General features: G+C 50.9%; 6 protein-coding genes across 11 annotated transcripts; 5 read left to right on the top strand and 1 right to left on the bottom strand.

The window, feature by feature from the left end:
- The first annotated feature begins 31,873 nt into the window (after positions 1–31,873).
- Positions 31,874–53,086, top strand: ARHGEF18 (Rho/Rac guanine nucleotide exchange factor 18). The gene is made up of 19 exons (XM_087816271.1): positions 31,874–32,255; positions 33,043–33,152; positions 33,308–33,448; positions 34,473–34,723; positions 36,195–36,320; positions 37,953–38,070; positions 38,927–39,175; positions 40,728–40,804; positions 42,239–42,417; positions 43,779–43,870; positions 46,104–46,286; positions 47,522–47,659; positions 48,015–48,139; positions 48,781–48,837; positions 48,927–48,974; positions 49,076–49,573; positions 49,925–50,183; positions 50,805–50,930; positions 51,007–53,086. Exons 1-19 carry the CDS (start codon positions 31,885–31,887, stop codon positions 51,138–51,140), a joined length of 3,282 nt encoding a protein of 1,093 aa, XP_087672397.1. The 5' UTR covers positions 31,874–31,884; the 3' UTR covers positions 51,141–53,086.
- A 1,189-nt stretch (positions 53,087–54,275) lies between these two features.
- Positions 54,276–62,027, bottom strand: PEX11G (peroxisomal biogenesis factor 11 gamma). 3 transcript variants are annotated; one of them, XM_087816268.1, is made up of 5 exons: positions 61,964–62,023; positions 60,507–60,695; positions 58,800–58,978; positions 56,242–56,304; positions 54,276–55,627 (listed from the first exon to the last, which is right to left on the bottom strand). In XM_087816268.1, the coding sequence occupies exons 1-5, from the start codon at positions 62,021–62,023 to the stop codon at positions 55,393–55,395; spliced, it is 726 nt and encodes a 241-aa protein (XP_087672394.1). In that variant the 3' UTR covers positions 54,276–55,392. The 3 variants fall into 3 exon arrangements, with proteins under 3 accessions (XP_087672394.1, XP_087672396.1, XP_087672395.1); XM_087816270.1 differs by lacking the exon at positions 61,964–62,023 and adding an exon at positions 61,718–61,929; XM_087816269.1 differs by lacking the exon at positions 60,507–60,695 and having other exon boundaries at positions 61,964–62,027.
- Positions 62,028–68,544: 6,517 nt separating this feature from the next.
- SAXO5 (stabilizer of axonemal microtubules 5) lies at positions 68,545–72,756 on the top strand. Its single transcript, XM_087815915.1, has 8 exons — positions 68,545–69,118; positions 70,099–70,205; positions 70,289–70,389; positions 70,671–70,783; positions 70,865–70,974; positions 71,311–71,512; positions 71,956–72,041; positions 72,529–72,756. Exons 1-8 carry the CDS (start codon positions 68,545–68,547, stop codon positions 72,754–72,756), a joined length of 1,521 nt encoding a protein of 506 aa, XP_087672041.1.
- Positions 72,757–81,520: 8,764 nt separating this feature from the next.
- On the top strand, positions 81,521–85,123 carry ZNF358 (zinc finger protein 358). 3 transcript variants are annotated; one of them, XM_087815914.1, is made up of 2 exons: positions 81,521–81,533; positions 83,374–85,123. In XM_087815914.1, the coding sequence occupies exon 2, from the start codon at positions 83,412–83,414 to the stop codon at positions 85,038–85,040; it is 1,629 nt and encodes a 542-aa protein (XP_087672040.1). In that variant the 5' UTR covers positions 81,521–81,533; positions 83,374–83,411; the 3' UTR covers positions 85,041–85,123. The 3 variants fall into 3 exon arrangements, with proteins under 3 accessions (XP_087672040.1, XP_016072915.2, XP_087672039.1); XM_016217429.2 differs by lacking the exon at positions 81,521–81,533 and adding an exon at positions 82,754–83,140; XM_087815913.1 differs by lacking the exon at positions 81,521–81,533 and adding an exon at positions 82,754–83,206.
- A 3,693-nt stretch (positions 85,124–88,816) lies between these two features.
- MCOLN1 (mucolipin TRP cation channel 1) lies at positions 88,817–95,139 on the top strand (the record flags this gene model as incomplete). The annotated part of the gene is made up of 13 exons (XM_016217446.2): positions 88,817–89,038; positions 89,739–89,906; positions 89,990–90,155; positions 90,548–90,656; positions 90,906–91,002; positions 91,224–91,323; positions 91,548–91,654; positions 91,751–91,900; positions 92,034–92,135; positions 92,491–92,613; positions 93,040–93,255; positions 94,693–94,838; positions 94,914–95,139. Coding segments are annotated over 13 exons (1,743 nt in total), but the record flags the coding sequence as incomplete, so codon positions are not given.
- Positions 95,140–95,294: 155 nt separating this feature from the next.
- PNPLA6 (patatin like domain 6, lysophospholipase) lies at positions 95,295–116,280 on the top strand. 2 transcript variants are annotated; one of them, XM_016217440.2, is made up of 33 exons: positions 95,295–95,373; positions 96,130–96,654; positions 96,819–96,901; positions 97,057–97,154; positions 99,148–99,288; positions 99,375–99,534; positions 99,856–99,936; positions 100,143–100,271; positions 100,642–100,722; positions 100,811–100,973; positions 101,193–101,276; positions 101,552–101,661; positions 101,757–101,924; positions 102,012–102,089; positions 106,161–106,366; positions 106,580–106,711; positions 106,798–106,921; positions 107,296–107,409; positions 107,619–107,694; positions 109,253–109,393; positions 109,585–109,648; positions 109,920–110,088; positions 110,295–110,477; positions 110,633–110,751; positions 110,944–111,100; positions 111,364–111,480; positions 111,568–111,637; positions 112,075–112,191; positions 114,129–114,430; positions 115,267–115,383; positions 115,573–115,669; positions 115,778–115,887; positions 116,006–116,280. In XM_016217440.2, the coding sequence occupies exons 2-33, from the start codon at positions 96,423–96,425 to the stop codon at positions 116,078–116,080; spliced, it is 4,098 nt and encodes a 1,365-aa protein (XP_016072926.1). In that variant the 5' UTR covers positions 95,295–95,373; positions 96,130–96,422; the 3' UTR covers positions 116,081–116,280. The 2 variants fall into 2 exon arrangements, with proteins under 2 accessions (XP_016072926.1, XP_016072927.1); XM_016217441.2 differs by lacking the exons at positions 95,295–95,373; positions 101,193–101,276 and having other exon boundaries at positions 96,511–96,654; positions 109,250–109,393.
- The last annotated feature ends 22,380 nt before the right edge of the window (positions 116,281–138,660 follow it).

Here is a 138,660-nt window from a genome sequence, read left to right as displayed (position 1 = left end):
TGAGAGGTGCAGGGTTTCTTTGGGGGATGTTAAAAATGTTCTAAAATTGATCGTGATGCATGTACAACTCTGAATGTACTAAAAGCCATTGATTGTGTACTTTAAAAGGGTGAGTTATGTAGTATGTGGATTCCATCTCACTGTTAGATAAGAGGGGACACAAGAACTAGAGCTCCGTGGAAGTGGCTACGGGCATGAGGCAGAATTGTAAGAAATGGTTTAAGACAGGGAAACTAGGGGCCGAGAGGCAAAGATCAGACAGCTCTGAAGAAAAAGGGACAGCTTGCCAACATCATGATTTGCAGCTGGATTGCTGATATGAATAGATTCTTATTTTCCTAAAGTCAAGTATAGACTCAGGTCCATGTAGCAGATGGTTACAAAGTCCTCTGTGCCATCCATTGTAACAGGGATTGAGACAGAGATGTGGGGTCAGAAATTTCATCATGGACATAGCCCAGGCGTGGGCAGGAAAGCCCTCTTTCTCCTGAGGAGTGATGGGTAGGCCCTGCCTCTGCAGCTATTGACGCAGTGGGAACAGCGTATGTGAAGGCTGAGTTGGGAATCAGCATGCTGTTGACTGGGTAGAGCTGACACAGGCATTTTATAGGCTGGAGTGTTACCATGGAGGACTATGGCTATTCCCATCAGTGGGCTTGGAAGGGACGGAGGCTGGAGACAGGGAGGACTATTGGGTTATGACTTGGATCTAAACAGTGTAGAAAGAGGTCAACTTTCCAATCTGTTTAGAGATCGGTGTGTTGGGGCTTAGTTGACATTGTGGGAAAGAGTTTAACATAGGTGACTGGGTAGTTGTGGGTCCTAAAGTTATCAGCTAGTTGGACTCTTGCACTGCACGGGCCCCCTGGAGCTAGTAGATGACCAGTTCAGACTCCTCTCAAATTTATCTTGCATTGGGGAAGAGGAAAACTCTGTTCCCTGCCCTCGGATCTGGGGTCTCTTTTCCACTCCCCCACCCCATCCCAAGGTCTTCCAGGGTTCAAGAACTGTGAAGAGTAGCCCTTCATAGGCCTTCAGGGACCCTAGGGTGGAATGGAGTAGGGGCAGGACAGAAGGCTATGAACAAGGCTTAGAAAGCAGTCACTACCTTCTAGAGGTCGATGGTAGATGGAGGAAGGAGAAAGGCAAAGAACCTGCCATCTAAGTAATGCAAAATCCACCAGAAATGAAAATGAAGTCAGTCTCACAGTAGAGCAATGATCTGGTTAATGCATGTAGAGTCCTGGTTTCACAGACTCAAGGGACATCTGCGTCTGTCCTCTGATCTGTAATTTATAGTTGGCCTCTCCCACCACATTGATCTGGTGAAACGTAACCAGTGTGGTTGGCAGAGTAACAGCTCCCCAGAGACACCTACATCCTAACCACTAACTTAGACTATGTGACCTTACAAGGCAGAAGGGACCTCAAGGTTCCAATTAAATTAAGAATCTGGAGATGGGGAGATTTTCGTGGATTATCCAGGTGGACCGAGTGTCATCATAAGGGGTCTTTATGAGAGGGAGGCAGGAGGATCCAGGTCTGAGAGGGAGATATGAGGATGGAAGCAGAGTCAGAGAGAGAAGTTAGAAGATGCTACGCTGTTGGCTTTGAAGGTGGAGGAAGGGGTCGTGGCTGCTAACACACACACACACACACACACACACACCCGTGAGCACTTGGACACAAAGGTAGCAGAGAGCTGAGGTTATTGCAGATGCTGCTTACACTCGCTAATCCTGTTTCCTGTCTATAAAATTAGAAGCATAACAACGGATTGTTATTGCTTGTGGCACAGTCAGTGGCATTCGGGTGTGTTCGTTCCTTCATTCACCAGATTACTACCAGGCGCCTGCTGTGTACCAGGTGCAAAGGTTGCAGCAGTGAACACAACTTAGTTCTTTTTTTCTATTTTAAAAATACAACTTTATTCATGAAGTACAAAATAAATGTATAAGTAAATTAAAATAATTTTTAAAAAATGAAGTGCAACCACAGTGGTCTGCTCCAGAAGTCTGAGGAACAATCATATGTCACATCTTGTAAATTACCCCCTTTAAGTTTGTCATTAGCCCCACCTGGCCTATTATCAAGAAGCTAAAACTTTCCTTTTGGTGTTTCTCCCTTTTCTAGAATGTCCCAGAAGCTCCAAAGGAGAAGGCCCTCCAGCTTCCGCTCTTGCTGGGGAGAGCCCTGCTGTCCGTAGGGTCGGCCGTTCTGCTGTTTTTAAAAATGGGGATATTATAATTCACATACCACAATATTTACTCTTTCAAAGTGTACAGTTCAGTAGTTTTTTTAAAAATATACTCACAGAGTTGGGCAACCATCACCATTGTCTCATTCTAGAACATTCTTATCACTCCAGAAGGAAGTCCTATACCCATTAGCAGTCACTTCCCACTTCCCTGTCCCCAAGCCTCTGGCAATCACAAATCCACTTCCTATCTCTATAGATCTGCCTTTTCTCGACAAACTCCTATAAATGGAATTCTACAGTATGTGGCTTTTTGCATGTGTTTTCTTTTAGTAACGTTTTCAAGGTTCATCCATGTGGTAGCCTGAATCTAGCTATTTTTTTAAAATCTATAACAACACGACCATTAAAAAAATAGTGACCTGGGACATGTCAGAGGTGGGCACAGTCTGCCCCAGGGGCAGTGTCCTGTTTCATCAGTTGACCTGACCCAGTGTCCTCTAATGGATGTTGATTTGTTTCCTATTCTGACTCCTTACTTGAGGGACATCTCGGCCACTGTCTCTGCCTCTGGGTCCTACCCTATGTTGTCCCATAAACAGTGAATTAGACAATTGATGTATAGTCAAAATAAGCAGAAACACAGTTAAGATGAAATAGAAAGGGCTTCTAAATGGGAAAACTAATCGAACACTGAGCGTCTTTGTCCTTGGAGATTTTAAAAACTAGGGTTGCTTTCCATTAGTCAGAATGTTCGCCTTATAGATGTTCTGGGACTCTATGTAGCACAGTCCCTTAGATGGGTATGTGTTCATTATGACTGTGATCATGCTGAAAACTAATACTTTACCCAGTGACCCCATAAGTGCCCGCACACATAAGGGCATCCAAAGTTTTACCAAAGAATACTCGTTTTCATTACTCATGATAGACACTGGTATTTTCTCTTCAGTTTTATTTTGTGAGAAACTGCTTTCCCAACTCACTAATAGGTCACAGTCTACAATGTCAAAATGTGACCTCGGGATCCCAGCACACCATACAGTTGGAAAATGTTTAGAAAAAAATAAGCACTGGTATTACAACTAAATAGCTTTGACTATCAAGGAACTGTATTTGTTTCCTAGGGCTGCTGTAACAAATTACTACAAACTGGGTAGCTTAAAATCACAGAAATTTAGCCTGGCTGGCATGGCTCAGTGGTTGAGCATCGACCCATGGACCAGGAGATCACAATTTGATTCCCGATCAGGGCACATGCACGGGTTGTGGGCTCCATACCTGGTAGGGGCCGGGGTGTGTAGGAGGCAGCCGATCAGTGACTCAGTTATTTTCAGATATTTTAAAGTTAAAATAAGTGTTGAACTTGGGCTCACTCTTGGGAACCCAGTAAGTGAAGAGAGGAAAGGGGAGATCTTAAGAAGAACTGGCTGCTTGTTTGAAAAGCTTCTAAATCTGATGTGTCTCTAGGCGACGTCATTGTGGTGCAAACATCACGGGGGCACTTACACAAACCTGAATGGTGCAACCTACTGCTCCTAGGCTACAACGTGTGCTGTACGGAACCGTACTGAACACTGTAGACAGTTGTAACACCATCGTAAGTCTTTGTGTATTTAAGCAGATCTAAGCATAGAAAAGGTTAAGTAAAAATACAGTGTAAAAGATTAAAAATGGTTCTCCTGTATAGGGCACTTACCACAAATGGGGCTCGCAGGACTGGAAGTTATTCTGAGTGAATCGGTGAGTGAGGGTGAGTGAGTGAGGAGGCCTAGGACAGTACTGCACACTACTGTAGACTTTATAGACACTGTACATTTAGGCTACACTACATTTATAAAACGACCTGAGGTTAAATCAGGCACAAGAGAAAATGATGCCATCAAGAGACGTGGTATCCCGGCCGGGCGTGGCTTAGAAGTCAAGCATCGACCTAGGATCCAGGCCTAGGATCCAGGCGATTGGGGTTTGATTCCCCGTCAGGGCACATGCCAAGGTTGCGGGCTCCATCCCCAGTCGGGGGCATACAGGAGGCAGCCGATCAATGACTCTCTCATCACTGATGTTTCTATCTCCCCCTCCCTCTCACTTCCTCTCTCTGAAATCAATAACGATATTTTTTTTTTTAAAAAAAGAGAGAGATACATGGTAAACATGAGATGTAGAAGGCTGCTGCCAGTGTAACAACTTTTTTTAATTTATAAGTAAAAAGAGTACACTCTAAAATAACAATAAAAAGTATAGTAAATACATAAACCACAAACATAGTCATTTGTTATTATCAAGTGTTATGTCCTGTACATAATTGCATGTGCTATGCTTTTATGCAACAGGCAGCTCAGAAGCTTTGTTTGGCTATTTGCCTATCCTCTATATTATAGAATATACTTTTTCCCCATGCATTAAAATACCACTTTCACCAAATACAAAAGTTTTATAGATTTAAGAGGGCAAAAAATGTTCCATTTGCCTAGCCCTGTACCTAGCTTACATAAGGACATGACATTGTTTTCTTCCTGACCTTGAGTCATGAGTTGTAAAATATATTCAAGCTCACACCTTCGCAGTTCTAAAAGGAATACTAATGAAGATCTTTGCAAGGTTCTGGAACTTTCCTAATATGGGAGCTGGTTGCTGATCTCCTTTCATAATTATAGCCAGCATCCTTAGGATTTGGAGATCTTGAGATACTCAGAAACCAACCTCGTGCCTGTTTGCTACCAGCATAGAGTAGTTGAGGCATTGAGAGTTCAGTAATGACTTTACACAGTCACTTCACTTGATTCCATTCCCTTCTGCATGTCAGGGATTAAAAATGGGAGCTGCCCATGAGCCCAGCAGGCTGCATTTTGATTGTTGGGAATAGTTCCCCCTTCCAGAACAAACCAATTAGATACAGTTCACAGGCATCCACAGACTTTTTCTGTAAAGAGCCAGTAGTAAATATTTGAGACTGCAGACCACAGTCCTTGTCACAGCTACTGTATTGGAAAAAGCAGCCCCAGACCACACGGAAACAAGTGGGTGTGGCTACATTCCCATAAAACTATTTACAAAACAGATGCCAGCCCCCATAGTAGACCCATAATTATTACCATCCTGTTTCTAGGGCCATGCCTCTGATCTTGTAAACTTGGTGAGAAATACAGGCGAAGGGGACAGGTGTGGGTTCGTACTTTGAACTCCCTGTGGAGGGTCTTTTCTACACCTCCCAGACCCTGACACCATTTCAGTTGTCTTTCTACAGAAATGCAGTGCCCTTGAATAATTTCCCAGGCTATTGAAAGCAAACAGGTTTTTTCTGGCATTGTCCTTGCATGTTTTTCTTTCCTGCCTTCCGCCTTTAACAGAATTCTTTGTATCTGCTGAAAGAGAAACCCACTGGCCTCTGTCAAGTGTTTGATTTCCTCTGCCCTCCTTACAGTCACCTCTGCTAACATTTGCTCTTTATTTCTCCCATCAGAGGTTTTTTTTTAAAAAGTATTAAGGCTAGTTGGGGTTTGGAGGAAAATTTCAGATGTATAGTAGCCATGGCTATATTCTGTTCAAAGTCATTTCTTTTCATTAAAATGTTTTTCAGCCACGTCATTTTGATTTCTATATAGTCAGTGGAATTAACATAATTATTTTTTAAATGCCTAAGAGGAAAGTCAACTACCCTTCCTAGCAGGGCCCCAGCGGGTGGGGCAAGGAATGTTTTGCTGGGGCCCAGCAATTCAGCATCTGGCCTTGTACTGAGTCACGAGAAATACTCACAAGGCAAATGCTTTTTCTGGGTCTGAACTACCTGTGTGTGATGTTAAAGGTGCTTCCTTCCTGAGCCAGGGGCCAGCAGGTGACCTCTAGGACAAGCCTGAACAGTGCAGGGGCATCTCCTCCTAGTCCTTGGTCCTTCAGACATGTTCATAAGGAAACAGAGCACTGAGCTCCTCTTATTTATCACTCACCTTCCGGTCTTGAGGTCACATGTCTGTCCTCCTGTCTAGATTTGCCCCATTTCAGCCTCTTGTTGGAAAGCTATTTCCACTGTGGTTGATGTCATCCTGTAGGAGTGATTCTTCCTCGGTCAACCTCGGTAAAAAGCTCCAGGGACACCTCCCCCCAGCCCCTTGTGTGGTTGTCAGATTTATTCATCAGAATGACTCAAAACACCAAGTGGAGTGGGTTTTGTTCCCATATTTTCCATTAACCATCCTTCTGAATTGCTAAGGCAGTTTTGGGGAATGGATGCGAAGAGGCAGAGACAGGGACCTTCCAGCCCTGTGGAGTTCCCTGTGTGTTGGAACCAGTCTCTTGATGAAGCCACTCAGTCCTGTCAGTCAGGACAGTTGTCATTAAAAAGAAGTTCTTAAGGCGAGTATCATGTTTGTGGGAAAAAGTCTCAATCCACCGTGGTTGAGGAATTAAGTCTCCTGCAGCACTATTTGCACCTTTTTTTAAAAAAACCATTTTAACCATTTTTAAGTGTCCAGTCCAGTGGCATTAAGAACATTCACATTGCTGTGCATCCATCCCCACCATCCATCTCTGGAACTTTCTTTCCTTCCCCACCCGAAACTCTAACTCCCCCACCCCCAGATCCTGGCGCCCACCTACTTTCTGTCTGAATTTGAGTCCTCTAGGGACCTCATGTGAGTGGAATCCCACAACATCTGCTCCTTTCGACTGGCTTGTTTCACTGAGTTTAATATCCTCAGGGTCCATCCATGTGGTAGCAGGTGTCAGAATGTCCTTTCTCTTTAAGGCTGAGCCCTCTCCCAACATACAGAAACACCACATTGTGTTTATTTATTCATTCAGCAGACACTTGAATTGTTTCCACCTTGGGGCCTTTGTGAATAATGCTTGTGTGCGCAAGGGTGTGCCAGTGTCTGAGTCCCTGCTTTCAGTTCTTTGGGTCTGTACTAAAGAGTGGGATTCCTGGGTCATATAGTGGTTCTCTGTTTGACTTTTGGAGGAATTGCCTAACTTTTCCACAGCAACCGCACCATTTTACATTTCTACCGGCAATATACGGAGATTCCAGTTTCTCTGTCCTCATCAGCGCTTCTTATTTTCCATTTAAAAAAATTGTATTACCCTGCCCTGGCCGGGTGCTTAGTTGGTTGGAGTGTCATCCAGATACACCAAAGTAGCCGATTTGATTCCTGGTCAGGGCACATATAAAAATCAAACAACGAATGCAAAAGTGGAACAACAAATCAGTGTTTCTCTCTTTCTCTCCCTTCCTCCCTCCCTCCCTTTCCCTCGCTCCCTTCACTTCTCTCTCTCAAATCAAGAAATAAAAATTAAAACAAAAAAATTGGCCCAGCCAGCGTGGCTCAGCAGTTGAGCATTGACCTAGGATCCAGGAGATTGCAGTTCGATTCCCAGTCACATGCCCGGGTTGTGGGCTTGATCCCCGGTAGGGGTCGTGCAGGAGGCAGCTGATCAATGACTTTCTCTTCATTGATGTTTCAACTCTCTCTCTCTCCGTCTCCCTTCCTCTCTCTGAAATCAATAAAGATACAAATTTAAAACAAAAAATTGTATCATCCTAGTGGGTGTGAACCCTAATATCTATAATGTTTAGCACCTTTTTGCATGCTTTTGGCCATTTGTATGTCTTCTTTGGAGAAATGTCTGTTCAAGCCCTTTGCTCATTTTTGAATTGGACTATTTTTTATCAGATTGTAAAAGTTCTGTGTACTAGTTGCATCTGACATGATAAGGTCTTGCAAGAACTTAAAAGCAAGTCGCAGATACCTGCAACCTTTGACATCTAGAGGCATCCCACCAGAAAGCTGGCATCTGGTAAATGTGGCCCCAGGCCTAGGAAGGAAGCAGAATTGGCACAGTGTAGTCTTCCAACTAGAGACCAGCCCATTCGCTGTCATCCTCCTGTCACCCTGAAGAATGGAGTTATTAAAGAGGCAACTGCATTCTTGGGCTTTAAAACCAGCTTGAATCACTAGGAAGAAGTCATGTCACATCACCCTCATTTCCTCTTCTGGAAGATGGTAAAATATTCAGTCCAGTAGACAGGGAAACAGGTGCAACATGAGGAAGTGGGAAGCACCTAGTTGGGTCCCCACAATGTTCTTGGGGTAGGAAGAGAAGCCCACAGAGATATTAAGGTAATTCTGAGCTAAGCATCCTTTCGCCAGGCTCAAAACTAGTTGGATAAAAGTTCCCAAAGGGTGTTAATTAGTGCACTGGTGTCAGTTTAGAGGTAGACCACCCAGGTTTCCATCCTCTGCTCTGTCCTGACTGGCTATTTACCATGCAATTCAGAAAGACAAAGATGTAGGAAGTGTACTTATCAAAGGTGGAGATGACAACTGGAGGGGTGGCCTTCATCTCAGTGTCATAGAATCAGGACCCAAAAATCTCAGGGACTGAAAGTATTGGCTGCAGCCAGCAAGGTGGACTTGAGTGTGATGGGCGTTTCCATTCGCATGCCTGGGTCTGACTCAGCATTTCCCGGCCTTGGCCTGTGGACATGTGGGACAGGTAATTCCCGGTGGTGGAGGCCATCCTGTGGTTGTAGGACATCGAGCAGCATACTTGATGGTGACCCACTCGATACTAGCAGCATTCCCGCCCCATAGAAACTATCAAAAATGTTTCCAGATTTTGTCAAATGTCCCCCAGGGTGCAGAATCACGCCCAATTAAGAACCGCAAGTCTAAGAAAGCAGCTATGTAAGTGTAAGATGATAAAATAGGAGCAAATGACAGCTTATGAGAAAACAAGAGATTTCAGTTGATGATTGTAATAACAATAATAATAGTTTGGGCCAGTGGTTGCAATGCAGCAGTCCTCCCCCACTCCACCCCCCACCCCCACAAAAATAAAATAAAAAAGAATGCAATTAGGCTGTCCTGGTACCAAGACCACGTGCAACAAGCAGGGACCCTAAGGACGGTTAATTCCATGTCTTAGCCCATTCAGGCCCAGGCAGCTCGGTAAGACAGCCTCTCTACCCCCGGACTCATCCGCTCCTTGGCTTCAGGTACCTCCCATGCCCAAGTCTCCGTCGCTCGTCCAAACCCCTCTCCTGAGCACCACACTCCCATGTTCAGCTGCCACCTGCCATCGCCAGGTCCTCGTGGCAGCTTAGGTCACTCAAATCTGAAATGGGACTCGCCACCTTTCCCATCTCCCGGTCTGACTGTGCCCTTCCCAGGTCACCCGTGTCAGGTCCTCTGTCTCACCTGCAGTCCCTTCCAGTCTACTCCCCACGCTGCAGCCACTGTTTCCAGAGGCAAATCTGATCTAATACCTGTGCATAAACCTCCCTGTAATTTCAGGGATAAACTATAAACTCCAAGGGCCTCTAAGGCCCATGACGGGACCTTCACACACACGGGTTCCCTCCACCCTTACCATTGGTACACTTCATTTCTCCTCTGACATACCCCAGACCAGGTACCTCCCCGACATTCCCTCCCTCCCTCCCTCCCTTCAGCAAATGTTTATCGAGCACCCACCATGCACCAGGCGCTATGCCTACAAAAAACAGCACAGAGATTTCCACCCACATTCGGTTTCCTCTCTTAAGTAAACATAAGTAGTCGATTCCTTGTTTACGAATTCACGCACTGCCTAAAATTGCTCTGTAACCCCAAATCAAAACTGCCAGCGCTTTCTGGTCACTCATCAGTGCACACAGGGAGGCAGAGTATTGGAGCTGCTCACTGAGCCCATTCTCAGCTGAGCTGGAGCACTTGCTTCAGATCCAGCTGTAAGCAAGGGCCCTTTTGGTGGTGCATTTAGTGTCCCGCTTTTTACAGTTTTGTGCTTTTTGTTGGCAATTTCATTGCTGTAAATGGCCTCGAGCATTTGCTGAAGCTCTGTCTAGCATTCCTGAGCACAGGGGGGCTGAAGGGCCACCTTGCAAAGAAAACACTTGTGTTAGACAAGCTTCGTTCTGTGTCAGTTATCCTGCTGGTGGCCGTCAGTTCAGTGTTAATGAATCTACAGTGTATATTAAATGAGGTATCTTTTAACCAAACACGCGTAACGCAAGTGATGTATTGATGGGTTGATAAAAACATGACAGGAGGCTTGTGGACCCTGACCCTGGATTTCCCCGAGGAGCAGTGGCTAGGTATTCACAGCCCAGTGTTCTCAGTAACTTTATAGATGTAGCTACTGCAAATACTGAGCATTAACTCTTTGTAGTATACAAGGTGGGGGTGAGCGCTAGGAGGAAAATAAAACCAGAGGTAATGAGGATGGGGGAGCCTGCCTGCTCCAGGGTCCTCACAGAGGAGGTGGGGGACAGGCTGAAGGACAGTGACTGCGGGAGCCGCAGAGGGGTGGTAGCGTGTTTGATGGACATGGGTGAGGCCGAGGTGGCTGGAGCCAGGAGTGGGGAGAGATGAGGGCAGGGAGTTGACATAGGACCTTGGAGGCCAGAGGCCAGCTGGCTGACTGTAAAGGCCTCTTGGTAAATAAATTAGGCCCTGTGGGCCACTTCCATCTGTCACTTAGTCTTTTTCTTCTTCTTTTTTTACAACCTTTTAAAAATGTAAAACCTATTTTTGGCTCACAGAGGTGCTGGATTTGGCCCTGGGGCCACATTTTGTCATCCCCTCTTGGAGGCCACAGTAAAGCAGGGGCTTCTGAGGGAGCTGGGAGCCCTGCAGGGGCCTTGACCAGGGGAGGGATCCACTGGCTTGGTTTCAATGGCATCATTCTGGCAGCTACTTGGGAGTGAGCAGTAGTACACATAGGCAACACTAATGTTTACATCCTGCCAGACACTATTCTAGAATGTTCTCCGTCCATTACAGCCACCTTCTGAAGAGGGTGCTTCTGTTATCCCCATTCTACAGATGGGAAAATGGAGGCAAGGAGCAATTAGGTCACCAGCTCAGGGTCTCACAGGATGGGATTTGAGCCTGAGGGGTCTGGCTCCAGCTCCTGTATTCATTCCTAACACTGCCCTGAACTGCCTTGAACTACTGGCCAGTAAAGTAACGACTGAGACGGATTTAGAAATATGGAGAAGAGGGAGGGACCGTTCGATCTTTGTGGATTCAAGGGAGAAAGCAGGAGGAGAGGAAGTAGAGAGTGTGTGTGGGGGGGGTGATCTTCTTTTGAGTTTCCACAAATACAGATGGTCCCCAATTTACCATAATTTGACTTCAGATTTTTCGACTTTACAATGATGTGAAAGCTGTACGCATCCTTCGAGGTTTGAATTTGGATCTTGTCCCAGGCTAGTGATACGTGGTCTGGTAGTCGTCTGTGGTGCTGGGCAGCAGCGAGAGGATTTTGCCCAGAGGCTGATGTAAGTGTTCTGAGGATGTTCACAGTGGGCTGGGCTGAGCCGTGATGTTCGGTAATGGAATTTTCAGCTTACAATGGACTTATCAGGGCATAACCCCATGGTAAGTTGAGGAGCATCTATACTTGTTGGAGGGCAGTCTTTTCTGCACTGGTAAATGGAGAGATTGCACCTTCTGGCACACCTTCCCCTTCACTTCTGCATTGCAGGCGTGTCTTCTCTTCCACTCATATTTGTCCCCTGCACCCCCGGCACACCTGCAGTCCCTTCACCCAGCCTGGGGAGCCCTGTCTGCTTGAAGGGGACTGCTTGTCCCCAGCCTGTCTCAGGAGCATGCCCTCTGTAGCCTGCCTTTAATTGGAGCCTGCTTTTGGCATTTCCCTGGTCCTCCTATCCCATCCACCCCCTCCAAAGCCTTTTTCCCTTGAGACTCACCATTCTGTGGCGCCACCGCAGCTTGAAGCCCATTCCTTGCACAGTGCCTGCCTGAGACCAGTTCTTCCACACGCCCTGGACCTGCCAGCTCAAGGACAATTCATGTAAGGTGTCAGTGAGCCATACAGGAGGTCTGGGGCAGGGCCTATTTCCCTAGTCACAGACTTTTCAACCCTGAACCTGCTCAAGTGCCCTTCACCGTGTCAGTGTTGTTGTTTTCTGTTTTGTTTTATTTTAATTTTATAAGTTTCAATTTGCAGCATTAAAATTCAATATCTGCATACACAACAAAGCGATCACCCATTGAAGTCTACTTACCATCCATTACCATGCTGTTGGGCCCCTTCACCCCTTCTGCCCTGGTAACCACCAGTCTGTTCTCTTTATCTATACTTTTGTTTTTGTTTCATTTGTTTGGATGGTCTTTTGTTTGTTTTATAGATTCCACATATAAGTGAAATCATATGGTATTTGTCTTTCTCTGTCTGACTTGTTTCATTTAGCATTGCACCCTCAAGGTCCATCCATGTTGCAAAATGGTGAGATTTCCTTTTCTTTATGGCTCAGTAACGTTCCATTGTATACATACCACCTTTTTACCCATTCATTCATCAATGGACACTTAGATTGTTTTATTTTGGCTATTGTAAATAATGCTGCGGTGAACATGGGGTGCATGTATCTTTTCAAATTACTGTTTCATATTCTTTGGATAAATGCCCAGAAACGGAATAGCTGGATCATATGGTAATTCTGTTAATTTTTTGAGGAACCTCCATGCTGTTTTCCATAGTGGCTGTACTCTTTGAACTACATATACCCCATGGTAGGTGGCTGCCTTCAGGAGGATTGAGCCCAGCCCAGGCCTTGACTGCAGCCTGCGAGCACTCAGAGATCACCAACTAATCAAAGAAGTCCAGCAATTTAATTTATTTAATTATTTCGTTTTATTTTTTCCATCACCATTTATCCCCTCTATGCCCCCTTACCCCTCCACCCCCGCAATCACCACATTGTTGTCTATGTCCATGAGTTCTTTCTCTTTTTTTCTTTTTGGCCAGCAATTATTTTTAAAAGTTATATGCCTTAAGTACTTTATTTCACTTAAAAGTAAATAAATGCATTTTTATTTGCGAATCCTTTGGTGTAACAGCCTTTCCTTTGGGAATGGAAATCCCTGTCATCTTTCTTGCTTTAACCAGGCTTATAGACAGTGTCCTCTGATACCCATCTAATGAGAGTTTAAAGAAACTAGAAGCCATCCAAATGCCGAATCCTTCTAGGTTTCTATTCCTTCCCCCCCCCTTATTTCACCTTCTCCTAATTGGATGGTGTTTTGTTTTGTTTGTTTTTAAGCAACTTGCTTATACACTTTTCCAGAACATATGACTTCATTTCATAAAAACACTAACTCTTGCCTGGCTGGCATGGCTCAGTGGTTGAGTGTCGACCCATGAACCAGGTCATTGTTTGATTTGCAGTTAGGGCACATGCCCGGGTTGCGGGCTCATCCCCAGTAGGGGGTGTGCAGGAGGCAGGAGATCGATGATTCTCTCTCATCATTGATGTTTCTATCTCCCTCTCCCTTCCTCTCTCTGAAATCAATTTAGAAAAACATATTTAAAAATTTTTAAAAACAAAACACTATTTTGTTGGTCATGAGTTTAGGTCACATTGTATCATTAGAAAACATAATTATTACAGCAAGTACTACTGACATACACAGCCTGGAAACAAATAAAAATGACTCTAGTTAAGCAGAAGTTTACAGGCAGACAGTTACAGAGTATCCCTTTGGCCATCATTTGCCTCAGTCCTGAGTTGTGTGCACATGGATGTAGAGGCTTCGGTTATCAGAATGGACCTGTTAAATGGAAGTTGCTTTAGAATGTGTTGCTTACAAGTGTGCCTGTTGACCCATGATAAGCAGTAGAGAGCTCATATCCAAACCCTGCTAAATACCATTCTTCAGACTCTGTCTTCAACTACAGGCATCCCTTGGAGGCATTGCAGGCTCAGTTCCAGACCACCACAATAAAGGGAGTATTACAATAAAGCAAGTCATACAGAGCTTGTGGTTTCCCAGTGCGTGTAAGGTTATGTTTACATGTACAAGAGTCTATTAAGTGTGCAATAACATTATGTTTAAAAAGTAATGTACACATCTTTTTTTTTAAATGTTTAATATGTGTGTTTATTGATTTTAGAGAGAGATGAAGGGAGACAGAGAGAGAGAAACATCGATGAGAGAGAAACATTAATCAACTGCCTCCTGCATGCCCCCTTACTGGGCGATCAAGCCAGCAACCTGGGCATGTGTCCTGCCTGGGAATCTAACCGTGACCTCTTGGTTCATGTGTTGACGCTCAACCATTTTAATTTAAGAATACTTTATTGCTGAAAAAGGCTCACCATCATCTGAGCCTTCGGCGAGTTGCCACCTTTTGCTGGTGGAGGTCTTGCCCTGATGCTGATGGACACACAGTGTCTGCGAAGCACAGCAGACGGACGAGCTGGCCCATCTTCTCAGCTTACTTTCTATGTGTGTTCCAGCTATTTCCACACACAGGTTGCTTCCAGGTATCCCCAGGTTGACCGTTCTCCTCACTCCAGAGGTAGTTTCAGCTGCCTTCAGGGTTTCTGTAACCAGAGTGTCCTGGGGACGGTTCAGACCAGCCATGTCTACAGTGAGAATTCTGGGGTTCTTCCTGCCTCTGTCCCCCCTCTCTTGCTTCATCTAGTCTCACCTCATTGAAAGTAGAGCCCAGAGGCCCAAACCAGATGTGCCAGTGATCCTGGTCTCCTCCATCCACCCGTCTTTAACCCTGCTGATCCTGCCCTGCCGATCCTGCCTCTGGACTCCCATTCTGTCTTCCCCCGCCCCGCCTGCATTCAGCACATAGTCACCTGGCACTCAGATTGCTGAACTGGTTCCCTGCCTCTGTCATCTGTCTGTCCCTGTCTAATTGCTCACCTGTCCCACCACCCGTATTCTCGTGAAACAGTCTAATTGCACATCTCCTTCACCTAAACTCTACCCCGTGGCTCCTGGCCGGGAAGTTAAAGTGCCTTAGGGTGGCACACTCTTAGCCCAGCCTGCGTATCTTCTCCCTGCCCCCCCATGCTCTCCGCCCACCCTTTCCTCTGTGCTGTAACCATCTTCGTCTCATATGCCTCATCCCTTCATGTCGCCTCTGCCTTTGCTCATTGCCTCTCCCGGAATGGCCTTCCCCTTTCTTCCTCCTAGGGCTCTCCCACTCATCCTGCCAGACCCAGTGCAGATGATGCCATGCGTGACCCCCTGCCCCCCCCCGCCCCACCCCCAGGCGGAATGACTTGCCTTTTTCCTCGGGACACTCCCAGCTCCCCCTGCTGGAAATTCCATATTTATTTGTTACCACAACACCTTGATCACCTGGGCTCCTCTGGGCTGGAGATCATCGCACTCAGATACCATTATCCCCACAAAGAGGTGTGTTTTAAGTTTTTAAACAGACTTGTAAACTTTTTATTATCATTATTATTATCATTTGGGGGGAAACATCGCTCTTTCATAAGCTGGGCAGCCGGGACAGCGCAGGCAGGGTCAGCTGGAAGGAGCTAAGCCCCGTCCTCCATTCCTCGGTGTTTCAGGGTTTCGCGTATTCTGTTAAACCTAGGTCCGTGGTGGTGTCTGCATTCAGGAAACCGGCAGTCTGTTTTTACGAGCTTCGGTGTGAGGGAGCTGACAGTCTTCTGCCTGCTCTATTCCTAGACTCTTTAGATTTATTTCTTCTTGGAATCCTCCCAAGAGCCCTATGAGGTAGATTCCACCTCTTGTTTTGCACAAATGACTGAACAGTCTCGGGGGCTAAGTGATTGGCCCAGATCGCGGAGGTGGCCACAGCAGGTGACAGATCAAGATGCACACTCATCCCGCCTGACTCCGTCTTGGGAGAGAACGATTTGTAAGAAAATGTGCCAAATTCTGCAACCCCACACTTGGGGGAAAAACCGAGGTAGTGGATCTTACACAACTGATGCAGTTTGACTTTAGATGACACGAAAAATGGCTGCCGTCTGCTTCAGGCTTTTTCTCACACTTTTATTTTGAAATTTTAGATTTACAAAACAATTTTTAAAAAGATGGTACAAAGTGTTCCCATAAACCCAGCACCTAGCTTCCGACTACTGTTAACTTTTTTTAATTATATAAGTCATATGACCATTGCAGGAAATTGGGAAAATAAAAAAATAAGAGAAAACACCCATAATCCCGGGCAGCTATGGTTAGTTGTCTTTTTATTGTATCACCTTCCAGGGTTTTCTTTCTTTGTACATATTTTCCTGCAAGGTGTTGTGCTAGTTTGTGCAGTGCCTTGGAAAACAGTTTGGCGATGCAAACCTAAAATCCTGAAGCATTTCCAACCTTGGCCTCCGTAGTTCAGTCTCTGTGAGCCTCGTGTGTGTAATGGGAAGCAGGTGATTAGAGCGATGCTTACAGACACCACAGCACCACGACACGGGAGGCGTGTGTGCCGTCACTGTCATTGTAAACACACCCGTGCGCATACGGTGGGCACGGACACACTCGTAAGTGGTGATAAGAATACTGTTAATTTTCATTTTAGTTTAATTTTTTCCTTTTTCAAGAAAAAGTTCACTCTAGTACTATTAATAAGAGGGATCAAATTCAGGTAACAGTGACACAGGTGACATGTTTTCATGTGTCCTTGTGAGTCTCATGAGGCCCGTTCCCCTTCAGCCAGGAGCCTTGGCAGGCGGGCAGGCGGGGCGTCCCCGTGCGTCGGGACCGCAGCAGCAGCTGCCTGGACTCATGCCTAAGAGTGTTCCCCTGCCTTGTGGGTTCCCCTAAGATGACTCGCCTGTAGCAGTTTGCATTAGTTCTTATGTATATATATATATATATATATATATATATATATTTTTAAGGTTTTTTTATTGATTTCTAGAGAGAGGAGGGGGGAGAGAGAGAGAGAGAGAGAGAGAGAGAGAGAAACATCGATGTGAGAGGGAACATCTGTCTGCTGCCTCCTGCACGCCCCCTGCTGGGGATCAAACTCGCAACCCAGGTACAGCCCCGACTGGGAACTGAGCCCACAGCCTTTCCACACATGGGATGACTCGCCAACCAACTGAGCCACACCAGCCGGGGCTGAACTGTTTTTAAAAAATCATAGGCCCACCCAGCAGCACTGAAAGGTCTGAAGAGCCTTCTGACTCAGAGAGTTCTGGGGCTGGAGGAGCCTGAGGGAGACCTGGGGATTAGAGACGAGTCCACAGTGTCCCCGCCTTTACTTTTCCTTTGTATTTATAGGACACTCCATCCAACAACAGCAGAATTCATATTTTTCAAGTGTTCATTAAAATAAACAACATTGTGGACAATAAAACATACTCTTACAAATTTAAAAGTATTAAAAAAAAAAACCTGCCAGGAAAACCCAAACATTGGGGCTGAAGGCAGGGGTGCGTGCCCAGTTCCCAAGGTTGAGGACGTGTGTGGGCACGTACAGAGGGGCGGAGGGCTGTCCTTGTGAGATTGCTGCCCTCGTAAGGGCTGTCCTTGCGAGGGCAGCAAGCATCCCCCAGAGACCCAAGGAGAAGAGGAGCCTGAGAGAGATCAGCTTGCAGGGTACCCAGGACAGGGATGGGGAGCTAGATCAGCACATAGCATGACGTCCTGGGGGACAGAAGAATTCATTAAGACATGAGCCATGAAGGTTGATAGTCACTCACTTCTTCACTGTCTCCTACCCCTACACAGCCTGTTGTATGGAGATTTTTTTTTTTTTACCAAAGAAAATATTCCTTAAGGCATCAGGTTGTCTTTAAAGTAAATTAGCCACAGCCCAGCACTTGAGCGTAGACCTGGGATCCAGGCGATCCGGGTTCGATTCCCAGTCAGGGCACATGCCCAGTTGTGGGCTTGATCGATGACTCTCTCATCATTGATGTTTCTATCTCTCTCTCCCTCTCCTTTCCTCTCTCTGAAATCAATAAAGATATATTTTTAAAAAGTAAATAAATAAAATAAAGTGAACTAGCCAGGAATGGGCTTGCACTGGGCCCCTGTACGGTCACCTTTGGGTGCCCTCCCTAGTCCCTCTCCTCCATGTGCCCCCTGCCCTCCCCGGGCAAGTTTGAGTACCCATGAGCAGGCTGACGGAGCACATAGATCAAAGGCAGTGCTACCACCCACAGATGAGTGGCACCAGACCCTTGCCCTCGAGAAGGTCAAGGTCCAATAAGGCAGTACAATTAAAGTCATTGGGTGACAGGGTGAAGAAGCATGCAGGAAGGCCTAGGCCATAGGGTGGGGGAGTAGGGGAGAGGGGCCCAGAGGGATTCTGGCCTCACCCCAAAGCCAGCAGCCAAAGGGGTGACTGGGCCGAGGCTCCCAGGGACCCTGAGGCTCCTGGGGCTATGTGTCAGTGTGGTTGGGGTGCAGGGTGCAAATAGTGGTGAGATGAGGCCTGGGAGGGGCCTGTATCCCAAAGAGTGGCACGACCAGGAAGTCAGGACTTCATACCAAAGCCAGACACTAATCAGGTGTGTGGTGAGACACTCAGGCACAGGTAAGGAGGGATGGGAGTGGCAAGTCTGAACTGGCCACCCAAGGACGTCACAGCCTCGGCTAAATGACCTGGGCTTGTGCTGCTGGCATGAGGAAAGGGCCCTACACAGATGGGAAGTGGCCCCAGGAGAGCATGGGGTGGGGCCACCATGAAAATGGGAAGAGAGAACGATGATGCAGAGTAGGGAATACCTCTCCTGGGAGGTGGGTGTCGAGTCCAAGTCCAAGTGTCAAACACAAGTCAAGGGCCATGTGCTCCCAGTGCACCGCGGTGCTCAGTAGAAATCTGTTGAATGGATGCTCAAGAGTCTGAGAACCCAGACCCCAGCGCGCTCACTCACAGCTGGAGTGCAGCCCTTGGCCAGGCAGATGGAGACCAGCCTGTCCTGGGAAGCTCCCAGCCCATGGGAAGCGCGGGCAGTCTGCTGTGACGCTGGAAGGTTGGGCTGTGGAAGCACAGGGCAGGGAGGCCCAGCCACTAATAAGAACTTGTGCCAAGAAGTTATTCAATGCCAGTGAAGGACTTCATGCAGATGCCCATCACAGTATTATTATTATTTATAACTTCATGAAATGTTGGGAGCCCCCAGGAACCTGACACTGGAGGGATGTCGCTGTTTAAAAATATTTTAATCCTCACCCAAGGATACTCCTGTTGATTTTTAGAGGAAGAGAGAGAACCATCGATACAAGAAACACTGATCGGGTGCCTCCCATATGTGCCCCGACTGGAGATCAGCCTGCACCCTAGGTGTGGGCCCGGCCCGGGAACCGACTCCACAGCCGCTCGGTAACGGGACGACTCTCCAGCCGACTGAGCCCGGTCAGGGAGGAATGCGGCTGTTTAATACATGGCTCTCCAGCCATTGCAAAAGATTTCCATAAGAAAGAAACTGTAAAAGATTTCTGAAATATATTTTACACCATCTTAAGCAGAAAGGCAGGGTGCAAAATTGTATATTCATTGGGAGCTTACCTATGTGTCAGGTCAAACTGTGTGAAATGGTCATTTTGTAGGTCAGAAATGATTATCAGTGACAGTCAACAGAATTGAAATTAAGAGCAATAAGAATGGAAAGGAATGCACTAAAATAGGAGCGGTGGTTCTTTCTGGTTGTGAAATACCAGCGGTTGCTATTGAATAATTACTTAAAACTAGAAATTCTTCACCTGCATGAACTTCCCCCGTGAGAGAGACTGGTTCTCCAGGACCCTTCCCACTGGGCTTCCTTCCTCCAAGCAACATCTGCGTTCTCTACCCTTCCTCTGAAGTCATGGCTGAGGGTCCTCAGTTACTCTACCAGCCCTCTGGGCATGCTCCCCGTGGCCCGAGTTTGGCCCCAACGGTTCCTTGATCCACCTGTATCTGACCTCCATGGCACTTGTCACAACACAGCTTTCTGGGTGCCACTCCTTGCCAGTTAACCATCTACTCATTGAACTTGTACCAGGCCCAAGATAAAGTCCCTGGCAGGTTTGACCGGCCAGCAGCTTGGCTGTCCTCCATCCTGTAATTGCCCTGATATTGATGGGACCTAAGGTGACTGACTGAGTCCTGTGTGCACCGTACTGTTGATTTACTGAGTCTGCCGGCAGGCACCCAACAACCCCCTTGGTTTTTCCACCTGTGCTGCTGCTGCAGGTGGGAGCCCCCACTCCACCCCACCCCCATCTTGGCGGGCTCTCCTGAGGCTTCCTTCACTGTAACCTGTCGGGATCATTTTGTGTTGCCTCATCTCCCTGTCTTCATTTCCAGACATGGTTTAGGGCAGCTCCTCTGCTTCGTGTCCTCTGAATCTAGCGAGAGCCTCTCTGTTCTCATCGCAGGTGCCGCTGAGGACGGAGTCCTCTGGCATTCCTTTAGAGACCGCCTTTCTCCCTGAGGTTGGTTAATGTGTGCGATTCCACTTATATGCGGGACTAAGAGGCAAATTCAGAGACAGAAAGTAGATGGGGTGTGCTTACCAGGTCCCAGGGGAAGAGGAGGGTGGAGAGAGAGTCTTTAATGACGGCAGGTTTTGTTGGCGGTGGTGAAAAAGCCTTGGTTAGAGATAGATGGTGGTGATGGTTACACAATATAGTGAATGTATTTAATTCAACCAGATTGTACACTTACGAATGGTCCAGATGATAAGTATTATGCATATTTTACCACAATGAAAAAAAAGAAAAAGAAAAAGGGAGGCCCGATAATACTCAGTCCCCTTGGTTCCAGGAGAGGCACCCAGCTTGGCAAAGAGCAGACCCATTATAAGAGTCCGTGTGGGTCCAGGGGTTCCTCAGCCAAAGGTGTCCTGTGCCATCAGAAGGGGACACCTGAGACCTGAGACCCGAGGCCCTGGCCTGGCCACTGGTCAGAGGTGCTATTCCAAATTACTCCCACATGTTGCTTGGTTTTACACCTGCTGAACTGGGCCCAGGGCCAACTGGTAGCTCTCTCAGCCAGGGGTCATTCCTTAATATCCACGAGTTTGCCCATTTCTGTTTCCCATGGTAGCCCCCTGGGGAGGCTACTGCACAAAGTCCCCTGGTTCCCACTGAGGAGAAAGCCTTGTTTTCAGCCAGCTCTTGAGAGCAGTCACACATCCTCCTGGATTGCTCAGTTTATCTTCCCATGTTTTCTCATGGCTTTTTTTTTAATTGATTTGAGAAAGAGAACATCAATGTGTTGTTGCACTTATTTATGCATTCATTGATTGCTTCTTGTATGTGCCCTGACTGGAGATCGAACCTGCAACCTTGGTGTAGTGGGATGATGCTTTAACCAACTGAGCTACCCAGCCAGAGCTTCTCATGGCGTTTTATACTCATCACAGTCTTAGTTGTCTTCCCAAATTAAAGAACTTTGCTGTGCGGTCCCCAGACATTTCTCTTTTTCTCCGTAACCCTCCCTGAATGTTTGAAGCCTTTGTTCTTACAAAGAGTAGTTCCCAGACCCTTCTCCTTAGCCATCAGAACATCTGTCTGAAGTCTTGGTTGTGCATTCATCACTTCTCCAGCAATCATTCCTAAGAGGCCATGCCCTTTGGCCTTCCCACTAAGAGGTGAAGGGAAGGCAGGAAATAGAAGGCTGCTTGCTCTTTCTGCTGAACTGTCTAGTGAGTGATAAGAGAAGTTCTAGATTTAAATGAGTTCTCAGGAGCCCAGCCAGCATGGCTCAGGGTCGAGCATCGACCTAGGATCCAGGAGATCATGGTTTGATTCTCGGTCAGGGCACGTGCCCTGATTGTGGGCTCGATCCCCAGTAGGAGACGTGCAGGAGACAGCCGTATGGATGTTTCTCTCCCTCTCCCTTCCTCTCTCTGAAATCAAAGATATATTTTTAAAAAATAAAGAGTTCTCAGGAAACATGGTTTTATTCATTGTTGAGTGCTATAGGCTGAGTCTTACCCTCCCCCATTTCCCCACATTGAAGCCCTAACCCCCAATGTGATTATTTTGGAGGTGTGGCCTTTGGGAGGTGGCTAGGGTTAGATGAGGTCATGAGGGTGGGGCCCCGTGATGGGACTAGTGCCATTATAAGAAGGGACAACAGAGTCCTCGTTGCCCACCATGAGAGAACATAACCAGAAGGCTGCTGTCTGCAAGCCAGGAAGAGAGTCCTCACCAGGAATCAAATCAGCCTTGATCTCAGACTTCTCAGCCTCCAGAACTGTAAGAAATAAATTTCTTCTGTTTAAGCCACACATTCTGTGGTATTTTGTTATGGCAGCCAGAACTAACTAAGACAGTGGTCATGAGTGTTCTATTTTTTTGTTGGTGGTGCTTGTTTATTTCAAGCTTTTCCTTTCAGAATCACTATAGATTCACAGTTAATTTCAAAGGTGGGTACAGAGGGGCCCAATGCACCTCCACCCAGTTTTCCCCAATGCTTACTTTTTAGGTAACTACATAGGATTATCAAAACCCGCAAATTGTCATAGGGACAATGTGTGAATCTAGTTCTGTGTGCAGAACTAGGATCACATGTGCAGGTTCCCATCACCACCACCACCAAGATCAGGACTATTCCATTACCACAAAGGTCACCTTTGAACTTCTGCTTTATGGTCATACCCACTCCCCACCATCGCTAATCCCTGGCAGTCATTTATCTGTTCTCTGTCTCTATAATTTAATTTTGTCATTTCAAGAATGATCTGTAGCCCTGGCCAGTATGGCTCAGTTGGTTGAGTGTTGTCCCGTGCACCGTGAGATTACAGGTTCGATTCCCAGTCAGAGCACATGCCCAGGTTGTAGGCTCAATCCCCAGTAGGGGGCACGCAGGAGGCAGCCGATTGATGTTTTTCCTCTCTCTCTCTCCCTCTCTCTAAAATCAATAAAAACATATATATGTATTTTAAATGTTCTGTAAATGGAATCATACAGTGACCTTTTGAGGCTGGCTTTTTTTGCTCAGAATAGTGCCCATGAAATTCCTCCAGGTAGTTGTGTGTTATCAATAGTTCCTTTCATTGCTGAGTAGTATTCCATGGTGTGGTTGACCACAGTTCACCTAACCATTTGCCCAATGAATGACATCTAGGTTGTTTCCAGTTTTGAGCTATTACGAATAAAGCTGCTACGTAAGTTTTGCTTTTCTGAGATAAATACCCAGGGGTGCAGTTGTTTAGTGTTCTTTACAAACCACCCAAATATTTTCTGCCCAAATATTTGCACCATTTTATATTCCCACCAGCACCATGCGAGTATCCCCTGTCTCTCCACATCCTCACCAGCATTTAGAGTCATCGCTATTTTTTTCATCATTCCGTCGGTGGTAACTCAAAGTGGTTTGAATTTGCATTTCTCTAATGGCTAATGATGTGGAACACCTCTGATACTTTTTTTACAATATGTTTTTGTATTGATTTCAGAGAGAGGAAGGGAGAGGGAGAGAGAGAAACATCAGTGACGAGAGAGAATCATCCATCGGCTGCCTCCTGCACACCCCCTACTGGGGACCGAGCCCGAAACCTTCACATGTGCTCTGACCGGGAATCGAACTGTGACCTCCTGGATCATGGGTCGAGCTCAACACCAGCCTGGCACCTCTTATACTTTCTGATCATTTATCTGCTCCAGTGAAATGTATCTTCATCTCTTTTGCTCCTTTTCTAAATGGGTTGTTTGTATTTTTACTCTTGAGTTTCGAGAGGTCTGTCAGGTAAGTGATTTGCAGATATTTCCTCCCTCCCTCTAGCTTGTCATTTTATCGTCTTCACAGGGTTTTCCACGAGCAAAAGTTTTTTATTTATAGATTTTTTTAAAATGTGGATTGGAGCCCAGCCGGGCTTGGCTCAGCGGTTGAGCGTCAACCTAGGATCCAGGCAATCAGGGTTCGATTCCCAGTCAGGGCAAATACCCGGGTTGTGGGCTCGATCAATGACTCATCATTGATGTTTCTATCTCTCTCTCTCCCTCTCCTTTCCTCTCTCTGAAATCAATAAAGATATATTTTTTAAAAAAAATAATAAAATAAAATAAAATGTGGATTGGACCCCTGGCCGTTTTGGCTCAGTGGTTAGAGCGTCAGCCTGCAGGCTGAAGGGTCCCAGGTTCAATTCTGGCCAAGGGCATCAACCTCAGTTGCAGGCTTGATCCCCGGCCTTGGTTGGGTCGAAAGCAAGAGGCAGCCAGTTGATGTCTCTCTCACATCGATGTCTCTCTCTCCCATTCTCTGTGAAAAGCAATGAAAAAAATATCTTTGGGTGAGGAATAAAGTAAATAAATAAAATAAATGTGGGTTAGGCTTTGGTGTCATATCAGTGAGCTCTGCACTCTCCAGGCCCTAGTTCCTGAAGATTTTCTCCTGTTCCCTACAGAAAGCTTTGTAGTTCTACATTTTCCATATAAATCTGGGGTTCATTTTTGTGAAAAGCATGAAGTTTAGGTTGAAGGTAACTTTTATGCCTACAGACGTGGGCGTTTGTTGTTCTTTCTATTTTAACTTCCAGAATTATCCACAGAGTAATACAGAATATGGTTTCGTGGTATTGCACAGTTGACCCTTGAACAATACGGCTTTGAACTGCACAGGTACACTTACATGCAGATTTCTTTTAATAAATATATTGGAAAATATTTCTGAGATTTCCTTTCTACCGTGAAGGAGTTGTGTCGATCACACTAGACCACCATAAAGCAATCATATTCCTGCTGCGTTGTCACACCTGAATTTTTGCATGTGTAAATAAATATGAACCCCTTCTTCACATTATCTTTTCCTTTTCGAGGCCTGGAGTTAGTAATACATAGAACACCTATAGTGTTTTTGTATCATGTAAGACTATTGACGTGGTACTGACAGACGATTCACCTTATAAACAGACAGCATAAACTCACAGTATCGATACATACAGTACAGTGCTGTAAATGTGTTTTTCCTTATGATTTAACAATAGTTTCTTTTCTCTAGGTCACTTTGTTGTAATAATACATAGAACATACAAAATATGTTACTCAACCATTCATGTTATTAGTAAGGCTTATTATCAACAGTAAGCTATTAGTAGTTTAAGTTTTGGGGGAGTCAGAAGATATATGCAGATTTTTGACTGCCAGGATTGGCGCCCCTAACCCCCATGTCGCTCACTGAATGGCATTACCCACATCTCCTGTATAATGGTTATGCAAAATATATATTTACTATTAATATTATCCTTTGGCTATTTGTGGGAGATTTTTCAACGCAAATCTCAGAATCATCATTACTAAACATTCTTTCTCAACTTATAAAACTATTTATACCAGCAGCAGTTAACTGTGGATGGTGGCATTATGGATTATTTCTACTTTTATACCTTTTTGTGGTTTTTAAGTTTTCTATACACATAGTCAAGAAGATACCACATTTTTTTAAATGTTGTTTGCTGGGTTTGACATAATTTGGGAATGGGGACTCATGTACTTAAAAGGTAAGATCAGTTTAGAAAGAATAGTCTTTCTGGCTCACGTTATCTTCTAAGCCACAAGATACCTTTTTTTCCCTTTGTGCCCTAAAACGGGGTTAAGGCGATTTTTTCCTCCCATAGTTGTATTTTTTATACCATCTTGCTTGTGTAACATCCAAATGAAGCAGGGCAGTGAAATCAGTGAGTCATCTTGGCATCGATTTAGTCTATTCTCAGGCGTCAGAAAAGCCAGGCTGTGAACTGAAAGCTCCATCTTGTATCAGATTTTCCTAATTGTCTCTCTAACACTTGCCCAGAGCTCGTGCTTGCTAGAACTCTCTGGAGACAGGCGGCACTCAGCCTGAAAGGAAAGTCTTTGCCGAGATAAAGAATAGGGGCAGGGAGCGGTACACAGGACCTCACTAAATATGAGAAAAAGAGCAGTTGTTTCGAAGCCAAGCCTTTGGAACTGCTGTGTGGCTAGGGATGGCTGTTCCCACCTAAAGATGCTGTTTGGTCCATTTGTGTGGCTTTTTGCAGGAAACTGCAGGAACCACTGTGCCAGGGTCCAGCTGCCTTCAAAAGATGTTTCCAGTTGCTTTCCCATCAAACAACAGGAGGAATCTGCCATTTAGAACATAAAATTCTCGCTTGAAAGTCAATTCTTCTAGAAGCCAGTGTGTTTTGAGATGATAAAGGACAATTTAAAACCAATTAAGATGATCACTTGATATGTCATTAAGCTTTCTTGAAAAATGACTTTCGCCCTAGCCAGTTGCTCAATGGTTAGAGCGCCGGCATGCGGACTGAAGGGTCCTGGGTTAGATTCTGGCCAAGAGCACCTCAGTTCCAGGCTCAATCCCCGGCCCCAACTGGGGCGCCTGTGGGAGGCAACCAGTTGATGTGTCTCTCTCATATCGATCTTCCTCTCTCTCTCTCTCTTCTTTCCACTCTGAAAAGCAATGGAAAAAATATCTTCCGAGGATTAAAAAAACAAAACAAACAACAAAATGACTTTCAAAAGATTCATAACTATTAAATCTCATTCATAGAATTTCCTTGTGGGTCCTTAGGACTCCCACAAAAGCTGATGTGGCCATGCTTGTGTACCCAAGGGGAAAGTTTATGACTTAAAGGACTTAAGATAGACTGAAGGGAATCCTGTTATATGTGGCCTTTTGTGGCTGACCTTTTTTACTCAGCATACACTAGAAAATAGCCCCTATTAACCTGAACATGGTGTGGAGTCTATTGTCCAAGCAGATTAAGGTAGGATGCTGGTATCTGTCACACAGCTTGATTTGCTCACAGACTGCTCCTTGGTTCAAGAGACCGAGATAAAACAGGCTTTTACCAGGCTGCCATCTGTGTGTGTTGCTGAGAATGGGGGGTGGGGGGGGGGGGTGTATTTTCCTCCAGGCAAAGAACTTTTTCCGTTTTCACTGTTCACTTCTTATTTTTGTCCCTGCCACTCCTCTGGGTCCCCTTGTAGGAACAGCTCTGTGTGCCAGTCGATGGCAGCTCTCAGCGGTGGGCAGACAGTGCTAATTAGGCTCTGAAGGGGCCTTATGGCGGTGTAGACGGTGGGAGGCATGCCCTGCTGAGTCCACTCTGGGGCTGGACCCAGCACCACACCGCTGCCCATCTGTCCCCCCGTGGCTGTCTGCGTTAGGAAAACGGGATCTCAGGATAAATGTGTGTTTCTGTCTCACAGCCAAGATCACGGCCACTGACTCACACTGTGTTGAGCTACAAAGCAAACAGCTTGTTCTCCTGCAGATGGCTGGTCCTCACCAGAATTTGTTTAATAGCTTTATCAAGATGTAATTCACATACTATCCAATTCAGCCACTTAAGTGTACAATTCAGTGGCTTTTAGTATATTCAGAGTCAATGCAGTTAATTTTAGAACCCTAAAAAAGAAACCCCACACCCACTAGCTGTCACCCTCCAGTCTTCCCCCAGACCTAGGCACCTATTAATCTGCTGTCTGGCTCTGTGGATTTGCCTCTTCTGCACATTCCCTGTAGAGGGAATCCTGTAATAGGTGGCCTTCTGTGGCTTACCTCTTTCACTCAGCGTATTTTCCAGGTTCACCCTCATCGTAGCCTGTATCAGGGCCACGCAGGGAACCACCAGGGTCTATCAAGAAGCAGAGGGATGGAGGGGGGAGCCGCAGAGTCTTGATTGTGGTTTCCATGGGGATGAAAGGGTGAGGCAGGGTTAATGGAATTAGGATTGGCCCCTGTGAATAATTTCAGAGGGCTCTGGGGCCCAGGGACCCAGGGTGATTAATGATTAAGGCAGATGGATAGTGACCCTAAGTGCGAGAGCTCCGCAAAGGAGGTGGTTGGGGGTGTTGCTCTGGATTGGTTGGTGTGCGTGTGAAAGGAGCTCTTGAGGTGAGTCCTTCCTATCTCTAGGAACTCGCTACCCCTGGGAGCAGGGGCAGTCCTTCCTGGTAAGCTGCGCCTCAGGTCAGACCATCAAAAGTACAGAATAAAAAGTCATGATCCATACAGCTGACCTGTGTAATTCGTGTCTTGATCAAGCAGTTATTTCCAAGGCTGTGTGTGCAACAGAGATTCGATTGGTGGCTGTGTGTCTCTTATTTTGAAAGCCTTAAGCAGCTTGAGGGGTGTGGTGGTTAGACTGCTGCAGGGGAAGAGGAATAGTTTATCTCAGTAGGTCACTTTGCTACCAAATGGACATCATTAAACTTCCTGTAAGAAGTTCCCCCCAAATAAAAGGCCATCTCAGATACTTTTTGGAAGTGTATGTATAATGAATTAGAAAGAAAATCAAAGAATATCAGTGCTCTGTGGTGTGTGTTCAGCAAATACAGGTGTTCTAAAATACAGTAGCTTCTCATTTAACAGTTAATATAGTGGGTCCTCATTATTCACAGATTCTGTATTTATGAATTCACTTATGTGCTAAAATTGATACTTAGGGGGTTTCAAGGTCCTTTGCAGACTTGCAGAACAGCCAAAAAATTGAGTCGCCCAGTGTACACATTCCCAGCAAAGACGGGACATGGCAACACTTTGCCTCCCTCTTGCAAAGTGCCCTTTTTGCAGTGTACTTAATGCAGTTTTTTTCTCATTTTTGTAGTCTTGTTGCTGATCTCGCTGTTTAAAATGTCCCCAGGAGCAGTGCTGTCTAGTGTTCCTGAAGCAAGGAGGCTGCAGTGTGCCTTACGTAGAAATTTATGTGACAGACACACCACCCTCAGACACGATTACAGTGCTGTTGGGCATGAGTTCAGTGTTAATGGATTGACAGTGTGTATGAAGTAAGGTATCATTTAACAGAAACACAGAAACACAATGTGATGTATTGACTGGCTGCTAAAACAGTGTGGCTAGAAACTGACAGGACCCTAACCCTGTGTTTGTCCTACAAGCAGTGGTTCAGCATTCCCTAATTCAGTGCCCGCTGTGACTTTTTAGAACATCGCTACTGTGAATAATGAGAATCATCTGTAACTTTTTTTTAAATGTTTTAATTGATTTTAGAGCAAGGGGGGAAGGAAGAGGGAGAGATAGACACATCCGTGAGAGCGAGACATCCATCAGGTGCCTCCTGCATTCCCCCTACTGGGGAGCAAGCCCACAACCTGGGCATGTGCCTGACCAGGAATCGAAGCGGTGACCTCTTGGTGCATGGGACAGTGCTCAACCAACTGAGCCACACTGGCCGGGCTCAACTGTAACTTTTTATTTTGAAATGGTTTGAGAGTCACAGAAGTTACCAAATAGAAGAGTCCCTGTGTACCCACCACAGAGTGTCTCCCAATGATAATCTAATGTAACCATAATCCATTGTCAAAACCAGAGCACTTATATTGGTACAATATTATTAACTTGAAGATAGACCCTATTTAGATTTTGCCGGTTGTTACGTGTACTCTTGTAGGGGAAAGGAGAGTATATAGTTTTATGAAATTTTATCCCATGTATAGATTTAAGTAACCAACACTACAGTCAAAATACAGAAGCATTCCACCACCCCAAAGAAACAATCATTTCTTTTTTCTTTTTTTTTCCAATATATCTTTATTGATTTCAGAGAGAGGAAGGGAGAGGGAGAGAGAGAGATAGAAACATCAATGATGAGAGAGTCATTGATCGGCTGCAGCCCGCAACCCGGGCATGTGCCCTGACCGGGAATCGAACCCCGATCGCCTGGATCCTAGGTTGATGCTTAACCACTGAGCCACGCCCGGCCGGGCCATTTCTTTTTTTTAATAGTGATAAAATATAGTGGTATTAGTACATTGTCATACAACTAATAGTGGTATTAGTACATTGTCATACAACCATCCCCACCGTTCATCTCCAGAACTTTCTCACCTTTCAAACTGAAGCTCTGTCCCCATTAAACACCAACTTTGCGTACCCCTCCCCCCCGGCTCCCACTGTCTGCTTTCTGTCTCTATGGATCTGACTCCCCTAGGATAGCGATTTTCAACCTTTTTCATCTCCTGGCATACAAAATCTAATTAGTAAAATCCTGGCACACCAAAAAATATATATTTTGCTGATCTGACCAAAAAAACACGTATAATTTTGATTCATGCACACCAGATGGGTGTTACTGTATTGGCTGTTGTCATTTATTTACTCAGTGCCCCTGACTAAATAGGTGTTGCATGTTTTAAAAATTCTTGTGGCACACCATTTGAAAATTGCTGCTCTAGGAACCTCATATGAGTAGAATCCTACAATATCTGTCCTTTTGCGACTGGCTTATTTCATTGAGTGTAATGTCCTCAAGGTTCATCAGTGTTGTAGTGTGTATTAGATTGTCTTTCCTTTTTATGACTAAGTAAAATTTCATGAAAAAATGATTCCTTTACCTGTTTGTGGGATGCACTGTCTCCTCCATTAGGGAAACAGATGATCAACCTTTAGAACAACCTTTGATAACCTTTGGAACCAGTGATTCTTAGAGAGTCTTTTCCTTCTGTGGATATTTGATTAAAGTGGAATCCATCCCTCTTGGGGCAAGACCTTCAGGCTTCTGAAAGAAGTCACAGGAACAATGTGTCAGTCATACTGGAATGCTAGGCAAAGGATGCGTTTCAGGTTCTGTCTCATATTTGCACAATAAGGTCATAGTTGCCTGCTGGAGTTTAGTGTGGTCGAGAAGTGGCAGGAAATGCCTGGTCTGGACCATGAAGGCCTCGATTTTATGATTTCACCTTTGTACTGGGAGTTTGTATGAGTGACAGCTTCATCACTCTGGATACTACAGTGGTGATTGCTAGCCACTATGATCATGTCATGATGTTGGGGGGTCCCTGCCCCGGTGGCATCCTCACCACGCTGAGCTGCGTTAAAGAAGGGGTAGCCGGGACAGTGCACTTTCTGCGTATAGTCCGGCGCAGCACCACTTAGTGCTGGTCTCAGTGTATGGGCTTTCTCATCACTCCTCCAGAGGTGTCCCCTTGGACACATGCCCACTGGCAGCCTCCCTAAACTTCCACCAAAATTAAACCTCACTCAGCTTGATGAATCTCTCTCCCCAGTAAAGCTTCTCAAAGAAGTACAGTTTCTTCTAAGGCCAGCCCTGTGCCCACCCCAAGGGTGACAGTCTCCCTGCTTCTGAGACCAGAGTTCCAGCTGCTTTCTTCGTGTAACATAGAGAAACCTTGATGGATGGGTGCTTTGGGGACCCAGGAGCCAGGTCGGGAGGGCCACCGAACAGATTTCTTTTATGCCGCTTTTGGCCTTGGAACAAAGCTTTCAGACGTGGCTTTCACCCTGAGAATAAATTAACCAAGCAGCCTGGCTCAACTAGGCTTAAGTGAAATGGTTGACCTGTTGAGTAGGAAGGGAAACCAGCCTAATTAGTGATGGCTTGGTTTTCAAAGAGTTGCATCTTTCCATCAGTGTGAAAGGTAATCACAGGCTCTGTTCTTCCTAGTAGCTTAGCTCTTAAATTGATGAGCAGATGAGAGTGGATCCTTGGATCCCGTTGTTTGTTAGGTTGGTTTACAGTCACCATATGAAATAGGATCAGAGCCTGCCTTCCACTTGGTGGTTAGACGCTACCAGAGTTCTTACAAACTGTGGTGCATGCACTAATACCACACCCTGTGGCCTCTGAGCCCGTGTGTGTGTGTGTGTGTGTCTGTGTGTGTCTGTGTGTGTGTGTGTCTGTGTGTGTGTGTGTCTGTGTGTGTGTGTGTGTGTGTGTGTGTGTAGTCAGCACTAACCACATCAAGCACAGAGCTCCCTGTTTCATGATCTTAGCTTTACCGTGAACAGAACTGCTCTCGCTTTTGACTCCCCGCTAAGACGGAAGGGGTGTCAGGATGCTTCATTGCTGTTATTTTACCAAGGGAAAAAATGCAGTGCGATTTGCCCCCTAAACAGTCACAGTAGGGACCAATTTCCTGCCCTCCAGAGCTGCTGCTTCAGCCAATACGGTAAGAGCAGCCGCCGCTTCACATTTCTAGAAGGATCCCACGGAGGCATAAAACAGCGCACGCCTGAGCCTGGGAGCCCCAGCCGAGAACATGGGGAACGCGCATTCCAAAGGCAGAGACCCTGCGCTGCGCGGCCCCGAGCTGTCCTTCTATGGCTCCTTCCCCAGGAGATGGGGCGAGAATGTCTTTCTAAATAACGAGCTGCTGACCTCCAGAATCCTGTCCATGCTGCGGCCACAGCCAGAGCAGGGCTTCAGGACGGGCCACCTCCACTACCCTGCCCACTTTCTCAGCACCAACTCTGTCTTTGCCTCTGTCACAGCGTCCGTGAAGGAGCACCCGAGGGCCACCCTCTTGTCTGATGGCAGCCCGGCCCTGTCCAGGAATGTCGGCATGACAGTCTCGCAAAAAGGGGGTCCACAGCCAGCACCCAGCCCAGTGGGATCAGGGACAAGACTCGGGTAAGCTGGGTGGTCTCTGCTGTCAGATGCAAATGAAAGGAGGGAGCCTAGGGGGTGGCATTCTACAGGGACCCTGCCGGCAGCCTCTCTGAAAGGAGACCCTCCGTTGTGAATCTGCTTGTGGGCCCCCAACCAGGCGGTGAATTTCCCATTAACACTTGTTTCAGAGTCATTCCTTTTCCTTTTTTCAGAACTGTTTTTTTTTTTTTGCTTCATGCTCTTGAAGGATCCTTGTCCAGGGTCCCTTTCTTTACTCAAGACGAGGCTAAAAGTCCCATTGAGGTTGCATTCGTTATTTATGCCCTAACCCAGTGTTTCAAGGACTGCAAGGTGGTTCACTCAGTATTGCTGTCAGTAGTGTTCAGGGAGGAAACCTAGGCTAAGAAAACGTCATTGTGGGAGCCCTTGTTTGAATGGCAGGGAAAGGAGCTGATTGTCTCTTTCCCCTGAAAGTTCCTCCCTCCACCCTCCACTGAGTGAGGCCTTGTCCACCTCACTCTTGTTTGAAGGAATTTGGGGGCTCAGCGGCCAGTAAAGGAGGCACACAGTTAACCCACACTTTGACTCTGAGCATTAAAATTCGTTATGATAGAAGAAGTCCTGATGTTGCATTGACAGTCTTCTAATTTTCAAAAGTGACTTGTGACAAAGTTAAGGCTTATATTGAAATCCACAGAGTTCTCAAATAGCATTTAAGCAGATTAACAGTCTAATTTGCCTTCTTAGAATGGGGTGTGTATGTTTAATTCAATATTTTAAAATAATTGTTTTTATGATTTTTATTTAGACCAGTCACAGGAGAGATGGATGAAGCTGATGCTGTAGTTTTTAAACTTAAGCAGGCTGATGACTCCCTTTCACTTACACCCTCCAGTGCTGAGTCCATTTTGGTAGAAGGTACAGTCATCCCGATTCCTCACTGGTGATGCAGGGTCTCCCTCCGCCCTGGGACGTGTGGGGACCCCCATCAGTTTGTTCACGGGATGAAGAGGGGGCACCCTGAGCCAGCCAGGCTGAGGGCCCTGAGCAGTGGCCCCTTGCTCTTCCCCCAGACCCCTGCACTGCCTCACTGCGGAGCGAGATCGAAGCGGATGCCCACGGCTTCGAGGCCGAGTCCTGGAGTCTGTCTGTGGACCCGGCGTACGCAAAGGAACAAAAGAAGGAGGTGGTGAAGAGACAGGATGTGCTTTACGGTAAGAAACCCTAGGCCCCATGCTAGCACTTTCTTCTTTTCTTTCTTTTTTTCAAATTTCTCCACCTGGGGTCTGGGCTTCACTGCTGACAGCCTTGCTTTTTGGGCCAGGGAAGAGGTAGCCAGGAACATCCCCAAGACAAGGATGGCCGAATGCACAGGCCTGACCCATCCTTACCTTGTTGGTGACCCTGAGAGAGAAGAAAGGCCTGAGCATGGCTATGACTGAAGTGTTTGGGAAGCATGTCCCTTTCTCCCTATGTGACCGTAGCACCAGCTTCATGGTAGGTGCCCCTTCCCATTGGCTGTCAGAGAACCTGGCCATGGGCAGCCACTGTCCTGAGATGGGATGTTGCAGGTTACAATGAAAATTTCAGCTCCTAGACACACAGCCCATCCCCAGGCCAAGGGCTGCACTGGGTGTTACAGATATATCTCTCCAGGCCCCTCTCAGCAGGGTGACAAAGGCCCAAGGCAACGTACTGGAAGGGAGAGAGAAACATCGAGGTAATTGAGAAGCATCAGTTGGTTGTCTCTCTATGTGCCGCAGCCAGAGACCAAACCTGCACCCTAGATATGTGCCCTGGCCAGGAATTGAACCTGAGACCTTTCGGTGTATAGGATGGCGCTCCAGCCAACTAAGCCACCCAGTCGGGGCGCATACCTAGGTTGTGGGTTCGATCCCCTGTAGGGGCGCACACAGGAGGCAACTGATCGTTTCTCTCTCACATTGATGTTTCTTCCTCTTTCTCTCTCTTTCTCTCTCTCAAAAAGAAAATCCTGGTTCCTTTCTTGATGTCACTCCACCCCTCACTGCTCCCTTAAGCTGGGACCCCTGCAGCACTGGGGTGGGAAAGCCTGGCCCCTGGACAGTAAGGCCTCAAGGACGAGGACTTTGGTAGAGACCGAGAAGTCGGCCTTTGCATGGTGGGCGGCAGCACACACAGTGCCCCCGTGGGACACAAGGAACAAAGCCAGGGCGTGGTCCCTGCTATGGGTAAGTCCTGTTGTCCGTGTCCCCACAGAGCTGATACAGACGGAGGTACACCACGTGCGGACGCTCAAGATCATGCTGAAGGTCTACTCCAGGGCCCTGCAGGAGGAGCTGCAGTTCAGCAGCAAGGCCGTTGGCCACCTCTTCCCGTGCGCAGATGACCTGCTTGAGATGCACAGCCACTTTCTCTCTCGACTGAAGGAACGCCGCCAGGAGTCCCTAGAAGAGGGCAGCAACCGGAATTACATCATCCAGGAAATCGGGGACCTCCTGGTACAGCAGGTGCACAAGGCCCTGCCCTGGCTCAGTTCCTCCCAGTAACAAAAACAGCTCTCTGCAGTATTATAATTCATAAGAAATATATATATTTGGTCTTCATCCACACTCCTGGCTCAGCTCCCAAAACCCTTGGAATTTCCTAAGTGAAGAAAGTATAAAGGTGTCTTTGGTTATGTGAGTGAGGTGACTTTTAGAAAGAACCTAAGGACGGGATCTGATTGCTAGGGAACCTAACCATGTGATTAGAGGGTTGGAACTTTCATCCCACCCTCCAACCTTAGGTGAGAATACCGGCTGGAAGTTGAATCAATTGATAGTAGTCAGTGAGTTAATCAATACTACCTGTGTAGTGAAGCCTCCATAACCCAATACAGCTTGGAGAGCTTGTAGGTTGTGAACACATGGAGATTTGGGGAGGTTGGTGCCTGGGCGGGTCATGGAAGCTCTGTGCCCTTTCCCCATACCTGGCCCTACGCATCTGGTCCATCTGGCTGTTCCTGAGTTATATCCTTTATGACAGATCAGTGATCTAGTAAGTAACATGTCTTTCTCTGAGTCCTGTGAGCCACTCTAGCAAATTCATCTAACCCAAGAAGGGGATGGTGGGAAGCTCTGATTTATAGCGAATCAGTCAGGAACTGGTGTTTTGGGAAGGAAGACATTTTTGTGGAACTGAACCCTTAACCTGTGGAATCTGATGCTGTCTCCAGGTAGATAGTGTCAGACCCTGCTATTTTCTGAGAATCACTGATGTGGGGGGGACCACGCCCACAATGGAATTGGGTCCAGGAACCCTTTTCCCCCATTGGTTGAGAGCCTGCAGCTCTAGAAGACAGTGGTGCTGGACCCTTCCAGCTGTGCATGCAGCTAATGGTCTAACACCACAGACGCCTAAATAGCAATACACTTGTTCAGTCACTGTCCAGTGTTGCATTTTGGGATTTTCTTTGGTTGGTTGACTAGTCTTTTTTTTTTGTCTTGGTGGCTGTGTTTTTGGCTGTTAGAACTGTGTCGATGAACCAAAGCCATTCATGGGAGGGAGGCTGATCCTGAATTGACTTCTGGGTCCACCTCTGAGTCTTGGCCAAGATTGACAGAGGATCTCATAACCCCTCATCTGACTTCAGAGTGCTCCAAGATTTCTCAGTCAGCTCTTTAAAATTAATTAAAAGAATACCCCTTTTGCTTTTAAATTTTTCTAACATTCTTTGGCTTAAATTTATTTTCCCTCAGATTTCAGGAAGTTGTTACAGCTGCTGCAATGACTTAAAGCCCATGAGCAGAAAGTTTTCTCATTTTACCTGTCCTGCACCTCTTCATGAGACACCCATAAGAAGCATCTCTGTGTCTGAGTGTGTGTTAGAGAAGAAAGTGAAATTGCAAGTGAATCAGTAGAGTCAGATGAACTGGAAGAAAACTTTCCCAGGTGGTTTTCATGTTTCATTTCAGTAACATCTCCACTGTCTGTCTTCAGTTTTCAGGCGAAAATGGAGAAAGAATGAAAGAAAAATATGGTGTCTTTTGTAGTGGACACAGTGAAGCGGTCAGTCATTACAAATTGCTGCTGCAGCAAAATAAGAAATTTCACAACTTGATCAAGGTAAAAACAATTATTTTTTTTAATTAAAAACATATCCTCTTTGCTGTAGGTTTCTTCTCCACAGAGCTGTTTGGAGATCTTGAGATTGAGGTACTTGTTATAAGTCAATGATTTTCAAAGTTTTTTTCATTCTTAAAGACAAATTCATTCAGAACATGTCAGTGGAATCTTCTGGAGAATCCCAAGGTGCCAAGTAGAATTAGAGCTTTGTTCCTTGAAACACCAGGGTGGCCCCTGAGATGCCCCAATGTAGAACCTGCTGACCATCATCCTTAAAATATTGAGATGACACAAGTGTGGTTCAAGGGGCCACCCTTTCCTGGGAACCACCCCCTCCAGAGTCACCTGTTGTGCCTTCAAACACTCCTGCTGATGCAAGGCGTGTCTTACTCTGAACCTTTGCTTCTTCCCCTCTCTGGTCCCCGTTTGTTCCCTCATAGCCTATGAAATGACCCACACCCGTCTTTTGCCTAACAGTGTGTGGACCCTCAAAGCTCAGAACTAAAAACACTCCGCCCAGCCTGAGTCAGCTGGGCTGGGCAAGGCCCACCTCCCATGTTCTAGAAAGTGCACCTGGTTGAGACCCCTGAGCTCCATCAGCGTGGCTCTGCAGCAGCCCCTGCCACCTGATTGCAGAAGGGCTCCACCGCCCACCACCTGCAGCCTGAGGGCTTCATTGTGAAGTGACACCCTGTAACTAACGGTCTGGAGTTAAGGACAAGGCTTTTTTTTTTCCTGTCATCATCGTAGAGGATAGACGTGAGAGGGAGCGGGGCACTTCAGGGCCTGAATTCATCGTGATGAGCAGTGGGACAGGCCACCCGACATCATGAGTGAGAAACATGTGGGAAGTGGGAGGGTTCTGATGAGAGAAAAGGAAACAGAGCAGAGCAAGATGCAGACGAGAGCCGTGAGAGCAGAAAGGCAGAGTGCATGGAACGCTCTGGAGAGCTGCTCTCGGCCCCACCAGGAAACAGCTTCAGAAGACCACTTCTTGAGTGCTTAGCCAGAGGTGTGCATCAGACGCCAGCAGGGAGCGGGTTTAGAAGACACAGGCCCAGCCTAGTTCTGGAAGGTTCTAACAGCCGTCAGTCAGCGTTGGGATCTTCACACACATGGGTGTCTGATACAGCTCTTCAGGTGGTTCCCATGACTGCCCCCTGGCTGGTTCTGGTTTCTTCTTAGCTGCTCTCAGGGCCCTCTTTACAACAAGCAAGGCTGTCTTTGCCTTTGTTGCCTTTATGTATATTGCAGGGGATCCCTGCTTTTAAATATCTGTGAAATGGCAAAGAAAAGGTCTCCATCAGCCAAAAGGGAAAGGTGCCCCCAGCCTCCGTATCTGACCACGTTAAATCCACTGATTTGGGCCCTGGCTGGTGTGGCTCAGATGGTCGAGCATCGTCCCATGCACTGAGAGGTTGCCAGTTCAGTTCCCGGTCAGAGCACATGCCCAGGCTGCTGGCTCTATCCCCACTAGGGGGCGTGCAGGAGGCAACCCATCAATATTTCTCTCCCTCTCCCTTCTTCTCTCTAAAATCAGTAAAAACATGTCTTTTAATTTTTTTTTTTAATGTACTGATTTGGCAGGAGATAAAATGTCAGTATGTCATGGTTTTGTTTTCCATTTCATAGAAAATCAGCAACTTTTCCATCGTGAGACGCCTTGGCGTGCAGGAGTGCATCCTTCTGGTCACCCAGCGCATAACCAAGTACCCCGTGCTGGTGGAACGCATCATTCAGAACACAGAAGGTATAGTCTCCGCCTCACTGCCTTGCCCATTTGTGCTTGGGGGTGGTCTCTGTCTCCCTGCCCCCTTTTGGCAGTGGACTGGATAAGTACCCCTCTCTGATTTGTCCCTGGTTCTCTGGATTCAGCTGAGCTTCGCAATCATGAGCTGAGCTGCCACCATGCGAATCCACTGTGTTGGGTGCTGGGGTTTCCAACAAAGAAAGATGGATACTGAGTCTCATTTGCCTACCGTTTCCTCCGGCCCTGGCACAGGCACCTGGAGAGTAGATGAATGATGTAGAGAGTGCCCTTGTTAAGGTCACTCCTGAGTGGCCCAGACAGGCAGAGTCCATGACCAGGACCAGAAGAGGGACATGCCTATAACATGGAGGGCAGAGGAGAAAGGGCACACAGCCCAGCTGGGAATTATCAGACACCAGGGCAGTGCTGACCACACCTCCCTCATCTCCAGGGGATTTGAGCCACAGGAGAATGAGGTTTCCCTGCCATGAAAGCCATGTCCCTAGCTCTTTGTCACAGCAGGAGGTGGGAGGAGTCTTACGGAGAGTTGGAGGGCACAGGGGAATCTGTTTACCAAGGAGTGGCTGACGGAGGTGTGCAGGGCTGTCTTTATCACCTGACTGGCACCTCAGCTTCTGCATTCAACAGAAACTCTGTCTTAGTAAAAACCAAACGCTGGGCTATTGCATTTATTTTGAAGAAACGTTTATGTCTTGGGAAATTCAAGGTGGGGGGTGATTCTTGAGGGCCCTCCAAGTAGTGGTCGCAGGGAGTGCACCTCATGGACCCCGTAGCGTGTCCACCTGTCATGTCCATGAGCGCAGAGAAAGGAAGGCACTAACTCTGTGTGTGGCAGCTGGCTCCAAGGACTACGAGGACCTGACCCAGGCCCTGAACTTCATCAAAGACATTATCTCACAAGTGGACACCAAGGTCAGTGAGTGCGAGAAAGGGCAGCGCCTCAGAGAGATCGCGGGCAAGATGGACCTGAAGTCCTCCAGCAAGCTCAAGAACGGGCTGCCCTTCCGCAAGGAGGACATGCTGCAGCGGCAGCTGCACCTGGAGGGCCCGGTGTGCTGGAGGAGCACGTCGGGGCGCCTGAAAGGTAAAGCCCCCCAGCCGCTGGTCGGAGGGGCAGCACCACTTCGGAGGGTGGCGCTGTCTGGGATCTGGGGTACCATCTAGGAGTAGTGGCTCCCATCTTAGAGCAGTGGCACCTTCTTGGTTTGGCACCACCTTCTTGAATTGGTGCTGCCACCTTGGAGTGGGGGTGCCCTCTGGATCAGTGAGCACCATTTTGGGTTGGTGGGTGCCAGCTGGCGCAGAACCACTGCAGCCTGGCTGCTTCGTGGCCGAAGGGAGGTTGCATGTAGAGTCAGGATGAGCGCAGGCAGCCAGGAGTGTAGTGAGAATGAGATGGTCACACCATGCCCCCTTCCTCCAATGTCTGAGATGGTGTGATGCACACAGAGGCATGGGACTCACTGGCTTCTGAATAGAAACCCAGAGCTTTGTGAGGCCCCAGGGTTCCTTCCAAATGAGCCGTACTGGGTGCACCTGCAGTGGGCCCAACCACCAAAGAGCCTGGTATGGGTAGGAATCACCATCCAGACTGCTGATCTCAGTGTTCCCAAACATCCCAGTCACTGCTCAGGGTGTGCTCTGTGCCTAGCTTTGAAAATCTGTGGTACAGTTCGAGACCAGAGAGCACTCAGGACTCCTGCTCGAGTTTCCTGTCCATTTCATGAGCCTCTGGAAGCATCCTGACCTGTCCACTGGCATCAGCATCTATAAAGGTCCTAAAGGGAGTGGCAAAATCTTCAGGTGGTCAGACGACAGAATGTGTTTGTTCCTAGTTTGTCCAATAGGTACAGTTTAGTGCCTCCTGTGTGCCAGGCCCCGAGGTGGGTGGTAGAAGGCCCCCTGCCCTCATGCAGCTCCAGTCAGTGGGCAGAGAGAGAGAGAGAGAGACCAGTAAACAGAAAACTAGTGAAAAGTGCAATAAATCCTTTCGAGGAAGCCAGGAGGCTGCAGTGAAGAGAATTACCCCAGGAGAGGGTGGATTGCGACGGGGTCTGGTTCTGCCAAAGAAGGCCGTATTTACCATGACGTGAGTGCTCATGTCGGAAATATGCTCAGGATTTGCACCAAGTGCAAAAGCTCTGCTGTGCGGGTGGCTGTGAGATGTATGTACAGGGGCAAGACGCCTATTCTGCTACCACCTGGAAGGAAGCTCAGGAGCACGAAGGGAGAAGAGTGCGATGGTAGGAGGCACGTTGTGAGCATCCCGCAGCTCAGGTCCCAGGCAGCCTGAGGCAGGTAGAACAGGGTGGGGAGGTGAGTTCGAATTTGAGAAATCATGGTGAGAGAACCTCAAAGACCAGACCCAGCAGGCCCCATGACAACAGGGGACATCAGGACACAGGGCCTGCAGTGCCACAAGAGAAGTACTGAAACCCAGAGAGGTGGTGGGAAGGCAAGAGGTAGAAAGGAAGCCCTCAGGCTCCTGCAGAAGAATCATGGCTCTGGGCTGAGAGAGACCTGGGCTCCTTCCCATGGTACTGAAGGCCTCCTGAAGTTCTGTGTCTCCCTGGCTGCCCAGCAGGATCCACGTGGCCATGTCACCCCAAACATTTTTTCCGGTCCTCTCTCCTTAGATGTCCTTGCCGTCTTATTGACCGATGTGCTGTTGCTGCTGCAAGAAAAGGATCAGAAGTACGTCTTTGCCTCTGTGGTATGTGTCCCTCTCTTCACACAGAGAGCTGCTTTAAAGCTGACTGCAGAAGGCGCTGGGCGAAGGGGTGGACGGGAACAGCACAGAGCAAGTGACTAGCAAAGCCCATCCGTAAGTCACCCGTCGTCCTGGGTCCTCCCCAGGGCCAGAAGGTTCCAGCAAGGCAGGAGTAGAATTTTCCAAGAACAGAGGTCCTGTCTAGTTGGTCTGACTAGGCTTCGAGGGCTCATGCTGACATCTCTATAGTTCCACCTCTCTGCATTTCTGTGGTTCTTTCTGTCACAAACACTCAGACTCTCACAGGCCCCAGCATCCTTGCCAGGAAGGCCCCTCTGTTCTTGCAGGGACTTACTGGCTCGTCACTGAGAATGGGCTCAGGCAGCCACCACCCCTTATGTTATGACCATGTTGATCCCACAGCACTCTGGCCCTGGAAGACCTGTGGGATCACCCTGTGGTAAGCTCTGTGTAGCCAGTGGACTTGGAGTGAGGCTGGGATGCCAGCCATCCTTCCCGGCCCATGTCTACCAGGACTTGGCTTCCTCCCCTGCTCGCCTAGGTGACGCCCAGGTCCTTCCATGTTTAACCGCACAGACCTCACTGCAGGGGGAAGGTGTCAGTCTTTCCCCCATGACAGGAGCTCAAAGAACTGGTTTGCCTCCAGGTTCACCTGGCAAGGAAGACAGCCTCTAAGACTGAACTGTGAAATCATGTACCTTTCCCAGAGATTTTTAAAGAGCCTCTCAAGAGGTTTCCCGTCACAAGTGGGGTCAGGCTGCTTTGTCAAACTGTGACCCGCCTTAACTCAGCACACCTGTGTGTGTGGCCGGTGCCCGCACTTGAGCGGGATGCGATGCCGCCATCTGCTTGGCGTCTGCTCCCTGTGTCCCCCCATGGTCATCCCTTACGTGTCTGCCTGTTCTTATAGGGACACCAGTCAGATTGGATTAGGGCCCAGCTGATGACCTCATTTTAACTTAATCACCCATGTAAGGCCCCTGTCTCCAAATACAGTCACTTTCTGAGTGCTGGGGGGGTGGCTTCAACACAGAGATTTGAGGGGACACCATTCAGCCCATAGCAACCAGTTAAAAATGTATATTTAACTGGTCCATTGGAGCATTATGTCTTGTGGGACACAGGCTGGGAATGCTGGTTGGCTCTGGGTGTTTGGACACACGGTCAGGGGAAAAGTTTATTTATTATTACAGTATATCCTATCTACTCTTGTTTCTTTTGAGTTTTGTACTGTGTACATGTGTTACTGATTATAAAACACATTAAACAGACACATTAAAGGATACGAGGGTGTCATTGCAATAGTGTCCTTTTCCCCAGATGGTAAAATATTTCTGCTTTGAATTGTTTGAAAATAAGTGGGCGCCCTGCAGTAGGGTAAAGGGTGACCATCCCCACCGTGTCCCATCCATCTAGGACTCAAAGCGCCCCGTCATCTCACTACAAAAGCTCATTGTGAGGGAAGTAGCCAACGAGGAAAAGGCCATGTTTCTGATCAGCGCCTCCCTGCAAGGGCCTGAGATGTACCAGATTCACACCAGTTCCAAAGAAGAGAGAAACACCTGGATGGCCCATATCCGAATGGCCGTTGAGAGGTGAGTGGGCCTGTGTTCCCTCTGCTGGCTATTTTGCTCTTGGCTTAGATCAGGGCTGGGGAACCTTTTTTCTGCCAAGGGCCCTTTGGATATTTATAACATCATTCCCGGCCATACAAAATTATCAACTTAAAAATTAGCTATGAAAAAACCTCCTAGATTTATTGAAGTCCTGCCTGCTGTTGCCTTGGCAGGGCCAGACCAAGTGATTTCCAGCCAGATTCCCCCCACCCCTGGCTTAGATAGTCTGCGAATGGCTTTGACCTTGAACTGCCCAAGAGAGCACCAGAAATCAGGCAGACAGGAGATTCCTTTGCTTCTCCTCTCCCATGTTCTACCTTGGTGCTTCTTTCATCCCTTTATTTAAAGGGGACAGATGGCACCATTCCGACCCCTTACAACAATGCCTCAACCTGTCAGGCTAAAAAGGCCCCAATGTCTCTGGCCAGGGGACATGGGGCCAAGCAGCTCTAACTTCTGTATTGGTAGGACACTCCACCTGACATGCAGGGTGTCCCCACCCTGTCGCTGCTGCCAGCACCCGCCTCCCCACGCACCACTCCCATCTGGGGCCAGACCTGTTGGAGCAGGTCATGGCATTCTGTCCTTCCTCCTAGGCCTGGGCACCCCTCAGGACCCCAGGCCTGTGGCTCTATGTCATGCCTGGCTCCTGGTTCACCCAACAGACAGGAAAAGGTGGCCCAGCCCCATACCTACACAGCCTGGCGCGCTCCCTCTTTGTGCCTGGAAACTTCCCAGAGCCTTAGCCTGCTTAGAGCTCCCTTCATCTTCAACTTCAACTCTACTAGGTTTGCAGACTCCCGTACTGAACAGGTCCCTAGGAAACAAGTTGTCCCCAGTCTCTTCCTCCAAATGGTAGCAAGCATTTAAAACTTATGGCTAGCCCTGGCTCAGTAGCTCAGTTGGTTAGAGCATCGTCCCAATAAGCCAAGGTTGTGGGTTTGAACTCCAATCAGGGCACATACAAGAATCAACCAATGAATGTATAAATTAGTGAAGCAACAAATCAATGTTTCCCTCCCCCCCTCTCTCTCCCCCTCTCTCCCTCCTCCCTTCCTTTCTCTCTAAATCAATACATAAAATTTTAAAAGCTGTCTCATGGCTTTCAAGGTATTTTAAATGAATGAATGAATAAAACCTGTGGCTGATACCTCCCAACACTGAACTAGGTAAATGCTACTGGCTGTCTTTCTCTTCCCTGCCCTTTTCCCCTGCACCATTAACAAGCTAAATCTATCACCAAATGAGACCCTTTCGCAGCCGGTGCTGCGGATAAAGCTCTGGCGCCATGTCCAAGGCAGGCGGCTTGCGAGGCTCACCCCTGGCTCCTCTCCTTGCAGCTGCCCGGATGAGGAGGAAGGGCCCCTCATCGAGCCCGAGGAGGAGCGGAAGGTGGTGGAGGCCCGCGCCTTGAGGCTGAGGGACTTCCAAGGTAAGGGGGGGGAGTCTCGACCCCCATGCCCATAGATGTGCCCCCTAAATGATGGTGACATAGCGCTGTGGAGCACTCCTTAGGCAGGCCCAGGCCCACCAGTGGCATTTCTGTTCTGTCCCGTTGGGATTGGCCACGGAGCGAGCCACTGCGCAGGTGCCCGGGAGTCCCTGTGGGCTGCCCCGTGGCCTCCAGCTCCGCAGGGCATTGTAGCCACTCTTTGTCCTGAGGTGCAGCCGTGGTCTTCTGGTGGGTGGGAAAGGGAGACAGTGGCATGCAGGGTCCCTGAGCCCCTTCCAAACACGACTGCTTTGCCACACACAGCACCTCCTCCCAAAGCCCTCATTCAGGGAAGAGCTCACTGTGAGTGTCCCAGGTCACATACGGAAGAACCACACAGGGGCCCTGTGATGATAGAACAGGACCCCACAGCCACCTCCACAGCCAGGCAGACCCAGCCCAGCCCTGGGCCAGGACCTTGGCTTTCTCCTCTGTTTTAATTTTTTAACTACTTTATTGAGATACAATTCTCACACCATGTAATTCACCCATTTGAAGTATCCCATGCAATGGTTTTTATCACGATATCACAGCCATCACCACAATTAATTTTAGACCATGTTTGTCACCTCAAAAGAAAGCCTTTCCCTGGTAGCAGTCACTCCCTGTTCCTTCCTCATTTGTCTATGAATTTGACTATTCTAGGGACCTTGTATAAATGGGGTTATAAAACATTTGTCCTTTTGCATCTTGCTTATTTCACTTAGTGTATTTTCAGGGTCCATTACATTGCAGCAGGTGTCAGAATTTCCTTCCTTTTTACAACTGAGTAATAGTCCATTGTGTGAATGCGGCGCATTGTGCTTATTTATTCTCTTCCCAGTTTCAGTAGATTCCTGTGAGATTTCAGCCAGGTCATTGCCAAGAACAGTTCCTAGTACTCTGGTCTCCCTCTCACTAAGTTCATTATTTTAAAGTAGGTAACATTTAAGCAATAAGTACATAAAACTGGGTAATATATATTTTATTTTTCTTTATGGGGAGGTGCACATTGAAAGATATTAATTAAAATGTCCAAAAGAAAGGGGAGGAAATCCCATTGGACCCTGCAAGTATAATCCTAACATAGTATTCATGTCATCTCATTCTAACGCATCATTTCCTCAGACGGAAATTAAGTCTGTGTCCTGCATGGGCACCGTAGAGTCACACAATAATGGCTCGTCGTCACTCATTCCCAAGATTCTTAGTGAATCAGGAATACAAAGATTTTTTAAATGAAGGTATTCTTTCCCATCTTGGGTCAAAAGCTGAACTCACCCTTAACTTTGAAACATCAGGTACATTCCCATCAAAACCAGGAGCCAGCCCTGGCCGGGTGGCTCGGATGGTTGGAGCAATTTTCTGTGCACCAGAAGGTCGTGGGTTTGAGTCCCAGTCAGGGCACATACCTAGGCTGCGGGTTTGATCCCCGGTCAGGGCGCGTATGGAAGGCAGCCAGTCGATGTTTCTCTCTCATATCGATGTCTCTCTCTCTCTCTCAAATCAATAAAAACATATCCTCTGGCGAAGATTTAAAAAACAAACCAAAAAAGGAGCCAGGCGGGGCCATCCAGTTTCCGTTAGCTCTGCATTACCACCTTCACCTTGGAAGGCCCAGCCAGGGTACTGGGGGGAGACAGAAGGAAGATGTGATTGGGAGGGAGGCAACAGCATTCTGTTTTTGCATGTAACGTGAGTATTTGCCTACAGAATAGAATAGGATCAACTGGAAAATGATTGGAGCCGATAGTCTTTTGTCTGAATATACTGATACAGATGTACTAACAGTCACCAGTGAGGAAGTCTTAATAAAATAAGCCTCAGTCACGGCAGCCGTAAAAGTATAAAACAGGAAGACTTGTAAGAAGGAGTTTGTCCTAAATGCCTGGAGGAGGACTTTCAAGATTAGAAAACTCAATCCGACCAGGCTCTCTGTTTGTCCCAGACTGGGGGATTGCACCTGCTAATGGTCTCGCCACATCCCGCTGTGTTTGATATTTGTAACTGAGGGAAGTGATCAGAGACAGGGCCGGGCCCTCACTGCCTCACAAAGGTTGGATGGAGGGAGCAGTTTACCTCGGGGCCAGCAGGGGTCCCCAGAGGCCAGCCCCACTCTGTGAGGTCCCCCCAGTGCCAACTCGTGGGGGAAAGTCCCAGAGAGCCTGAGTGCCACCTCCGTCTGGCTTTGCAGAGCGACTGAGTATGAAAGACCAGCAGATTGCACAGAGCCTCAGGGAGAAGCAGCTGATCTACCAGGAGATGGCCAAAATGACCGGGCTGGAAGACCTGCCTCCTTCCCCCCTCCTCTTCCGCGGAGGGGACCTCTCAGAGAACCTGCAGGGAGAGTGGATCCTCAAGTCAGCCATGACTGAGAGTAAGTAGTCTTACCCCAGGGTCCTCACGGGGCAGCGCCTCTCTCTTGAGCACCATTCTGCCCTGGTAGCCTCCTTGGGGGACCCCAGGCTGGGCACATGGCCTAGTGTGGCTGACTTGCCACCCTCTCTGGGGCACACTTCTATCTGACTGGGCAGCTGTGCTCCCAGAGGAGCGTTAACCTCCACCAGCGCCTATCAGAGCCAGAGGGTCGTTAGATACTACCCAGTGCACGCCCCTGGTTGCAGACTTGGACCACCTTCTCACACATTTGACAAGCTCCTCAGTGCCTGCCACATGCAAGGCACTGCCCTGGGCCCCAGGGATCTAAAGTCAACTGAGACGAGTTCCCAACATTTAAGAGGTTACTCTTTCTGAGTGGTGGGTCACTGATGATATATCCAGAAAAATGTACACGTCCACATTGGGTGGGTCATTTCCAAGGGCTCCCTCCTAGGAGCTAGCCTAGGGTCTAGTGGGAAAATGCACCAGCAGCCATGGAAGGGCGCTGGCTGGTAGGTGGCCTGCCCCTCTGTGCACCCTGCTTCATGGAGCAGTCAGGGTCCATACCAGAGCCCCTGGCAGTTTCCATGCAGCTACTGAGCCCCCTGCTGACCAGGACATGTCAGGCCAGGTGGCCAGTGCTCATTGACTCCGGAAGGACAGCCTGCACATCTCTTTCAACAACAAACAAGATAGACACAGCCCCCCACCTTCACTGTGAAGATAACAGCAGAGAGGGTCCCACATGGACTCTTGCTTCCCCAGCTTTAGCAATGTTCTTACTCCCATTTCTCCAATGGCCATTGTTCTTGGCCCCCTGAGGCCCCTCATGTCCTGTGCCTCGGCCTGGAATATTCTCCCAACCTCCTCACCTGGCCAAAGCCTGTTTGCCCTAGAGCACCTCGTGTGACCAGCCCTGTCCTCAAGTCTGCCCTCCCGTGGCCCCCAATTCTGAATGACTGTCATCACACAGGAGGTGGCCACACTGAGTTCCTGACTGGACCCAGCACACCCTCAGGCCCAGGGTCCAAGATGCCCCATCCAGTGCTGCCCCACAGGCTGGTCTCCGTTAGACACGGATTGGCCTGTCCTGGTTGGAGTACCTGTGCAGGGGGTGGCAGAACCAGTGGGGCCGAAGTCCCTCACAGTCCCCTGCCCTGGTCCTCCACCACACCCTGACGTTCACAGTGTGGCTCCACAGAGTGACTGGGTCCCTCCTGCCTCCTTCCACAGTTGAGGACATCCAGAGCCTGATCTGCAGGGGGCTGGGCGGCACTGGTGGCCGGGGAGCCGATGAGGATGCGGCTGTGGGCCTGCACCCGAGGGCAGAGGCTTTTGGAGACTACGACAGTGCCAGCGACCCCGGCAAGAGTGAGTGGTGCTTCCTCCCCAGGGCTGGGCTTCTGGGGCCTCGGGAAGGTCAGCAGCAGCAGGAGGTTTGGTTTCTTCAGATGTCCGCTTTGCACACATCCTTGGCAAAGCCAGGCGTTTGCTGTTTGGCGTCTGTGCTGCTATGCCTGTCCACGTCTGTAAACGCTCTGGCCAGGATTCTGGGACCTTCTGAGTGTTGTTGGTCATGTTTTGACAGCACCCAAACCTGTTCCTGCTGATCTCAGCTCCGGCCTGAGGCAGCCACCCAGCCACAATTTCCTACCTGGGCTGGGGTGGGTTTCTAGACCCCTGCGGAACCCCAAGCATCCTCACATGCCTGGCTTGGGGTTTTTAGATGACAGTTTTAGGAAGAAGGTGTGTAGCGATGACCTAAGCCCCCGAGACTGGCAAGACCCCGTGAGCAGTCCGGACGTGCAACTCGGTGACACCCCAGGGGCCTCCAAGGAAGAACCGTGGGCGGTATGTTGCTTTCTTGGGACAGTCCTGAGCCAGTACAGAGTTGGCCCAGGTTCTTTGAATTATTGGCAGGTGTAAACAGACTATGTGTTAGCCTTTCCGCCTTATAGTGGACAGTGACGTATGCCATTCTCTTCATGGTGAATAGTGATGTCTCAGCTCAGGCTCACGTGCAGGGAGTGCACCTCCATATTTCTTCCTGCAGGCCCCACAGCAGTGGGAGGCTGGGGAGGGGGCAAGCTCAGGGCAGTACCATGGCCTCTCCCCCAGGTGAGAAACCATGTGGGGACCATGAGCTTTTAGTGTCCTCACAACCACAGATGCCAAAGTCGTGCTGGCTGCTCCCTCCCCTTCAACTCAGAAGGCCCACCCTTGCCAGGCATCGGGGCGAGAGCAGGGCCGGTCGGTGTGCTCAGAGTCCGAGGCCAGCTGCCATTGGTCAGTGCAGTGGCCAGGCCCACTTCCCTCCAAGCCTTTCGCATGGTGGGCCCATGGCAGCTGCCCTCCCACCTCCTGAAGCCACCCTGCACCCTCATTTTCCAGACAACTAGGCAGCACCTGCCCCGTCTAAGGCAGCATCTCATCGGTAGTGAGTCTGGCTCGATTCCCTAGCAGCTCAGTGCTCTGACATTGTGTTTCCACAGGTGGAGGCACCGGCCACTGAGTCTGGCCCCCGTCTGCCCACTATCCCAGCATTGGAGGTAGGCTCAGGGCTTGTCCATCTCCCCGGGGACTGGCATACACACCAGTAGGGCTTCAGGCAGAGAGCCAGCACCCCTTCTCTCCACAGCTTGTCCAGCGAATCCAGACACTGTCCCAGCTGCTCTTCAGCCTCCAGGTACAGGGCTGGGTGGGCAATGGCAGGCTGCACTGCCCTTTTCCTGTTTGAGGTTGGGATCCAGGAGAGGACGCAGCCCCTCATGGGTCCACTTGCCCCAGGTGGTCATCGCCCAGCAGGACAGCTATGTGGAGATGCAGAGGGCCTCCATCCAGGAGCGCGAGCAGCAGTTCCAGCTGCAGTCCTCACGCGGGAACCTGCTGCTGCAGCAGGAGCGGCAGCGCAACGCCGAGAAGCAGCGAGAGGAGCTGGCGGGTTTGCAGAAGCTGCAGAGTCAGCTGCGGCTAGAGCAGCAGCACTGGGAGCGCCAGCGGGAGCACCAGTTGCAGGAGTTGGACCTGGCCTGGGCCCGCCTGCAGCAGCGCGAGAGCGAGGCAGCGCGGCTGCAGGAGCAGCTGACCCAGGAGCGCGCCGAGCTGGAGCAGCAGCGCCAGGCCTACCAGCACGACCTGGAACGGCTTCGCGAGGCCCAGCGCACTGTGCAGCGCGAGCACGAGCGGCTGGAGCAGCTGCGGAGGCTCAAGAAGCAGAACACGGCGCCTGGGGCACTGCCACCCGAGCTGCCCACAGAGATGAGCAAGGGAGAGTGCAGCCTGCAGGTGTGGGTGAAAGTGTGTGTGCACAAACGTGCTGGTAGAAGAGGGAATGTGTGAGTGTAATCAGGCAAGTGCACGTGTTGGGGCTGCAGGCACAGTGTGTATGTTTTTTGGGGGACAGGCAGTGCATGGCAGCTCCATTGGGTCCAGCGCAGGGCTCTACTCCCAGATCAGACCCTCCCAACTAAGATCTGCAAGGCTCTGGCCCAGGATCAGGGTGGGTGGGCAAGGCCCTGCCCTAGGCAAAGCCCTGTGGAGTGGGTGTTGCTGAGAGCACCTCGCTGTCCGTGCCAGGAAGGGCTTCCAGGAGGAGCAGTCATTGGGATGTGCCTTCTGTCCCTCCTTCAGGTCCAGCCCCCAAGCCACCCCCTCAGCTTCAACGGCGAAGGCCTGGAAGGGCCTGAGCGCCCTGAGGTAGCTCGCCGGGACAGCGCCCCGCCTGAGAGCCGGCCGGCCAAGAGCGATGTGCCTATCCAGCTGCTCAGCACCACCAACCAGATCCAGAGGCAGGCGGCCGTGCAGCAGCAGATCCCCACCAAGCTGGCTGCCTTCACCAAGGGCGGCAAGGACAAGGGCAGCAAGAACAGGGGCTCCCAGCGCAGTGAGAGTTCGGGTGAGTTCTGTGCTTGGGGGCAGGGTGGGGCCAAGCTCAGTCTTCTGGAATGGGTGATCTGGGAGGTAGGTGACCTCCAGTGCCTACCCAGCCGCTCAACCTGGACTGGGAAGTGGTCACCAGAGGCAAGAAGTCAGAGCGCCCTAATCACTTGGGGACATTGGGGACTGATGCTAACGCTCCCCACCAAGCCCACACTGGGTGCTGATCTAGGTGCCGGGCTCTACCCAGTGTCCTCCTTCCACAGAGGGGACACTAGGCCCTTGCCTCAGAGCACCCCACAGTGAGTGTTTCTCTGATAAAGCTCTGGGTCTCCCTTGGGTGCTGTGAGTATACAGATGTTGGTCAGGGAAGCCCTTCCTGGGGCCTTCCTAAGGAGCAGGACCTGTGTCCCAGGACAACTGGGTCCAGAGATTGGCTTATTCCAGAGGCTTTCAGGGGTCAGTTGGGGACTGTTCTCCCTGCTTTTGTATCACTACATTTGGGGCTTACTGAGTGGGGTCCGTCCCCTGGAACAGGTGCTGTGGGAGGTGAGTCGGGGAGGCCCTGGCAGAGGTGGGGGCTGCTGTGTGCCTGAAGCGAGGCTGAGCACTTCAGGCTGTGCCCTCTTCCCTCTGTCAGCCTCCTTCGACCTGAAGCAGCAGCTCTTTTTCAGCAAACTCACGGGCAAGGACGAGTGTGCCTCTCGGGGCCACCGCTCACTGAGTCCTGTCCGGCTCAGCAGCCACGGCTCCACACCACCCCCAGGTGAGTTCAGCACCCAGGCAGCAGGGCCCCCCCAGTGCCTGGTGGCTGCTCACTCCACCACCCACCTGTCTTCCAGATCTCTCCTGCCAGGCTCCAAGCCCAGGCCCGGCTGACACGTCCCCCGAGTACTTCCCCTCCCTGCCCACGCCACAGCCCCTCACGCCACTCAGCAAGGAGGAAGTCAGCAAGGAAGACGTCATCTTCTTCTAGGGGAGCACGGCTTGAGCTGCAGAGCCCTCCCTGTCCTGCCTGCCTGCTGTGCTCTCTGGGAAATCGCCAGCTGCCCCTCTTCCTTGCCCCGCACACCACCATGGATGACTACCTGGCCGGGGTCAGGGTCAGAGTTGGGGCCCACCTGTCGTCTCCAGGGTTTTTCTTGTAGGATTAACAGTGGTGCCTTTTTTTCTACAAAAAGGAACATTTTTAATTGGTTGAACCAGAGCTAACCCAAGGAGCTGTTTTAAATCGTAGCACCCCATTTTGGTAGGGAGAGATCGATTCCAAGCAATTTGTCCAAGGTAGTGACAAACTGCTGGTTCTACATGGAATCTGATGACAGACCAGACCTCAGTGTGAGGAGGAGGTGCCGGCGCCACAGCCATTAGGACAACGCTGGAGCTGGACTGTATCTTTAGGGCACCAGGAGGGACAGGGAGTGTCGGCTGTGTCTTGGCAGAATCAAAGCCGTCTACATGGGTTCCTGGTGAACCTCAAGGCAAGGGCATGGGCAAGACAAGGGCGGTACAGCCCACCCAGGGCAGGGCCCACAGGGCAGAGTGGCTGGAAAGGATGGCCAGTGGCACTCAAGGCGAGTTCTTTAGAGTCAGAAGCTCATCTTGAAAGGATCTGACTGTAACTCATGTAATTTGGTGGGTTTTTTTTAAAACCTGCTTTAAACTCGGTGCTTTCCCAAGGCACCTCACCAAGTCAGCTTGGTTCTCCAGGGGCTCAGCCTGTGAGGAAGCCAAATGAAGAAGTTCGGCCAGGGACAGCACACCCCAAAGTCCCAGCCCCAGGCGGAGAGTTCTCAGTCCCCATGAGATGGGCTCGTTTTCCCAGGGCCTCCAGGAAGAAACCCCCTGGGCCGGTATCTGGTGCTGATGGGCTGGTGCTGGTATAACACGGAGCAGAGCAGTGGGGCTGCCGTGGGGTGAAATGCTAGAAGGATCACACATGACCTGGAAACCTCCATTGGATAGGTGGCCACCTCATAGGCTCCTCACATCCAGTGAGCTGCTGTAGCTGATTGTCAGCTTACCCCTGGAAGAGGGCAAGGGCCACCAGTACACCTGCATGGCTGTAGATGTTGGGGATGGTGTCACATGTCCAGGGATTGTGATTGGGTCAGATCCACATTCCACCTGTGGCCAAACACAACTTGGGTGCTGGTGTAGGAAAGGGGACACTACACACTTTTTCTGCATCCCAGGCTCCCTCCACTGGGCCCAGGGCCCAGCACCTCCCAAAACGGTGGCAGGAGGACTGGGTCCTGGGTTGCCCAGGAGTTGGGGCACCCAGGGTCAAGGTGACACAGCCAGTCAGTGACCAGGAACTGAAAGCAGCAGTTCAGACCACTCCTGAGCACAGCCCCCCTGGCGCCTACCCTCAGCTTTGCCTACGGGACCGGCAGCATCAGCAAGGACCAAAGAGAAAGTGTCCTCCTCTGTCCGCAACACACGTCAGAGCTCATCTGTGCTGTATCTGTAATCAGTGTTTGTGTTTTTGTACTGAGACGAATCAGAGCACTTTAGGAAATTCTACTTTACTTCCTGTCCTTTTGTGAAGAGAACATTCCTGGGCCTCAGACACCAGGTCCTCAGACAGTAAGTCCAGAGGATTCCCCTTGGCCATGTGATGTGAATGGACACTTCCTGCCTCTTGGCTGAGTGGCCTCTAGTCACTGCAGTGAGACGGGTCTTGGGCACATCCCCTCTGGCCAGTACTCTGTGGTCCCTCCTGGGTGGGGCCCGATTTTGTTTGTAAAGTTGGCGGCCAAGCACATTATTCCTGTGGGATCTGTGCACATCTTCAGTGATTCTGACATGACCTTAGTCACCCAGTGATTACTATGATTTCAGCTTTCCCTCCTACGGGATGTTCCAGAACTACCTTAGAACTTAAGACCTGATTCTAGCAATAAAAGTGTCTTAAGATGAGCTGACAGAAGTGGCTGTTCTTCAGGCTGTGTTTTGGATCATGCTGTATTGGTTGGGGGCTCCCCAAGGCTCACCTCAGCAGGCAGGGCCCCTCAGACCATCTGTTGCAATAGGACTGTAGGGAGGCCTGGACACCAGTTCCAGGGCCCTGCAGGAGTCTGAGAACCAGAGTGTGATGTCCCACCCCTCCCAGTGGGCCCAGGACACCATAGGAGCCCCCTTGGCTACTGTCACCATTCCTGCCCTGCAGCTGGGGTGGGGAATGCAGGGAGGCAGGGACACCTGGGCAAGTGACGTGGCCTCAGAGTGAGCTGTGACCAGCTGCCTGTACCCCACACCTGTGGTGCGTGAAAGGATCTGTCAGACCACATCGAGGAGCCTGGGCGCTTGAGCCTGCTCTGGTTCCCTCTGAGGAATCCCCAGGTGATGGATCATGTTGGACATTCAAAGCTAGAGGCAGATGCCCCAGAAGAATGAGCCCCTCAGTCAAGGTCAGCTCTGGGGGAATGCCACCAAGCCCTCCCATCCTGGCTGAGTCCCCTCCTGTCTAGGCCTGTCCCTGTTGCCCTGGGGTGTCAGCCCCCTGCTCCCTAAGCCAAGTTCGCTATAGACATGCTCCTAGGACCAGCCATGCCCCCCCCCCCCCATACTCCCCACACACACAGCAAGGAACTGCTTTGCTTTGCCCCGGCCCGAAGAGGCTAAGCTGCTGGCCCAAGAAGGACAGTGGGCAGGCAGTGTGGTCACACTGTAGGCAGGGTCATCTCAACTGCCCAGCAGTGTGCCTGAGCCTGGACAGCTGGGGCTCCAACACTGACACCTGGCTAGCCCTGACTGCTTGGGAGGTGCAGCCAGAGCCCTGGGACCTGGCTCTGCGCGGGTCCACGGGATGCTAGCCTCGTGGGGTACGTGTGACCTGATGTGTCACACCCAGGTGTTCACATGGCTTCCCCATGGACATGCTGCACTTACAGGTATACACTCAAGGGCTGCTTTGACCCCACCCTAGTCTCACTGGTTCCCTGCCAGCATGCCCCCCCTTTGCAATAGGGAAGGGGAGACTGAGCCAGGGGCAGGGTGGGGTTTCTTCTGCATCCGTTACCCCAAGCAGCCCTCCATCCCAGCTGTTCCCAGCCACTTATCTTCCCTGTAAGAGGAGAATCTGGTTGAAATCACTTGAGGCTTCGGGGACTGTAAATACAGGTCTTGTTGAATCTTCCAGGCACTTGGGGGACATAGGTAGCACCTGATTCCCTTTCCCACTGGGACTAGGGTGCAGGGTCCAAGTTCAGACACATCAAGATCGACAGGCTGGCCAGCATCTACCAATGCCACACACACGGCCTCTGAAAACAAACACCCATCCTGCCACCATCTCCATGAGGGGAGACAGCCATGACATCTTCAGACTCCAGCCTGCAGTGCTCGGCCCCAGCCAGGAACCTACAAAATGCTCAGACTTGCCCTGAATGGATAGCGGCCCCGGTCCAAGCTATAGCTGAGTGCCAGCTACTTTGGCTACGACAAGCACCTTGCAGTGACCAGAAGAACAGGATGCAGTGTGGGTGTGGCTTGGCAGGAGGCAGGTTGGGTGGCAGGTGCCAGGACTGGGAGAGGGAACTGCCCTCCTTGGCAGCCAGCATAGCCTGCTGCCCCCGAGGACCACAGGCCAAAGATGTTCCAGAAGGCGACTTGGGAGGTGTGGTTTCCCGCTGCAGCTCGGTTCCATAAGAAACCACCAGGCACAGGGGCTGCCACATCCAGAGGCAGCACCTCATGCCCTCCCTAAAGTAAGGCACAGGGGCGCCCCCACCAGGGGGAGAGGGCGTGGAAGTGAGTGGACCTGCAGATGGGAGGGGCAAGGAGCTGATGAATTTAGGCAAAAGGACTCGCCGGGGCACCAGCACCGCAGATTCTCACTTCAGCTTTCCTAAGGCCCATTTGGTGCTTACCAGCCTGGCCGCCTGCTTGTCTTTATCTGAATATAGGATGCCAGAAATGAGGCTGAGGCCTTTTCCTCTGCATGGGAGTCCCTGAGTCCTCTGCTTTGGCCCTGAGAGTCACCTCCTCCAAGAGGTGGGGCCTGGGTGGAAAGGCCCAGACCCCCAGCACCTGGGGGACCTCATTCCTGCCCTACATCCACTTCGGTCTTGTGCCTCAGGTCACTGCTTGTGTTCTCTGGGTTGCAGTTCCCCACACCTGGCTTTGATTTGCTCGGTCAGAGACCCCTGCCTGGGTGATTTCTGCTCTGTGGGAAGGGGCTCTTCAGCAGGGTTCCGGCTGTGTCCACGCACCCTGGGGCCATGTCAGGAGGTGGCCGTGTCAGCCCAGCTACTGGCCCGGGCTGCCTGGTACACACTGAGGAGGGAGGAGATGGTGCCCAGGAGACCCACCAGCCACGGCGGGAAGCGGCCTGCCCACAGGAAACCGGGGGGCAGCCAGTGTACAGCGTTGGCCAGGTCAGCCAGGTTGCTCAGGAGAGTCAGGAGTTCTGACTGGATCTGGGTCTCCATGGCCCTCCACTTGCTCCGAGACAGCTGGCTGTGGGACCAAAGAGGAGTCGTTCAGGGGAGGCACAGGTGTGCCCATGCTCACCCGAGGGAAGGGAAAGGAGTGATCACAGACCCCATTTGTGAGCAAGGAGGAGTCCCTGTCACCCCCCAGAGGGAGCCCACAACTTAAACAGAGCACAGACCTGTGAAAAGTCTCAAATCCACATCTCAGTCCTTCTGATCCCCTGGAATCAGTCAGGGGGGTGGAGTGGGGACTAGCCATTGGGTAGGTTCTAGGCCTGTGCCAGGCACAGTACTTTCCCAGGATAAAACAGTGACACTGACCATGGTCCTCAGGAAACTGACCCCATCTCCTATCAAGCCCTCACTGGGGGCAGGGCTGTGAAGGCTTAGCCCTGGAGTCCTAGCGCTCTGCTCCCTGCCTATGGGCCTCAGGCAAGACTCATTTTCTGTGTGTGGGAGTCCTGCCATCCACCTGGAGGCGGTTGTGAGGCTCAGTGACCCAGCCACCACACCCCAACACGGGCCTTGTGCAGGGACAGGGCTAATAACTGCTGGCAACTCAGAGCACCCCCAGGGGGCTGGGGAACCCCCCCCCCAGGGCCTGTGGGAGGAAAAATCAGACTCTCCTGGACAAAATACCTGGTGAAGGCTGCTGCAGGGCTCCTGAGCCGCTGTCTCAGCTTCAGGACCATCCATAGGGACCTGCAACACCAGAGAGAATGGGAGGCCACCACCTGAGGGGCAAGAGAAGCAGGGTAGGGGTGCAGGGGTTCGATCCCCAATGCTGGCCCTAGGGGAGGCTCTGCCACCTGCCTCCTGCCACTTCGGCCACAGATTAACCATAATGGCTGCCGAGCTCTGCAGTAAGTGGCTCCAACCATCCTGTGTGAGGTGAGTCTGACAACTTCCTGGGCTCCGAGGGCTGGCATCTGCAGGCTGAGGAAGCAGCCAGCAGCAGGTTGGCAGCCTCTAGTGCTCCCTCAGGACTCTCGGGCCCTAAGGGTACCCATGCAAACTGGCCCCCTGGCCCCTGTACCCTGCACCCTGGACTGGGGGGTGGGAGGGTGAGTATGCTGAGTCCCGCTGTTGGAGGGCTGACCCCAGCCAGACTTCATGACTGGGAGGTCCAGGTCCTGTTACATCTCCCCCAGCCACTGTGTGCCTACCCAAGTGACATGTCCCCAGAGACACAGGGCAGCATCTTCAGTGAGGTAAGTGGGCCTGCATCACAGCCACCTGGGGGACTAAAGCAAAACACCAAGTCCTGGGTCCTGGGTCCCCAGACCAGTGGAATCAGAACCTCCAGGCACCTCGCCCCAGCATCTGCATTCCAACAACCTTCTGGGTGACTCTCCGGCATCCTGAGGGTCTTAATGATACCTGGTGATGACAAGTGCACACATTCCCCAACCCCATACTCTTGCTAACACCAAATACAGAAAAAATGTGGAAAAACAACATGCTCTAAAAATGAATGGAACCAGGCAGAGCACAGGGGGTTTTCAGGGCTGTGAAACTACTCTGTGTGACACTGTAATGCTGGATATAAGTCATGTTATATATTTAACCAAACTCATGGAATGTGCAGCAGAGTGACCTCTAATGTAGACCATGGACTTGGGATGATAATGACAGGTCACTGTAGGTTCATCGATTGTAACCAGTGTCCCACTCTCATGCCATGTTGACAGTGGGAAGATGCCGTGCGTGTGTGGGGCCAGGGGAAACGAGAACACTCTACTTTCAGCTCAATTTTGCTGTGAACCTAAAACTGCTTTAAAATGTAAAGTCTGTTTTTAAAAATAAATGGAATCAAGGCTGCCCCTAAAACAGGAATGGTAGATCTCTTGGCACCAGAGGTCACATGGCCCCCTGGGAGCTGCAGCCTCAGGAGTATCCAGAGCCTGGCCCAGACTCCTGTCAGAGTCCCCAGCCACACGGGAAGGTCAACAGACATGGTGACCATGAACATGAGGAGAGCGCACATCAAGAAAAAGCCCTGTCCTGAAACAAGGAGATCAAAGCAAGTAAAAATGTGTCTGCAGAGTGTAAGGTCAAAGGGTAGGAGAGTCATCAGAGTATAAACAGTGGGGATCTCTGGACTGTGGGTGATTTGAATCTTCCACTTTGGGTTTGTTCATTTTCCAGACTGTCTATGATGAGTGTGTAATTAGGGCATCTATAATGGGGAAAACAAGAGCTATTGAATGTCAGTGGCTAGCCCAGGGACAAGTGACAGCAGAAGTGGACACTGCCTACCTCCTCCCAACCTGCCTCCCCTTCAGGGATCCAAGAGACCTTTGCTGCATGAAATTCTGCCATGGGAGGCCCTTCACCCGAACCCTGTGCTTTCTGGGGCAAGAGACTCTGAAAAAACCCACTCAACAAATTTGCAGAAAAGAAAATGTTTGGGAAGAAACCATTATTTTAAAGTTCTAGAAACCTTACGATTTTTGGAAGCACAGAGCCAGCCAGGAAATTCCTGGCTGTTTTATCTGAGGATGCTTGCTGATGACAATGCAAGCAGGACTCAGGGACCCAGATTAAGGCAGCCACACTGGCCACTTTTGTCCAGGCCACAAAGTTATTTCTTCTTCCTGAACCCTGTGGGCACAATCACAGCCCCCAAGGATGCCCATGACCTAATCCCCAGGATCCATGAGTGTGTTCCCTTATGTGACAAAAAGGACTTTGCAGAGGGGACTGAGGTAAGAGTCTTGAGATGGGAAATTATCCGTGTGGACCCAATGTCATCACAAGGGACCTCATAAGAGAGGCAAGAGGGTCAGAGTCAGAGGAGACTCTACAACAGAAGCAGAGGCTGGAGTAAAGTAATGTGCTTCAAAGGTAGAGAGGAAGGGGCCCTGAGCTAAGGAATGCAGGAAGGAATTCTAGAAGCTGGAAAAGGCAGGGGACACATTTTCCCCTGAGCCTCCAGGACCTCAGCCCTGCCAACACCTTGATTCCAGCCCAGTGACACCCATTTTGGACTTCTGACCTCCAGAGCTGTAAGGTAATCAATTTGTGTTGTTTAACACCAAGTCTGCGGCGATGTGACGGGATGCACACAGTGAGGTGGCAACAAGAGGAGGAAAAGCAGGAACGACAAAGACCCGCACAGCTCTGGCCTGTCTGCCGACCAGACCAGATATCTCACTGCTGCCCTCCAGCCAGCTGGGAGCAGCGACAATGCTTACTTGGCAATCCCCAGGAGCAGGGAGAGGCTCCAGAAGGCCGTGCTCAGCGTCCACCACCGGGCAGAGTCCACATGGAGGATCTTGGTATCAGCAGCCCAGGCAATGTGCTCGCAGGGGTAGTATAGCTGGTCGGCCAGGTTGCCCAGGACAGACACACAGCGGACCACGATGTCCTCCTCCTGCAGGACCAGGAGGGAGATGGGTTTGGGGTTGGACTTACCCACTGCCCATCTTAGGAGCCCAGGCCATGCCAAAAACAAAACAAAACAAAACTTAAATTTTGGTAAGTTCCCAGATGACTCATATGTACCACAACTTGGGATGCCCTGCCTCAGAGCCTTCCTGTCCTGCCCAGGAGTCTCTAGGCCAGGCTCTCTGGTGCAGGACCCTGAGAGGGAAGCAGGGCAGGCAGCCCTGCAGAGAAGCCTGATGAGGCAGAGCTGGGTGGGGTGGTAACACCAGGCTGCATTAATTGGGTCACCTCTCCCAAACCAGAGAGGGGTAGTCACCATCCTGGCAAACAGGCAAACTAAGGTGCTTAGGGTAAGCTGTCACCTGCCCCATCTCATATAGGGACAGGCCTCAGGCCAAGGAACTGCAGAACTCTGTCCCGCACTGTGCCCCTGCCCTCCAACCCTGAGTTCTGAACCACACCACCTGCACCCACCCAGGAAGGGCCAGCTGAGATTGCAGGAACCTGGTCCCTAGGGCTGCATTCCTGGGCCCCACCCCCTCGAGGCCATGCCCTTCAAGGCCTTCAATCAGGCAAGGCCCCAGACCTGTGTGGGGAGGAGATACTCAAGGGGCAGGGGAGACCAACACACATATACACAGGACCAACAAAAGGGGCTTTTGTTCTGGTCAAGGGATATAGGAGGCGCAGAGGCCCCCACCCCTGGCATGGGACTGAGGGGAGTCTTCACAGAGATGTTTGGGAGAGGGGGTGCCCCAGGGATGCACAAGAAGTATGTCCTAACCAAATAAGAGGATAGGAGATGGGTGTCAAAACTGGAGGAAGGTCCAGGGAAATATCTGATATTTGGGATGATCAGGGCATGGGCGCTGGGGTGAAATGGGAGCATCTGGGCATCCAGTGGCTCAGAGAGGGGACCCCTGGGAGGGCAGAGGGAATAGACAAGGCAACTTCTCAGCCCATTCCCTGAGGAAATATCCCTGGTAAGGAGCACAGATCTACTGGCACTTATGTGGAGTAATGTAGTACTACTAAACCAGCTAAATATGATAAATAACCTACATGTCCATCACCAGGGGATTGGTTAAATAAATCACTGCCAAGCTAAATAACACAGTACTACATGCACGGCCATACAAAAGGGAGGAACTCTTTGGACTGATATGGAATATCCTCCAAGTCGTACTGCTAAGTGAAAAAAGCAAATGGCCAAAGAGTGTCAGTGGCACACAACTGTTTACATAAAACATGTGCATTTGCCTGTGAGAATACAGGAGATCTCAGGAAGGAAACAAGAAGCTGCTGACAACAGTGGCTGCCTCTGAGGAAGAAAACGGGGGCTGGGATGATCAAGAAAAAGTCTTTGGGAATGTGTGAACGTATTAGCTATTTTTTAAATTTATGTTAAAATGAGAACATTTTATCTCAAAAAAGAAAGTACAGGTACAGGGCTGTAGTTTAATGACCTTGTTACCTACTTGAAAAAAATAAACTACAGCCCTGTACCCCATTACCTCTGTCCCCAGGCCATACTGCTTAGTGTACATAAACATGGCCAAGTCATCGAAGAGTCGAAGGATAGTCCTACAGTGGCTGAGTTGGGAGGACAGTGCCAGCAGGCGTGTCCCCACTTCTGACCTGGCGGGACGTTGTTCCACCAGGACCCCGCCAACCAGTTGGCAGCAGTACCCAAGGGTACGGATCTGTGGGAAAGCAGAAACTGTCAGCGGGCCCCGCTCCTGGACTGAGCTGGATCACTTGGCTGTGGGCCCCGTGGGATGAGCAGGCGGAAGAGTTTAAATCAACAAGATTTTAATAAAAGCTGAAAGTTTAAAAAGAAAAGTGTAGGACAAATGTAAAAACATAACATCATTGTCCAGAAGGCACTGTGGGGACTCTAACAAAGTGCTGGCTCATGTCACCGAGGGGCACAGCCCCTGGAGACCGATGTGATGGGGACAAGAAAAGGAAACCCCATTTCCCACCTCCTGGGTCCTCCTTTTCCCAGGTGGCAAAAGGACTAGGCAGAAATGTGTATTTGCATCTACCGGGCTGGACCGACACCCATGGCTGGGCTGGGAAGCGGGGACATGATCCAGCCTCAGCACAGTGGACAAAGGATAATTTGCTTAAATTATTTTAGCGAGGAAGAACCCCCTCAGTGGGTGATTTAGGGCATCGTGAACTGGGTCAGCTTCACCACCCTTCTATCCTATTGTTTTACATACTATTTTTATTTATAATTCCTGTTCAGCCCCATTGAAACAGCAAAACACTGCTATTTAAACATTCAACTGGGGGGGGGGTGTTAAAACCTGAATACCTGGATTGGAACCTAACTGCCCGGGCACCAGAGCATACAGCCTCAATGCCAGTGTCAGAGACTGGTTAGGACAGGCCGAGTCTCCCTTCAGGCCCTTGGCTGGAATAACCTAAGTGCCTGACCAGAGGGGATCGGTCGGGAGGTAAACAGCCAGCCAGAGGGGAAGCCCTGCCAAACCCTGAATCCCTGTGAGACTTTCCAGGACGACCCCGGGACCACCTGCGGTGGCCTTCTCACATCCTGAATCTCCAAACACGGGGACTGCGCTGGCAGGTGCACGTCCAGCCAGGCTGCGCCGGCGGGAACCTAAATGTCCAGCTGCGGGGGCTCTGGTCCAGCCTCAGGCCGAGGCCCGCAGCGTCCCAAGTCCTCATGTGAGACTGACTGGGACGACCCCGTTACCTGCTTCTGCGGTCCGGTCGGATCCCAGAAGCCCAAACATTAGGGGCTGGCTGGTGCCCCGGTAAACGCCCGGCCGCGCCGGGCAGGCCGCGGCCGCCTCGGCGCCTGGAGCCCGGCGCGGACGGGCCCGCGCGATGGGAGGACCTAGGCGACCCCGCCCCTCTCCGCCTCAGTTTCCCCGTCCCTGAGGTCTGGCTCAATTCCGGGGCCTCCCGGGCACTCCGGCCGCGCCCGGCCCAGCCTCACCAGGCGGTCGCGGCCTCGGTAGGACTCGAGCGCCTTCGCCAGGCCCTCCAGCGCCGCCATGGCAACCTCGCCCTGACGTCACCGCGCCGGCCGCGGGGCGGGGCCTCGCGGGGACGCGCGGCGCAGGCGCGGCAAGGGTCCTTTGTCCCAGAAAAGGCCCTTTGTTATTATTCTTTCTTTTTTATTTATGTTTTTTAATCCTCACCCGAGATTTTTTTTTCCCCTCATTGCTTTTTAGAGAGAGTGGAAGGGAGGGAGAGGGAGGGAGAGAGGGAGGGGGAGGGAGGGAGGGACATTGATTGGCTGCCTCCCGGGCCCGCCGACGGGCGGGGATGAACCTGCACCCCAGGTACATGCCCTTGACCGGATCGAATCCGCGACCCTTCGGAGCCCCAGCCCACGCCGGCACCATGACCCACACCGGCCAGGGCGCTGGGCGGCGCCTTCGCCTCCTGCAGCCGCGCGCCGAGCGTGCAGGGGGGCGTCCCGCGCGCGCTCCCGGGCCGGGCGCGGGACTGGGGGGGGCGCGGGACTGGGGGGGGGCGGCCCAAGCGCCCGCCGCCGCCCGCCTCTGCCCGCACGTGACGGCCCCACGGCGGCTTCGCTTCTCAGTGAACCGACCCTCAAATGCAGCCCGCCCCCAGCTCACACGAAAAAGTTACCCGAGCAGAATCACCAACCAACCCGGGAGCTCGGGTTCAAGGAGAGAGGTTCCTCTGTTATTTTTTGTCGCGCCCTTTCTGCACTTCCCGCGAGTGTCCAGCGAGCGCGCGCGGCTGCTGTCACAGACGAGGCATTTTCGGGACGTCGAGGAAGCGCGCAGCCTCGTTCTGGAGCAGCAGACAAGGCTCGGGAACGCGAGCCCCTCCGGGGGCGACTGGCGGCGGGAGAGACCAAGTTTTCGCTTTGGCACCGCTTAGTAGCTTTCGAGTGTGTGCAATATGCGGGTGTTGTCTCGTCAACAAGGCAAATAAGTTTTTTTCAAAAAATTAACATGACCTGTTTACTTTTTTGTTTTAATTGTGATAAAAGACTCTATTTTAAAATGTACAATTCAGGGGCATTTAGTACATTCATGCGTGGTACAAACATCGCTTCTTTCTCATTTCAAAACATTTCATCACCCTGAAAGGAGACACTGTCACTCAGTCACTTATTCCCCCCTCCCCCAGCCCCTGGATTTGCCTGTCCCGGGCAGTTCATATAAATGGAATCATACAACATGTGGCCATTTGTGTCCGGCTTCCTTCATTGAGCATAATGTGTTCGAGGTTCATCCACAGTGGAGCCTGTATCAGGACTTCATGCCTTTCGTGGCTGAATATTCCATCATGTGGATGGACCACATTTCATTTACCTGCTCATTAGCTGAAGGACCCTGAGGTTGTTTCCACTTTTTGGCTGCTGTGAATCACGCTGTTGTGAACATGGGTGTGCATGTACTTGTTCAAGTCCCTGCTTTCAGTACCTTTGGGTGGAATTGCTAGATCATATGGTAACCCCGTTTGACTTTTTGAGGAAAAGTAAAAGGATTGCTTTCCACAGTGGCTGTACCATTTTACATTCCCACTAATGATGCACAGAATTCTCCACATTCTTGCCAAAACATTTATTTTGGGTTTTTTTAAGTTATTATTATAGTCATCCTACAGGATGTGAAGCATTATCTCCCCGTAATCTTCTTCTGCCTTTTCCTAATGACTGATTGCCTTTTGCAAAATATTTCCTCTTGATTTCAACTCCTATTACTCTCTCTGCTTCGCTCGCTCCTTCCCGACCACTTGCCCCGTTGCCATTCCTTGAAGTTGCAGCACATCCTGCCTGAGGGCCTTTGCATTTCTGTTCGCTCTGCCTGGAAGGCTCTCCCTCCAGATACCCACTGGGCTCCCTCCCTCCCCTCCCCCTCCTGTCTGTTCAGAATCATCTTCTCCCGGGACCTCCCCTCACACTGTGGCACTTCCCACCCACATTTCCTGCTGTCTCATTTTTCCTCCTTACAGTAACACTATGAAGTGCGACTATATTTTGTTGCTTTATCTAGTTGTCTAGTTAATTGTCCCTCTTCAACAGAATGTGAACTACACCAGGGCAGGGATTTTTCTGTCTTGGTCGCAGCTATATCCCCATAGCCTGGCACAAAACTAGTTCTTAGTAAGTGTCATTGCCTACAGGGCTCAGCTGCCTTTCCAAACTCTGTTCATGCTGTGTCCATACGGTCCTGGGGGACCTTGTCCATTCCCATGACTTGCCTAGCCACCTCTTCACTGGCCTCTCCCCCATCTCTTGCCAATCCTGACCTGTCTCCTGCTCCCACCTGCCACCTGGACGTTTCCCCTGTGCATCTCCCAAGTCCCCTCACATGCAGCAAGTCCCAGACTGACCACAGCACCCTCCCCAACATCTTGATCTCCCTTGTCCCCATTCCAGGGATGCCCCACAGCCACCCAGCCACAGAAGACCTGGACATCATGCTTACTCTTTCCCTCCTCGCACACTCCGCCCATGTCCCAACAGTCACCAAAATATCCCTTGAATCCACCCAACTCTTCCCAGCCCACAGCCCCCTCCATAAGGAACCCCCATTCTCTCACCTGGATCCCAAGCCCCTGCTGCCCCCAGGCCTGCTTTCCCCACATCCCGAGAGATTCTTTAATCCCCACAGCCAACCGCAGCCCTCCTTGGTTAAGACTAGGATGCAGGGGTTTGTGTGCCCCCCCACCCCAACCGGGGACCCTGTTCCTTCCCAGAAAAACATCTAAGCCGAGCTCTAGGTCTGCAGAGGGAACAGGACCTCAAGCTGCAGAGCCTGTATGAGCAACTGTAACAGCCCCAACCACCTTGTAGCAGCCCACGGTGTGCCAGGCCCTGCTCTAGGCACCAAGGGTACAGCAGTGAACCTCACAGACACCGCCCAGCCCTCCCAGCACCCTCCACCATGGGGTTAGGGCTGAGCTTGACCTTTGAGAAAGACAGGAGCTGGCCTGGTGTTCCCAGCTGACCCTGATGTTGCTAAGAGCTGGCCTGGCAGTCACAGCTGGTGTTCTCCAGCTCCTGTCGGACACAAATAATTTCTCAGAATGCTGTCATCGGACAAGGCCACTCAGTGACCATGGTGGAACAACAAAAAACAAGCCCACTCATGACCATGCCTGAGCACAGGCAAAAAGAGAGCATTGTCCAACACCAGCAGCGACCAGAGAGACAGACATTTGTTTCTCACGGCTAATCTGAGGCACTGCTGCTCCTTTACTGTCACAGCTTTATTCGTGTTTCATTCCCCGGACTGCTGGATAAAAATTAAGATCCTCAGTTATAGTTACTTCGCCCCCTTGCTTCCTGCAGCACCCAGGATCCAACTCATGGGTCCTACTTTTCCCAGCAGGCAGCGGGACTAGGCTGAACTGTATATTTGTATCAGCCTGGCTGAGCCAAAGCCCTTTCGGTGGGGCTCAGTGCTGGGGAGCAGGCGATGGGACCTTAACTCGATGGACAAACCAACAATTTACTTAAATTTAGTGAAAAGGGACCCACTTGGTAAGTCAGTCCTGGAGACCTAATGCTCAGTACAGGGGTTACAGGCAGCAAAACTGTATCATAAACAAATTTGTTCAGAGACTAGATCTTGTTCCCAAACTAGAAGAAATTATAATTACATGACACCATAGAGGTGTTAGCTGCAGTGGCAATCATAATGCACTATAAATGTATCAGATCACTAGGTTGTAAACCTTATACTTCCATAATGTTGTATGTCAATTATATCTCAATTTAAAAAAAAAAAAGAACCCATTCAGTAGGTGATTGGGGGGTATCATGAACTGAAACAGGTTGAATAGATTTATATCTTCATTTCATGTTTGTCTTCTTTCCTTATTTAAAAAAAAAAAGAAAAAGATCTTTGTTGATTTCAGAGAGAGAAAGAGAGAGAGAGAGAGAGAGAGAGGGAAACATCAATGATGAGAGTCATTGATCGGCTGCCTCCTGCATGCCCCGACTGGGGATCGAGCCTGCAACCCCGGCATGTGCCCTGACTCGGAATCGAACCCCGATCTCCTGGATCCCAGGTCAGTGCTCAACCTCTGAGCCACACGGGGCCAGGCTGTGTACATTATTTTTATTTGTCAAATCATCTCAAAAAAGAAAGTCACATTTCCAAACAGTAAAAGCCTCCAGTGCGGAGCAAAGCCCCACTTCCTTAAACCTCCCCAAATCTGGTGAGTCCCTTTACACCCTCCTGGGGTGCCCACAATTCCCCATGGAGTGTGCTCTTCCTGGCTGCAATGAGTAATAAGCCTGTATGTGTTCATCCACGGGTGTGTTCCTCATGGTCTTGGGGCTGGAGGGGGTGGGAACTGGCATTTTTAAGGGCACCTTGGAGGTCTTGAGCCCTCGGCTGACAGTAAGCAGCGCAGTGACTCAGAGAGGTTTCCCATCTTGCGTGGGGAGACTTAGGAAGCAGGTGAGGAGGAAGACTTGGGAAAATGGTAATGAGACACCAGCAGCCTATTGTATCAAATCCTCACTGCTGCTTTCCATAGTCTCCATTCCCAGCCCCATTTTCCAGATGACAAAACTGAGACTTCAAGAAGTCAAGTCAGGTGGCAGGCTCCCTGAGGTCCCAGGAGGCAGGGTCCTCTGGCCTTTCTCCCAACTTTTCTCCCAGCTGCCCCCAGAGTTGCTGGGGGACCATTGTGACAATGCTGTCTGGGGAAGCTCTTTGAGTCACAATGGGAAGGGCTGGGCCACCCTTGAATGCAGCCTTGGAAGGAGCATGTGAGGGTCTTCTGGGAGACTGAGGACGGAAGGAGTCTTCTGAGGGTCAGCCCCGTGCCAAGTGCATTTTCTAAGATTCCTCAGCTCCCAGGCCACCCCTCGAGGTAGGTACCCTATCTTCTTCATTCCCCTGAGGAAGCTGAAGCTCACAGGAGCCCAGTTACTTGTTCCAAGGTGACCGGACCAGTCATTTCAATTGTCAGGTTCTTCCATAAACCATTTGACACCTTCTTAACTCTCAACTATTTTAGGTAGCAAAATGATAAAAAAACAACAAATTTAGACACTAAAAAACTGACTTCGTTAAAACCCTGATGGCATGTTTTCTAAAGAGGTCAACATGAGCAAGCAGTGGTGGGTTGAGGTGAGCTGGGAGGGCTTCCTGCAAGAGGTGAGCCTGAGCTAGGGATGCTGCTAGCACCCTAGGGCTTGGTCTCCAAGGAGCGGGGAGGATGGTAGGCGAGACACATCTGCTCTGAGGAAGGCAAGAAAGTCCCAGTCAACTAAACGGAGGCTGAGAGTCTGGAGCTGAAGGTCAAAGAAGTGAGTGCAAAGTATATAACCCTCTGACAGTCAGAGGACAGGAAGGGATCCAGGGGAATTAGTCAGGGCCCAGGACAACTGCGGAGGGCTGGAGCACCAGTGAGGAGGGGTGTGGCAGAGAGACAGAAGTGGGTTCCCCGACAGGGAGGGGAGAGCCAGGGCCTTGATGACTGGCTGAGGGTGAGGAGAGAGGGCTCCTGTGTCAGACAAACTGTAGAATGCAGAGGTTAATTCTGTGGCAATCCCTACTGCTCACTCTGTGCCAGCCTCAGGGCCTTTACACCTGCTGTTCCATCTGTCAGGAATGCTATTCTCCAGATACCCAAGTGCCCCTCTCCCACCTTTACCAGGTCTTTGCTTAACTGTCATCTCAGTGATGCCTTCCTTTTTAAAACTGCAGCCCTCCTACCCTGAACCCCCATCCTTCTACCCTGTGTGACTTCTGTTCCCACCGCACTGGTCACCTATTTACATTGCAATTTATGTTATTATATTATTATATGTTATATATTAATTTATTTACAATTATAATTATATGATATATAATTTTAATGTATTATATTATAGTTTATATATTATATTATTATATTATATTAATTATATTAATATATTATATTATATTATATTATATTATATTATATTATATTATATTATATTATATTATATTATATTATATTATATTATTATATTATATTATAGTATATTTATTATTATATTAGTCTGTCACCTCTCTGCCCCATTATCAACTCCATAAGGGCAGGGCGCCTGACCTGTTTTGTTTTTAATATGTTTTTATTGATTTTTTAAAAAAATATATCTTTATTGATTTCAGAGAGAGGAAGGGAGAGAGAGATAGAAACGTCGATGAGAGAGAAACATCATTGATCGGCTGCCTCCTGCACGCCCCCTACTGGGGATCAAGCCCGCAACCCGGGCATGTGCCCTGACCGGGAATCTGACCGGTTCCGGGGTCCACGCTCGACCACTGAGCCACACTGGCTGGGCTCTCGGTCTGTTTTGTTAACTGATGTGCCGCTCTCCGAGGGCCTACGTCCCGGCCCGGCCTGAAGTAACCGTCAAATAAATGGCTCTTTACATCTTACCTTCCCAGGGGCCGCGCAGGGGCTGCGCCTGTTTCTCACCATGTCCCCGAGCCCGAGCCCAGCGCCTGGCACCAGGGAGTAAAGGACTGCATGGTCCCGGCCCCGTAAAAGAAAAGGCTGCTCAGCCCCGTGTCCCCACTCCCAGGTGGCGCCGCGGCCGCGATGGCCAGGGGCGCCCCGCTGCCGCGCCCCACGGCCGGGCCGGACTTACTCAAGGCCTCGCACTTCGCTCTGGGGCCGGACCCGCGGCTGCACGCGGGCGCCAAGCACTCCACCACGCACCGGGACTTCCCCGCGTACCCCCCGGCGGCCCCCGCGCAGCCGTGCCCGCCGCCGCCGCGAGGGACCCTCTTCCAGCAGGACGCGCGCTGGGCCCGCGAGGAGCGCGTGTCGGAGACGCACGGTGCGTTCGTGGAGCTGCCGGTGCCGCCCAGGGAGCGGGAGCGGGAGCGGGGCCGGGAGCGCGCGCGCGCCCTCGCCGGGCAGGCCAGCCACGTGCACGTGCGCGCGGACGCGCGCCCGCGCGCCCTCCTCTCCACCGCGAGCGCGGACTTCGGTTGGCCCGAGCTACCGGGGCGCGGCAGCGAGCAGAACCCCGGCGCGCGCCTCATCTTCCACCGCGACTCGGTGCCGCCCGGCGACAGAGCCAAGCTGCGCATTCCGCCCACCACGCACCAGGCGCTCTTCCCGCTGCGCGACGCGTGCCCGCAGCTCCGCGCGTCCCGCCTCCGCCGCGGTGAGTGCGTCCCGACGCCCTGCGCTCTTCACTCAACCCAGAGGCTCTCAAAGAGGGCGGCGACTCTGCACCCTCCCGGAGGGGACAGTCCCTGGATGGGCACAGCTCCTGGCTCCTTTCAGGGGCTGTGCAGTGGGCAGAAGGCAGGAATGCTGGCTTGGGGCTTAGACAGAGCTGCTAAGTGACGCACTGCCACCCAGCCCTGCCGCCTTGGCACTTGAGTAACTCGGAGCAGTTGACCTCTCACAGCCTCAAAAACCCAATGCGGTAACGGGGCCCCACAGGAGCTGCTGGAGCAAAGAGCCCCGGGTGCGTGATGCGCCTGGCATGGCGTGAGTGCTCGACACAGAGCAGCTGTCATTTGTGATTTTCCAGTTCTTTGACTCCAGGGGAACTGCTGGTGGATATCACTAGCCAGAGTCCCTTCAACCTGGGTCCAGGGATTGTCAGACTTGGATCTGACTCAGTTCTGGTTCTGAATTTCTGTGATTTCTTTTGCTTTTTAAAATAAAATAAAATAAAATAAATTTTTGTTGCTTTTTAGAGAGAAAGGAAGGGCGAGAGAGAAAGAAACATCGATATGAGAGTAAAACATCCATCAGCTGCCCCCCGCACACCCCCTACCTGGGATTGAGCCGGAAACCCCAGCATGTGCCCTGACCAGGAATCGAACCTGAAACCTTTCAGTGCTATGCCCAACCGAGCCACACTGGCCAGGGCTGAATATCTGCTTTCTAACCTCTCTGAGCCTCTGAGAGGCTGTAAAGTGGAGGAGGCGGATAATACCAGCCATCCCAAATGAGGCGCAAAGCACTTAACCTAGATATGTGGCTCAATACTTGGTAGTTATTCTTGTTATTTTTATTATTTTTGGTGTTTGCCAGACAGCCTACCTCCCCTTCCCAGACGGGGTCGAATTGCAGTGGGTCTGAGGCTACAGGGCCCTAATCCCATTCTCTCTCTGATCTTGCCATCCTCAGAGGGCCCCTCCCCCCTCAAGTGGGACTGCAGGAAATGGGATGTCGGGACCTCCTACCAGACACAGTTCCAGGCCCTGATGGGCCCACCTGCCCTGATGTGTAAGAGGGTAAATTAAGCCTGCTGCTGCCGCCAGGGAGGGCAGTGATGGGGCTGGGTGGCCTTGCCCTTCCCACCCTTGTCCACTCACAGGACTCCTCCAGTGTGGCACTGGGAGACTTCAAGATTGGCTATGGGCCCATGTGTTCGGAGCAGAAACAAGCCTACAGGCCCAAGGATCTGCCCCCAGACAGGTACAGAGGGGCCATGATCTTCCATCACCAAGACAGGGCAAAGGGCTCTCAGCGACGTGTAGTGTGCCACCAAAAGCTGTAGGGCCAGTAATGTGCCTTTGAGGTCTCTATTACCTGCAGACAAGGCCCACTATTGTGCCACATCTCCCACCATTAGCACTACATGCTTGGCCACTAGGAACCCTGCTCCCATCCCTTTTCCTGGAAGTTGTGAAGGCCCAGATCAGATGGATTTCTCCATCCCCACCCCAACCCCCACCCCCACCCCCACCCCCATGCAGGTATGACAAGGCCCAGGCCTCGGCCGAAATCCACTCTGTGAATATTGGTCCTGGAGATGGACTCTTCCATGGCAGGACCACCAAGGCTGAGCACTTCTATGCCCGGGAACCAAGTGAGAGCCTATGGGCTTCCCTGCCCCTGACTCCTACAGCAGCCTCCTAGAGCTGCTCAGCACCTACTCTGCCACTGGCAGAGCCTGTTGTTCTTCACAGTGACAAGACTCCGGAGTCACACATCCTGGAAGGAAATTGGTGCCCAGGCCCAGGCAGCCTCACCACCTCCATGCACTTCTTCTATGGCCAGGTCAGTGGGAAGTGGGGGAAGAGGCAGGGTTCATCAGGGAAAGGGGCTTCCCAGGTAGAGCGAATAGTATGTGCAAAGGCCCTGAGGTAGGAGTAAGTATGATTGGTGGGCGGTGATCTCCTGAATCTATTTGCGTGATCTAGAGTAAGCCCCTTAAGCACCCCCAGCCTCAGTGACCCTGTCTGTAAAATGAGAGAATACCAGCTCTGAACACCATCAAGTGGGGTCCAGAGAGGGTGTGAGCTGTTAAGATCATACAGCGTCCAACTCTTCCCTCCAACTGGGCCTTGGGACATCCTGGACACGGGAGCTTCTTAGTGCCGTGTGGTCCTATAGCCGCCGCCAGTGACCAACCCAAACGGCCGCCACGTGCCTCATGAGAAATTGCAGAGTCATGTGACCCTAGGGGAGTCGAAGTTGCTCGGGCAGTTCTTCCAGACCACCATGGGCACGGACTATTACCCCACCGGCAGCCCGCAGCCCCAGAAAGCGCTCAACCTGCACCTGCTGCAGAGCAACCTGCCGGAGGGCACCGGCGGTGAGCGCGACGCGCCCGCGCCCCAGAAGGCCCGCCCCCCACAGCTCTGACCCCCCTCACCTCCCGACCCTGGCCCCGCCTCCAGCAGGGCTAGATCCCACCCCCTCGACCAGGATCCCAACTCTGCCCCTAGACACCCCGCCCCCTCGTGGTCCTGTTCCCCGCACTCCCCACCTCCGCCGCTGCGCCGACCCTGTGTGACCACAGCCCGCGCCTTTCCTCGGCCAAGGTCACACCGGGCTCGGTTCCCTGACTCCCCCCAGGCCCCAGGCCGCCTCAGCCCCCCCTGGCTCCTCCCTCCTTCCCGCCTCCTAATGTAACTTCCCCCCTGGCGGGGCTCCGCCCAGAACCCACCCCCACAGGAGATTGCCTGTGTCCCTGCCGGCTGGGGCTCTGCCCCTCCCTCAGCCCCTCAGTTCAGCCACCCACACCCCAATCTCCAGAACCAGATTTTCTAACCATGAACCAGAAGATGCTGAAACCCCACGGAACAGCTCCTGCCTCCATGACTGAGGAGATGCTGCAGCGGGTGAGAGAGGGAGAGGGTCACCTCCCTAACCAGATACCCCCAAATCAGTGTTAGAGTTACCTCAGGATGCTTAGACCCTTACCTCGGACTCACAATTAGTGTCAGGTCCTCTCAGGGTCACTCTAGAGTCACCCCAATCTCAGGGTTATCTTTATATCATCCCAGCCTCAAGATCATCCCAAGCTCATCCCCAGGGTCATGTCAGGGTCAGCTCAGGGACATCTCCGTATTACCAGCCAGGGTTATACCATAAGCTGCGGGTTGGCTCAGGGTTGCCTGGAGTCAGCCCTTGGGGTCGTTCCAGCCACGCCCCCAGTTTCTCATTCAGCTCCTGGGTCAGCCTAAACTGGGGCCCTGTTTGCCCACCTCCCCAGAGCCCATCACCAAGCTCTGATCCCCTCGGGGTGGTGTGGGGACCATCGGGTGGCCCAGGTGGGTCAGCCACCCTCCAGGCTGCCCTGCCAGGCTACCCACCCGGACTCCACAGTGCAAGGATAGCCACTTGGAGCCCCCGCTGGGTAGACAGCGCTTCTTCTCAACCCAATACGAGGACGAGTTTGCCTTCAAGTACCAGGGCCCACCAGTGCTTAGATTGGGCAACTTCCATGAAAGCTACGTTCCACTGGGCTCCCCTCACCAGCGGGGCTGTAGGGGTGAGAGGGTAGACCCTCAGGCCCCCCAGGTCCCTACCTACCCATGCCCTGGCCAGCAATAAACACCACCTTGGCAACGTCCCACCACTCTCCATCCATCAGCCAGGAAAGAGGGTGCTTGGATGAGAGGGGACTCTACAGGACACAATGACTCCATCAGAAGGCTCTGGAGATTGCCTCACTCTCGCCTGCTTGTGCAAAGGCTTGGTGGACAGGCTCAGGATAAGATGTTCAGGTGCCATGACAATTTGTGGGTGACATGGAGGGGATGGAGCTAGTACTGAAAAGAGTCAGTGCGGCGAGACGTTGAGAATGCAGGCTTCTGTGGCTGACGGACAAAGTCCAAATCCTGACTTCTCCATGCCCTGGATAGTAGCCTTGGGCAAGTAGTTTAACCCCTCTAGCCTCAGTTTGTTCATCTGTAAAATGGAGATAAATAGTAGCTTTCGCATTGAATGTTATAAATGAGAAATGTGTGGCTGGGGGTCAAGGAGGGGGAGAGGTTACCTTCTGAAGATGAAGGTGAGTAGGGGAGAGGCAGATGAAGGTGTGAGAAGGACATTTCAATAATGAAAAGACTGGGTACGGCTCAGAGGGGTTATAAAGGGGTTGACATGGTGAGAATGGGCCTGCAATTCCCTCCATTGTGGGCACAGGATGGGAGATGGTTGGTGCACTGACTGGTCGGGTGACTGGCCCCCAGGTCAGAACTCACAAAATCCATCAGGATATGAGGTTCAAGGGGCTAGGTGTCCAGCTAGCAACAACATGAAAAGGGTGCAAAAAAGGAGCCTGGGGTGGGGCCTGAAGCCTATGGGTGACCCATTCAGCAAGTATTAAAGAAACAATACCTTGGACAGCCCCCTGCCTTGAAGGTCTGGGGTCTATGGAAACACCAAGAAGCCAGTTGGACACCCTTTTTATTTTTAAAATATGTCTATTGATTTTGGAGGGAGGGAGAGAGAGATCAAAACATCAATGATGAGAGAGTCACCTATCGGCTGCCTCCTGCACGCCCCCTACTGGGGGGCCGAGCCCGAAACCCGGGCATGTGCCCTGACCGGGGGATCGAACCACCATCTCCTAGATCCTAGGTCGATGCTCAACCGCTGAGCCACACCTGGCCGGGCTGGACACCTATTTTTGATTTAAAAAAAAACTCTCAGTAAAGTGGGAATAAAGGGAACATACCTCAACATAATAAAGGCCATATATGACAAACCTACAGCCAACATCATTCTCAATGGGAAAAAACTAAAACCATTTCCCCTAAGAACAGGAATAAGACAGGGGTGTCCACTTTCACCACTCTTATTCAGCATAGCACTGGAAGTCCTCGCCACAGCCATCAGACAGGAAAACATAAAAGGCATCCAAATTGGAATGGAGGAAGTAAAACTCATTATTTGCAGATGACATGATATTGTACGTAGAAAACCCTAAAGACCACCAAAAAACTACTAGATTTAATAAATGAATTCAGCAATGTAGCAGGATACAATATTAACACCCAGAAATTGATGGCATTTTTGTACACCAATAATGAACACTCAGAAACAGAAACTAAAAAAAAAATCCTATTTACCACTGGAACAAAAAATTTAAAATACTTAGGAATAAACTTAACCAAGGAGGTAAAAGACCTGTACTCGGAAAACAACAGGACATTGCAAAAAGAGATAGAGGAAGATATAAACAAGTGGAAGAATATACTGTGTTCATGGGTTGGAAGAATCAACATCATTAAAATGTCCATTCTACCCAAAGCAATCTATAGATTCAACGCAATCCCTATTAAAATACCAACAGCATATTTCACAGATCTAGAACAAATACTCCAAAAATGTATATGGAACCAAAAAATACCCCAAATAGCTGCAGCAATCTTGAGAAAGAAGATGGAGGGATCACAATACCAGATATCAAGCTACACTATGAAGCCACTGTAATCAAAACAGTCCGGTACTAGGATAAGAACAGGCATTAGATCAATGGAACAGATCAGAGAACCCAGAAATCGACCCAAGACATTATGCTCAATATTTAACAAAGGAGCCCTGGCTGGTTTGGCTCAGTGGTTAGAGTGCCAGCCCTTGGGTGGAAGGGTTGCAGGTTCGATTCCCTGTCAAGGACACGTACCTTCAGTTGTAGGCTCAATCCCTGGCCCCAGTTGGGACGTGTGTGGGAGGTAACCAATCAACATGTGTGTCTCTCTGTCCCCCACTCTCCCTTCCCCTGCCCTCTGTCTAAAAAAAAAAAAAAAAAATCAATGCAAATATCCTCAGGTGAGAATTAAAAATATATATTTGACAAAGGAGGCAAGAACATACAATGGAGTAAAGACAGTCTCTTCACATGGAGCGGATTGATGAATCTCAGTGGAAGGCGGGTGGGGGTGGGGAGAGATTAATCAGAGGACTTATATGCTTATATGCACAACCCATGGACACAGACAATAGTGAGGTGAAGGCCTGGGGGGGGAGGTGGATGCCGGTGGAGGGGGTCAATGGGGGAAAAGGGGATATCTGTAATACTTTCAACAATAAAGATTTTTTTTAAAGGCAGTCTCTTCAATAAATACTGTTGGGATAATTGGACAGGTACCTGCACAAAAATGAAACCAGACCACCAACTTACACCATACACAAGAATAAACTCAAAATGGATAAAAGACTTAAATGTAAGTCGTGAAACCATAAAAATCCTAGAAGAAGACAGCAAAATATCAGACATCTCGTAGCAGAATTTTCACTGATACAATGCCTAGGGCAAGAAAAACAAAGGAGGAAAAAAACATGGGACTACATCAAAATACAAAAGCTGCTGCACAGCAAAAGAAATCAAGTTGAAAAGGGAACCCGCTGTATGGGAGAACATATTTGCCAATGATACAGCTAATAAGGGGTTCATTTCTAAAATACAGAAAGTACTCATACAACTCAACAAAAGGAAGACAATCCAATTAAAAACTGGGCAGAGGCCTGGCTGGTGTGGCTCAGTGGATGAGTGTCGACCCATGCACCAGGAGGTCGCCAGTTCAATTTCTGGCAGGCGGTGTGCAGGAGGCAGCCGATCGATGTTGACGTTTCTCCCTCACCAAGGTTTCTATCTATCTCTCCCTTTCTCTCTAAAAGTCAATAAAAACATTTTTTAAATGGGCAAAGGACCTAAATAGACACTTCTCCAAAAAGGACATACGGATGGCCAAGAGACACATGAGAAAATGCTTGACGTCTCTAATCATCAGAGATGCAAATTAAAACCACAATGAGGTGTCACCTCATACCTGTCAGAATCAAGAAATCAACAAACAAGCGCTGGGGAGGGTGTGGAGGAAAAGGCACCCTAGTGCCCTGCTGGTGGGAATGCAGATGGGGGCAGCCACTATGGAAAACTGTGGGGTTTCCTCAAAAAATTAAAAATGGAGCTGCCTTTTGACCCAGTGACTCCCACTTGTAGGAATACATCCTAAGAATCCTGAAACTAATCAGAAAGAACTGATGAACCCCTATGTTCATAGCAGCATTATTTCTAATAGCTGAGATCTGGAAACAGCCCAAGTGCCCATCAGGAGATGAGTGGATAAAAAGCTGTGGGACATTTACTCCATGGAATACTACGCAGCTGTAAAGAAGAAGGATCTCTTACCCTTTGGCACAGCATGGAAGAACCCGGAGAGTATTATGCTAAGTGAAATAAGCCAGTCAGAGAAAGACAAATATCACACGATCTCACTTATATGTGGAATCTAATGAACAAAATAAACTGACAAAATAGATCCAGAGACATGGAAGCATGGAACAGACTGAGGGGTCTCAGAGGGAAAGGTATGGGGGGTGGGGAGAGATTAACCAAAGAACTTTTATGCGTATATGTATAGCCCACGGACACAGACAATAGTGTGTTGAAGGCTTGGGGAGGGGTTGGGGTGTAGGGGCTCAATGGGGGAAAGGGGGACATCTGTAATACTCTCAACAATAAAGATAATTTTTTTAAAAAGGAAGCTGGTTGGCTCACTCTGGGTTAAGATGGGTCTTGGTGGCCATACCCAGGACCTGCCTCTGTAGGCTGTTGAGAATCAGTTTCAAAGAATGAATACAACTCCCTGACCGTGTAGTCAGATCCTTTTATTTAAAATATCTTTATTGATTTCAGAGAGAGGAAGGGAGAGGGAGAGAAATAGAAACATCAATGATGAGAGTCATTGATCGGCCGCCTCCTGCACGCCCCCTACTGGGGATCGGGCCCGCAGCCCGGGCATGTGCCCTGACCGGGAATCGAACCCTGATCTCCTGGCTCCTAGGTCGGTGCTCAACCGCTGAGCCCCGCCTGACTGGGCTGTAGTCAGATCTTCAAAAAAACAAAGCCCCCCTGTCCTGGCCGGATAGCTCGGCTGGTTGGAGTGTCTGCCCATACAACAAAAGGTTGCAGGTTTGATTCCTGGTCGGGGCATATACCGAGGTTGCGGGTTCAACCTCTAGTTGGGGCACATATGGGAGGCAACTGATTGATGTTTCTCTTTCTCTCTCTCCCCCACCTTTTCCTCTCTCTAAAATCAATAAACATATCCTCGGGTAAAGAATTGAAAAAAAGACCAAGGCCACCAATCCCATGGGCCACTGAAAGCCAACCCCAAATCTGGCCAGGAACCCTTTCCCCATAGGCAGCAATTCTGTGAGGCTACGTTGTCATTTCCACAGAAATGACAAGCTCAGCTTCCAGTCCTACAAAGACCAGATGGCCCCTTTGGCTGACTCCTGGTCTCCACGTTGACCATGAGAGGTCTGAGAGCTGCAGAACACCTCTTCTGCGTGCTCCCACTAAAGGTATACCTGGCACTCTTCTGAGTTACTTCATGATAAACCAGGGTTTCTCAATCTTGGCACTATTGACATTTTGGATGAGATCATTCTTTGTTGTCAGATGACATGTTGTGCTTTGTAGGATGTTTAGCATCATTTCTGACCTTTAACCATTGCATGCCATTAGCACACTCCCTCTCCCCTACCAGTTGTGACAACTAAAAAGGTCTCCAGACATTGCCAAATGTCCCCTGGGGGAGAACTGCCCTGGTTGAGAACCACTGCAATCAATTCATCCTACAAGAATTCCCAGGACAAAGCCGGGTTCTCCTGATGAAGCTGGTCTGCTTGTTGAGCAGAGTACTCAATCAAAAAGGCTTTTCCTTTTTGCCTTGCCTGCCAGGAAGCTCAGAAAGCTTGCTTCGGTGTTCAGTTCCATGTAGCTCCAGTTGCAGGATTTTTTGTGGTCCTGCTTGGTTCCAGGAATGGTTTGAAGCAACCCAGACACCAGGTGAGAAACACTGCGTAAAAGTCACAAGGAGGCAGATTTCAGCAAAACTTGAAGTATTTTCTAATAATGAAACTGACCAGCCCCAGGATGGGTTGCCAAGAAAGAAGAGAAACCTTACTGGAAATATTTAGTCAGTGCAGAGAGACACATCATGATGATTCTGGATGTACTTTATGTCGATCCGTCCTATATCCCACTCACCTTCTAAAAAAGGCATTTCCTGTGAACTAGAAAAACCAAAAAGGCTTATGAAATAAGACGAGTAGGACTGAATATAAAGGAAAACAACTTTGTCAATGGTAAGCATCACCAAACAGCAGAATTCAGACCTGCTACTTACTTGTATTTCTGTCCCCAACAAGTGACTTCATGCTGACCCTCACTTTCCTCATTGGTAAAAGGGGGATGGCAATAGATCTTCCTTCACAGGGTGGCTACAAGGGTTAAATAAAATACTCATGAACCATGCTTAGAACAGGGTCCAGCACTCGGCTGCAACTCGATGAATGGTGCCTAAATTTTGTTAATGTCTTAAGTCATTTTTGTTGCAAGTGACAAAAATCCAGCTCTAGCTCAAGTACAAATGGATTTTATTGACTTAGAATCAAGAAAGTGTGGAATTACGTCTAACATCAGGCATGCTGGTTCCACATCAGGACTCTCCCTCGCAATCTAATAATCCCAAGTCCCTCCAAGTGGTGGCAAAAAACAAACAAACAAACAAACAAAAAACCCACAAAAGATACTGGTACCCAAATCCTTAGAATTAAAGTCCCAAAGGAAAGAGGGTCATCTCCCCCTCCCAACTCACACTGAAATTTAAGGAACACTCTGATGGGCCCATTGGAGTCACATGGACAGCGGTAAACTTCACTGTACCTGAAGGATGGGCTGCTGTGACTGGATGGTCACCCGGAGTGATTTGGTTCCCCAGCCCACTTGAGGATCTTTGATGGACTCTGCCTCTAGCAACAGAACTGCAGGGGCCCATCCCTTTAAGATCTGTCTTACTCCAGGCTGCAATCTGGAAGGTGGAAAGACAGCTAACAGGTTCTTCCCCGTAAGGGTAATTGTTTCCTTTACAGACAGGGAGTGTTCAGTGTTTGAGAACCTGCCCCTGACCCCAGTTCTCTGATAATCCCAATTTTATCTCCTACCTCATTACCAATTTCCTCTTTTAGTTTGGGGCAGAGAATTCAGCTTCATCAATCTCACAAAACTGAGCAGATGCTAATCTCTGTTTATATTACAACATCCTGATATTTTTCTCGAAAGCCCCATAAGCCACACACTCTCAGGAGACACGTGGTTAGAGCCTCAAGATAAAATAGGCAACAACTTAATCAGCTATTCTTCTTTTACGCAGCAGAGATTTCCAGTTTCCCGAGGAGGACTATTTTGCAGGGATGCCATGTACACCTGGGCAGGCTGCGCACTGCACAAATCTTGGAAGCCCTGGTCACTTTTCAGTGAACATATGTGCATGTGGTGGCGCTGGCCCTCTACCTCACCTTTGCTCAGCCAATTCCACATCTTAACTTATTTCCTTTAATATTCTCCCCTTTCCAGGTACTCATTTCTAAGTTAGTCAAAACTGTCATAGAGGCAAGGGACAGAAACTCCGTAAAAGTAGCTCAAATACTCAGGAAATTTGTTGGCTCATAATAAAGAATGAAGACTTCTGGCTTCAGGTATGGTTATAACCAAGAGCTCAACGAAGATAGCCAGAGCTGTCTCTCATTCACTTTTGCATCATGGTGGAGACTTTTCAGTCTGCAGACTTTTCTTCCAGATGATCAGGGAGGATGACTGCAGGCAGAATGAGGCTCTGTGTGAAGCTCATGATCCCAGGAGACTGAAACCCTCCGAAGTGATGTCCTCATCGCAGACCTAATTATTGTGGCCAGGCAATGGGGTTCTTTGATAAGTGCAGATCACATGGTATGGGGTGGTTGTGTTAGATACGGGGCCATGTGGGGTAGTGGAGGGAGGTCCACAAAGGGAAGGCAAGGTGCTGGTAGAGATACGACGCAGACAGAAACAACAGCTGTCCTTACAAGTGTTATTTGCAATAGGGTCATCCAGGAGGTGGCAGGATGAAGAACCCAAAACATAATCTAATTGCAGTCTGGGGCCTCTCAGATCTGCTGCAGGCTTTTCCACAGAGGTGAAAAGCAGGTCTCAGGCCACAAGTTAAGCACAGATCTAGAAGGTTCAGGAAGGGAGACAACTCCTAGAGGCCTGATTTGCTCAAGGCTATATTCAAGGGTAAGTGGTATGAAAATTCACCAGGCAAAGACCATCAGAAACACACCTGTAGGCAAAAAAGCTTTCTTAGCTGGCTCCAGCAAGGAAGACCACATCCTAGGAACCGCGGAGCGCCTCTGTAAGAGAGGGTTGGGGGCAGGAGGGCGTCTTAGAGGATGGAGGCACGTGCTGGGCGGTTTCAAGGAGAGTTATAGAGGATAGAAGCAGAGCTGTCATTGGTGAGAAGCAGCGGTCATTTCAGTTAGTCAGGAGGGGGCGTGTGTTCGTTTTTGTGGTTGCAGAGCGTCTCTCTGGCTTGGTGCAGACATGGTCACAGATAGGCCTTGTATGACTTGTTTATGTTCAGTGAAGAACATCACAGCCCAGCTGCTAGCTGTCAGCTGTTTTTCATTCCCTCTTCGCAGGGATCTTTGTCTCCAGGTAAAGTCTGCCCAGAGTCCTTCCCAGTTTCTGCCCAGGCTTCTCCCAGAGATCATCACTCCAGGGAGTCTGGGGCGCAGGGTGACAGCAGTGAGTGACCCTCAAGTGGGCAGGAAGAGGGAAACATTCAGGGACAGAATCCCCAGCTCTTCCTTGGGGAGCCTTAAAGGGAAATGCTTAATCCATTAAGCAAAGATAAAGAAGTGTGTAAATTGCAGGACTTCTCAGAGCCTTGCCTAGGCTTATGTGCATGGCCAGAGTGGGAGAGACAAAATGGTGTTTTTGGAACAAAGACAGAGTCAGAGACATGAGCAGGAGGTAGAAACAGAGCGAGAGCGAGCGCGCGCGACAGAGGCAGAGAAAGTAACAGGTACAGAGGCAAAAGGATGGAAATAGAGACACAGAGATAGAGATACAGAGAAAGGAATAGAGACAGAGCCGGGCAGAGATCGACAGGGACAGAGAGAAGTAGGCAGGGCAGAGAGAGGGACAGAGAGCGAGACGGGCGCAGGAGAGGGCCGCCCGAGGGCTGGGCGGGCAGGGCGCGGGCAGGGCGCGGGCAGGGCGCGGGGCAGGGCGCGGGGCGGGGAGGCCGGGTCGGGACAAAGGCTGGCGGGGGGCGGGGGCAGCGATGGCGAAGGCCGCGGCGGGTGCGGAGAACTACAAGTCCCAGCAGCTCCCGCTGCGGCCCTCGGCCGGCCCCTCTCGATCCCCGGGAGCGCCTGGCGGGGCCGCTGGGCCGAGGGGGCCGCCGGCGGGGCTAGCGGGCGGGGCGCTAGCTGCGGGCCCCTGGGGCGCCGGCGGGAGCGGCGGGCCGGGCAGGGGCGAGGGGCGCCGGGTGAGTGTCCCCGCGAGCGGGTCGGCGGACGAGGGCCTGGGGGGGGGGCCGGGGCCCCCGGCGCGGGGCGCGGCCCAGGGCGACCTCCGTGCGCCCCTCGCCGCGCACGCCTCCCGCCAGGGCCCGGGGAGCAGGGTCGAGGCACGAGGCGAGGGCTGAAGGCCTGCGGGCCTAGCGCGCTCTGCCCGCCGCCGCGGCCGCGGGGAGGGCCCCGCTCGAGCTGGGCGCCTTAGATAGGGGAGACTGGGGGGCACCCTTCAGCCGTGGGTCGGGGTTCAGGACGCCCCCTCCTGTAGAGACGATCCAGACCCCCTGCCCCAGGGACCTGGGAGAGGCCCCAAGCAGCGTTCTCCCCGCCCTGAGCCTGGGAGTTCAGGAGGCCCTTTCTCAAGAGGGGAATCCAGGGATTCCCTCTCTCCCCCGGGGCCCCAGTTATTGTTCCTCCCACTCTCCAGTCTGGGAGTCCAGAGTTCTGGAAGCCACTTCCCCAGGAGGTGATCCAGGAACCCAGGAGGGGACCTGGGCATTGTTTCCCCCACTCTCCAACCTGGGGTTCTGGGTAGAGGAGGTGATCTAGGAACTTAGCCCCTCCATTTGCTTAGCCACCCCCATCAATGGGTTGTGGCCCAGGATGTCTCCCTCCCCAGAAGAGGTTCCCCGTATCCCCCAGGAACAGATCTATTTGTTTCCACCCAATGCCCAGCCATGGGGTGGGTAGCTTAAGGGGTCACCTCCCATCAGGTATTCCTGAGCACCCCCTGCTCCCCAGAATGGGTCCCAGCTATTGTTTCTCCACCCCCTCCCCTACCTCCAGCCTGGAACTCAGGATCTTTCCTCCAAGAGGGGACAAAAGTGTCTTGACACATATCCCCATACCTCAGCCATAGGGTCAGTCACTCAGGAATCTCCCCTTCCTAGGATTTGGCTCAGGGCTCCCCCCCCCCCCCCCCCAGTCACCCAAGAGGGGCCCCAGGTATTATTTCTACCCAGCCCCAGCTAGGGGTTAGAATTCGGGATCTTCTGTTCAATTGGGCAGCAGGTATACTGACTACAGTCCTGACCATGGGATCCATGGGTCTCCCTCCCCCACCCCACAGGCTCCACATATTATTCCCCACCTCCCACTCTAGCTTTAGGACCTGGCATTTGGGAACATGGGTGTTTAGACATTACTCCCACCCCGGAACTGTGAGGCCTGGCATTCGGGTGGTCTCTTCCCCAGGAAGCAAGCCAGGGGTACCCCTGTGCTCCCTCAAGAGCACTACCAGATGTGGTTTGTGTCCCCCCCCCCCCATTCCCCAGATACAGGCTTCTTCAAGTTCAGGATGCTTTCTCTCTAGGACTTGAGCCAGAGGTCCCCCTCCCTACCAGAAACTCCCAAATATGCCACCTCTGGCTATGGGACAGGAGTGCAGGCCATGTACTTAGAAGCAAGCACAGAAACTCGGACACCCACCCTCTTCCCCACTGGGGGTAGGAACCTAGGACTCTCTCTCCACAGGACCCAAGCTTCCCACAAGAGGAGGAGTCCAGGATGGAGAAAGGGGCAGAGCCATGGAGTTGGGTACTGGAGACCTCTAGTGCCAGATCCCATGACCTCCGTCCAGGTGTGGGGCTAAGAAGGGAGGGGCCCCCCATGTCCCACCAGGGTCTCTCTTCTTGCCCTGGCTAGGGTGAGTCACAAGTCTCCCTGTGGTCTAAAACAAGAGAAGGATCCATGTGTATGTTCAGAAGTGGGTTTTGGGGCACAGCTTGGCCACCTATCCCATCCCTGCCCAGGCTCCAAGAGACCCCTTGCTCCCCAGAACCTACTTCTGCCCACCCTGTCCTCGCCCTGCAGATCCTGCCCTAGAAGCAGCTGGCACTTCCACACCCGGGATGCGGCGCTCTGTCCTGGTCAGGAACCCAGGCCACAAAGGCCCGAGACCTGCTTATGAAGAGCTTGACTCAGACTCAGAAGACCTGGACCCCAACCCCGAAGACCCAGAGCCTGACCTGGAAGACCTCAACACTGTCTCTGAAGATGTGGACCCCAGCTTGGAAGATCTAGAGCCTGTCTCTGACAATCTGGACCCTGATGCAGACGCTCCAAGTTCCATCTTGGGGACCCGCGCCATGGATCCCCAAGATCTCAACCCCATGTCTTCAAGTTTTGATCTCGATCCAGACGTCATTGGCCCTGTCCCTCTGGTCCTTGACCCTAACAGCGACACCCTCAGTCCCCCAGAAGCTCCAGACCTGGACCCCCTCTCATCCGGCCTCACTGCCGCCCGGGAAGGCCTGGCCGCCAGCCAGGAGGTGCTCCCCGCACCTGCCAGCCCTCCCCGGCCCTTCTCCTGCCCCGATTGCGGGCGAGCCTTCCGCCGCAGTTCGGGGCTAAGCCAGCACCGCCGCACCCACAGTGGCGAGAAGCCCTACCGCTGCCCCGACTGCGGCAAGTCCTTCAGCCACGGCGCCACGTTGGCGCAGCACCGGGGCATCCACACGGGCGCGCGGCCCTACCAGTGCGCGGCGTGCGGCAAGGCCTTCGGCTGGCGCTCCACGCTGCTGAAGCACCGCAGCAGCCACAGCGGCGAGAAGCCGCACCACTGCCCCGTGTGCGGCAAGGCCTTCGGGCACGGCTCGCTGCTGGCGCAGCACCTGCGCACCCACGGCGGCCCGCGGCCGCACAAGTGCCCCGTGTGCGCCAAGGGCTTCGGGCAGGGCTCGGCGCTGCTGAAGCACCTCCGCACGCACACGGGCGAGCGGCCCTACCCCTGCCCGCAGTGCGGCAAGGCCTTCGGGCAGAGCTCGGCGCTGCTGCAGCACCAGCGCACGCACACGGCCGAGCGCCCCTACCGGTGCCCGCACTGCGGCAAGGCGTTTGGTCAGAGCTCCAACCTGCAGCATCACTTGCGCATCCACACCGGCGAGCGGCCTTACGCCTGCCCGCACTGCTCCAAGGCCTTCGGGCAGAGCTCGGCGCTGCTGCAGCACCTGCACGTGCATTCCGGGGAGCGCCCCTACCGCTGCCAGCTCTGCGGCAAGGCCTTCGGCCAGGCGTCCAGCCTCACCAAGCACAAGCGCGTGCACGAGGGCGCGGCGGCGGCGGCGGCGGCGGCGGCGGCTACAGCAGCGGCTGGCCTGGGCCTTAGCCCTGCTTCGGTGTTGCGGCCCGGGCAGGTCTCCCTCCTGGGTCCTGATGCTGGCTCTGTGCTTGGCTCTGGCCTGGGCTCCCTCCCCAATCCCAGCCCCAAAACTGGCCCTGGCTCTGGATCTACCCATGCTCCTGATCCCGTCAAGTCTTCTGACGCTAAGCCTGGTCGCGATGCCAATCCTGACCTTGTGGCCAGCCCCGACCATGGATCTGGTCACAGCTCAGACCCAGATCCTGTGCCCAGCCCCAACCCCAACCCTGAGTCCTGCCCTGACCCCAGCTCTCCCACCCATGACAGCTCAGCCCTCCCTACCTGTGAGAGTCCCAAGTGGGTGCAGGAGCGAGGGGCACTGCTGGGGCCTGATGGCTGAAGGGGATGCCAGCGCCCACGGAGGCCTGGGGAAGTTGTGTGTTGTGCAGTTAGTAAAATCCTCTCACTGCCTTCTGGCTCTGCTTCATGGTTCTCCTGTTTCTTTTTTCCCTAATGCACAGCTCCTCGGGAAATGGGAAGGTGTGGCCTGAGCCGGCCATACGCCAGGAATCCCAATGTTCTGGCTCCCCCAACATCCTCCAGGCTTCTCAGCTTCCCCCATTCCAGCAGTCACTGCTCTGCTCCCCAGATCTGGTCACCTTAGTTAGGAGCAGACTTAGCCCTGCAGGTGGTCCGAGCATCACCCCTTCCCTTTGGTTTATCTGAATGGTGGGATTTATGGCATGTTGAAATTAGCGGGCTGATAATGGAGGCTAATATGAAGCCATGCGGGCAATCCTGCCTTGTCTGTTCCTCTTACTCTTGTCCTTCAAAGTCCACGTTATAGGTACACCACTGGACAAAGGAGGTAGCTCATTTATGCATTCAACAAACATCTGTTGAGAGCTCACAGACACCACATTTGGAAACATTTAAAAAGTACAGGGTATGGTACATTCTAAAAGTATATAAGACTTCTGATTCAGGTCAGGGACAACTTTCCCAAGGAAGCACTGTAATCCCAGTAACTACTAACTTTATCATTAGCACTGTTTGCCCAGCCTCTTGCTGTGCTTTTGCATTTTCTCATTTAATTCTTTCAACAACTCCATGAAGCAGGCAACTATGACTGAGCATCCCCATTTTACAAATGATGAAACTGAGGCATATGGAGTTTAAGGGACTCTTTGGAAGACAGGGAAATGGCAGTTGGCAGCACCTAGATTTGAATCTGAATTGTCTGTCCCCCAGAGCCCTTGTTCTTAACCATTATCCTCCAGGGCAAGAGTGTGCAAAGGCCATGGGGCCTTTGAAAGATGAACTAGGAGAGGAGGTGGGGGAGGACCGGAGGGCTCTGGTAGATTGCTGTAGGGAGTGTGTCATCTCAGAGAAATAGGGAGTCACTGGCAGGTTTTGGGGGGGGGGACTGATATGAATTATTCTTTGAAAATGCTTCTGCCTGCTGGATGGAGAGTGTCATGCATGGAAGGGGTCAGGAGTGGGAGTCTAAGATCAGAGAGGAGGTTGCTGCAGCGGTCCAGGCCAGGAATAGTGGGGGACTCTGGGCTGAGAGCCATAAAAGTGGGAATAAGTGGACCTATTTGGGAGATAATTAGGAAATGAAATAGGATTTGCTGATAGGTCCTAGAGGGGCCGCAGAGGAGGGGACTGAGAGTAATCCGGGAATTTCTGGGAGGATGGAGGGGAACAACCCTTAGAAGGATGTAGAATCATCACCGGACCTAGCGAACGTGGAAGTCAAGATGTTGGCACTGGACGCGGGCATGACAAGGAGCCAGTCCCACGTTGGTACTCAGAGCCAGGCGATCCCCCAACACTGTGCTCGCCCGTCGGCGCTAGGGCCTCGCGACCGCCCCTGGCGGCCAAGTCCCCCGGCCGGCGCGGGCGCCGCTCGGGCAGGTGTGGTCTTCGCGCCGGGGAAGGGGTCGGATCCGGTCACGTGCCTCCAAGGGCGCCCCGGGCACGTGACCCGGACGCCAGTCAGCTGATGCGCGAGGTTTTGAAGCTGCGCCGCGAGGGAGCGGGACGGCGGTGACAGTGGCGGGCGCTGGTTCCCCGGCTGCTCCGCCGCGCCCGCCGGCGTCGGGCGCTCCCCGCCCGGGTATGGCCGCCCCCGGGGGCCGGCGCGGCTCAGGTGAGGTCGCGGGCGGCGGGCGGCGGGCGGCGGGCTGGCAGCAGCCCGGACGCGCGGCGGCCGATAGCCCGTTTCCCTTTCCCCAACTCCGGGGCTGACTCCCAGCTTTCCCGTGTGGGCAGAAGGCTCCTAGAGCCTGGGAGGCGGGGGGGCACCAGCTTCTCCGACTCGGGGCGGCGAGGCTCCCAGCCTGAGCCTAGGTCGCGATTGCTCAACTTTGCTGAAGCACAGCGGGCACCAGTTTCTCCAACCCGCACGAGACTCCAGGATTTCCTTCCCCAAACCAGGAGGTTAATGCTTCTCTAAACGCAGGCTGAGGATTGGGGGGCATTGCCTCCTTGAGCCTAGCCGCCTAACTCAATTTCAGATCTCCAAACCCGTGGAAGCTCAGCTTTCCTGGATTCAGGCGTTGGGTGCCCAGCTTCCAGTGTCTTCAGTCTGCCCCTCTCATGGGGGAGCCTGGAGAAAGACCCTTTCTGTTGGTCTTCCCTATATGAGCTACTGAAGACACCAAAACGTGTCTCACCTGGTAGGGTCTGGGGTAGGTTAGCTATGATCACAGCTGCAGAGGCAGGCCTAGCCGCCGGCTTCCAACCAGCTCTCTTGTAAACAATTGCAAAAGCATCCAAGGTCCAAAGGGACCAGTCAGGAGCTGGCCCTCCCTGCAGAACAGGTTCTGACAGTGCCCACAATCATCTTGGTGGTGGTGGTGGCGGGGGGCTGGAAGCCAGGCCCTGGAAAGAAGCTGGGTTCTCCTGGTGGAGGGGCGGGCGGTGTTAGGGACAGTTCTGGGCTGCAGTGACCGGCTATGACCCCTGCAGCTGCCAAAACATTGGACCTTCCTCTTAGGTTGTTCCTGATTGAAGGGAATAGGCGGTGCTTAAAATAGCCTTGGTTTCCTGAAGCTTTACTGAGACTTGGGCTGAGCTGCTTTGTCTCACTCTATTCTGGAAGCGTTTTCAGGGTTTTAGCCTCAGAGGGAGACTTTTTTTTTTCTTTCCAGTTTTCAGATGAGGAGACTGAGACTTAGAAAGGTGCCTGGGGTCCCCCAACCAGGAAGTGACAGGTCTGGGATTTGGTCGTAGGGCTATGTGATTTCCAGGAGCTGGTAGCTTTAATGAAGATGCCGTATTAGCCCATAACCTGACAAATGGGCAGCGCTGTAATCACAGTGACTCTTCAGCAAAAGCATTCCCTTATTACTGTAATTGTTGATCTTCGCTTCTCCAGGGCTTGTGAGAGTGTCAGCTGGACAGACCAGGTCATGATGAGTTCGGGAAGGGTTTGTCCAGAAAATACTGGAATGTAGCTGAGTTCCATGTTCATGCCTGAGGGCTGGTGTTGGGATGGGCCCAGGAGCCTTGAGTGACCTGTGAGAAGCCAGTGGAAGTAATTCATTCTCTCCCCACAAATCAACAGGAACAATGATGGAATGTCTTGACATTTTAAAAATATATATATCTTTATTGATTTCAGAGGGAGGAAGGGAGAGGGAGAGAGAGATAGAAATGTCAATGATGAGAGTTGTCATTGATCAGCTGCCTCCTGCACACCCCCGACTGGGGATCGAGCCTGCATCCCAGGCATGTGCCCTGACCAGGAGTCTAACCACCATCTCCTGGATCCTAGGTCCATGCTCAACCCCTGAGCCACTCCCAGCTGGGCGGAGTGTCCTGACATTCTTACCACCTACCAACCCCTGCAATAAATACTTTGTAAGCATCAAATCCTCAACTTCCTGTGAGAGATGCTATTACCCCATTTTGCAGATGAGAAACTGAGGCCCAGAGAGTCTGGGTGCCCTGTCTGTGCCAGTGAGCATCGGGGTCAGGAATCAACTCAGGCCCTTTTGAGTACCAAACCTGAATTTGCAAACTCTGAGCAGCACTGCTGCATATATCCATAAAATATGGTAGATTTTTTAATTTTCTTCGATCTCCCAGAATTCTTTCTTGGCTGGAATGTGGGATCTGCCTTCCCTTTTGGGAGGTGGGCCTCCCTGGGCCTGATCCCTACTGCTCTCTCCCATTCCCACAGAGACCGAGCACCTCCTGAGCCCCAGCCTTGGGTATGGGACCCAGGCGGGGGCTTCGCCGGCCCCTCCAACCCCTGTGGAAGAGGAAGACCTCCGCCGCCGGCTCAAGTACTTCTTCATGAGTCCCTGTGACAAATTTCGGGCCAAGGGTCGCAAGCCCTTTAAGCTGATGCTGCAAGTGGTTAAGATCTTGGTAGTCACTGTGCAGGTGAGACCTGCGGGAGCCCCAGCAGAATGCTGCCTGTGGCCACTGTTTTCCTTGAAGGAGAGTCTGGGAGTTGGAACCTCCATCCTGACCCTGCAGCAGCATGACAGTAACAATGGCAGTAATAAATCAGAAAATCCTCAGCTCTATGTGAGCAGCTCCTTTTAACCTCACACATGCCTCCATTTTATAGATGAGGCAGCTGAGGCTCAGCAAGGTTTAGGGACTTGTCCAAAGTCACATAGCAATCAAGCATTGGGATTTGCTGGCACTTGAACCCAGGCAGTCTGATGCCATGTTGATTCTCAAAGAGAACTGACCCAGTGGCTGAACAGATGGTTGCCCCCCTTCCATGCCAGGCCCTGTGCTGGGGTCTAGTGATTCCAAGATGAATCAGACACTGCCCCTGCCCTACGGTGCTGTGACTTTGGGCATGTTCCTGCTTCTAATTTCCCCTTGGTAAAGGAACCTAGCACTGTGGTACTTACCCTATAGGTTTGGGTTTAGCATGGAAGTTGGCATCAGGTAAACATTTCATGAACATTAGTTGCTACCCTGAGGTATATGAGTGCCCACTATGTGCTATGTATTGGTGGGCCTGGAAAATGGGGACATGTGCCTCCATGGTGTGGGTCCTTTTCCTCCACTCAAGCATCGAGGGAGGCCCCATCCAGCAGTGTCGACCCCCTGTCCCTCCCACCAGCTCATCCTGTTCGGGCTCAGCAACCAGCTGGCAGTGACATTCCGAGAGGAGAACACCATCGCCTTCCGCCACCTCTTCCTTCTGGGCTACTCTGATGGGGCAGATGACACCTTCGCAGCCTACACACAGGAGCAGCTCTACCAGGCTATCTTCTACGCTGTGGACCAGGTAGGGGCAGCCAGGGGCAGGTGGGCAGGTTGGCAGGCGCTGGGGGGTGGGGGCTGATGGACTCTCTCCTTCTCTGCCCACAGTATCTGATGCTCCCTGATGTGTCGCTGGGCCGCTACGCATATGTACAGGGTGGGGGTGGCCCCTGGGCCAATGGCTCAGCCCTGGCCCTCTGCCAGCGGTACTACCACCGTGGCCACGTGGACCCAGCCAATGACACCTTTGACATTGACCCAATGGTCGTCACTGGTGAGTGGACAAGGCAGGGCTGAGCTGTTGGGGGCCCCTGGCTGCTGGGATTATAATCCCAGCTCTACTCTCACTCATCTAGGAGATGGGTTATCTTGAGTATTAATAACTTGATGTATGCAACGTGTTTAGAAGAATGCTTGACATGTAGAAAGTGCTAGGTGTTATGTTTAATATCATTAATTCACTAAACATTTGGGGGCCTACAGAGCTCCAGGCCCTAGGGTCTGTGCAGGGAATAGACATACTGGGCCCTACCCTGGGGAGACATGGGGCACAAATAACAAATGTTCAAGTACAAAGTGAATCAGGAAAGGGGTCTCTCAGGAACTCTGGGAGCCCTCCCTATGCCTCCCCAATCCTGTGCCCCTTTCCTGCCTCCTTGTCCTCAGATTGCATCCTGGTGGACCCCCCTGAGAGACCCCTTGTGCCCCCCAATGATGATTTCTCTCCCATGGATGGCAGCGCCAGTTACAAGAACCTCACGCTCAAATTCCACAAGTACTGCCTGATGGAGGGGGCCACCCCAAAGCTTGGCAGAGGGTTGGGGGAGGCAGGAGGCCAGGTATCCTTGGGGTCCCCCTGGCAGCCACTTCCCTGAAGGTGGGGGCAGGGGCAGGCCAGGCTTATGCCTGCTGAGTGAGCACTTCCCTCTGCCAGCTGCAGAGTCAGCATGGGGCAGGAGTGTTGGCATTCTAGGGCCCAGGGAGCTATGGAGCTCCCTCCCCCTCACCGGACCCCTCCCCTTAGGCTGATCAACGTCACCATCCACTTCCAGCTGAAGACCATCAATCTTCAAAGCCTGATCAACAATGAGATCCCAGACTGCTATACCTTCAGCATCCTGGTGAGCTCACGGTGTCCAGGGCAAGAGTATGGACCCCCCTCCCCCTGGTGATCTGGGGTGGGGAGCAGGGGATGGTACCACAGGACTTCTGAGCTCTAGGGCTGAGGACCCTTGACCAAGGGCAGCATGTGGGTGATGGAGAAGCTGGGGCTAGACAGACCATCCAGCATGCGGGTCTGGGAGCCTAGGCCTGCCAAGACTTACTCTGCACCCCACCACAGATCACGTTTGACAATAAGGCATACAGCGGGCGTGTCCCCATCAGCCTGGAGACCCAGGCTCACATCCAGGAGTGTAAGCACCCCAGCGTCTTCAGGCATGGTGAGCCCTCAATCCCCAGCCCAGTATCAACCAGGGACCCTGACCTGCCAAGGGATCCTCTGAACCCCATACCAGCACTGACTGAGCTTCTGACTCAGAATAACCCATGAGCCCGCTGATCAACCCAGACCAGCCCTGCAGTCGCCTTGGTCTGGCCCAGCCCCAGCCCTGGCCTCCAAACGCCCCAAGCTTCCTTGACTCTAGCCAAGGCCCACTTCCCACAGGAGACAACAGCTTCCGGCTCCTGTTTGATGTGGTAGTGATGCTCACCTGCTCCCTCTCCTTCCTGCTGTGTGCCCGCTCCCTGCTCCGGGGCTTCCTGCTGCAGAATGTAAGAACCATCCCAGTGTCACTGTGCCCATAAGGGGTAGGGGTGGTGAGAGGCTCCTGTGCCTGGAGAAGCCCTCACCCCACCTGCCTCCTGCAGGAGTTTGTGGGGTTCATGTGGCAGCAGCGGGGACGGGCCATCAGCCTGTGGGAGCGGCTAGAATTTGTCAACGGCTGGTATATCCTGTTGGTCACCAGTGACGTGCTCACCATCTCGGGCACTATCATGAAGATCGGCATTGAAGCTAAGGTGGGTCCTGCCCACACCCTGCCCCTGGCCCTGGCAGCCCCTTCCAGACCTTGGCCTCTATACTGCCCCCACTGATGCCCATCTGGGGCCACATTCCCCAGCCAGATGGGGTTGACACTGCTCCCACCCCTAGAACTTGGCCAGCTACGACATCTGCAGCATCCTCCTGGGCACTTCAACGTTGCTCGTCTGGGTTGGTGTCATCCGCTACCTGACCTTCTTCCATAATTACAACGTAAGCCTGTGTGCGTAGGCCTCCCTCCGGGTGGTGGCCACATGTCCCCCAATTCCCACTTCCCAAATTCATACCCATGCGGCAATCACCAGCCCCTGCAGATGACCCATCACGAGCCTTTAAGTCCTATACCTGTCCACCACAGATGTACCTGTCACTGAATCTGAGCAGGGGCCACATGAGCCTGCCCCCTCATAGCCATACAGCTGAGTACAGTCACGGAGCACCCTCAGCTCCAGGCTACCCCTTCTCAGCTCCCCTAGCTGTGCCCTCAGCCAGGCCCTGCCTGCTCACCCCATGTGCACTGCCAGCCAGGGTTGTGGCCATGCCCTCATCAGCCATTTGCCCGCTGCAGATCCTCATCGCCACGCTGCGGGTGGCCTTGCCCAGCGTCATGCGATTCTGCTGCTGTGTGGCTGTCATCTACCTGGGCTATTGCTTCTGCGGCTGGATCGTATTGGGGCCCTACCATGTGAAGGTAGGGGCTAGCAAGGGCTGGTAGGAGGTGCTCATGACCCACAGGAGAAGGTTCGTTCCCTGGCTCCCTTCCCCTGAACCTACATCCCAAGCCCTCAGAACCTTGGCTTCTCTGTTACTGACCTGGCCACACTGAGTGACCCCCAGTACTTTACCAACAGGTCTGCAGTGGTTCTGCCCACACTGACCTTATGACCTTATCATTGACATGATCCCTAAAAGACCCCATTGTAACTGCCGATACTCTGCCCACTGTCCCTCTGACCCCAGTAACCCTGGCCTTGACCCTTTGACCTTATCATCACACAGTGACCCCCAGGTGGTCCCATTGTAACTATTGGTACTCTGCTGTCCCCTCTGACCCCTGGTGCCCCCGCCCAGCCCCTTCTGTCCCTACAATCCCACTGACCTTGCTGCCTGGCCACAGTTCCGCTCGCTTTCCATGGTGTCGGAGTGCCTGTTCTCACTCATCAATGGGGATGACATGTTCGTGACATTTGCGGCAATGCAGACGCAGCAGGGCCGCAGCAGCCTCGTCTGGCTCTTCTCCCAGATCTACCTTTACTCCTTCATCAGCCTCTTCATCTACATGGTGTTGAGCCTCTTCATCGCACTCATCACTGGTGCCTACGACACCATCAAGGTCAGCCTGCCTCCCCATAGGGCCAACCCGCATCACATATAGCTCCAGTCTGGGTTCCGTGTCCCTTCGAGGCTGCCACGGCGAGGTCTCAGGGGACACGGCTGGGTGAGGAGAGAAGGACCCAGGGAGAGAATGTGGGAGACTCTGCAAAGCCAAAGGAGATGGTGGCTCGGAATTAGGGGTCACAGGCAGAACTGATGTCATGGACACAGCTGCCGTATTCTCAGTTTGATCAAGGTGGGTCACTGGCCAGGTAGGGTTCTCGAGTCTGCTTTTACCAACAGGGACACCAGGTCGTATAGTTTCAGTGACTTACCCAAGGTCAGCAACTAAGTGGTGAAACCAGGCTCAACCCAGGAAGCCTTGCTTCTAAGTCCTCTGTCTTATGGGATCGCTAGGGCAGCAGTTGTTTGGGTCTGGGGAGCCGTGGTTCTGCAGGCTATGGGGATTAGAAGAGAGAAAGGGGCCAGAGCAGAATGTGGGGTGGCAGATAGATAGGATTCTTTTAGCCAGCATGTCCAAGGGCCTATTGTGAGCTAAGACTTGTGCTGGGAAACAAGGCAAGGTGTACACAGTCTCTCCAGGGCCAGTGGGCAAGATGGATGATGCATGAACAGAAGTATGATGACCGACTGGTGAGAATTATGAAGGAAGGAAAGTTTCTAGAATATGCTATTCAATACTAATGTCTGACCACATGGGACTATTTAAATTTTGATTTTTTAAAAATGTTTTTATTGATTTTATTTTTAGAGAGGGAGGGAGAGAGAGAAACATCTTTGATTGAATTGGCTGCCCCCTAGTGGGGATGGAGCCTGCAACCCAGGCATGTGCCCTGACCCAGGAATGGAACCAGAGACAATGGGACAGTGCTCAACCAACTGAGCCACAGTGGCCAGGGCTAAATTTTGATTTTAATTGAAATGAAATACAATTCCAAATTCAGTTCCTCACTCACACCATTCACATATCAAGTGCCCAGGAGCCAGTGTGGCTAGTGGCTTCCAGATTGAACACCATAGAATCAAGCATTTGTCATCTCAGGAATTTCTAGATTGAAGAGGTAGGATCCCAAGTAAGGGAGCCCCAGGGGGAAAGAACACCTGGAGCAAAGGCCTAGAAAGAACTTGGAGAGGAAATGGTGGCTCCTCCACAAGGTGGGGAAGGGAAAGGCTCAGGCTCAGCCGAAAGCTACAATGTTCACTCCCACTGAGGACGTAAGTATGGCACCAAGTGACCAAGATGTGGGATGTGCACACATTCAGGAGTCAGGGAGGGTCATTCTGGAATCAAACCAGGAGGAACAGGGACCAAGGGTGGGTGCCTGCTTGGTCTTTGAGGAACAGCAAAGAGACCCAGATGGCTGGAGAGGAGGTGGAGGGGAGGGCAGATCTCAATGGGCCCTTTTCATGCTGGCCACCCTGCATCTCTCCTCAGCACCCCGGCGGTGCAGGCACGGAGGAGAGCGACCTCCAGGCTTACATTGCGCAGTGCCAGGACAGCCCTACCTCTGGCAAGTTCCGCAGCGGGAGAGGCTCAGCTTGCAGCCTCTGCTGTTGCGGCAGGAGCAGGTTCGAATCCAGGTTGGGATTGGGGGAAGGGGAGGTGCCAGAGGGAACTGCTGCCTTCCTTCCCGCTTGACACACTCCCTCCTTTAGGGATGATGCCGAGGAGAATTCGCTGCTGGTGAATTGACCCGGACCGCGACTGCCACTGGACATTAGCCCCAGGACCCTGGACTGGGGAGATCCTTGCCTATTTATTTTTAGGGTTTGCTTTTGAGGACTGGCTCTCTGCAGCACCCTGTGAAGGTGTGGGCCAGTTGAATCGGACACTGGGGTGGGACAGGGGTAGGGTGGATGTTAAATAAAACAGGAAAATAAACGTCTTGTTCACATTTTTAGTGGGAGGGGCCTTCCCTGAGCCAGCTGGTCTTCAGCCCCTTTAAGGCGTTGCTACGCTCCGCGCGGCTGGCTCCTGGAGACTTTCCAGCATGGCACGGGGCGGGGCTTCGGTGCGCCTTTTGGCGAATAACTTAAAGGGGCCATGCCCGTGGTGGTGTGCTGGGCGGAACTCTAGCGGTGTTAGCGCACAGTGGATCCGGGCTGCGGCCTCTGGGTGAGTCCGGGTTTCCATCACCCCCTCCGGCCGTTCCTTCGAGAGTAGTTAGCGAGTCCTCAGCTTTCCCAAGACCTGTCCCGCCGCCGATTTCTGGTAGCCCCCGACCTCCTGATGCTCTCATTCCCCTGGTTTCCCGCAAGTGTTACCGCACTGGTAGCTAGGTGCGCCCTAGTGTGGAAGGGGTCTAGTCCTCCCCACCCCGATGAATTTTCCAGGTAATGTCTCAAGGGTCCAGTTATTACTCTAAATTCCCACTAATACTCTAGCAAAACCAGAAACATTCTCAGCCTCCCAGAAAAGTCCCAGTAATATTCCAGCATTCTTCAGTATCCTCCAAGGAGCCCGGGCGCCCTCCCTAGGTCCGCTCTTACGCTCGAACAACCCCAGGGACGTGCCCACCCAGCTCCGTTTTTCCCAGAATCTCAGTAATTTTCCAGTGCCCCCAGTAATGCCAGCATCCCCGGTTACGTGCACTGGCTGCTGTCAGTGGGTGCCTGGCCGGCTGCCCTTTGGCCCTAGGGTGGCAGTTGGACAGGTGGAGCGGCTGGTCCGCACGGTGCATAGGTGAAGAGAGCAAGACGGGGAGCGGGAGACACGCCTCACTCCCTAGCCGCACCCGGGGGTCAATTTGCCCCACCTCTCTGTGCCGCAGCGCTCCTCTAGCGGTCCTCCGCCGAGGCAGCCGGTACGAAGGGGTTGGGCTTGTGGCAGGGACGGGGCGGGCCCAGAGTGACAGGTTCGTCCTGCTTCTAGATTCCTAGGACTCAGGACTACCAAACCTGTGGACCACCTGTGGACCACCAGCCAGAAACAGCTGATGGACGCCCCGCTGCAAACTGGGATGGTAAAGATCGGGGGCCGTGAGGCGCTGTGGGGACTACAACTCCCGGCGTGCTCAGCGCAGCCCCGCAGGAACTGGGCGGTGTGTGTTCTGGCGGAACTATGTTTCCCGGCGTGCGCCGCGCGCAGGCCGCGGAGCCGCAAAGAAGAGTCGCGCCGGCCCCCACCCCCTCCTTGGGAGGGAGTCGCGCTGGCCCATTCTGCAGATGGGGACACAGAGGCCACGGGCCGCTGAGAACTTCTCGGGGGCGGACGTGGCTCAGTGGGATGGAGTCCAGGACGTCCTGGCCCCCGGGAAGGGCTCGGCGGGGCGGGTATGCGATGCGCAGCCCGTGCCATTCGTCCCGCAGGTGCTGGGCGTGATGATCGGGGCCGGCGTCGCGGTGTTGGTCACAGCCGTGCTCATCCTCCTGCTAGTGCGGAGGCTTCGAGTGCCGAGTGAGGACCCGGAGGGCCCCTCAGGGGAGGCTGCGTGGGGGGAGCCGAAGCGCGGGTTCGGAGGCGGTGGAGATTGGACTTGCTGGGGTCCGCACGCGGTGTGCCGGCCTCCGGCCGCGCGGAGACTCCGCGGAGCTCAGGGCGCCCCTCTCCCCTTACCCCAGAAACCCCAGCCCCCGAGGGCCCGCGGTATCGGTTCCGGAAGAGGGACAAAGTGCTTTTCTATGGCCGGAAGATTATGCGGAAGGTGAGTCTAGGACCAGCTGAGGCTCCGGCTGACCCCACAGGAGCCCTGCCCTGGACTTAGTTACGGCTCTTGTAAACTCCTGCTCCTTGATGAAACCCCACTTCCCCAGGACCTGAGCTGGCAGTTGACCTAGCCTCACCCCTTAATTGTCCTAGGTGTCACAGTCCACTTCCTCCCTGGTGGACACCTCCGTCTCCACCACTTCCAGGCCACGCATGAAGAAGAAACTGAAGATGCTGAACATTGCCAAGAAGTAAGGCTGTGCTAAGTATACCTGGTTCTGGGGGCTACCTCATGGCCTTTGGAGTGATCAACCCATCTATCTCGAGTTTCTTTCAAGCCCGTGCACTGTTTGGGGAGTCTTCCCACATAAGGGAGGCTGTCCCGGAGCTCCCCCATACCAGACAGGCTGTCTCTGTCTCTCTATCCCATAGGGGCTATCTCAGTGATATTCCCCTACTAGTGATATCTCTCCCTGAGGTACCTATGAGCTGTTTGCTCTTCAGTCAATATCTCTTGACACCTGGCCATATAGTAGGGGAGTTTCTGTGTAAGCTATTTCATGGGTCTCCTCACACAAGAGGTTCCTCATTAGGGTTATCTCAGGTATTTCTGTGACCAGCTGGAAAGGCTATCTGTAGCTTCTGTTATCCAAGGGTAATCATAGCAGTCTTGCTACATCAGAAAACATCTCTCTATGTCACTTACCTTGGAGTTCTTCTCACAGTAAGGAAGCTATGTAAGGGATTGTGTTTCCTAGGAATTATCTCAAGAATCTTCTTGCACTAGAAACATAGGAAGGATGTCTCAGGGGTGCCTGTCGTTAGCAAAGGACTTTCTCAGAGCCTCTGAGGAAGGCTTTTCCAAGGATCTTTCTAAGTTGGGAGCTGGCTCTGGGGTCTCCTGACATCATGGGGCTCACTTCATGAGACATGAAGGTCTGTCTCAAGGGTGTTTTCACACTAAGGGGGCGTCCCAGGGCTGTCCACGACCAATATATGTCCTATCACAGGACTTTCTGTGACTTGAGAAGGACAGTCTCTAGTTCTCCATGATCAGAGTCTCCATGTATCTTGAGTCTCTCCACATCTCAGTGTCTGCAGATCCTTGAAGAGCTACCCTAATGTCATGACTATCAGAGGGCTAGCTCAGGAATCTGTGGCCTGGGGAAGGGCTAGCCCAAGTACCTCCCTGTTTAGAAGAGGAGCTATATCTGGATTTCTCTATATCATGGAGTTTAACTCAGGGAACTGCTCATGCTAGAGGGTCTATCTCAAGTATCTTGTGACCAGTACAGGGGCTATCAGTAGAAACTGACTTGCAGGGAAGGGCTCTCCCAGGTCCATGAATAGCAAAGAGGCTATATCTAGATTCTCCACATGTAATGAGTGCTATCTCAAGAGTTTCTGTGACCATCAAAGGGGCTATTTCAGGGTTCTCTGAGACCTGGGAGAAAGGGTTATCTCAGGGATCTTATAAAAAACAGCCCCGCCCAGCCGGGCGTGGCTCAGCGGTTGAGCGTCGACCTAGGATCCAGGCGATTGGGGTTCAATTCCCGGTCAGGGCACATGCCCAGGTTGTGGGCTGCAGCCGATCAATGACTCTCTCATCATTGATGTTTCTATCTCCCTCTCTCCCTCTCCTTTCCTCTCTCTGAAATCAATAAAGATATATTTTTAAAAAAAAGAATAAAAAACAGAGCCTGTATCTGAGGTCTCATATAATGGAAGTTACTCTAGGGGTCTGCCAACATTAGAAAGGCTATCTCAGGAGTCTGGTCTGTGATTACTGGAAGGACTATGTCAGGGGTCCCATGACAAACAGAGGTGTTTTTCTAAGGTCTTCCCGTGTCTTGGAAGCTATGTCAGGGGTCTAACTAGAGGATCCATCTCAAGGCCCTGTGACTAGTGGAGAGATGATCTTGGGGTTTTACAGGAATCAGCAAATTTTTTCTGTATAGGGCTAGATAGTAAACATCTTAGGCAGTGCAGGCCGCATATAACTCTGCTATCGCTATTTAACTTTGCTGTTTTAGTATGAAAACAGCCACAGACATGTACATGAATAAATGTACCTATGTGCCAATAAAACTTTATGTACAAAAAAGAAGTTGAGGGACTGATTTGGCCAGTAGGCCAGAATTTGCTGACCCCTGTTCTGTGTGACCTGGGGGAAAGGATGTGTGGGGGTCTTAGGTCTGCCTGTACCTTCTCCCTGCTCCCCCCATACCTCTCTCCTCCCACCAGGATCCTACGTATCCAGAAAGAGACTCCAACACTGCAGCGGAAGGAGCCCCCACCTGCCGTGCTCGAGGCTGACCTGACAGAGGGTGACCTGGCCAACTCCCACCTGCCCTCCGAGGTGCTCTACATGCTCAAGAACGTCCGGTCAGTGTCAGGTTGCAGGTTGGGGGCTGCAGAGCTGGGTGCTGATCTGACCTCCTGCATTCCTCCTCCCCTCCCCCATGCAATAGGGTGCTGGGCCACTTCGAGAAGCCGCTCTTTCTGGAGCTCTGCCGGCACATGATCTTCCAGCGGCTTAGCCAGGGTGACTACGTCTTCCGACCAGGCCAGCCAGATGCCAGCATCTACGTGGTGCAAGACGGGCTGCTGGAGCTCTGCCTGCCAGGGCCTGTAAGTGGGCTGCCCAAGGGGGGACTGCACGGAAATAGGCAGTGATGCAGTGGCCACTGGGGACAGGCACTGCTGTCGGTCAGTAGGGTTGGTGGCCATTTGAGATGTGCAGACAGGAGTTGGGAACAGATGCCCAAGGGCATCTGGGTTGGGCAGTTAGTTATGGCCAAGAAATGGGTGCTGGTCGGAAGGTTCATTGGGGTCAGAGATCAGGGCATCAGTGATCACTGGGTGAGTGTGAGGGCCAGTGTTGTGGTTGGAGATGAAATGCTGGTTGGCAGCCCTGGCCACTGCCCTGACTCCCACTCTCATGTGTTACAGGATGGGAAGGAGTGTGTGGTGAAGGAAGTGGTCCCCGGAGACAGCGTCAACAGCCTTCTGAGCATCCTGGATGTCATCACTGTGAGTTATCAGTTTGGGGTGGCCACGGAGGCTGGGGTTACAACACCACAACCAGTGGACTGGGTTGAAGAGGGTCTCCCTGCAGGCCTCCAGTCTCTGATATGCCCTGGATACTGCCTCAAGGCACTAGAGTTATGAAGAGCTGGGGGGAGCAGGGAGGAGCTCACAGCCCCTGACCTTGATTCTCATGCCCCCTGCATCCCCAGGGTCACCAGCACCCCCACCGTACAGTGTCTGCCCGTGCAGCCAGAGACTCCACTGTGTTGCGGCTGCCAGTGGAGGCCTTCTCTGCCGTTTTCACCAAGTACCCAGAGAGCCTGGTGCGGGTGGTGCAGGTCAGTGGGCCTTTGCCTCCCTCCACTGATCCCCACCCATCACAGGCACCCGTGAGCTGACACCCAGCAGTCTCTCACGTTGTGTTATCAGCCCTGACCTCTGGGCTGCCTGACTCATCATGTTAGCTGTCTTGACCCATCCCCCCAGGTTTCTGTCACCTCATTATGGGTTTCTCCCTGGCACCTCTGCTCTCCCTGTAGTCCTCCCAACCTTGGCCTTGGCTCCACTCAACCTCTTCCCCATTCATGACCCACCCCTTTACTGCTTGGTCCCAACTTTCCCTGGCTCCTGTTACCCCCTCTGCTGACTCACTTCCTTCCTGGCCCTGCCTCTCTTCTGGTCCCACACCTGCTGACCATGCTCCTACAGATCATCATGGTGAGGCTGCAGCGTGTCACCTTCCTGGCCCTCCACAACTACCTGGGTCTGACCAATGAGCTCTTCAGCCATGTGAGTTATTTAGAGAGCAGAGGGGGCTGGAATGGTGGAATGGCACATGCCTCCCAGGATTTGCCATAGCAGTGCTCTCTGCCCGCAGGAGATCCAACCCCTGCGCCTCTTCCCCAGCCCCGGCCTCCCAGCCCGCACCAGCCCTGTGCGAGGCTCCAAGCGTGTTGTCAGCACCTCAGCAACTGAGGAGCCTAGAGAGGCCCCTGGCCGGCCACCTGACCCCACTGGGGCCCCTCTGCCTGGACCTGCAGGTACCTGAGATGACCCATGCTGGAGCGGCAGTGGCCTCTTAGCTAGGTACCCAGATCTCCTGCCTGGTCCCCCAGGGACCCATGAACTCAGCCCCATGGACCCATTGGAATTACTTTTCCTAATCTCCCAGTCCCCAGGGACTCTGAGTTGACTGTTCCCCAGGCCCCCTTTAGTTCCCCAGTCCCAATTGTAGGAGCCTGAACACGTGTCTCCCTCAGGGGATCTGGTGAAGCCCACATCCCTGGAAGCCCCCTCGGCCCCCCTGCTGAGTCGCTGCATCTCCATGCCAGTGGACATCTCAGGTCTGGGGCCTTGGGCCGGGAGGGGGGAGGCCATCAAACTTCTGGGTTGGACTGCAGGTTGGCCATTCTCTGTTTTTCTTATCTGTGAAATGGAAACCTTGGCAGCACCTTCTGCTCACTTTTTCATGGGTGCTCATTGAAATAATGCCCTCCCAGCTGTGGTGAGGATTCCGAGGGCGTGCAGCCTGATTAGTCACGTCTGCATGGATGTGGCAGTGGCACACTGGTACTGCTTGCTTAGACTGCAGTTGTGGTCAATCTTGTCTTTACTTCAGGCTTGCAGGGAGGTCCCCGCTCGGACTTCGACATGGCATATGAACGTGGCCGGATTTCTGTTTCTCTGCAAGAAGAGGCTTCAGGGGGGCCCCCGGTAGCCCCTGTTCGGGTAAGGCCCTGCCCTCTCTGCCTTTCCCCTGGTGGAGGCCCCTGAGGAGGAAAGTTGGGTGGGAGCAGGGAGGTCACAGGCCCTCCCCCGTGCAGACTCCCACTCAGGAGCCCCGGGAGCAGCCAGCAGGTGCCTGTGAGTACAGCTACTGCGAGGATGAGTCAGCTACCGGTGGCTGCCTGTTTGGGCCCTACCAGGGCCGCCAGACCAGTAGCATCTTTGAGGCTGCAAAACGGGAGCTGGCCAAGTTGATGCGGATTGAGGTGGGTGTCCTTGGCCCAGGTGCTAGGGGCTAGGTGGAGGGTGGGGGATGCATGGCTGGACCAATCTCAACCCCCTTCCTTCCCTAGGACCCCACCCTCCTGAACAGTCGAGTCTTGCTACATCATGCCAAAGCTGGCACCATCATTGCCCGCCAGGGGGACCAGGTGAGGCTGACACTTGACCTTGAACCATACAACTGTGACCTGAGACCTCCTTCTGATCTCTGATCCTTGCTCTTTGACCCTATGTATAGAGCTCTTAGTCTATGATATGCAGTCTCTGATGCTCGGATCCTATGACTGACCCCTAGCTTACCCACCCCTTATCCTCTGGACCAATCAACCTTTGATCTCCAACCCCTGAACTTTTTTGCTAGGACTCCAACCCCTAGATCTCTCTTACCTGCCTTGGCCTTTCCTGCAACCTGTTTTCTTTTTTTCAAATATATCTTTATTGATTTCAGAGAGGAAGGGAGAGGGGGAGAGAGATAGAAACATCAGTGATGAGAGAATCGTCATTGTTCAGCTGCCTCCTGCACGCCCCTGACTGGGGATGGAGCCCGCAGCCTGGGCGTGTGCTCTGACTGGGAATCGAACCGAGATCTCCTGGATCCTAGATCGATGCTCAACCGCTGAGCCACGCCTGGCCGGGCTTCTGAACTTTTGATTCTGTAATACACCCTGATGTTCTAACATCTAATCCTGGACCCCTGCTGGGATGGGCACTTGATAAATGTGTACAAATTGGAAGTGGGACCCAGAGGCCATGAACTGGCCCCAGGAGCTGGACTTCACTGCCTGCTGGTAGCACCTGGAGGTGTAGGAAACTCTGCCCAATCAGTCCCTCTATTCTCCATATGGGAACACTGGGGCCATGATCTTGTATCAGGAAGCACTGAGGAAGAGAGCTCTGGAGGCAAGGGCTAGATTTGAAGTCCGGACTCTGTCCAGATTCCCTGTGTGACCTCGGGGAAGTCATCTAGAAAGTTCTCTGCTTCCTCATCTGTGGAATGGAGTAATTACACTAACTGTCCATTAGCATTAAAGAGGAAGTAGTTCTGAGCTGCCTAAGGTGTACAAGGGTGACAAGCCTGGGGAAGGGAGTGGAGCAGCAGCTCAGGGGTGACACAGAGGGCAACTTGACATAGGTATTGAGGCTGAAGTGCTGTTTGAGGGGTGGAATGAGGGTGCCTGGCCTGTTAGCTGGATAGAGTATTGTTACATCATCCTATCAGCTTGTTCAGCTGTTGCCTCGAGCTACTTATTGCAAGGGTGGGCTCCTTTCTGCAGAGGAAGTTGGGTGATGCCTATGCCAGCTGTTTGTGGTTCTTGAGAATGAGCTGAGGAAGTGTGGTCATCCCGTGGCTGTTCTGGGGGCTCTTGGGCCCTGCTTACCTGGGAGACCCTGTTGGGCTCAACCCAAGCCTGGCTGCTAACCGATCGCTGGCTTGTAGCCACTCAAGGCCTCTCAGGGTCTTCCTGACTTTGTTAGGGGCGTTACTGTGCTGTTCCTCCCTATGAAACTTCACACTGATGGTTTTCTACCTGGGAGAATTTTGTCCCTCAGCGGACATTTGGCAACACAGACACATTTTTTATTCACTTTGGAGGGCGCTACTAGCATCTAATGGTTAGAGGCCAAGGATGCCAGAACACACAGGACAGCCCCCTTAAGCAAAATTGTTTAGTTAAAATGTCAGTAATGCCAAGGTTGAGAAACTGTGCTTTACACAAATATTTCCCAGAGTGTTTCAAGAAACACCTATATCACAAGGGATCCGTGGCCAAATAGGTTTGGGAAGTGTTGGCTGTTTTATCTCTTTGTGGAAGTTCCCAGTGAACATCATTAGTATATTCAAGGCTCTGAGGAGTCCTATGTAAAGAAACTTGCTTCCCAACCTCATGGCAAATGACAGCCTAATATTAGTAACTTCCTTTCATATCCCAGACACAGTCTAGAAATTCTGTCTTAGAAGGTTCCAGCGTATGTGTATATCTCCTGGGGCTGTGCCCCTCCCAGGAGCCCTTGCAGTGTTTTGGTGCTCACTGGGGCTTTGTGAGGTGCCAGACAGGTTCCTATGGTGAGTGAGGAAGAAATTTTTCCATATCTGGGCAGTTTCAGTTCCTTATTTATAAAAGGGTAGAAAAGGGAGGTGTCTGGGTAGGCAGGCTAACGAGAGAGAAGAGGGGCACCTGTTTGTACTGAGTATTTGTTGTATCCTAGGTCCTGCTGGACAGAGATGTCCCAGGCCCTGTGCTGCCTGCTGCAGAGGCAGAAAAAACAGGTCTGCCCTTTTGAAGCCCACAGTTCTGGTGGATATTACATTCAAAGGATGTAAAATCTTACAGGCTTAGTGCATAGACATAAGGAGCTGTTCTCAGCTCTGTAAAATCTGGCTTAGGCAGGGAAGCATCTCTGAGGAAGTGACCTGCAGCTAAGAAGGAATTAACTAAGTGTAAGGGGAAGAAAGAGCATTGTAGGCAGAGGGAACAGCTTGTGCCAATATCCTGTGGTGGGAAGTAACATGTTGTTCTCTAGGAAACAAGGAAGTCAACATTCTTGGAGTAGAACAATGGAACGAGAACAGGGGATTTTTAATTTTTTAAAAACAATAGTTTTATTATTTTTAAAAGGTGACAGTTTTATTGAGATGTAATTCACATACTCTGCAATCCACCCATTTAAAGAGTACAATTTAGTGGTTTTTGGTATATTAAGACTTGTGCAACCACCACCACTATGACTTTTAGAACATTTTTGTCACCTTGAAAAGAAATCCCATACTCTTTAGCTATCAATCTCCTACCTCCTCACCCCACCCCACCCCACCTGGAATCACACACTCTGTGCCTTTTGTGTCTGGCTTCTCACTGAGCATCGTGGTTTCAAGGTTCATTCACATTGTAGCACGTGTCAGTGCTTCACTCCTTTTTATGGCCGAGTAATTTTCATTGTGTGGATATTGGGCATTCTGCTTACCCACTTATCTGTTGATGCGCATTTGGGTTATTTTCTACCTTTAGGCTGTTACGTATAATGCTGCTATGAACATTTATGCACAAATTTCTGTGTGGACATATGTTTTCATTTCTGTTGGGTAGATACCTAAGGGTCAAATTGCTGGGTCATATGGCAACTCTACTTTTATCTCTTTGAGTACCATTTCCCAAGTGGCTGCACCATTTTACATCCCCACCAGCAGTGTATGACGGTTCTGATTTTTCCAAGTTCTCTTTAACATTTTTTGATCCTAGCTCTTCTAGTGGGTGTGAAGTGGCATCTCATTTTTTTTATTCAAAAAAAATTTTTTTAATGTCTTTATTGATTTCAGAGAGAGAGAAAGAGAAAGATAGAAACATCAATGATGAGAGAGTCATTGATTGGCTGCCTCCTGCACGCCTCCCAGTGTGGATTGAGCCTGCAACCCGGGCAAGTGCCCTGACCAGGAATTGAACCATGACCTCCTGGATCACATTTTGATGCTCAACCACTGAGCTATGCTGGCCAGGTGAAGCGGCATCTCATTTTGGTTTTGATTTGCATTTTCCAGATGATTCATGATCTTTTCATGTGCTTATATCTCTTTGGAGAAGTGTCTATTTAGATCCTTTGCCCATTTTAAAATTGGGTTATTTGTGTTTTATTATTGAGTTATAAGATTTCTGTATAAATTCTGGATTCAAGACCCTTAGCAGATATGATGTGCAGCTGTCCACTCACTTTCGTCATAGTGCCCTTTGAAGTTCAGAAGTTTTGATTTATTTTGTTGCTTGTGCTTTTGGTCTTCATATCCGAGAATCCATTATCAAATTCAAGGTCATGAAGACCCCTATATTTTCTTGAAGAGCTTTAGAGTTTTAGTTTATATTCACATCTTTGATCCATTTTGATATTGTATAAGGTGAGGTTCCAACTTTATTCTTCCGTGTGGGTACCCATTTGCCCAGGTGAGCAAAGAGGATTTAAGCTGAGCCGCGCCCCCATGTAGCCCGTCCTTGCAGCCTCTTGCTGGCTGTGTTGAAAAGAATTCATGGACTGTAATCTTGGGCTCAGGAGTTTGGTGATCCATTAGCAATGTCTGCGCTGGTCCTGAATAATATGGAGAAATATGTGTGCTGCTCACCTGAGCTATGCAAAGCCTTCACTCCCTCCTCAGCTTCCTAAGGAGTGAATTGACCTGAGTTGAGGGTGCAAGTGTTGGCCCTGTGCCCATCTCCTGGTTCCTGCCCCCATAGGATGTGAGCCTGCACTTCATCCTCTGGGGCTGCCTGCATGTCTATCAGCGCATGATCGACAAGGCTGAGGACGTGTGCCTGTTTGTAGCACAGCCCGGGGAGCTGGTTGGGCAGCTGGCTGTGCTCACCGGGGAGCCCCTCATCTTCACACTGCGAGCCCAGCGGGACTGCACTTTCCTGCGGATCTCCAAGTGCGACTTCTATGAGTACGACTGGGCCCTGTGTTGGGGTGGGACTGGCATTTAGAGGGCCCTGACTCCATTCTGCCATGGAAGAAGCCAGCCCTCTGGACAGCTTACACCTCAACAGGGCAGCTTTCAGCTCTTCCAATCCCACCTCAGGCCATCACGGCCCTGTACACTCCCTAAGGGCAGTTCCAGGACACCCCCAGCCCATGCACCCCCGCCCTTTGTCTACAGGATCATGCGCGCACAGCCCAGTGTGGTGCTGAGTGCAGCGCACACGGTGGCTGCGAGGATGTCACCATTTGTGCGCCAGATGGACTTTGCCATCGACTGGACAGCCGTGGAGGCTGGACGAGCGCTGTACAGGTGCAGCCCCTGCCCCCGCCCCCACCTCGCTGCTCAGGCCCCCCTGAGACCCGGCTGGATCCTGTATGACCCGCCCCCCACCCCAGACAGGGCGACCGCTCGGACTGCACCTACATAGTGCTCAATGGGCGGCTGCGCAGCGTCATCCAGCGCGGCAGCGGCAAGAAGGAGCTGGTGGGCGAGTACGGCCGCGGTGACCTCATCGGTGTGGTGAGCACACACTGACCTCTGATCTCTCCCAGCCCCATTTTTCTCCCCGCCCCCAACATACACAGCATCCCGGGTAATCTGATGGGGTGGTGAACATCTGTGACCTCGCCCAGGCCATTTTTCCCAGCTCCTTTCCTGGGGTGGGGGTGGAGGAACCTCATGGGGTGGTGATTCTGGTCTGTCCCCAGACCTCTCTCCGTCCAAGAAGGGCCCCCCGCCCGGGTGGATCCCTGTACTCTCCCTCTCCTCAGAGCCCTGGTGGGTAGCCAGGGTTGTGGGATACCTAGTAGAGCGGAACTGCCTCTTTGGCCTCCCCCTTACTTATCCGGAGCCTCCTGGACCAAGCAGCTGTGGTCATGCACATGGTCCCCCAGGTGGAAGCGCTGACACGGCAGCCCCGAGCCACTACGGTGCACGCGGTGCGCGACACAGAACTGGCCAAACTCCCCGAGGGCACCCTGGGCCACATCAAACGACGGTACCCTCAGGTGGGATTCAGTGGGATGGGGGCTGGTTTCCTAATGGGGGCTGGGCTGATGGAGTGGGGGCAGGGCCCTAGAGGGGGCAGGGCCTAACGTGGGGAAATGGGGAAGTGAAGGGGGGGGCTCTTGTAAGTGAGGCATGAGGAATGGGAAGGAAAGGTGGGGCTCGCACAGCTGCTCCTCCAGCCTCACTGGACCCATCTCCAACGCCCCAGGTAGTGACCCGCCTCATTCACCTGCTGAGCCAGAAAATTCTGGGGAATTTGCAGCAGCTGCAAGGACCTTTCCCAGGTGAGGTCCGGCAGTTCCCCGGGAATGCTGGGGGGATGTATTCCCACACTTGGGGCGAGCTGGGAGAGAGAGCCCTAAACCCAGGGCAAGCTGGGAAACAGACCAGCTCTGGGTGGATTTGAAGAAGGAAGTGTGTGCTTCAAGGCCCCGCATGCTGTTGGGAGGGCGCTGGGGGGTTCCTGGGTATGCTGGACATGGAATGTTAGACTCCGCATGTTTGTTTATGGAATCTAAAATACCAGTCCTGTTGAGGGGGCAGAGTTTTAGAGATTTGTTCTGGGCATCAGGGCTTGGCTGAGGGATGGAGTACGATTCCTAGAGCAGAGGATGCTGGGAAATGGAGTTGGTGGGCTGGTTTGGGGCCTCTGAAGCTACCAGAATGCTGGGAGGTGTGGTTTCCATAAGCTAGGGTGCACTGGGAAGGGAAGTTGGATTTGAGGTATATGGAAATAAGGAACTGAGATTGTCAACCTCTATGCCTCCTTTTACCCCAGGGGCTTCTGCCCCACCAGCCTTGACTCCTGGCTCCCCAGTGGTGGCAATGGTGAGCAGCAGCCAAGAACCACCTGACCCCAGGGTCGTGTTCTGTTCCCCCCTCACCCCCCATCAGGATTCCTCACTCCCCCATCTTGAGTCATGTGTAGAAATGCCTGTTCATTCCCTCCCATCTTCTCGAGCCACCGTTGACATGATTCTTGGGCAGCCTTGGGGCCAGAGACTTTAAGGTCTTGGGCTCTCAAGAGCCTCTCTGTTGATGCTCTACAGAAAAGGAATTCTCCAGTGAGCACCCAGTATGTGCTAGGCGCTATGCCTGGCTCAGGGGTGGGAGAGTGCGCAGGCAGACGAGGTCCTAGGGGGTTTACAGTCCGGCAGGCAAAACATCAGACAAGTACTGTGAAGAAATCAAGAGGGTCTTGATTGAGGGTGACTAGCTTTTCAGAGGACAGTGAGGTAAGACTTGATAAATGAGATGGGGCCGGACATTGAAGAGAACATCGAAGGTTCTGCACACGGGGTTTGGAGGTTTTGAAACACTCTGAAAAGGAAAATGAGTGATGGGGAGAAACTGGGCCAGGGCAAGTGTCATAGGGGCTGGGAGCCCCGGAAAGGCATTTGAGCCTGTTCAAACTGGTATGGGAAGCAGCTGGAGACAGTGAGAGGTTCACGCAAGCGATGGAGGTTAATGGGGGTCTTAGGTGTTAGCAGAGAAGCTGGGTCAAAGATTTATTTGTTTCTGCTTAGTTTTGTGTTCAAGTCCCTTCAGTGGACAGAGGCACCCAGGCCAGAATAGGGTGGGGCACTGATAGGTACATAGAGGCACAGCGGAGAATCAGAACGGTTGTAGAGTTGTTTAATGAGTGCCATTGAGGACATTAGGGCCAAAATTGAAGGTTGGATGGCCAAGTCTTATCAAGCTGTGGATCTGCGTCCTTCACTATGGTTTCTCTAAGTCGCAGCTGAGGGACATGGGGCAGAGGGAGACCCTTCTGAGGAGAAGGGTCTCCCTCTTCAGACACAGGACTGCATAACAGATTTCATCCTTTGGGGGTCTCAGCAGGCTCAGGACTGGGTGTCCCCCCTCACTCGGAACTCACCAACCCAGCCAGCAACCTGGCAACGGTAGCAGTCCTGCCTGTGTGTGCCGAGGTGCCTATGATGGCCTTCACACTGGAGCTGCAGCATGCTTTGCAAGCCATTGGTCAGTTTTGTCTCTGTGGGGCGAGGTGCATGTGGGTGGGTCATTGGCCAAAGAGTGGAGATGCCCAGTGGGTCCATGGGGAGTGGGGCAGAAAAGGGCCACAGGAGTGGAGTGGGGGGTATTCTGTTCTGGGAGAGGCCCCCAGCTCTATTGACCTGGGTTCCTAACCCCACTCCCTCACCCATCCTCAGGCCCCACACTCCTTCTTAACAGTGACATCATCCGGGCACGTCTGGGTGCCTCTGCACTAGACAGGTATGTGTTGGGGTGCAGGGGGTGGGGATGCGAGGGATGAGCTTGAAGTCTAGGATTCTTTCAGATCCAGTTCCAGATCTAGACTGTGAACTGAGGAGCATGCACCCCAACTATCTAGTCTGTGGGGTGAATCCACCCCTGGAGGGCATGTGTTGTGGGAGCCTGGGTGTCTAGGTCCCTCTCCCCCCAACAGTGGAGTTATAATGGTCTCTGGGGCCATGTGACTCCTGACCAGCCCAGGATGACCTCCCCACCCCCGCCCCAACCCCAGCATCCAAGAGTTTCGGCTGTCAGGGTGGCTGGCCCAGCAGGAGGACACCCACCGCATCGTGCTCTACCAGACAGACTCGTCACTGACACCCTGGACCGTGCGCTGCCTACGCCAGGCTGACTGCATTCTCATCGTGGGCCTGGGCGATCAGGAGCCCACTCTTGGCCAGGTCTGGAGACCATGCACAGTGACCCTACTCCTGGGACCCGTCCCCTCCCATCCAGTGCCTGTGCCAGGCCACATGCACCCTCACTGTGGGGCTTAGCAAAATCCTAGGGTCCCAGCAAAATCCTAGGGTCCTGAGCTCAGCCTGGTGTGTTGGTCAAGGAGGAAACAACTGGTGATTGGTGACACCCGCCCTCCGCCCCCCTGCAGCTGGAGCAGATGCTGGAGAACACAGCCGTGCGCGCCCTCAAGCAGCTTGTCCTGCTGCACCGGGAGGAGGGCCCGGGCCCCACGCGCACGGTGGAGTGGCTCAACATGCGCAGCTGGTGCTCGGGACACCTGCACCTGCGCTGTCCCCGCCGCCTTTTCTCCCGTCGCAGCCCTGCCAAGCTGGTGAGGGTGGGATCCAAAGAAAAGATCCCTCTTCAGACTTTTCTGGGGTGTGGCTACTGGAGGGGTGTGGCTCAGGGACCTGCAGACCCGGGCCTAGAGATCCCGATGCTGCCTCCTAACTCGCGTCCTCATGGTCGCCTCTCTCCGCATCCCAGCACGAGCTGTACGAGAAGGTGTTCTCGAGGCGCGCGGACCGGCACAGCGATTTCTCCCGCCTGGCGCGGGTGCTCACCGGCAACACCATCGCCCTGGTGCTGGGCGGGGGCGGAGCCAGGTGAGGGGGTGTGGCCAGCGCTGGCAGGGCGGTGCCTGGTGCCTGAGGGCGGAGCTTACTCTGGGTGAGAGTCCCCAGGGGGCGGGGCTGGCACCTTGTTCCTGGCCAGTGGGGGAGCTGGGAGAAGGGACTCTCCTGGGGGTGCAGCCAAAGGGGTTCCCAGCGGGTCACCAGGTCCCCTTCCCCTTGCAGGGGCTGCTCGCACATTGGGGTGCTGAAGGCGTTAGAGGAGGCGGGGGTCCCGGTCGACCTGGTGGGCGGTACTTCTATTGGCTCCTTCATTGGGGCCCTGTACGCAGAAGAGCGAAGCGCCAGCCGAACTAAGCAGCGGGCCCGGGAGTGGGCCAAGGTGTGTGTTGGGGAGACTCCCCACCCCAGGAGTACCCTAAAACATGGTCCCACGGGGGCTTCTGGGTTTCTCCTGACCTTTTCCTGATTTAATCTGTGGACCCTTATAGAAATATCTTCAGGACTTTGGATGACCCCTTGTCACCTTTTGGCTAGTGGCCCCAGACCCCAGTTTCCAGCTTGAGCAATCAGCATTCCTAGTGACCACTTATTAGTGACCCCAAGTGATTCCTGTTTCACCCCAGCTGGCCCCATTGCCCCTAGAGCATGACTTCGGTGCTGGAGCCTGTGCTGGACCTCACGTACCCGGTCACGTCCATGTTCACGGGTTCAGCCTTCAACCGTAGCATCCACCGCGTCTTCCAAGACAAGCAGATTGAGGTGCGCCCTCCCCCCACCCCTGCTCTGTCCCTGTCCCTTCCCACAGGTGTCCCCACTCCTCCCCAACCTTGGTCCTTGTCCCCATAGGACCTGTGGCTGCCATATTTCAACGTGACTACAGACATCACTGCCTCGGCCATGCGTGTTCATAAAGATGGTGGGTGTCTCTGGCCGGCCCCACAACATCCACTGTGGCTGCGTGGGGCAGGGGTGCAGGGAGGGCAGCCAAGTGTCTGGGCCACTGTTAACATGAGTGACCATCCATCCTGACCTGATTGCCGAGCACTAACCGTCACCCACTAATGCCCCAGAGGTCCCAGGTATGTCTGTCCTCAGGGGTGGGGACCAGTAGAATAGTCAGGCACCTCACCCCCTCACGCCATCCCTGCAGGCTGCGTGTGGCGCTACGTCCGGGCCAGTGCCTCCTACTGCCCCTACCTGCCCCCGCTGTGCGACCCCAAGGACGGGCACCTGCTGGTGGACGGGTGCTACGTCAACAACGTGCCAGGTCAGCGAGCCCACCGGGCTGGCCGGGCCTCTGAGCGTGTCTGAGAGTGTCTGTGCGTGTCTGTGTCTGTGTATCCCGCTGGGCAGGCTCCCTATGGCGATACGTGCGTGCCAGCATGACGCTCTCAGGCTACCTGCCCCCGCTGTGCGACCCCAAGGACGGGCACCTCCTCATGGACGGCGGCTACATCAACAACCTGCCAGGCAAGTGGCTGCCCGCTCGCTCATGTGCACACACATGCACACAGGCAAATTGAGCGAGTGGGCCCATGCACAGGCACACATGCAGACAGGCGCCCAGGAGGACACGTGTGCAAGCAGACCTGTGCAGGGCTTTGGACACACACACACACTTACATGCAACAGCAGGTATGTGGATGGGCCAAGGACAGGAATGTGCAGTTGGAAAGTATAACCCATATATAAGATGCAAATGGATGCACACACATATGTATGCACACAACACGGGACATGGGGATAGAACGGGACATCTTTTTGCGTGCACAGCAGCTATGCGTGTGCTCACGTGTACATTGTCACAGATGCTCAGATGGCAGGTAGGGTACTCGTGTATACAAGGTTCTGTGCACATGCACAAATATAAACGTGTGTTAATGAAATCAACCCTGCATGCTTTCTAAAATGTGCGTAAGTGTACACATGGAGATAGGTGGGGCACCTATAAGACCAAGTTAAGCTTTCACTTATACCCTCTGACTTGTGTGCAGTAAGAGGCAGGCAGGTTTGCAACTTAAAATTTTACATACCCAGAGCATGCATACACAGTAGACACATTTACTAGATGCACACACACACACACACACACACACACACAGTTGCAATCTCATAGGCCAGGGGTTGGCAAACTCTGCCCTCTAGGCCAAATCCAGTCCTTGCCTGATTTTGTAAATAAAATGTTATAGACACACAATCACGCCCAGTCGTTTACTCACTGTCTGTGGCTGCTTTTGTGCCACAGTGGCATAGTTGAGTAGTTGTGACACAGACCATATGGCCTGCAGAGCCAAAATTTTTGCTTTCTGGCCCTTTCCAGAACAGATTTGCCAACTCTTGCATAGGCACTCTGTACACATACTTGCACTAACACAACCACACACCTTCATGTGTGTACAAACCCATAGTTAGGCATACTTGGACACACAAGGAAACATAGATGTTGATCTAGGTACACGATGACTTAAATGAATACATAGATGGCCAGGGATGTGTACAGAGATGTAGACACACCCAGAGGTGTGCGTGTTCACAAATGCACATGGACAGGAGATGCACACAGATGACAGGGACACACATAGATGCGCAAAGACACATGGACATGGGCACGTGTACTCAGACATAAAAAGAAGTTTGTGAGGGACACAGGCAAAGTCTGACAGAGACTGTTTTTCTCGGATGAGCCTGGTTGTAGGACCCTGTCCCTGTCCCCCCAGGTTCCTCCAGACCCACTCAGGGACCCTCAGTGGTCCACATGGACCCATGGACACACCACCCTCCCTGCTGGGCCCTTCCCCATCACCTCCTCTGTCCTGCTTTCCTGCTCTCCTGCTCTTTGTCCCTCCTTTTAACTCTCTTGTCACAGCCCCAAGGCCCCTCTTTCTACCCAAATTCTCTCTTCCATATCTCTAATTCTTGATCTCTTTCTCTCCCCCAAATCTCTTGCTAACTCAGTTCCTCTGCATTCCTCTCTCTGTGGCTCTGTCTCCTGCTGTCTTTACTCCCGTGTTTCTCTGTTTTCTTACCCCTCAGTCTCCTCATATCTCTTTCTGTCTCCCTGTGTCTCTGATCCTTCCATCTGTCTCCCAGGTGTCCCTGTGACTCTCTCTCTGCATTACTCTCCTTCCACATATCTGACCTCGCGTCTTTCCCCCCAGCAATTTCATCCCTCTGTCTCCATCCCCTACATCCCTCTGGCCATGGTTCCTCACATCTAAAAGCTCCAACATCTGATCCCACCTCCTCCACATCATTGGCATCATTTTCCATGCCATTTGCATGCCAACATGTTGTTTGCATGGGTTGTTTTGTGTGACCATTTGCATGATGGTATCTGTGGGACTGGGTTGAACTTTTCTGCTCTGGGCCCTGGTGGGGACCCGCCCGCTGACCCCCTGGCCCCACAGCGGACATCGCCCGCAGCATGGGTGCCAAGACAGTCATTGCCATTGACGTGGGGAGCCAGGACGAGACAGACCTCAGCACCTACGGGGACAGCTTGTCTGGCTGGTGGCTGCTGTGGAAGCGGCTAAACCCATGGGCAGACAAGATCAAGGTTCCAGACATGGCTGAGATTCAGTCCCGCCTAGCGTACGTGTCCTGCGTACGTCAGCTGGAGGTCGTCAAGTCCAGCTCCTACTGCGAGTACCTGCGTCCCCCCATCGACTGCTTCAAGACCATGGACTTCGGGAAGTTCGACCAGATCTATGTGAGTGGGTGGAAGTGGCCTGGTGTTGCTGTGGGGGGCTGGCAGAGCTTTACTACTGAAAGCCCAGAGCAACACAAAGGCAAGGGTTCTAGGACTCCATTCCCAAATGGGAACTGTGGGGAATAAAATGGTAATCCATTAGTGCTGTCTGCATTGCTGTGGCAATGGCATATGCTGCCCACATGCTATGTAGGAACCAAGTTTCTTACGTGCCAGCTGCACTGCCCAAAGCACTGTGTAGAGATTTCTGCATTGGTGGGAATGAGAACAGTGATCAACCGGTAATGTCTGTCACAAAAAAGGGAGGGATGGAGCAGTGTGTATGTCATGTGCCACTGGCCCTGAAAAATGTGCCATAGCTCATGCCACCTGAAATTGTTAGCTGCTGCCCAGAGAGCTGAGTGAAACATCTGATGCTCCTTCAGGGTTAACTGGGAAAGTGCGCCTGATGGGTTAGCGGTGTCTGTTGTGGGTATAGGAGGTGGTGATCTCCACAAATTGCACTGCCACCTTTGGAGGACTAGAAATAAGGTTGCCCACCACCATCTCGCGTCATTTGGTGCTTGGCACACTGCATGGGGATGAGTAGGAAAGAACGTGGAGTGATTGATTGGTAATGTCTGGTAGGGGCACAGGATGGAGGACGTGGGGGCAGGTGTGCTCCATATTGCTGACTCTGAAATAGGGTTAGTCTCAAATGCCAGCTGCCCCAAAGCATCAGGCTTTTGAGGGGCCAGGGAAGGGGCAGGCAAAGTGGGAATAAGCAGAGAGGACAAGGCAGAGAACATCTGGGGGACTTGCAGAATGGATCGCCTCAGTCCCCTTGCTTCCTGCAGGATGTGGGCTACCAGTATGGGAAGGCTGTGTTTGGGGGCTGGAGCCGGGGCGACGTCATTGAAAAGATGCTCACAGACCGGCGGTCTGCTGACCTTATTGAGAGCCGCCGTGCAGACGTAAGCCTGGGACTCCCCCAGCCCCTCTGGGTCTTCCCAAACCTCACATGACCCTAGATCTCCCAGGGTTTCGCTGAGCTCTTCTCCCCAGGGAACTCCCCTCAGGATCTCCAAGTCCCCAAGACACCCAGTCCCCCAACACCTCAGGACACCATGGAGGCTCAGAGCCCCACCCACGCCACCCCACAGGTGCTGGCCTTCCCCAGTTCTGGCTTCACTGACTTGGCGGAGATTGTGTCCCGGATCGAGCCCCCCACCAGCTACGTTTCCGATGGCTGTGCTGATGGTGAGCGGGCCTCCAGGGGCAGGGCTAGGCCTGGGGTCAATGAGATATGGCTGGAAATGCCCGCCCAGCCCATGTCCCCTCACTTTCACGCTGCTCCCCGAATCCTAGGGGAGGAGTCAGATTGCCTGACAGAATACGAGGAGGATGCAGGGCCTGACTGCTCACGGGACGAAGGTGGCTCTCCCGAGGGTGCCAGCCCCAGCACTGCCTCTGAGATGGTGAGAGTAGGCTACCCGGGGCCCCACAAGGTGGGATGACGCGGTGGGTATGTGCTGAGTGACATGTACCGGGGACCATTCTGTGTGACGTGTGCGTGTGGCACTCCTGTTCCTGCAGGAGGAGGAGAAGTCGAGTCTCAGGCACCGGCGCTGTGTACCACAGGACCCTTCCAGCGCGACCGCAGACACCTGAGAACCTGCAAAGTGGTCCCCCTGGACTGGGGGTGGCCCTGTAGGGGTTGCTCCCCCTCTACCTGCTACTGTGCCTGTGACCTCCCTGGGTGTCCCTGGACCTCCAGGGCCCACACACTGGATGGTTGCACCTCCAAGAGGAGGGGCAGCACTGCACTGATGACCCTTGAACAGTCATTCCCAATAAACCTATTCTTGGAAGTGGGCCCATGTCATCTTTGGGTTCAGGGGGTATCTCGCCCCACCTTCCATGCTCAGGATGGCTGGGGCTGGAGCTTGTCACAGTGACCCTTGCACCCAGCCTCAGACAGAGCCCCAGGAACTGTGAGTGCTATCCCAGAATTCACCTGTAGTCCCACTCAGTGCTGGCTCCAGACCACAGGGCCTCCAAATGCCACATGTACCCCCTAGGGATGCCAGATGTCCCTGGGTGCCTGTCCTGACGCCACTCATTTTCCCTACTAGGTTCCACTGCTCTGGGCTGGTTGTACTGTGTGCCGGTACTCCAAGTGTTCTGTATGTTCCTACCATGTGCGCTGCTGAGCCTGCTTCCTGCAAGACACCCCATGTGCGTGCACATGTACACACACATGTACACGCAGACACAGGGCTTAATAGCTTTATTATCAGTTTCCCGGGCATTGTCCCTACTGTGTGCTCAGCTGAGGTTACACAAAATGAGCTGGTCCTTGCTGTGCACTCTCGCTCTCACTCTCGCTCACTGTCCTGGCATGTTGGTTAAGAGCTTAAGACTGTGGAGCCAAACTGCCTTGTGCGAAACCCCAGTCTGGCCTCTTAACTGGCGGCCCTGGGCCCCTTATCAAAACTCTTTGGGCCTCAGTTGCTTCATCTGTGAAGTGGGGATGCTGATGGTGTCTGCCTCATCAGGTGTTTCTATTACTGGACTCTGCTGCCAGAAGGGGATGGGTAGGAGGGGGCAAGGCTGGAGGCCAAAGACCAGGAAGGGATGGCAAGGCCTAAATTAGGCAGTGGACGTGGAGACTGTGAGGAGGGACTATGCCCAAGAAACATTTGCACTAAAATTTGGCAGAACATAGAGATTGATGGTCAGTGGGGGAGGAGGGGCTGAGTTGCCCAGGAGGATGAGGAGACCTTGGCATAGGTGATGGGGGACATCTTTATCAAGACAGAATGAAGGGGAAGGAGCAGGGAAGATGTAGGGCTCCATTTAGAACTCGCTGAGTTTGAGGAGCTAAAGGGACCGTCAGGGGACATGGCAGAGACTTGACATTTGGGGATGGGAACTTAGGAGAGATTTGCTGGGAACAAGTCTGGAGGTGTCAGACTTGTGCTGTGGGGATAGATGAAGTCCAGGGGGAACATGGCAGGTAAGAACGGGCCCAGGAGCCCTGTGCACCTGGCCCTACTGTGTGTGGGTGCTGTCTCTCCGTGCTCGTCTGAGCTTCCCTCCTGGCCTGCATTAGCCTGGCAATTTAAACCTGCTGGGTAGGTTGGGCACCCTAATTCTGGTGACTCTAGGTTTGTGGGTACTGTCTTCAGGGGAGACTTGGGTTGAACTGGAGAAGGGCTGGAGCGTCCCAGAGTCCCCAGGTGTATTAGTTTTCTGGGGCTACCACAGCAAAGCTTCGCAGGCTGGGGACTTAACAAATTTATTTTATTGCGGTTCTGTAGGCTGTGCGTCTAGATCAAGGTGTCTGTAGGGTTGGCTCCTTCTTGACTCGTAGACAGTCGTTTTCTCCCTGTGTCCTCACATGGTCTTCCCTCTGTGTGCGTCTGTGTCTAAATCTCTTCTTATAAGGACACCAGTTATATTGGATCGGGCCCACCCTAACAGGCTCGTTTGCTACTTAACTCCCTTGTGAAACAGTCTCCAACCCCACTCACACTCTGAGGTCCTGAGGATTGGGACTCAGCATATGACCGGGGGGCATAGCTCAGCCATAAACCAGGGGAAGCATTGTTCGCGCTGCGGGACAGCGCAGGGCCCTGGCCTGGAGTCGAGCCACCTGGTGCTAATTCCTATTTCAGTTCCGAGATTTTGCGAGTAAAAGACCTGGCTTTTCTGAGTTTTGGCTCCCATATGAGTTTCTTACACTTCTGCAGCTAATGACCACAAACTTGGTGGCTGAAATAACAACACACATTTATTCTCTTAGAGTTTTGGGGGGCAGAATGTTGAATTAATGACGGCTCCCTTCTGGGGAGCCAGGACTAGTATGTCAGCACCACGGACAGCACAGACGCTGCGAGGCGCTGAGGCCCCCCTTCTGCCTCCCCCTCTAAGCTCCCAACATCCCTCCCCCCCAATTTTGAAGTCACATTATGCTGAAAATTCAGCTTGTTTGCACTTGTCAGTGTCTTCACCCTAATTGCTCCTCCATGGACCTAGAGGGAGCCCCCTAGGACCTACTGCTAAGGTGTCCCAAGTCTCGTCAACTTAGACTGGCATCAGCCTCCCCTACCTTCACTCATCCTGGGTAGAATGGGACCCTGGCACCTTGGAGTTAGAATGGAGTCTGTTATGACCTGAATCGTGCCCCTCATTTCTTTTGTTGAAGTCTTAAACCCCAGCACCCCAGAATGTGACTCTATATGGAGACAGGGTCTTTAAAGAGATAATTAAATTAAAATGGGGTCTTTACGGTGGGTTCTAATCCACTATGACTGGTTTCCTGATATTTCCTGATACATAGAGGATATTTGGACACACACACACACACACAGGAGAGAGGAAGACAATGGGAAGACAGAAGGAACATCATCTATAAACCAACAAGTGCCAAGACCACCAGCTGCCAGGAGAGAGGCATGGGACAGTCTCCCTCATAGCCTCATAAGGAACCAACCCTGTTAACTCCTTGATCTTGGACTTCAGCCTCCAGAACTGAGAAAATAATTTCTGTTGTGGCCTCCCCAGTCTGTGATCCTTTATTATGGCAGCCCCAGCAAACTAATATCGAGCCCTTGGCTGGAGCCTGCTGCCATGATGTGGATGGGTTGGTGTATCAGTTAGGATAAGTTACAGTAACAAATGACCCCAAAGTCTTGGGGACCTAAAACAATGCAAAATTATTTTCTTGCTCTCAGGATATACTCATAACATCATCTGGGAATTTTTCCCCATGTGTCCCACTCCACCAAAGTGATGAAGCAGCCACTCTCTGAAATGGTTCAGGTCACTGTAGCAGGGGAAAGAACCCTGGGGGCCCTCAAACCAGCAATTAAATACTCTGGCCTGGAAATGACACTACATTTGTGCTCACCGCTCATTGGCCAGAACAAGTCACCTGGCCCTACCCAGCCAGAGGGGACATACCCTACCAATGTGCTCAGGAGAGAGCAATGGAAATAATTGGTTAACATCATTCATGACTAACAGAGTTAGTTGGATTTTCACTGAAGCTTCCAGGCTACTTCTCTCTGGTTCCAGAGCTTGAGGTTCAGCTAATGCCAAGAAACCTTGGGGTCCCAGTGAAGGCCCAGGTTCTGGGTCAGAGGACCTGCCTGCATGCAGCTCACACTGTGATGATGATACGCACTGTGAAAGGGCCCCCTCGTTGGGTTAACACCTCCGTCACCTTGCCTGTTTACCTTGTTTTCGGTGAGTAGGTTTAAGTTCTACTCTCTTGGTAAATGTCAGTCACATGACACAGTGTTATCAACTATAGTCACCATGATTTACATCAGGCCCTCAGGCCTCATTCATCGTATAACTGGAATTTTGTGCCTCTTTCCCACCCTCTCCCTGTTTCTCCCACCTACCCCCAGCCTTTGGCAACCACTTCTCTGTTCCTATGAATTCTACTTTTTCATTTCTGAGTCCATGTGTAAGTGATACCATGAAGTATTTGTCTTTCTCTGTCTGACTTGCGTCACTTAGCATAATGTCAGGCTCACCCACGTTGTTGCAAATGACAGGATTTCCTTCTTAAAAGGCTGAGTAATACTCCATTGTGTGTGTATACCACAGGTTCTTTTTTTGTTTTATTTTTATTTTATTGATTTCAGAGAGAGGGAGGGAGAGGGGGAGAGAGAGAGAGAAACATCAATGATGAGAGAGTCGTTGATCGGCTGCCTCCTGCACGCCCCCGACCGGGGATGGAGCCCGCAACCCGGGCCTGTGCCCTGACCGGGAATCGAACACGTCGGCGCTCAACCACTGAGCCAAGGGAGCTGGGCTGTCCCACAGCCTCTTTGCCTGCCCATTCGCCCATCCGCAGCTACTTGCCTTGGCATCCGTTTCCATGCCTTGGCCATTGTGAATAATGCTGGAATGCACACGGCGCTACAGATGTCTCTTTGAGATAAAGATGCCATTTCCTTTGCATCTATATCTAGAGGTGAGATTGATGGATCATCAGGTAGCTCTATTTTTAATGTCTTGGGAACCTTTATACTGTTTTCCATAGTGGCTGCAGCAACTGGCATCCCCACCAGCGGCGCACGAGGGTTGCCTTTTCTGCACATCCTGTGATGGAAATGTTCCCAAATAGATGGTGGTGATGGTTGCACAGCTCTGAACACCCTAAACCGCTGAGCTGCACACCTCCGGTGGGTGAATTATGTGGCATGTGAATTAGACCCATGGGCGGGCCTGGGAGCTTTGGGGAGCAGAGGACTCCGTGATTAAAAGCAGGAGGTGGCTCTGCGGGTGGGCGTGTCGGCTTGTGCACCAAGAGGCTGGGAGTCTGATTCTAGGCCAGGGCAGGGCACACGCCTAGGTCTCAGGTTGATTCGTGGTCAGGGCACTTGTGGGAGGCAGCGATTGATGTTCTCTCTCTCTCCCTCTCCCCCTCCCTCCCTTCCTCTCTCTCTAAAAAATCAGTTTTTTAAAAACCATATCTTCTGGTTAGGATTAAGCATAAAAAACAAAACAGGAACTGGGACTTTTCTCAGAGCAAGGGAACTCTGCCCCTTGTCAGGTGAGTGACTCAGATTTCTTACCAGCCTTTTATATAATTTTAGTCCCCAACTCAGAGGGTTGCTCTGTGATTTAGATGAAATGAAACAGATTCTCACAGGAAGGGACACGTGCACGCGCGCGCACACACACACGCACACGCACACACACGCACACACCCCTTCCTGGGTCAGCTTCTTACTTCTCTGCCACCAGGGAGCGATCCTGCTGCAGAGTTTGGGGACGTTGCCCGAGCGGAGAGTTCAGGGGTGTTGCTCCCCTCTGCGGGCTGTGGAAGGGCTAAGTGCGGGGCAGTTGACTAACCAACATTTACTTAGTGCTTTTTTTCATTATGTGTTAAATGATTACCATGTGCTTAAAATAGAATTTAAAAACAAAACATAAAAGTAAAGGTAATACGTGTTCATTTGGAAACATATATTCACGATATACGTTCATGAGAACATGTGGAAAACAGTATAAAAACGGAAAACAAGTCATCTCAATTTCGCTGCCCAGACACGAGCATGGCTATTTTCTTTGCTTTTCCCACTTTCCTACTCTAGGTGCACTTTAAATGCCTGGTTTTTCTTTCGTTGAAACTCAAAGCGAGGAAAGAAGAGATGGACAGGTCTGATGACATAACAAAGGCAAAGACCAACAAAGCAACAGCCTGAAGGCTGTATATTTACAAAATAAATTCTAGGCAAAAGGTCAGTGATTGCTAATGTGTATCGAATGCTCACTGCATGCTAGGCACTGCTCTAGGTGCTCGATATATACAAAGTAATTTAATGCCCAAGCCTCTGAGACAGAGACGACTGTTATCTCCATTTTACAGATGAGAAACAGAGACACAGAGGAGTTAAGTAACTTGCCCAAGGTCACCCAGCCAGTAAACATCACACCCTGAATCTAAGCAGCTAGGCCCCGTGGTTCACACTCCTGACCCTACATCATTTTGGATCTTTGGATAATCCAGGCTGACACTGGGACTATGGAAACATAAAAATACAAACAGCAAATAAGTAACAACAACATGCCCAACCTCCCTAGTAATCAGACAAATTTTAATGTTCTTTCTTTTAATTTTTTCTTTTTTTCTTTATTTGCTAACCCTGACCTATAGTTTCAATCTTTAATTTGGCAAATGTTAAAAATATTTAAAACATCAAGGTTGTGTGTTTTTTCCCCTGTTTTTGTTTTTTTAAATCCTCAAGCAAGGATATTTTTTTCCATTGCTTTTCAGGGAGAGTGGAAGGAAAAGAGAGACAGACAGACAGACATCGATGTGTCTCTCACATCCACTGGTTGCCTCCCACACACACACCCACCCCATGCCCCAAGCCTGCAACTGAGGTACATGCCCTTGGCCAGAATCGAACCCAAGGCCCTTCAGTTCTCAGGCCAAAATTCTAACCACTGAGCCAAACCGGGCAGGGCAAAGTGTTTTAACAGAGAATCGGATGAATGATAGCATTGTCACCCTGTTGGGCAAGGAAAGTGTAAATTACTCAAACTCTTGGAAGGGAATTTGACTGTAGTTGAACAAAATTTTTAAGCACATCACTGACGCAACCATTCTATGTCCAACAGTGAGTCCCATTAATATAGGTGCCTGATGATGTGTGCTCACGCCTCCTGGCTCGCAACGATGCCATTGCCTGTAAAACTAAACAGGGAAAACAGTCTCCATTACTGACTACAGGGGCATAATTAGACAAATTAGGGCATGGCATGCTATGGGAACGCGCAGCATTAAAAAAATGAGACAGGCCTGCATTTCCTGACATAGAAAAATCCCTAGGTGTATTGCCCCATGAGACAAAAAGCCAGGGAACACTGCGTACAGCGTGATTGCCTTTATGCTAAAAAACACGAATGACACACAAGTATGTACATGCATTAGACGCCCTGAAAGTTTGTTCCAAACAGCCCACAGTGGTTCCCTCCTGGGGAGAAGTGGCAGGGTGAGAGTTTCAGGGGGATTTTTAAATTTTCACTTTTACAGTGAGATTGTATTATATTGACTTTTTTTAAAGCCTCAGAAAATATCTTATTGTTAAATATTCCTTTAAAGCATGACTCTTTCCTCTCTCTCCCACCCCCGTGGCTGCATCATTATTTAATCAGTTCTTCCTGACTGGGTATTTAGGTTGCTTCCAACTGTTCACCATTAGAAACGAAATCGGGATGACTATCCTTGTGCATCAGTCTTCGTGTGCCTTTCTGATGATTTCTTGATGCTACCCCCAGTTCATCAGAAGAAGTAAACAGACAAGCACATATTATAGAAAAAAAATCTCAGAGGTAGAAATGCTGGATCTAAGTGGTTCTGTTACAGTTCTTGATGCATTTTGCCAAGTTGCCCTGGAAAAAGTGGTCCACAGCCCCGGGAGTGGAGGCCAAGGCCTGCTTCACAGGGCACCTGAAAGCACCAGGCAGGATCGCAATTTTAAAATACCTACCGATGCAACCGAAACCGTGTCTGACATCCACACAGGGGTATTATATGCCGGGCTCCTTTCTGAGTGTTCCACACTTACTTTTTAAAAAATATATCTTTATTGATTTCAGAGAGGGGAAGGGAGAGGGAGAGAGAGACAGAAACAGCAATGATGGGAGTCACTGATCGGATGCCTCCTGCACGCCCCCTGCTGGGGATCGGGCCCACAACCCGGGCATGTGCCCTGACCGGGACTTGAACCTCCATCTCCTGGATCCTAGGTCGACGCTCAACTGCTGAGCCACACCCGGCCAAGCCGCACTTACTTTTTATTTATTCCTTGCAACAATCCTAGTTGGCTCTTTATAGATAAAGTGAGGCACGAAATACACAAATGACCTGGTCAACAGTCTGACTTTTAAATAAGAGGCCCAGAGTTAGGCAGAATGGCGGAGGCTCCGAGCTCATGATTTCTCTAACATTAATGTCTTCTGAACTTTTTCTGTAAAGGGTCAGTAAGTGAATATTTGTGGACCATACAGTTTGTGTCATGACCACTCAACTCTGCCATTGTAACTTGAAGGCAGCCAGACAATATGGAAACGAGTGGGTATAGCTGCGCTCCAATATAACTTTATGTGTGAAATTTGAATTTCACATAATTTTCAGGTACTGTCAAATATTCTTCTTCGATTTTTAAAAATCATTTAAAAGTGTCTAAGTCATTCTTAGCTTGCAGGCCATACAAGTGGTGGGTGGTTTTGGTCTATGAGCCAGAGTTTGCCCATCTCTGTTTTAGTTGTTAACCCATTGTAATTTATGCTGCAAATATTTTAATACCGATTTATTTTATGGCTTCATTTTTTTACTTATAGTTCTTTTATCAATCTTGAATTTATTTTTTTATGTGATGTGTGGTAGAGTTTGAGTTAATTATTTTCCCAAAGGGTCAACCCACATTTATTGCCTATGCTATTTTCCCCCCACAAATTTGAAATGTTATCTTTATTATGAAATATTAACTATTATTATTTTAATAAACTTTTATTTATTGATTTTTAGAGAGAGAGGAAGGTAGAGAGAAAAATGCTGATTCGTCACCCCACTCATCCATGCTCCCAGTGGTTGATTCCCGTATGTGCCCTGACTGGGGACATGGCCCGCAACCCCGCGCACCCGGGCGACACTCCAACCAACTGAGCTACCCAGCCAGGGCTGAAATATTAAACATTATTAAAATGAGTTATGCTGCATTTTATAGGTAAGAAGAATGATATATAGACAGGTTAAAACTAGAATCTCTGTAACCACATAAGAACTTTAATATGACTTTTTCCTTAATTCAAGCTAGCTCTGTACAGCCTAATAGCAGCACCATGACACACTGCATGCCCATTTCCTTAATTATTATTTTTTAAATTTATCTTTATTGTTGAAAGTATTACAGATGTCCCCCTTTTTTCCCCATTGACCCCCCTCCACCCTGCACCCGCCTCTCCACTCATTTCCTTAATTATTAAGCCCTTAGGACATCAGGTTCTGGTTAGTGTCCATCTGTCTTAAGAGTAAAGCCTCAGGTCTGTTGATCAAGGGAACAGAGTTTTGGCCAAACTAAAGATAACATCTTGACCTCATTTGTGTTTCAGCCTCAGGCCCCTGAAAACAGAACTGACCATACTGACCACACCCTCATGAAACCAGACAGAACAACTGCCATAGCTGACTTCAGGACCTGATACAGTGATTACTCCCTGCCCTGGCCCCAACCAACCAGGAGAGCCCACGACCCCAACTCCCTGAGTCACCAAGATTAATAATTTTTCCTGTATATAATCTGTCCCCGTGCAGGCCCTTGAGGAGCCAGGTCTTAGAGTGCTAGCTCTCCTGTGTCTCGGAGCTTGGTGCCATTTCCTTAAATAAACCTTTACTTTTTTGCTGCAAACTATTGTTCAAGTTTTACTGGGCTTTGATGCATGCAGGCAAATGAACCCCTTTAGTTTGGTAACATCTGTTCTTTTCTATTATTGGTTTTTTTCATTTTTTAATAGTACCACACTATTTATATTATTGTCATTTTATGGTAGTTTTATTCTTCTTTTCCAAAATTCTATTTCTTACCTGTTTATCTTTCCAATATTCTAGGTCGATCTTCTAGGGCTTTCTCCAAATAGCTTCTCCTAAGCCCACTGGAATTTTTATTTGAGAGTATTTTAAACCTACAAATCAATTCATAGGATATCAGCAACCTTATAATATGGAGTCACCCATCCAGTAATGGTTTTAGTGCTCCATTAATTGAAGACTTCACTTATGTCTCTCCTGATACCATGTCCTACCCACGTCTTAATTTTATCTTTTTTTAAAAATTTTTAAAAAAATTTTTAAAATATCTTTATTGATTTCAGAGAGAGGAAGGAAGAGGGAGAGAGAGAGTTGAAACATCAACGATGAGAGAGTCATTGATCGGCTGCCTCCTGCACGCCCCCGACTGGGGATCAAGCCCGCAGCCCAGGCATGTGCCCTGACTGGGAATTGAACCCCGATCGCCTGGATCCTAGGTCGACGCCCAACTGCTGAGCCACGCCCAGCCAGGCTTAATTTTATCTTAAGTTTTCTTACTATTGAGAATGAGCCTGTATAAACTTATCAGTTATCTCTGGCATTTAGAAAAACTGTTGAATGTTCTATTTTTATTTTGTAGCTGGCCACACTTACTAGTTCTAATAATCTTCAGCTGGTTTTCTAAGTAGACAATCATGTCGATGAATCATCTCTGATCCCCAATAATTGCACGTCATTTCTTTCTTCCTTCCTCTTTTTTTTTTTTTTAAATCCTCACCTGAGGATATTTTTTCCACTGCTTTTCAGAGAGAGTAGAAGGGAGAGAGAGAGACAGAGAAACATCAATGTGAGAGAGATACATCGATTGATTGCCTCTCAGCCAGGATCAAACCTGCAACCGGGGTACATGCCCTGAGCCAGAATCGAACCTGGGACCCTTCCATCTGTGGGCCGACACTCTAACCATGAGCAAACCCAGCTAGGGCTAATTGCATGTCATTTCTTTTTTTCTTTTTTTAAAACATATCTTTATTGATTTCAGAGAGAGGAAGGAAGAGGGAGAAAGAGAGAGAGAAACATCAATGATGAGAGAGAGTCAGAGATCGGCTGCCTCCTGCACTTCCCCAACTGGAGGCCGAGCCCGCAACCCAGGCATGTGCCCTGACCAGGAATCAAACCGAAATCTCCTGGATCCTAGGTGGATGCTCAACCGCTGAGCCGCACCTGGCCAGGCTGCATGTCATTTCTGATTCCTGCCTTATTGCTTTGGCTAGCACTTGTAGAAACAAAGCTGGACATTACAGATGATGTTGATGATTATTATTGTATTATTAATTTTTTTTTTTTAACCCTCAACTGAGAACATTTTTCCATTGCTTTTCAGGGAGAGAGGAAGGGAGGGAGGAGGGGGAGAGAGAGAGAGGGAGAGAGAGAAACATCGATTTGAGAAAGACACGTCAACGGATTGCCTCTCACATGCCCCTCTGACCGGGAACGGAGAGGGAGCCGAAACCCAGGTATGTGCGCTTGACCAGGAATCAAACCCGAGACCCTTTGGTGCACACTCTAACCACGGAGCCATGTTGGCCAGGGCATATTATTATTTTTTAAATCCTCACCTGAAGATATGTTTTATTGATTTTAGAGAGGGGAAGGGAGAGAAACATCAATGTGGGATAGAAACAGCGATGGTTGCCTCGCATATGCGCCCCGACTGGGAATCAAACCCCAAACCTAGGTATGTGCCCTGATCAGGAATCGAATCTGCAGCCTTTGGTGTGTGGGACAACACTCCAACCAACCAAACCCCCTGGCGAGGCTATTATTTCTTTTTAATTGTGGGAATTCACTTTGATCATGATGTTGGCTTTGATTTAAGAGTTTTTAATCAGGAAAAAGTATTAAATTGACTGACCCTTTCTAATGTGTATTGACAGGTATGGCAGGTGAGCTGGATTATTAGTTTCATTTGAAGGTGGTCTCTATTATCCAGGGATTCTCTCACCTCTCATGGATTCTGAGAGAGGCCCCATCTCTCCGTGACTAATTTGGGATTGTTTCACTGAGTGAACTTAGACCAGAATTTCCCAAACTGAATTCCATAAGTTCTTTCTAGGAGTTAGGTAAAGAGGGTGTATGGACCAGTAAGCATATAAAATTGGAGCTTAATCAAATTGTTAAACAGGCTCTCCTTATTCATTCAATAAATGGTTGCATTAATTATGTGCAACTACCATGTTGGAATCAGTGATTACACTGATGAGAAATTTTGAAAAATAGTCCCTGCCCTTACATTCCTGTGGGAAAGTGAAATCGTTGTGACATATGATAAGTGTATGCTTAACTTCGTAAGAAGCTGCCAAACTGTTTCAAAAGTGGCCACACCATTTCACATTCCCAGCAGCAATGTATGAGTAATTGCTCCACATACTTGCCAACTTTTGGTATTGTCATATTTTATTTTTTTTCCGTGTTCTAGTGGGCATGTAGTGGTGTCTTATTGTAGTTTTAATTTGAATTTCTCTGATGACTAATTATGCTAAACATTTTTTTCATATACTTATTTGCTATTTATATAACTTGTTTGATAAAGTGCTCATTTAAATCTTTTACCCATGGAGGAAAATGGGCTGTTTGTCATTATTGATTCATAACAGTTTTTAATATATTCTGGATACAAGTCTTTTATCATATATATGTTTTGAGAACATTTTTCCTAATCTATGGCTTGTATTTTCATTTTCATAACAGTAACATTGAAAGACCAAAAGTTTCACATTTTGATTAAGCTCAGTTTGTCATTTTGAATGCTCTATTTTTTTTAATTTTTTTTTTGGTGTCCTATCTAAGAAATATTGGCCTAAACCTACAGCATTCTCTTATGCTCTCATCTACAAGTTTTATAGTTCTTACCTCTAGGTTTAGGTCTATGATATATTTTGTTATTTTTTATATATGGTGGAAGGTAAGGGTCAAAGTTCATTTTTTGCATATAGGTCCATAATTGTTTTTATATTATTTGTCAAAAAAAAATTTACCCTTTTTTGCCCTGGCCAGATGACTCCATTGGTTGGAATGCCATCCATCCTGTACACCAAAAGGTTGCCAGTTCCATCCCTGGTTGGGGCATGTACAGGAAGATGTTTCTCTCTCTCATATCAATGTTTCTCTTTCTCTCTCTCTCTTCCTCTCTCTAAATATATCCTTGGGTGAAGATTAACAAAAAAATTTTTTTTAACTAACCTTTCTCATTGAGTTACTTTGACACCTTTATCAAGAGCAACTGATCATGTATGTGTCAACTGTATTTATGGACTCTTTATTCCATTGATATATGCCTATTCTTATATCAATGTGATATCGTTTTGCTTACTCAAACTTTATAGTATGTCTTGAGATCTGGTAGTTTAAGTCCTCCAACTTCATTCTTTTTCAAATTGCTTAGGCTATTTATTCTAGGTCCTTCACATTTCTGTATAAATTTTAGAATGAGCTCATCAACCTCTACTTAAAAACCTACTGGAATTTTTATTGGGATTGCATTTAATCTATAGATTATTTTAGGGAGAACTGACATATTAACAATATTGAATCTTCTAACCCATAAGCATAGTGTGTGTCTATGGTTGTTGTTTTTTTGGCCTTCTTTAGTTTCTCTCATCAGTGTTTTCTAGTTTCCAATGCAGAGGTCTTGCACACATTTTGTTAAATTTATTTCTAAGTATTTTATGTTTTTTATGCTATTGAAAATGGTATTTCCTTGGCCAGTGGCCAAGTTGGTTGGAGCATTGTCCCATATACTGAAAGTTTTCGGGTTTGATTCCCGGTCAGGGCACATACCCAGGTTGTGGGTTCAATCCCCAGTTGGGGTGAGTACAAAGATAACTAATTGATGTTTTCTGTGACACATCGATGTTTCTCTCTCTCTCTCCCTTCTTCTATCTCTCAAATCAATGGAAACATATCCTCAGGTGAGGATTTAAAAAAAGAAAAAGAAAATGGTAATGATTTTAAAAATTTTCAATTGTCTGTTGTTGTATTAAGAGATAGAATTCATTTTTACATATTGATCTTGTATCCTACAACCTTGCTAAACTCGCTTTAGGTCCAGGAGCCTTCTTGTGCTTTCTTTGTGATTTTTCTAGGTAGATAATCATATTTTACTTATTTTCTTTCTTTCTGTTTATGTAGATTATCACATTTAACTTCTTTTCCAAATTGTGTGCTTTTTATATCTTTTTTTTTTTGCTTTATTACACGTTCTAGCACCTTTAATACAATGTTGAGTAGAGGCAGTTAAAGCAGACATCCTTGCCTCGTTCCCAATCTCAGGGTAAAATATTTGTTCTTTCACTATTAAGTGTGATATAGCTGTAAGTTTTTCATAGATACTTTGTCTTTGTTAGAGGAAACTCCCTTTTCTTTCTAGTTTGCTGAGAGGTTTTCCTCGTTGTGAATGAGTATTGATTTTTGTCAAATGATTTTTCTACATCTATTGAGATGGTGATTCTCATCTGATTTTTCTTTTCTAAGTTCTTGATATGGCAAATTAGATTGATTGATTTTCAAATGCTGAACCACTCTTGCTTTTCTGGGATAAATCCCACCTCATCATGACGTGTTTTCTTTTTCATATATTGCTGGACTCTATGTGCTAATATTTTGTTAAGAATTATTTGTGTCCATGTTCATGAAATATATTGATCTGTGTGTGTGTGTGTGGGGGGGGTTGTTTCTTGTAATGTCCTTATCTGGTTATGGTATCAGGATGGGATAATGCTAACCTCATGAAAGGAATTGGGAAGTGTGCCCTCCTCTTATATTTTCTGAAAGTGTGTAGAATCAGTATTATTTCATTCCTCCATTTTTTAGGATTCACCAGTGAAGCCATTTGGGCAAGGAATTTCTTTGTGGGAAGGTTTTTAATCACAAATTCCATTTTTAAATAGACATAGGACTATTTAGGTTATCTATTTCTTCTGAAGTAAGCTTTATTAGTTTTGCATTTCAGTTTGTCTATGCCCTCTAAATTGCCAGATATATCAATGTGAAATTGTTCATAAAATTCCCTCATGATCTTGTTACTCTCTGAAGGGTCTACACTTATCTTTTATTCCAGAGCACAAATGCTTGTCAAGCCTCTGCCTCTGTCACATTTCCTATTGTCCCATTGGCCTAAACAAGTCACATGGCTAAGTCCTGAATCTGTGTGGGAGGCACCTCCAGCAGTCTGTGGAAATAGGCAGATGTACACAAATTGGGAGCCATTACTTCAACAATCTACCACATACAGCCCCTCTTAGCGTTAAGTTTCTGCCCCTAAGGAACAGAGTTGTTCACATTAGTTGCTTAGTGATTTTGTGTGACCAGTTTTATTTATGCAGATGTAGCAAGAGTATTGAACATACTTCAAGCTGCATTGTTGTATGGTTTACCTGCCTGTACTTCGCTCTACACCTGTTCCTCCCAGTGCACTCACCACAACTGTGATTAAATAACTGTGTCTTTAGCTGTTCAATGTCATGTTCCCACTAGAACAGAAGCTCTATGAGGACAGAGACTGTCTTTCTTTGTCCAGGTTGTATCCCTAGTTTCTAGCGCTTAGTAGATGCTCTATTAATTAACGTATTCGAAATGAAAGCCTACGTTGCTACACTTTGACAATTATATTCATGTCTAGGGCACATAATTTAATAGAAAAGTTGAGAAGTGAGGAGGTTGGCAGTGAAACAGACTCCACAAACACAAATTGAGCACCTACTACAAGCATGATTCTGCTAAAAGAATATTCATGTCCAGCAGAGCTTGAAAGGGTTGCTTCTCTCAGTAGTGAGCTCCCTATTCATAGAAAGAATCAAGGATGGGCTGGGTAAGAGGCGACAGAAGGGGCTTGTCTGAGCTGTGGGTGAAGGTTTGCACTAACTGGTGTTCACTGTTCCTTTTGTCTCCGATAATCTACAACTCCCCCGCAGGGATTGAGTTTTGAGGAACGTAAAATGTAGAAAAGGGACACAAAGGGGTGACCCCAGGAGGTGGAAAGATGGGATTGGGGGTAGAAAAGCTTTGGAGAGAAGCAGAAGAAAGGCATGGAGGGCGGCTGGAGAGGCAGAGAGGTTTCCGGGGGGAGATTTTAGGTGATGTTTCCCCTCCCTCTCATCTCACTTCTTAATCTTACTCCCTTCCCCATGCCTCCCCAAACACATACTCTTGAAACTGCTTTCTTCAAGGTCACTATTGAACACTATGTCCCTGTATCTACTCCGAGTGTTTGCTTAGTATCTTATGGACCCTCCAGGCCAGTCCTGAACCCTGGAGCTCACTCCCACTTTCCAGAAGCCTTTGCCTCCTTTGTTTCTCTTCCCCAGCTTCAGTTTCCCTGACTCCCACAGGCCACCTCCAGCTCTAACGATGAGCTTGGAGTTCAGATCTGCATAGCCCGGGGGTCCAGAACCATGGAGTCTTGTCGGACCAGAACATCACGAGACCCCAAGTTTGTATGTGGTTTGATTTTTCCCCCCTTGTATGGCTTCCTTGTATCCTCAGGATTGGCAAAGGCCAGTAGGCACAGTGATGAGGTCAGAGGATGATACAGGAACCTTCTTCTGTGTTGGGGCCCCACTGGCTTCACCAACATCACAGAGCAGCCAGAGCCCCCTTCTCTCTACGCTGCTTCCTCCACCTTCCCCTACAGTCACCTTGGTCTTCATTTATTTTGTCTTTAATTTTTAAAAAATTAAACATTTGTTTTTATTGTTTTTAGAGAGAGGAAAGGAGAGGAGAGAGAGAGAAACATCAATGTGAGAGAGAGGAACAGCGATCGGCTGCCCCCTGCGTGCACCCTGACTGAGGATCGAGCCTACATCCTGGGCATGTGCCCTGACCAGGAGTCAAACCAGGGACCTTTGGGTGCACAGGACAGTGTTCAGCCAACCGAGCCAGGCCGGCCAGGGTGGTCTTCATTTTTTATACTTGTAAGGTCACTGCCTCGCTTCCGTCTCCCCAAACACCTCCTTCTACCAGAGGGAGGAAAGGGGCGAAAGGAGTGGACAGAAAATTCCTTCCCAAGGACATGCAGAGGAGAGAGGCCCGCTGGGGATGATCTCTGTCCCTTGACTGGCGCCAATGCAGAGTCCACGCCTGAGTGTGCGTGCGTGTGTGCAATAGGCTATTTTTAGAGCAGTTTTAGATTCACAACCAAGATAAGCAGAAAATACAGAGATTCCCCATAAAGCTCCTGCCCACACAGGCACAACCTTGCCCCTGTCACTGTTCTGCACCGGATGGCGCATTTGTTGGTACTGATCACCCTCCACTGAGGCATCGTCGTCACCTGGATCCGCAGTTGGCACTGAGGTTCACCCTGGTGGTGTACATTCTGTGGGTTTGGACAAATGTATCATGACATACTTTCATCGTTAGAGTATCACAGAGAGTGTTTTCACGGCTGAAGTCCTCTGTGCCCAACCTATTCGTCACAGCCTCCCGGGCCCCTGGCAGCCACTGACCCCTTCCCGGCCTCCATGGCTGCACCTTCTCCAGAGTCCTGACGCGGGACTCGTGCAGCCTGTTGCCTTTGCAGGCTGGCTTCTTTCACTTAGCAGCATACTTTTAAGCTTCCTCCGCGTCTTTTCACGGCCTGACAGCTCCTTTGTTTTTAGTGCTGAATAATATCCCATTGTCTCCATGTCCTACAGTTTCTGTATCCATTCACCTGCTGGAGGACACATCCGCGGCTTCCGAGTCCCATTTGTGTCTTTGTGTGTGTGAGAGGAAAGGAGGCGAGCTGCCCCTCAGGGTACTGCAGATGCACACGGGCATCTCTCATCAGGACACTGGAAAGACGGGGAACTCCTGCTCTCCTCCTGGGCCCTCTGGGACCTGAGACTCAACCTGTTCAAGGTGAAACGCATCATCTCCCCTCCCTCGCCCGCCTGGCCCCTCACCTCCTGTGCCCATCTCAGCAGCGACACCACCACTTACCCAGCTGCGAAAGGTGGAGATCTGGCATCTTCTCCAACCCCCCCTTCCTGTCCTTGCCTCCTGCCCCCAGCAGTCAGCAAGTCCTGCCCATTCTCTTCCCCAAACACGTTCCGAATTCTTGTGTTTCTCTAACCCCAAAGCCACGCCCCAGGACTGGCCTCCTGAGGGAAGCTTCAGTGGTCCGCCTGGCACCAGTTGGATTGTTTTGGAAACACCAGGCCCCTCAAGGCAGCCCTGAAGCTCAGACGTGCCTGGCTCTTTCCAGACCAGCATTACAGATCTGATTTGATTTTGTGCCCTGCATGTGTGCGTGGTTTTCAACCAGAGAGTGATTCAGCTTGCCAGGGGACAGCTGGCGATATCTGGAGACATTTTTGGCTGTCACGATTGAAGGGGAGTGCTACTGGCATCTAGTGGAAAGAGGCCAGAGGTGCTGCTCAACCCCCCACAAGGCACAGGACGGCCCCCACAACAATGATCTGCCCCTGATGTCCGTAGAGCTGAGAGTGAGAATCCTGTTCTAGAACTACTCGAAGCGATCCACGCACTGGTGCCGGTCCGACGCCCTGATTACCTGTCCAGATGAGACCGAAAAGAATAAGTGATAGAAACTTTATAGGATCTTAACAAAGTAATTTTATGACTGTTGGCTCATGTTTTGCATTTTTAAAAAATTCTTTTTTATTAATAGACTTTTTAGAACAGTTTTAAATTTACAGAAAAATTGAGCAGATAGTACAGTTTCTATATACTCTCCCAACACTCACACTCACACACACACACACACACACACTCACACACACACACACACACACACTCACACTCACACACACACACACACTCACACTCACACACACAGTTTCGCCTATTTGTAACATCTTATGCCAGTATGGGGCACTTGTTACAATTTATGAACCAATAGCGATACATTATTATTAACTAAAGCCTATGCTTTATTCAGACTTGTGCAGTCTTCCTCTAATGCCTTCTTTCTGGTCCAGGATCCACATGACATTTAGTTGTCCCGCCTCCTTAGGCTCCCCTTGGCTGGGGCAGTTTCTTGAGCTGTCCCTGTCTTTGACGACCTTGGCAGCTCTGAGGTACAATGGAGGACGCCTCCCTGAGGGATTTTTCTGATTGTTCCCTCCTGATTAGATTAGGGTTTGGGGGAGGAAGTTCACCGAGGCAAAGTGCCATTTTCATCACATCATATCAAGAATGTATGTGATCAACCTAATTATGACTGTCGATGTTGACCTCGATCACCTAGCCAGGTGACATAGTGTGTTTGTCAGGTTTCTCCACTGAGAAATTACACTCTCCTCCCTCTTTCCAAACTGTATCTTTGGAAGGAAATCACTAAATGAAGTGCCACCCCTCCTTGAGGGTGGGGTATTTGCACAATGTATTTGGAACTCACCTGTATTCAGGTTGTCTCTTGTCCTTCACTTGTCAATGTCTTCAATCATTTATTCCTATCAGTCTGGACTCATGGGTATTTATTTTATTCTTGGGGTTATAAGCCAACACTGTATCAATTTTGTTGCTCAAATTGCTCCAGCTTTGGCCAGTGGGAGTTCTTTCAGTGGCCCCTGTGGACCTTTAACACTCTCCCATGGTGGTCAGGTGCCCTCGCTTTCTGGCATTATGCATGTCTTTTTCAATTTTATGTTCCTAGAAATTAATGTTTATTGCACTTAATGGACTGGGGGGTGGGGGTGGTCCCTTCACTGGAGAGAATTTGGGAAGCACTCCAAAGCCTCCCAGCATCTTTCTCCATACGCCCCACTGCACTCCATCTCTCCTGACCTTCCCTAGCCCGCCAAGCTCATACCTGCCCCAGGGCCTTTGCTCTTGCAGTCCCTGCTGCCTGGAATGCTTTTCCTTCACTGCTCCTTTTCATCACCCCCGTCTCTGCCCATCTCCCCATCCTCAGAAGATCTTCCTCTTCCCAAACCTAAGCAGCCCCACCCCAACTGTGTCCAGCGGGCCTGCTTTATTTTATTATTGTCCCAATACTCTGTCTCTTGCCGAATGATCTCTTTTGACATATTTGTTTATTGCCTCTAAATGTGTGTCCTAAGGACAGGGACAGCCACCCCTTAGCATGAACAATATTACTTGTTCGTTTAATTATTTTGAAATATTTCAGAAATGTCTCCCAGAGATCCCTGAGGTCTGATCATAAACTTCCTCTACTTTGGCCAAACTTCAGAGAGGCCACCATGGGACGCTGTGTGTGGGGGGAGGGCAAAAACGGTGGCCGTACCCAAATCCCATCCCTACGGGACGCTGCGGGCTGGAGGTGTGGAGAGGGGACCCCAGCTTCCTCTGCTTTGAGGTCCCCTCAACCACAAGCCCCACCCAACCCCCTCCGAGAGCTGAGGGTGTTTAGAGGGGGCACAGCCTCAGAATGGAAGGGCCCAAGGTGGTTCAGAGGCGGATCCCTGATCCCGGTGACAGGGATCAGAGCCGCCTTCCATTCTCCTTGGCCAGGGATGAGATTGTGCTGGACAAAAAACCCCTCAAAAACTGTTACCTGTTAGTATGATTCCAGAAATACACACACACACACACACAGATTGTGCAGATGATTTGGGGGTGTTTATACACTCCCCCAAATTTATTCCTGAACCCTTGACCTACAAACACTCTAAGCTATCCCACCCCCAGTTTAATCCCAGGGCCCGAAGAGTTAGGAGGCAAGACAGCTGAAGGAAGCCCCAGGTACGGAGGAGGCAGGAGGCAAGGAATTGGGGTGGGCCCAGGGGGTTTCGGGGAGGGGGCTGCCCGGTGCACTCGGGGGAGCCAGTATGCCTGCACCTGCCTAGGCCCAAAGAACAGGTCCCCAGGGGCAGGTGGGACGTGACTGCAGCAGCCTGTGTGGGTGGGGAGGTCTGGCCCAGCCAGGCATTCCAGTTGGCCCGGTGTGGGGGCTGGGCCGCGTGAGGCCTTGGAACTGGCACTGGTGGAGAGGGCACTGGCCCGGCTCCTGCTCCCGATGCCCCCAGGCCCTCCCAGCCCCAGCCGGGGAGAGGTAAGGGCCTGGGGCCCTCTCCTCGGCTGGAACCTGTGTCTGCGCCTCGCCGGCGTCCCCCGGGAGTGTACGCTAGCGAGCAGCGAGCGCCGCCTTCGCCGGGGATTGGCTTTTGGGTCCACAGAGGTCATAAGAACCTTGGTAGGAAAAGCAAACACGCATATGAGCTGGCTCGACACGCCACGCTCATAAGAGGGGCAGGGCACACTATCAGTGTGACAGCAGGCACACTATCAGGGCCAGGGCGCCTCCCCATGACAGGAGCCCCGATCCCCCAATGGTGCCACAGGTGAGGAACCTGAGGAACCTTGTCCAGGCCTTTCAGGGGGCTGGGACACGAGCTGGGGCACGTGTATCACACACATCCTCACATGTGCTCGAATGCATACACACTGGCCTCTTTGTGCGCCCACACCCTCTCCTGCACAGGCACATCCAGACAGGAGGGCCCACGCCCCAGCTCCCCTCCCTTGGGCACACCCATCCCGTGCCTGGTCACACACTCTGGACCATGAGACCCAGCCTCAAACACACCTGTGTGAAGTATGTTCAAGAGACTTGGGACTTCCCGCAAAGGGTGGCACTCAAGGACCATCATCTGGGGTTGGGGTAGGGTGGGATCTCAGGAAATTCACTGGCTCTCATGCTTTCTCACCTCATAGAATTTCATATAGTCAAGAAAACACTCATTGTTCTGTGTTGATGGAAACCCCTCTGTAGTTGTAGATACACAAACTCACACTTCCATCCCCTTATGTGGTGTTCACCCACCCAGTCTCACTTATATGTGATGCAAAAATGCATCTAGGCACACAAGAAAAGACCCATATACACCCACAAACCATTCCAAACACAACTACTTACACACTCATACCTACACGCAACCACAGCTGTATATCACAACCAGGCACACCAGGACACCCACAAATGCACTCACATGTAAAGAGATGTGTTCAGATAATCAATTTACATTCAGAAAACAGGTACACATACATGTGCACCCTGTCACATTCATACACACATGCAACATCCACAGATTCACAGATGTAAACACCAGCTTCATCTACACAAATACACTCAGAAAGTGATACAAGTCAACACTCATATAAACATACAAACTCAAACACGTATACACACACAATTACACCTGGATATACACAGCTAGACATACAGGCCCACAAAGACCTAACACACAAACACTGTGCGCTCACTATCACACACAGATAAGAGGCACAAAGCAGGTGTTTCGACGCAAACACACAATAGAACACATAAGCAAATATTAAACAAATATCCACAAATAAGGGCTTGGATATTTACAAATATACTCAGGAACATGCACACAATTGCACTCTATACACAACTACATTCACACACACCTCCATTCTGACATCCACAATCAGACTCATACCACACACAAATATATTTACTCACACAAATATGCGATTCCTAAATAAATGTGCACACCTGCACTCTCACAAATGCATCTCAGAAATGGACATTCTTACACAATTCCACCCACTTCCACGGTTCACATACCCTGTCACACGAGGCTGACACCATATACTCAAATGCAGTCACCCACAAATACACTCACATGTAAATGCACATAATGCATAAATACAATCCGAAACTACTCCCCACGTACACATATATGTGTACACACCACACTCAAATACTCATACACAAATACACTTGGGCACAGAAACATCCCCACCTACACACAATTGGAGCTCACAAGTTCTGTTGACACCACAAATACACACGCAGACGTTCACACCCAGTAACCGCCATTCAAACACACTCATAGATACAAGTGGCCCCAGTACACACTCTCAGCGTCCCTCACATATTCCTTCACTGACCGTAATCAAACCCTTGTACACAACACAAGTACACTTAGGTGTTCACAAATACACACACAAAGCCACTGACAACACACAGATACGCGCACACTCACCACCCCTGTGTCCTCGGACACAGACACCTCCACAACACAGATCCTCTTACACACAACACACGTGAAAAACACGGACACCCCACGCACGTATGCGCACCCGCAGACACCCGCAAACGCACGCGTTCAGCGCCTAGCTACGCTCAGGGACACGCACACACACGCACAGATGCGAACACGCACATTCCTGCGCGCTCACAATACACAATCAGGAGCAG

Source organism: Miniopterus natalensis, chromosome 4 (assembly GCF_054644295.1).
Source record: "Miniopterus natalensis isolate mMinNat1 chromosome 4, mMinNat1.hap1, whole genome shotgun sequence".
Taxonomy (NCBI): domain Eukaryota; kingdom Metazoa; phylum Chordata; class Mammalia; order Chiroptera; family Miniopteridae; genus Miniopterus; species Miniopterus natalensis.
The sequence above is the reverse complement of the archived record's forward strand: the minus strand, read 5'-3'. Positions and strand labels throughout refer to the sequence as shown.

What these genes read in the sequence shown, in the direction of transcription:
- ARHGEF18 (XM_087816271.1), top strand. Translation starts at nt 31,885, where the DNA reads ATGGGGAACGCGCATTCCAAAGGCAGAGACCCTGCGCTGCGCGGCCCC. An exon ending in GAGACAGGATGTGCTTTACG is followed by an intron (nt 33,449 to 34,472) that starts GTAAGAAACCCT and finishes GTGTCCCCACAG; the next exon opens with AGCTGATACAGACGGAGGTA. An exon ending in CACGTCGGGGCGCCTGAAAG is followed by an intron (nt 39,176 to 40,727) that starts GTAAAGCCCCCC and finishes CTCTCTCCTTAG; the next exon opens with ATGTCCTTGCCGTCTTATTG.
- PEX11G (XM_087816268.1), bottom strand. Translation starts at nt 62,023, where the DNA reads ATGGCGGCGCTGGAGGGCCTGGCGAAGGCGCTCGAGTCCTACCGAGGC. An exon ending in CTGCTCCTGGGGATTGCCAA is followed by an intron (nt 56,305 to 58,799) that starts GTAAGCATTGTC and finishes CTGGTGTTGCAG; the next exon opens with GTCCCTATGGATGGTCCTGA. An exon ending in CCTGCAGCAGCCTTCACCAG is followed by an intron (nt 55,628 to 56,241) that starts GTATTTTGTCCA and finishes TTGGTCCCACAG; the next exon opens with CCAGCTGTCTCGGAGCAAGT.
- SAXO5 (XM_087815915.1), top strand. Translation starts at nt 68,545, where the DNA reads ATGGCCAGGGGCGCCCCGCTGCCGCGCCCCACGGCCGGGCCGGACTTA. An exon ending in CTTCTATGCCCGGGAACCAA is followed by an intron (nt 70,784 to 70,864) that starts GTGAGAGCCTAT and finishes TGCCACTGGCAG; the next exon opens with AGCCTGTTGTTCTTCACAGT. An exon ending in TGCACTTCTTCTATGGCCAG is followed by an intron (nt 70,975 to 71,310) that starts GTCAGTGGGAAG and finishes GTGGTCCTATAG; the next exon opens with CCGCCGCCAGTGACCAACCC.
- ZNF358 (XM_016217429.2), top strand. Translation starts at nt 83,068, where the DNA reads ATGGAGAAAGGGGCAGAGCCATGGAGTTGGGTACTGGAGACCTCTAGT. An exon ending in ATCCCATGACCTCCGTCCAG is followed by an intron (nt 83,141 to 83,373) that starts GTGTGGGGCTAA and finishes CTCGCCCTGCAG; the next exon opens with ATCCTGCCCTAGAAGCAGCT.
- PNPLA6 (XM_016217440.2), top strand. Translation starts at nt 96,423, where the DNA reads ATGGGGACACAGAGGCCACGGGCCGCTGAGAACTTCTCGGGGGCGGAC. An exon ending in CCCCGGTAGCCCCTGTTCGG is followed by an intron (nt 101,662 to 101,756) that starts GTAAGGCCCTGC and finishes TCCCCCGTGCAG; the next exon opens with ACTCCCACTCAGGAGCCCCG. An exon ending in GCTGCAAGGACCTTTCCCAG is followed by an intron (nt 107,695 to 109,252) that starts GTGAGGTCCGGC and finishes GGGTCTCAGCAG; the next exon opens with GCTCAGGACTGGGTGTCCCC.